The 144,179-nt window shown below is 34.8% G+C and overlaps 2 protein-coding genes across 2 annotated transcripts; one reads left to right on the forward strand and one right to left on the reverse strand.

Annotated features, from left to right (window-relative positions):
- Positions 1–23,243: 23,243 nt before the first annotated feature.
- On the forward strand, positions 23,244–97,275 carry LOC149553088 (uncharacterized). The gene is made up of 4 exons (XM_089788603.1): positions 23,244–23,536; positions 53,025–53,118; positions 69,442–69,556; positions 96,864–97,275. The coding sequence occupies exons 1-4, from the start codon at positions 23,353–23,355 to the stop codon at positions 96,921–96,923; spliced, it is 453 nt and encodes a 150-aa protein (XP_089644729.1). The 5' UTR covers positions 23,244–23,352; the 3' UTR covers positions 96,924–97,275.
- On the reverse strand, positions 28,213–31,034 carry LOC149553089 (uncharacterized). Its single transcript, XM_089788602.1, has 2 exons — positions 30,943–31,034; positions 28,213–30,847 (listed from the first exon to the last, which is right to left on the reverse strand). Exon 2 carries the CDS (start codon positions 29,052–29,054, stop codon positions 28,320–28,322), a length of 735 nt encoding a protein of 244 aa, XP_089644728.1. The 5' UTR covers positions 29,055–30,847; positions 30,943–31,034; the 3' UTR covers positions 28,213–28,319.
- Positions 97,276–144,179: the final 46,904 nt, after the last annotated feature.

The following is a 144,179-nucleotide window of genomic DNA, read 5'->3' on the forward strand; positions in this document are numbered from 1 at the left end:
TAGTAATTTGTGAAGTTGTGAAGTTTTTTTGGCACTAATTTGGACATACCTGATTTGGGTTTTATTGGGAAATTGGCAAATCTTTGTAATATTGGTTGTTTGATTTTAAAGATCTAATTTGAGGCTAGAAATACCATGTAAAATTAGTAAAGGGACATCTCAGTCGGCTCTAATAGCAACTCAAATTTCATGAGAAAGCACCAATCCATTGATTTATGTGCCTTGATGTCAAACCAAAATAATTCATTAGTTCAACTCATCAAATCTATATCTATGCTACACTCTAGATGACGTAACCTTAGATTTATGTATATATGCCTATGATGATATTTCCATATCAACCACACACTCTTAAACATCAAACTCCTTATTGCACTTCATTTTTACTTCAACTAGTTGTCCTAACATTGGTACATTGAATAGTTAACAATTCTAATCATATAATCCATTTTTCTACTAATACGGTTGATCCATCGACCCCAAAATACTTTGTTTCCAATAATAAAAATAGTGTTATGATAATTCATGCTCTCTAAAGCCAACAATCTCTTCCAAAATTTATCGTTATGCCAACAAACCTAACCAACTCTTAGCTTTTAGAGAACGTGCGAGTTGCTAGAGGATGGGGGGATTTTCAAATTTGATGATCCACTCTTCTAGAATTGTGTAGAGACTATGCTTGGAGATGAATTTATAAATATATATCTTCATCCAAAGAATAATTTGGACACATCTTCTATTTTTATTGCATGGACATTACAATCAGCTCCTGCAAGGAGGATTTAGGTGTAATGAAGTAGTGTGTAAAATTGTAATGGGTGAACCAAATGACTCTATTAATGGGATGGTTAAACTAGGAATTGGATTGTTGATAAGGGATTGTCCATAAAGGGAGGTATTAGGAAAATTAATAAACCCTTTTTGGTATGGTTCACCACAACAATCAAGGAGAAGAGAATAGTCAAGGTTTGTGGTGGGTGGGATAAATTGTTGGTCCTTTTGAATTTGACAAATGTGATGCAAGGACACTAGTGAGAGGATAAATTGGGGGAGAAAAAGAGAGATAAAATGATTAAATAAGAGGAAAACCAACATGTAGAGAAGAAGCCATCAAGGGTAGGAAGACCAAATAAGAGGCACCTAGATACAAAGGATGATATGTATATTTTGAACCAAAGTAAGGAGGACATAATGAAGGTGTGGAAGCAATAAATACATGCTTAGTGTCTACTATTTAAAGTAGTATAGTTAGCATGGCTATTTGATATATATAAATATTAATATGGTAGCCCAAATTTTGTATTGTATGGGCTTATTTTGATGTTCATCAATCTATATAAGTTTAGAGAGGAACAAAACCCATTTTTCTACTTTGGCAACATGGTTAATCATGTAATTGGGGCTTATTGTTCAACATTAATAGTGGTATTTTTCTAGCATTAGTGGTCTTTAAGGGATAATTTCATAGTGAAATGTCGTAATTTGGTATAGCATGTAATTTTTCTGTTCAAAATTAATAAAATATATCCATATTACTAATAATAATAAAAGAATGGGTAGGGGACTAATAAAAACATCACAACATGCTTAGTGTAACTTAATTCAATGCTTAGAGGAAGAAAAAGGTATCATAAGAGGAAATGGTGAAATTGTTGATGATAAGAATTTCATTTGGAGGTTCAAAAGATGTTATTATTGAGGTCCGATCTATATAACGAGTCTTCCATTGGTAGACATGGTAGGGATGCTAAATAATAGAATATTCATAATCTAGTGGAGACACTTCTTAATAATGTGGTGGCTAAGAAATGAGTATAAAATAAAGAAGAAAAATAAGAAAGAAATTAAATTCTTAAACAAGTAATGATAATAAAGATAAACAATAACACCAAATGAGTTAAGGTTCTTATAGATAGAAGCTCATACATTGAGTAAGCTTATAGAATTAGGTTTTGGATATACAAAGATTACTGTAACACAATAGATACATAGAGGTAGTTATATAGTAAATATAAATCAAAAGATTATGCATACAATCCATTTCCCTTAAAAGAAAGTAATTAGAATGATGAAAACATTGTTCACAAATTTAATAGGATCAATCACTTAAACTATAATTTACTAATAAAAGACAATTGTTGTTTTTAAAAAATATCCCTCCTTGGTCTTATTTTCTCACTTACCAAATATTTTTTTCTATACTTGCAACCATCATAAATCATTAACAATGTTCACAAAAAACACCACTATCCTAAAAGTGTAAATGACTAGACTAGTAATAAAATAATGGCATTATAATGTACACAAATATTTCAAGATAAATATAATATGTTTAATGTTATAAGTAGAATCCATAAACAAAAGTCACACCACACCATATGATCATGTAGAAATATAAATATTCTAAACTTCTAAATCATTAGATTTTTTGTGTATGTGATAATCATTGATCCCTAATAAGCCCTTGCGTGTGTATGTGTGTGTGTGTGTCTGTGTGCGCGCGTGTGTATGTGTATGTGTATATATGTATATGTATATATATACATATATATTATATCTATACATATATATGTATATATATGTATATATCTATACATATATATGTATAGATATACATATACATATATATGTATATATATAATATATATGTATGTATATATATGTATATATGTATATATGTATGTATGTATACATATGTATGTATATATACATAGATATGTATATATACATACATACATATGTATATACATATGTATGTATGTATATATACATAGATATGTATATATACATATCTATGTATATATACATACATATGTATACATACATACATATATACATATATATATATATATACATATATACATATATACATACATACATACATACATACATACATATATACATATATACATATATATACATATATATATATACATACATACATACATACATACATATATATATATATACACACACACAAGGGTCTATTAGGGATCAACACACACGAATGTGAGAGAGAGAGAGAGAGAGAGAGAGAGAGAGAGAGAGAGAGAGAGAGAGAGAGGTAATTTGATTAATTCAAAGTGAGTTGTTACCAAATTCAAAATCTCTAAAAGTTATCCATTAGAGGAGGTGAAAAATAAGAACCCTACCACCTTAGGCATGTAATATAATCAACTCTTCATTATTTGAGAAAGAAAAATAAATAAAAAGTCATACAAACATGGACATAGTGATGGATATTCTAATCTCTTCACAAGAAACACCCATTATGACCCACAATAGTTACTCCCATGTCCGTTGAAAATAGTTATTCTGAAATGTCCCTTTTCTGATTTTACATGAAATTTCCAACCTTTAATCAGATCTTTAAGATCAAACAACTAATATCACAAAGATCCTCCAAATTTCTCAAGAAACCCCAAATCGGGTATGCCAGAAATTGTGCCAAAAGCTTCACAGCTTCACCAATTATTAATAAATCTGAAAGTGGACATTTTTATAGAAATTTCAGCAGCATAAAAGCCTACAAAATGACATTTCTAGATCTGTATAACCTTTACACAACAATTCTCAAATGTAGGGCAAAAACTATGCTCATCGGGCTCCCGAAATTAACACAAAAATGCCCGGAAACACCACACAACACTAATAAACTATCTCAGAAGTTTAATCACGTCCCAATACATATATTCAGCTCTATTTTAACAGCTTAAAGTCTGAAATACAGCAGCAACCAAAACTGATATGAAATGCTCAACTGAAAACACCAAACTCATGCAAAAAACACACCCAAAAACCCACAAATCTACACTGTTCAGCACAAAGGCAAACTCTGTATGAGCATGCACATGGAATGGCTTCAAACTCCCATCCTTAGCCTTCCTGGAAACCTGCAAACTCCCGTTCTTGGGTCTCCCTGGAAACCTGCAAACTCCCGTTCTTGGGTCTCCTTCTCCACAGGTTTGGCAGCCTCTGAAGAATAACAAAGAATGAGCGAAAATCAAGTCTGGAATCCCCCCCAAAATGCCTCCAAACCTCTTTAAAAAGGGCATAACTATAACTCACATCCAAGAGAGGTTAATGAAACATATTTTAATAATAATTATCATTTATTAGTCCAACGGTTTCCAAAGATTAACTCCCTTTTTCTGAAACTTCACTTTCTTGGGCTTGCCTGTCTTAGCAAAGATTATTATTTTTTAATTATTTGAAAAGGGGACATGACAAGTCCTCCCCTCCCAAACATTGCTTGTCCTCAAGCAATGGCTGAACAATAAACCAATCAATCCTCCTGGATCCCAAATGTAGTCATGAACTATACTACTACCAATTAACACAGACTCCTGCAAGATCCTCTGCAATATGACCAAGAGGAATCCATAATCAAACTGGCAATTATAGCTCAACCAAACTCCAAAATCACCATTACCACAGTAAAAAACCCATGAGACACAAACTCTTAGAATATCAAAACCCAAGTAAAGTGGACTACCAACATAGTAAATACCATCAATGCATTCCACTGGCCTATATGGAATGTACAATCCAACTCTGCAACAATGGTGAATGCTCTCAAATGAAACTATACCAAATATGGAGAATCCACACACTGTACAACTCCTGCAGTCAACACAACTCTGTAGATCATTGGCCACTGTCTCATAACCATAACTCCCATGCACCCCTGATGGTGAAAAGCCATCACAAGATAAACAACAAGAAATGGAACCCAAACCAAATTTTCCTACCATCAACTCCTCGGCATAAGGATCAATTGTTAACTGATGTACATACCCTGCAATATAATTTTGATTAAAAAAACCAACCTTAGTCAACAGCTCACCATGAACAAGTGATACAACCCACTGTGACTGATCACTAGCTAAGTCAGGAGATGTCATAGCCAAAAGAGTAGAATCAATAACAACACTTGCTGAAGCATCACTCCAAAACTCCTGCTCTAAGTCATGTATTATCAAGCTATCAACTACAGAACCTGTCGCCATGTCGTGCCCATCACAACTCTCATCTCGAGGCATCAAACTATTCCATAACTGATGATAAGCACTAGGAACCAAAGTACATCTCTGTATCATAATCTCATCAACATGGTCATCAAAGGTAAATTGATGAGCGTACCTCACAGTGTAATGCCGATAGAATGCGCCAATCTCAGTCAGTGGCTCAGACTGTAATCCAGATGAAACTAACTGCAATTGATCATCAACCATGTTGGAACTGACTACTACCTCCAAAGATATCACCAAGGTAGTAGTATTACTAGCAGGAACCATGCCAACTGTCGACTCACCAACATCACACATGACCTTTGATACATCTCTAGTCTCTGTGCCTTCAGTACTAGAGGCCACCACCCTGTCAGGCATACAATAATCTGCTACAATACCCAACTCAACTAAACCTGACTCTAGTGGGAATGAACCCGATATGCCAATGTTAGTATCAAGGATGGATGCATCCCCATCTCCACTGTCTCTGGCAATCTCAGCCATGGACATCCTCGAATCACCAAACACCATAGCTTGTGACTGTATAGAATCAGATAAAGACTGTAGTCGCTCTAACTCCATGGTCACCTAGCCAAATGAAACTGTGACTCCTTGAAAGCCAACTGTGTACTCTCAAGAATCTCAGAAGTCACCTCAAGCTACTCAATAAGCTCACTCACCTCATCTTCCTTGGCCAACAATGCATCATATGTTGTACTACCCCACTCCATAAGATAATCTCTGTCAGCTACCAACTGCATATAATTCTGTCTCAAAATCCGAATAGCCTCCCATAAAGAGTGGATCTCTGTCAAGGAAAGATAACTTCCTTCCTGCTCATCACTAGTAGGAGAACCCCATCCATAAACTGCTAATAACTGACGAGCAGCATCAAAATGTTGGCAAGTGATAGCAATGTCTCGGTCACTAACTCTCAACTGATTAGACACATGATGGCATTGGCTTGACTGTCTCCTACAAACCTCCTTTGATGCACTGTCTAAAGGAGTATCCTCAAAGTTACTAGTCTCTAGAGTATTACCATCCATGTCCTGTGAATCAACTCTAAAGCTCATATCAACATACAGAGTATCAAAAATTGTAGCACTACTGTCCAACTCCTCTGTACCCAAAGAAACTAAGTCTTCAAAATTGCCCACTACATCCTCCTGGATGTCATCAATACCAATATGATCCTGGGACTCATCTGTACACACTGCCAAATATGAAAGATCATCAACACATTCCAGCAAGTATAGTCGACTGGATATATGAACAAAGCCCAACACCGATGTATAAAAACTAATACCAACATCAGACAAGATACTGGCACAAGAAAAGACAACACCGTGTAATCTGCTAATCAAATCCATGATAGCACCCAAACAAACACTGCTACCAAAAAGTGTTAAAGATCTCCAGTCCACTGAATCCCAAACACCAATATAACAATCTCGAGTCCATATCCGTAAACTAGAATCAACTGGTAACTCAAGCAAACTCCTCACCTGAGTAATATGACCAATACCAACTAACTCCACATACCTATCATGATGAGGTAATGAAGTCACAATACTATCTTCACTCACCTTCAGCTGGCGGGATAAATCATGTGAAGTACTACCTGCCTCAACCTCATGTGATGAAGCATCTAACTGCGCCTGGTACTCTTTCTCAGCAAAGTCATGAATGCTCAATGTCTGCTCATCTCTACCAGGTATCTCACCATCTGCACAACAACATCCTCATAATCATCATCTGAACCCACTACACTGTAGTCACTGCCTGTTGTAACTATACCATCCTAAATACCTGTGGCATCACCCTTTGACAACCTGTAAACAATTGTCTCAATTTGAGTATCAAGTTGACTGTTACTATCAATCTGTGTAATATCCTTTCCCACCACCTCCTGTGGAAAAGTAGAATCTGAGACCTCTACCTGGCTATCAGCTAGTTTCTCAAACTCCTCATGCAAGTTCTTCGAAATTGTATCATCTGTCCTGTGAGAAAATCTGCCAAATAGAAATCTAGTCAACTTATCCACCTTAGCTGGGTCAGATAACATGTCATTCATTATACGGTGGTGCTCAACCAACTGTTTAGACATGTCATGGCTTATTTTCATAAGTTTATCTCGAATGTCTAAATAACCATCCTTTCTACTATTTTGACTCTGGCTATCAATTGTCCAAGATCGTTCCCTCTGAGACTCTGTACTATACCTGTCCATTCTGGATAAAGTAGATTGTAACCCCAATAGGATATAACTTCTTCAAACACCAAGAACTAACATGCAAATGATTAGAAGTAGCATGCAACCATAGATGTGGACATGCAACTGATTAGAAGCAACATGCAAGCACCAAATTATGACATGCAAGATCTGGGTAGTTGTCAAAACTGACATGCAAAATCTGGGTAGTTGTCAAAACTGACATGCAAACTTCTACAACCACCAAATTTACCAAGAACTAACATGCAAATGATTAGAAGTAGCATGAAACCATAGATTTGGACATGCAACTAATTAGAAGCAACATGCAACCACCAAATTATGACATGCAAGATCTGGGTAGTTGTCAAAACTGACATGCAAGATCTGGGTACTTGTCAAAACTGAAATGCAAACTTCTGCAAACTTCTACAAACCCTCAGGCTGGCAAGATCATGGCTCTAATACCACTGAAATGTCCCTTTTCTAATTTTACATGATATTTCCAACCTTTAATCAGATCTTTAAGATCAAACAACTAATATCACAAAGATCCTCCAAATTTCTCAAGAAACCCCAAATCGGGTATGCCAGAAATTGTGCCAAAAGCTTCACAGCTTCACCAATTATTAATAAATCTGAAAGTGGACATTTTTACAAAAATTTCAGCAGCATAAAAGCCTACAAAATGACATTTCCAGATCTGTATAACCTTTACACAACAGTTCTCAAATGTAGGGCAAAAACTATGCTCATCGGGCTCCCGAAATTAACACAAAAATGCTCGAAAACACCACACAACACTAATAAACTATCTCAGAAGTTTAATCATGTCCCAATACATATATTTAGCTCTATTTTAACAGCTTAAGGTCTGAAATACAGCAGCAACCAAAACTGATATGAAATGCTCAACTGAAAACACCAAACTCATGCAAAAAACACACCCAAAAACCCACAAATCTACACTGTTCAACACAAAGGCAAACTCTGTATGAGCATGCACATGGAATGGCTTCAAAATCCCATCCTTAGCCTTCCTGGAAACCTGCAAACTCCCATTCTTGGGTCTCCCTGGAAACCTGCAAACTCCCGTTCTTGGGTCTCCTTCTCCACAGGTTTGGTAGCCTCTGAAGAATAACAAAGAATGAGCGAAAATCAAGTCTGGAATCCCCCCAAAAATGCCTCCAAACCTCTTTAAAAAGGGCATAACTGTAACTCACATCCAAGAGAGGTTAATGAAACATATTTTAATAATAATTATCATTTATTAGTCCAACGGTTTCCAAAGATTAACTCCCTTTTTCCGAAACTTCACTTTCTTGGGCCTGCCTGTCTTAGCAAAGATTATTATTTTTTAATTATTTGAAAAGGGGACATGACATATTCAAGAACATTTTTCCCATTAAAATGACATAGCATAACTTATATTATAAACATTGAAAGAGCACACAACATGCTTCAATGACTTGCGCACATATAGAATTATAAAAGTCTACAAATAACAAATTATAGTGACAAACCCCTAGCAAGACATGGAGCTTAATATTATTCACAAAACTATACCAAGACACAAATTTTAAAAACACATTGGCTATAATCCAATATGTCTTCTCTATTGATTGGTTAAACACAAAACTACAGTTAAAAATGATATAAAAACTATTTTTAAGCATTCTTCAAAAATAGTAAACATCTAACTCTAAAAAGCCAACTCCTTCTCAAGGAGGCTCTAATGAAACTCTTCACATCTTATTTTTAACAATGGGCTCCTAGGATTATATAGGAAAAATCCCCTTTGAAAACCTCATAGTTGTGACTGAAAAAGTCCTTAGTAAATTTGATGCTTATAAAAAAGTGGTGCTCTAACAAGGTCTTTGCCAAGGAAAATGTAGGCTAAAAAGGGGAAGCATACCATTTTAGAAAATGAAAAACCTCAAAGTCCTCAAATATATTAAAAATTACTACCTTTATGTGAAGGATTTTTGCCCCTCGAATGCAGTGACTCGTGCAACCAAAGGTGGGATGCATATCATATTGGTGGGAGCTCTTGAAAAGTCATTGTTTGAAGTTAGGTGAGAGATGTGCACTATTAACATGTGGAAAACTAGTGGGCACACACAAAACCTTTGGGACCGTCACAAGGTGAATGGTTTGTGAATTGTCAATATTTTATGTAATTTTGAGACTTAGTCATATCAACTCTAGGTGCATGATCCATCTCTCCTCTTTTATTTTACTAGAACTCATGTTTATTCATGAAGCCATGGTTGTAACACCCCACTCGAGAACCCAAAAGAAATAAACCTAATATGTTACAAATTTTACTAAACTATTTTAAAAAAAGTTTAAACAACATCAAAGTAACGATAATGTGGAAGCAATATATACATACACATCAAGAACACGTAATCAATTACAAATACAGTTTCAATTCCTCAAGGGTTCCTTCACGTTGAGTCACATTTAAGAAAGTTTTATTAATAAGTTTAAGTCTCAATTACAATGTCCATAATCATAAAAAAAAAAACACATACATAGTCATATAAGCAAATGCATAAGTATAACTAATAATATGAAAGTATATCTACTGAATAACATCTACTGCACATGTCACAGTGTATGTGAGAATAGATACAAGTATATCAATATACAATACAATATCCCATAGGATCTCAAAACACATGATACGTAGATACATCAAATGAATAGAATTTTTCAAGATATGAGGAAGAATGATAATGGTACCACTGAATCAAGGGACATTCAACATCTGTCAATTTAAGGGGGACCCAAATAGTAAGAATACACTACCTCCCAACTGTGTGGTCACCTAATCAGGCTCCCACTCCCACCGTGTAGGAGAGATAATGTACAATCCACACATAGATAATCAAATCATAAAATAATCCTAGGAAAGGAATCCTAATAGCCAAACCTACCTCAAGGGTAACATAAACTACTCAAGAAGAAGATATAATCAAAATTGAAAGGACACTCATTCCAATGCTAACATCTCATACCAAGTCAACAAACAAATACCAAGACCAAAAGTATACAACCACCTCAAAATCAATGTCAAGTGTCACAAGCACAATGACCAATAGATAACAACTGTCATCAATAAAAGTAAACTACCAATCACTAACTCCAACAATAAAAACACCACCAATGAATAATTGATCATTCATTAATAAAAGTTAACTATCAACAATAAATGACATCCAATCATTGAGTAACAACTCACAAAAAATGCACCATCAAAAGTAATAACCAACAAGTACACCACTAGAGGCAAACGTAAAAAAAAAACTATGAAGGAGACTCAAGCTACATACTATGGAGTGTCATCACATGAGCCAACTCTAAGGTTATCCTGGCAGTCTCTCAAGACCTCGACCTCCTAGAGACTCTATGCGAAACTAGAATACCTTCTCATAAAGATAAGGAAACTAGTCATACCTCTTAAGGTATCATCTCCATCTCATCCTTAGTATATACAAGCACTCAAGGCATGGACACGAAAAAATCTCTAACTTATCTTTTTAATGTATCTTCACTTACAATGAGATGAGTTGCTTTGGCAACCACTTTGGGCTCCGAACCTCATTGCAAGCCACTCCCATAGACATGCACCTGACTACCTTCCCAAAAATCACAAACCACAATAGTGTCCCATACCACAAGAGTAGTATTGATCGAATTTGGTTCCTTAACAGACAACTCAAAAAGTAACATTGGTTCTCAAAACCCAAGTTCTCATAAATGCTCAATAACATAAAGCTCATAAAACATAAATTTTAATTCAAATCATAAAGTCATCATGACATCCAGTTAAATAATCATAAAAGAAATCTTAAAAATGCCTCTAGTGCACATCCTAACTTGGCCAACTAAACAACCTACAAAGAAAAAAATTATCAAGAAAATAAACATCACAAGACTATTAACAGAATATTAAAAAATACATAGTTTTCAGCCACATAATTTAATTCCACCAATTTCTCTTGTTTAGTTTGGGTCATAAGGATGTGTTAAGAAATAAGGTAAGAATATACATGTTAATATAAATTATTATGCTAATATAATTATTTAAATAAATAAGTATTTGAATATCCAATCTCTTTGTATATAAAATATCATGCAATATTAATATGTTTTCAATTTAAATAATGTTAAATAATAAATGATTTAATTAATAACATACATGTATATTATTGGATTAAATATTAATATCAATTTCAATTTCTAAAATATTAATATGACTTCTATCTAAAGCTACTATTAATATTTATTTTTCCTTTAATTCATAATGCAACTAGATATAAAATTACAAATTTAATTTAATTATTTATTATTTGACTCATAAAGTCAAATATACTAATTAATAAACAATCATTAGTGATTGAGATTTGGGAGCGAAAATTCAGAATTGGATCAAAAGAATTATTGAAAATTTCAGAAGGTTTGGATTTGCATGCATTGACAAATTGTCTCGGATTTTAGTTGTGGTTTTGAGGTAGGGTTTGAAAATTCATTGTAGAATTTTATTGAAAGATCTGTCTATTTTGTGTCTTCCTACGTGTTTGCATATTGCTTATTAATTTATTGTAGTGATTGTTGAATAAGGAATTATGTTGTAGATTTTGAAAAAAGAAAATTTATTAATCAAGAAAACTTGACTGAGGAAAATTATAGAAAAATTATAGAAAATTATTGTGACTATATTCTTATAAACCCCTTTCTAATATAATAAAAATTTGATTATTGAAAATTGGAAGAAAATAATAAATTGAACAGTTGGGGTTTCAACTTTGAATTTGTCATTAGAACTATGTGATTATCATAAATTTTCTAAATATAGATGAATATTCTTCTTACATCTAAAATAATTTAATTGCAATATTTATTTGGAAAGCAAAAGATTAATTGAGAGGAAAGCACATTGTAAGTAAACGTACACATGTGATTGTTTATTAATTAGTGATTGTTTAAAGTCAAATTTCTCTAATATGCAAACACTTAAGAAGACACGAAGTAATTAGATCTTTTAATAAAATTCTATAATGGGTTTTCAAACCCTATCTCAAAATCACAACTAAAATATGAGACAATTTGTGAATACATGCAAATCCAAACCCTTAGAGACTTTCAACAATTCTTTTGATCCAATTATGAAATTTCACTCCCAAAATCTCAAAACTACAACTAAAATCTGAGACAATTTGTGAATGCATGCAAATCCAAACCCTCTGAAACTATCAACAATTCTTTTAATCCAATTCTGAATTTTGCTCTCCAAAACCTGTGTAATTGCAAAATGAGCTCTAGATCTCTAATAAAGAGTTCTCCCCTAAACTAGAGCTTTGATTTTGCAATCACGAGAGTGAACTCACTGATCAATTATTGTTTATTACTTTATTACCTTTTACCTTTTCATGGACAACTCTTTTAGATATTTAATTACAAAATATCTTAATTTAAATAATTAACTTTCTTTCTTTAATTAATTTTTGAAGCATTTTTAATAATATATTTATTAATTTAATTAATAACATTATTTAGAGTTTATTATTAAAATAAAACTCCTAAATATTTATCATTAAATTAAATAAATATAACTACGCCACAATTAGAACTATAATTTTATCTTTAAATTTCATTCTTTTATATTTTATTTTCCTTCAGTTTATTAGTTAGTGCAAGCACTAATTAAAGCATACTTTATTATTTAAATTAATAATAATAATCAAATCTCATTGTTTAAATGCAACTCTAATTTAATTATTATTAAATAAATAATTATAATAAAGTAATATTAAATCTTTAATATTTTAATTCTCTTTTTGTCCAACTTCTTAAATAAGACTTTTAAATTAAATCTTTTAAACTCAAGTACATATTTAATTAATCTATAATTAATTAAATATCATCATATTCTAATTTCTCTTTAACCAATTTTCTAAATTTAGACTTCTAAATTAAAGCACATATTTAATTAGTTCTTTAATCAATTAAATATTCTCATATTTTAATATTTCTTTTTAATCAAATAATATTTAATTATATGATTAACCCAAATATTATAATTAAATCATTTACCAAATAAATCACATAGTGAAATCAACATAAAAGAAACATTACCAAAATAGACCGAAACTCAAAATCAAACAACACAGACAAAGATAAACTCATGGGTTTTAAAAAGGGTGGAAAGTTAGTTATGAGTCATCCTTGCAAGAGAAGTATTTAGGCTATAGTTGGGATTGGACCTGAACATTATCTCCCCATTCTTACCATTGAGTTATTGTGATAGGGCACACTCATCCTAGCAATTCAGGGAAGTCGATGCCCAGTACCTACATTCTACATAAAAGACGAGCATGTACATGTATATAAATATATCTAAACTAAAAAAGTAATGACAAGGAGTGGAACATCGTGTATATCCCGACTAGTAGGTGACTACAACTCCCTCCCTTAACCACATCAAAGACAACAAACAGAAAGATAAAACAGACACATGCAAGTATGGGTAAGTACCATAATAATTATAAGTCAAACATCAAATTCTCAGATAAAATAATGCATCATTACAAATATGAAGTAATCATCATTAAAAAATCATATGAAATTGCTATGAAAGGAATCACATTTATTAACTACAAATCATTAAAGCATCATTAATGCACCAGTAACCATAATCATTAAACAACACATGAAATATAATCAACTAAATAATCATCATTGATATATCTCTAGTCCAAGTTATGAAATAATATCTTTGAAACTAACACATCCATGAAATAGGCATAAAAGAGTTTGGTAAATATAATGGAAAAACAAGCCATAGGTGGGCACTACAATGGTAGATGATTTAAATAGAATTAACAACTCACAAGGGATCCCAATTTGTTGTGAAACAATCTAGCTTCACATACTAGAACCCTATCAATTGGGCACCAAGTCATAAAGAGAGAACTAATACATAAAATACTTGGTTTGAGAGAAAAGAGACACAACAAAATGTGCAAGCATTCACTTGGGGTAAAACTAGAAACTACAACATGTATTCCCTTAAGGAGAATGCATCATGTGTAACAACACTTCTTGAAAAAAAAAGGTAGTCTAAAGTAGTATGCCTATATACTAACCAGTTAATAAAAATATTAAAAATAAAACCATTAACTATATTATTTAAAAAGATTCCCTTCCTAGCCATACTTTTACACTCTTTGTGCTTGTGTATTATTAGCCCAAGAGAGGAGGAATGACATGCATATTGTAGACTTTCATTATGCCCTCCAAATCTAGGGAACAATGCATCTCTCCCACCATTGGGTACAATATTATTGTACAAGGTTAATTTTCCTTCGTTGATGTTCACCTTCATGATTAGAAGCAAGCATGGCTAGGGCCCTTGTAACTTTGAGACAGGTTTATGATGGGATTCCCTCTTGATGGCTCAACTACCAAGAATTTTTGTTGGCAAGTGGGGTTAATATTGACAACTCTTCTATTGGTGTAGAGGTTATTTCCAAATGTTATTCCTCATAAATATTGGATTCAAGAGTTGTCAACTTGAAATCAATGGATGAGTATATTGCATCAAACTCATTTAAGAATTTGTCTTCATCATCAATTTTCTCCATGATTCTCTCTAGGATGCAACTCAATTCAAGTCAAGGATCCACCTAATGTGTGTTGATCTTCTCATCATCACATGAAAGGGCACCATTGAGATATTCCTCCCAACTTTTCAACATCAAAAAAAGATGAGAGATCTTTACATGAGAGGATTGGATAATCTTCTACATTTTTTGTCTACAAAGAGGTTTAATAAAATATAACTTTCTCAATATCATATTGTGTTTCCCCTTGATGCTTGATCTTTGATTCACCAAGAACTTCTTCTTCCTCTTTGGCTCTAATATCTCACATTACAAAAAACTATTCTTGTTGTCTCCTTTAGAACTCTACTTGTTGTTTCTATTGGATTATGTCCTCGTATAGAAGTTGCTCCTACTTTTGGCAATGTTCCCACTCTTCCTCAGTATTCTCACAACTATTGCTAGAAATTCAACATTATGTGTTTGACATTAGTATTTTCCAAGGCTCTTTCATTTTGATGTTGAGTAAAGGGTGGCATGTGAGGGAAACTAAAAAATCTCCTTACTACTAATGGTAAACATAAATAGCCTTTTAACAAGGTTTTGTAGGGGGGTAAGATTAAGGAGGTCAGTGATAAGAAATTGCTCAAAATCAATCATAGATGGTTGAGATAAAGAAAACTTGGGAGCATCTACAACTTGGTATTTCTAATAAGGAGGCAAAATATTTCCACTCCTGTTGAAAGGAGAGGGAAAGATGTGGTGGGTGAAGTACCCTTCTATACTAAAGCAACAAGAAAAATGAAGTATCTCTAGATTATGATTCAAATGGAGGCATAATGCCTCTCTAAGATCGAGGACCAAGTTCTTGTCAAGAGACATTAAAAATCCTTTCATTACAGAGTCATTAGGTGCCCAAAACATGTCTTCCTAAGGCTGAAATGTTGAGTATTGTACCAAATCATTAGCTTTGAAGTTTGGCGGTATTGGGTGTGCTAGAAAAACTATTGGTCCCTTATAGGCTTTCACCTAAATAACGGGTAGTGTGAGGCCTCGCCCCGACCCTTCGTAGCCTTGGTTATTACTTTATCTTTTTGATACTCACGATTCGAGATGTCAAGACATTATCTGATGCTTGGAACATATCATATTATTTCATGTTGTGTGATGTTATTTTCAGATATTTGATGTCCGTCATTTAATGTTTTATGTATATATATGTCGATGAATTAAGTAAAAGGTAGGATTAACATTTTGGTTTAAGATATTTTAAATGGTTAAGAATTGAATAGGATGAGATGAACCCTGATTTTTGTTATAGATGGATGTTTTAATTTATGTGATTTCCTGATACGTATATATATACATATGTACATGTGATTTTCGGGACTACTGATGTGTGCAATGAGTGTGCAGATATTTAGCCGAGAAACCCTACAGAGGAACATAACTGATCTCCTTGTGCTAATTTTGGAGACCTTATTGTTTGTAATTCATGTATTGTCTTGTGAGATATATGTATGTATCTTTTTTGTTCAGTGAATGTTAATGTTCGTAATTATGTTCTTTCAGTGTCGCTTAACACTCGTAAAATGTTTATGTGCTTCAGTGTGCTGTTTAGAGTTAGTTGTTTAACCTTTGGACCCAAGTTGGTTTAGTTGGTGTCAGTTTGCTAATTGGGTTCTTAATCGATGTTAGTCATCACTTAATCCAGATTAGTGTTTAATCTGCAAAGTTAGAGTAGTTAGATGGTCCTATTTTATTCCTAGATTTTATTTGGCTCTAAACCTCTTTCCTAAGGCTTAAAACTTGATATTATTATACCCAAAGGGTATGGGTATGGGTTAGGGGTCTTTTCCAACCCCTAAGCCCCTTTTATTGACTTTTGAGGCCACTCAAAAAGTCCCATTTTACCTTTGTGCGAAAATTGACCATGGTTCCATGAGATGCCTCACCCCACCTCCTTTTAGTGTCTAACCATAGTGAGGGTAGAGTTAGGAGTTTCTAGAATTGCAAGTGGGTGGGAGAAGTTATTGATCCCTTGGGTGGTTGAGTTTGAGGCTTATTTAGAGGCCCTTCTTGGACTTGTGGAGGTTGTTACCCAATCTCTACATTTAGAGAGGAGTTCTTGAAGATTGAAGCAAGGAAAGGGAAGCTCTACTCAAACTTATTCATTGCCATTACCTCTTTGTGAAGGTAGGGTTTGTCATCTCCCTTGTTCAGTTTTCATTCTTGTTTCATGCTTATGCTACCTTGTTGCTATTTGAATGTCGGTATGTTTGTGGGTATGTTGGGAAGATTTGAAAACCATGTTATTTTGGATGATTTCCTTTCATGTTTACGTTTGAAATTTTGAGATTTTCTTGCATGGGTGTTTTGGTATTACTCACCCTTGGAGAGGGCAGAAGTGACCAATTTTGGGAAAGGTTTATTTAGTCGGACTCCAACCAGTGTAGAGTCTCTTCTTAGGATGAGAAGAGGGAGAAAGGGTAGGGTGTTATGGGCCCCTACCTGTCAGCACAAACCTTGTATGATTATGGTATGTTGAAATGGAAGAACGGAAGTTCTTGGTATATAGCCTCGATTGGGCATCTGTTTGGTGTTGTGCTTGACTTCTCCTAGTTGGAAGAATCCACCTTTCCCTAGTTTTAATTCATTGTGAATCCTATTGTGTAAACCATGTATGATTATGCATGTTTGATTGTCTCTTGGTCATGCTTGGTTGTCACCCGATCAGATATTTGTTCCTCCATGGTACTAGATATATGATGCAGAAATTGTTATGAATCCCTTGATGAGGGTCATGAAGAAAATCCAATTAAAATTGTTGTAATTTAGGATTGAAATCCTATGTAAGTTGTATTTCAAACTTTGTTGGATTGGCAACGAAGTCAGGTTTTCTTCCTGATTCTTTCCCGCTGAGCCCTTGAATCAGGTTGTTAATAAAATAAGTGATTGAGTAATTTTTGCTTCTCTTGGAGTTTTTGTATTTTATTTCGTCATATGAATGTATATCAAAGATAAGATGAAATGAGGATGTTCAATTATGCAAGTTTTCAATTTGAAAATGTATGGTATCTCCTTTGAGTTTGATATGATTTAGTTCATGATTGATTGTGTTGGAAGTAAATTTGCAAGAACTTTGTGTGTTAGATACTCCCTTCAAATGAGTAGAACATCATCATTATGATCTCCTTATTTTCTCAATTGCCTTAAGATTAGTTTAGTCACTATGTTATTCAATTTGTGCTCCATCAGTTATAATAGATGGTTAAATGAATATGTAGATGATTGTTCCTTGTAATGTGGGTATCATTGAAATGCATAGCATTTGGGGTTCATGAAAATTATTAACCAGGAACTCATAAGAGGTTTAAGTAGATTTTGATGATCTTGCAATAGTTGTTTTGTTGAGTATGTTGTATAATAGATGATTAGTTAATATTATTAATCATTAGAACACCAACCCTTTAAGACTCCATAGTAAGACTCAAACCAATCAAGTAAGTTTCAAATTGCATGTAAAAAGGCCTGTAGTAGCACATTTTAATTCTGGAAATTGTATGGCAAACACAAAATTTAGTTGATACTATTACAGACTAATAAAATAATAGACCCTCAATGAAATAAAAACCAATACTTTATAAAAATCTTTATATCCAAGCTACTAATGTCTTTTCTTACCATATAACCCAAATAATCTTAAGGGTTGCAACACAAAGAAGACTCAGAAAAAAAAAACATAAGCCTGTAGATGCACACAACTCTCTGGAAAATATATGAACAAAAGCAAAAAAACCCCTTCTCCAATTACAGACAATTAAAATATTCACATCACAATAAAATAAAATAAAACCTATAACCAAATTCAATTCATAATGACAAAGATATCATAAACTTTCCTTAGGAGGGCGGCCAAGATATTAAGAGGTGTCAGAATTTGTCTTTAGAAAGAATAGAATAAATCTAAAACCATTAATTTAATGATGTGAAGTGGTCACATCTTACTCCATGCTCCCAGGTCGAATGGAGAGTATCTTACCAAAGTTTGCTCACATCAATATGGTGACATCACCTTGGGATCACATCAAACCTTCTCCTTACTTTGGCATTCACAACTTTCAAACTCACAAAAAGAAAGTAGTTGGGGATGTCTTATCATGCCTCATATATTCATTGTTCTCTAAGTCATGTTAAAAAAAAAAACGTGGCAGCAGATTTAGCATAAGGCGACCATTAATGAGGAGGGTGAAAGTTTTAAGTAGACTCAACGAAAGGAAATCTTTCCCAATGTCTTGTCCATGTCTTGGGCAGTGAACATAAATTAAACCCTCTTTCCCCACTCACGCCTCAAGGAGAAGTCTTGCACATGCAGCTAGAAGATTCGTGGGCTGAAAGTTATTGGTAAGTGGAAGCTCCCTAGCTAGGACCTAGGGAGTTGGAGTAGCATATAGCCTATGATGAAATAATATATTAGTAAAATAAGTTGATATGTTATAATAGGAAAATGATTAGTTAGATTTAGGATCTAATTTCAGTGTAAGGAAAATAAGACTAAAGTATTACAATAATGTTTTAATGGGGCTTAAAGGAAAATAAGGAGAAATATTTATACAAAGGGGGATAATATTGTTTAGAATATTAATACGTAGTGGACTTACATAATGTTATACCATTTAGTTTTATTTGGCTAGATGTAACTCATGCCTAGGATAAATACTAAACGAAACTAGAGAGAAAAACACATAGTGGTATTAAGGGTAGTATAATTATCTAAATATTGGAGTCAATATATTTATAATCTAATTATATGTTGTTATTTGCATAACATTAATTTAACTAAATGTTGTAACTATTTACTTAACATCAACATAGGATTTCTAGAGGAAGTAATTATTATATTAGTGGTAAAAATATAATATTGTAAGCAATAACGTAAAAGATGTGTAGGAGATCAAATAAAATATTTAAAGTAATGAACAACTTATCATAACAACTAGCAAATGAAATAATGCTAGAAATGGCAATGACAATAGATAATTTAGTCTTGAAAACCAAAGATTCCACGTTGATCATAGTCTCAAATTTTCCTTAGACCCCTACCATTATAATGCTTATATATATGTTATGTTTTAATTCTAGTTGATCATTTTTCTTAAGTGACTTTTCAATATCGATTAGATTGTCAATTGATAATTATCTAAGAGAATTGTAATTGAACTTGATCTAGTTGAACTTGATTAAAATTTCTTTTTATTATGTTAACCTTATTTGAGATGAAATGTAGAGAACCTTTACTTTGATTGTGATCGCAAACTTATCTACTTAATAAATTTTAATTAACTTAAAAAAAGTGTGTGTGTGTGTGTGTTTTGCCCCCGTAGTTTGGGCATGACAGGTAGTCAAAAAACTTTACATATGAAGGAATCACCGCATTGTGCAAACCTTTAGAGTTTTAGAAACTAATTCTATTTTTTTTGGTGGGGGGTGGGGGTGGCAGGAGTAGAGAGAGAGAGAGAGAGAGAGAGAGAGAGAGAGAGAGAGAGAGAGAGAGAGAGAGAGAGAGAGATGTAGTCAATTTAAGGAAATTCACCAAGACTTTCAAAATCTCTTTGAGCTCCATCAAAGGTGACAAAAAACTATGAACCCCACCACTTTAGGCACAAACCACCACAAACTCTTCATTTTTTTGAAGAGATAATAGAATGAAAAAGCTAGACAAACATGTATATAGTGCAAAATATTCTGATCTCTTTGTGAGAAGCACCTACTAAGGCCCAAAAGAAGTTGTTCCAACGTTTATTGAAAAAAGTTCTTCAAGAGAGTTTTGCCCCCTAGAATGACATAATATAACTCATATTACAAACATCAAAAGACTACACAACATGGTTCAACGACTTGCACATCTATGATAAAATTATAAAAGCCTATAAAATAATAAATAATAGCTACATCCCCCTAGAAAGACATAGAGCTTAAGATTATTCACAAAATTAGAATAAAACACAAAGTAAAAAAAAGCTAAGCATAATCCAATACATCTTCTCTATTGATCAATTGAATACAAAGCTAAGATTGAAGAATGATACAACAACTATTTTTAAGTGTTGTTTGAGAACAACAAACAATAGGCTCTAAAAAAATCCTCCTCAAGGAAGCTCTGATGGAAATCTCCAATTTTTTTTTTTAATGGGGCTTTTGAACTTTATGGGAAAATTCCCATGGCCAAGTCTCACAAATATGACTGAAAAGTCCTTTGTAAATTCAATGTTAGTAGAAAAGTGGTGCTCTACCAAGGTCTTGTAGACTAAAAAGGGAAAGGACATCTTTTAGAAAATGAAATATCTTGAAGTGCCCAAACAAATGAAAAAATACTACCATTTTGTAAAGGATATTGGTCCCATGGATGTAGTTACCAATGTGATTGAAGTCGACATGTGTGACATGTGGGTGAGAGCTCTTAGAAAGTTATTTCTTGAGGCTAGGCAAAATATAGGTCATGCTAATGTGTGGTGAAGCGATGGGCATGCATGAATCTTTGGGACTATCATGCGGTGAAGAGATGTGTGAATGTGTCAAGATTTTATGCTATTGTGGGACTTGGCCATATCAACTGTGGGAGCACCATCTCTCCTCTTACATTTGAGTTGGACTCCTCATCAAGACTGCTCATGGAACTATGGTAGATGATATCTACAATAACATCACAAGTGAAAATTGTTTCACTAAAAAGGAATATTACACCCTCTCACCTCTCCTACCCCTAAAAGATGAAGTTATTGTCGAGTAAAATATTTAGTTCAACACAAACACATTGAGGGCTAACAAGTAAGGGGATTGATACATTAACTATACTAGCCAATAAATTATTTTATTTTTATTTTTTATATTTTTATATTGGAAAAAATTTGAACTCAACATCTTTTAGAAGACTACAATATTGACTTCACCATTACATTAGATGTCCTTTGACACTAGCTAGGAAATCTTGCCAACTACCACTAATAATCTACTATATATCCCAACCATACCATCGCATAAAAATGAGAAATATCACACAAATATTTTTATAGAAAACATATGATAATTATCAAACCTTTTTAAAACAAAATTTTCTATAATATTGTTTAAAAAAGTAATTTGCATTTTGTATGAAGTGATTTTCTAATTATATATTTTTAATAGACACATTTAAAACAACTTAGTTCAATTGATTATACATTATTGGTGAAGGTGATGGCATTTCATTGGTTTACACCATCCATTAAGGTTAAAACTGCGACAAGTAATAAATACAAGATGCGCTCTTAAAAGATTTTAAAGAAATGAATTTCCCTCAATTTAAAATATTTTAAACCCATTTTAGGACCGTGTCTAAAATCCATATTTAAGGGAAACTATTAAAGGGAAAGTCAAGTTAAATTAGTGTCCAAATTGAGCATGAGATCTCACCATCTTGGATGTGAGATTGGCAGGTGGAAGATACTTTGAAATAGCTTGCATATTTTGTACTAGGGTGACATAAACATAAATCACTTCATCATGGAATGCACAACTTATGCAGCTATCCACACCCAATGCAAATAATTGGAAGGTCGACAACATGCACCAATTATTTGAGGATAACATTAAACAGATGCTCAACTTTCTAGTCAAAATTAATAATAAGAGGTTCCACATTGAAAGAGTGTAAATATAATTTAAGGGTTCTTCTTGATCTTTAGCCTCTTAGACGCCATTAAAAACCAATCAATCATAGCTCACATAGATTATAGATTTGACTTGAAGTTGTGGATAGTTCCCTATGCTTGGAAGTTTGAAGTCACAGCCCAAAACATCTTTTAGATAGCTGATCTTGTCCATTAGAAAGATCACACAAATACCTAAAATATGAGCTGGTAATCACCAACTCTAATGCACGATACCTCCCACATATTTAAAAAATAAAATTAGAAACTAAATATCTGCCCAGCTTACCCAGCTCACTCCCCTACTTACTTATTACATAAATTAATTTTTGTGAGCTGAAGTACACGGATTGACCGCGTTGTCGACTCAACGTAGAGTGCCAATAAAGAAAAACAATATAAAAGAAAGTAGGAGAAAAACAATATAAAAGGTAACTTTCTAAACTTCTACTTTATGAAAATTATCCTTTTAGCTCTTAATTTTTCCCTGCCCTTTTTCACTTTATGCTTTTTACAGAAAAACATGACTTCAGAAACGTAGTTGCGTCAGACTGCTTTGAATCTTATTCTTTTTACTGGTCAGATCGAGCGACAAATCTGCTGCATGTTACTCTGGCGAAGAGCGATATTAAAATAAGTAAAATACAGAATCATAAAAAATTAAAATAAAAGATCTTGGTTTGAAGGCCATTTAAGCCGGCAGATGTGAAGAAACCCCAAACCAAAACGATTGCAATCATTGCCAATTTGTAGAGCTTGAGCGGGAGGATAGCATTAGTCAGCATTGGTCGACTGTTGACGTTCCGGGTTCTAATCCGACTATAAACATGAAGGGATCTAGTTCTGACGAGACTGAGAGGATGGTGGGAGGTCAACCGCACTATGGAACATTTCAGGCAACTGCACCGCCGTACCCTCAACAGCCTGTTATGGGAATTCCGCAGCCGGTACCGCCACCAGGCGCTCCCGGATCTGAAGGCTATTATCCACCTGGATACCAGTCTGTTCCTGGTAAATCCCTATTTCTGTTAACTCTTCAATTACCGTAAGAACTTGTAAATTAAATACGCTTAAATCTTCAATCTGCTAAAGCTTTGATTCACCGTAATCTCAATTTGCGGAATTCATCAGAATCTTCAATTTTGCAGGAGCCTTCACTTGGCAAAAGTGTTTCTATTAAGGCTTTAATTCTCTTTAAGTTATTTTGTGTAAAGAAGGAGTAATCACTCATTGGTATCAATTTTCACAGTCCATTAAAATTGTTAAAAATCTTCTGGATAAAACCGTGTGAGTATTTCTCTTTCTACTCTCATAAAAATAAATAAATGCTTTTGACCTATCTCTATTTCTCAGATTATAAATGGAATCTCAACCTTATTTAAACATATAGCAATTATGTGTCAGTGGGGTTTAAACCTTGATGACAATAATAACAACTCCATATTGCACTACACTATTACCATTTCTCTTAAATTGTTTTAATTAAGACATAAAACAATCTTTAATTTGCTTGAGAGTTGTAGCTAAGCCAAATCTTAATTTAGTGTAGTTTTAACTTGTCAAAATCTTCAATTTTGTTGGTGTTCACTTCGCCAAAGTTTTTCTAGGAGGTCATCAATTCTCTAAGGTCATTCTTATTTAAGTAGCGCTACAGCAATCAATTTGATAGAATTTTTAGTGTCACTCCAAGTTTCCTGTTTGGGGAAGACAGGAAAGGGGGATGAGTTTTCGGGACAACAATTTTTTTTTTGCTAAGTCTGGAGTTGGCAAGGGGATGACTATATAAATATAGGAAAACTTAAAATATATAGGGAAGTTTGCATATATAGATTACATTCATATGAAAACATAGATAAAGGATGCAACTCAAACATCATAGAACCTTGACATACAACGTTTCAATAATCAAACTCAACGCTCAATATGCATTCATAATTTGGAATTATTGTCAATATACATGTAATATTTAAATAATAACATAAAAAATTGAAATACACCCAACAACATAATTTGGAATTCATTTTCAATAGCAACAAGCATGATACACCACCCTCCTAACTAAAAAGCACTCTTACCATTTAATTCTGAAACTCCACCCCCAACTCATTGTAAGTGTATTGATCTTAATATGAATAGGTATGGTATACAATTCCAATAGTGATATGGGTTTGTTATAGTAAGATAGTACCTTGGTGCAACCTCCAATATTCACCAAATCTTCCATAGAAGGTCCCAAATCAACCCAGCACTGATGTATTGCCACAAAATGACATAAAGATGCATGTTAGAGGTTTGTAATGCACTTTTCAGAGTTCCCCAATACCTCGCAAACAGTCTGCTATATGATTTTGAGCATGTAGCATGACTATATGACTATAACAACATTCTTAACTTCACGAATCTTAATGTAATGTTGCCAAATGCTAATCAAAGGACACTAAATAGTAGGAATTAACAAGTAAATAGTAATAAGCATGTTAAGGTGAACTTGGAAGGAGGGGCCCAATTTAAAATTTAAAAAAAAAAATTTTAGACAAGAAAAATGTGTTTTTCAAGTGCTGATGTCGCCTATCTCATTGGGGATGCGCATCCATCTCAGGAACTTCCAAGGTGTCATTGAGGCATCTGCAACTGTCCTCGGGACATACTGGTGTCCCAAAAAGGTTCCAAAATTCCCCGAGTTTCTGGGACGTTTCCAATCAATTTTTTTTAAAAAGGGACAGGGTGGGGATATCCCCAAGCCAGCCCCAAGTCCTAGAAACAGTTTTGGTTTAGGGACAGGGGATTTTGGGCCGGGGACACATCTCCGGGTAACACTAAGAATTTTAGTTCACCAAATCTTTCATTTACTAGATTTTTTAATTCATTAGAATCTTCAATTTGGCCAAAGATTTTCTCTGTCTTCAATTTTCTAACCATGCAACAATCTTCTATTTGCTAAGGTTTTTATTTACCAAAATCTTCGATTTTGATAGAGTTTTAACTTGCAGATATTTTTTGTTTTGAAAAAAGAGGGTAGAAATTTATTTTAATCAAAGAAAAGAGTACAAAGCTAAGAGAACAAAGACCAAAGCCCTGGACTCAACCAAGAACATCCTACAAACAACAAGAAGAGGTTCCAAAAAGAATCCTGTTGGGAAAGGAACTACACATCTCTATGTTTCATAATTAATTTTTCCACATCCACATCCCACTTATCCAAGTGTAATGTTCTCTCTTGAGTAACACTTCAATTGATTAATAAACTTTGCTAAGTCTTCTCCCAGACTTGGCAATTATTAAAATAAAAGGGGATGTTGGGTGTCTGAATTCACTTGAGTGAGGTCCTACGTTTCAGTCATTGATGGGGCCATTTGAAGTTGCCAATATAACTTGTGATAATTGTCCATAAAGAGATTTAATCTTTTTAAAGCAAATCTTATTTTCCAAATCAGTTCGCCTAAAATCTAGGCCTTTGGAGGTGTACACAACTTTTTGGGTTTGGATTCTTTTTAAGGAGCGATTAAGGGGTTGGCAAGTTTTTTATGATTGGGTTTTTGTTTTTATTATTGTTTTCTGCAAGAAGTGTGAATTCTTTCCTAGACGAAACCCTTGAATTGCCAAGCTTGGACGCCAACTCAAACTGTTCTCATCTATTAGTATGATTGGTGCATAAGGTTATAGAGAATGATGACAGCTACAGGTGGTGATTTCATGGAAGAGTTCTTAGGTCAGTACATTTCAATGCCACGATCTGTAGGGCTGATTCCCTGGTAAGGGTTAAGACAATTGCTATTTATTCAGAATCTTGATTCACACTTGCCAAGGTTGCAGATGGTTGGTGCTGCTGGTGGTTTCAGGAATAAAATGATGTTCAGAATTATGAGTGGCGATTGAAGCTTTTCCTAGCCTCTATTCTATCATTGTAACCTCCATCTTCAATCTGCAGTATATTGGTAAGTTAAAACATCTTCTTAAGTTTTATATCTCCAATAACCTAGCATCTATAAGATCTCAATTTGATGAAGCTGAAATGTTTTATTTATTGTTCAATGTTCATTTTGGCTTTAAGTATATATGCAAACACTTACCTTCTTGTGAGGATTACTAGCAAGAATATTTCAGTGGTATCAGAGCCATAAACCCTGCCATCCTTTGCAAGACTGCTTTGTGAATGCATGCCAGAAATTTTCCATTGCAAGTCAAAGTTAAGGTTGCTTTTTGGTGCCTAACCCAATGCATGCCACTGTAAAGTACTTCTATATATCTCAGAGGGTTTGAACTACACAGATATAACACAAGAAGTAGGTTAAGACAACAAGATGATGCTGAAATAAATCCAGTTAAAGTTGGGATTGGAGAAAGAAGAGATGGCAGCCAACAAAGGGAATTAATTAATCAACTTAAATGATTTCCTGACAGGTTTTGCTCGATAACAAGAAGAAATAATGCAACAATTCCAAGGTGCTATGATCATGACAATGGGACAATTGAGAGTTGGACATTCAAGCTCAGGAAGGTCAAGTTGCCGATATAGCAAAAGTGAACCAGGGCATTAGAACCAAGATAAAGCAGCCTATAACATTGTGAGAACAACAGAAACAAGGTCTAATTAAGCTTTGCATCCCACTTTCTTACCTCGTTTAGTTGAAAGAGAACCAGTTCCTAAAGTTGAGGTAGAAGTGATTCACATCACAAATGATATCATGGAGGCTCGAGATGAATACATGTAGCTTCCAGCTGATGTAAGGTAGCTGACAAATTAAATCATTTCATAAACCAACCTAAGGACAAACCTGGTAATTGTGTGGAAGGGCAAGATAGGAGGCCTAAATGGCAAGATAGGTAAGAATTCCAACCGGTGGTCTACAAGGATGCCTTGAACAAAATTACAATTCCAACTTGCAATGGAACCGAAGAATTATGAGCTAGATCATAGGTTCATAAGTTGGACAGCTCTTTGACACTCAAACCCATGGAAGAAGAAAAAGTGATTTTGTTTTCTACCATGCACCTAGAAGGAGGGAGTAGCATATGATTGGTGGCATCATGGACTTGTTTCCTAAGATTATGCCATGGTTCAATCATATTCAAAGAGTTTGTTAATAGGCTGATTACACGTTTTGACCTAAAGGACATAGAGGTCTATTACAGAGAATCAACTTAGTTGAAACAAGCAGGACAGAGGGAATCACACATCAATGAATTCAAAAAAACTTCAATGATGGTGTTGATATTTGGTAGCTTCAGTCAGATAAAACTATGGCTATATATAATTATCTATGTTCCCCCAAGTTTTTGGTACAGGGACGGCGGGACGGGTTTTCGAGACGGCAAATTTTTTTGGTGATTTTGGGGACGGCTATATATATAGGAAAATTTTAAAATATAGTATATACATTGAAATTTGTAAATATACATGTCATTCATATGAAACTAAGCACAAAGCATGTCATTTAAACATTATAGAACCATAACATACAACATTTGAATGCCATCTATGAAATAATATCCGATTTTAGTATTTTACTATTTAGTATTTTAGTATCCAATTCTCAAAATGCATATCAATACAATATCAGAGAACACTGAACAATGAACATTAAGTTATTAACCATTGTCAATATTATAAGACTCATAATGATAAGCATGATAAATCATAAATCTGAAAATCAAAATCAAAATATGCCCAAAGCTATAGACTGCCATAAAGTAATAAGTATCATATAATCAATGTATCATAATCATGTTCATGTTCAACATAAAAAGCAAAACATAGAAAATGAAGCAGACTGCTGCTCCTATTCTGCCTCTACTAATCCATGGCATCAAAATCAGAATCCTCCTCACTGTCATCCTCCACAGGAAGCGTAGTCTCATCTAATGGAACCCCAACCAGTTCTAGTGCTATGTCATCCTCATCTATCTGGGCCACATCCTCAGGCTCAACATCCCATCGCAAAGCTGGTGTCTGCCTATACTCTGGAGTCTGGCGATCGGCAAGTCGAAGAGCATGATGCATTGTCACTAGCTTCTCCGCTCTTTTAGAGGTAAGTCTATTCCTCTTGATAGAGTGGATATATGAATATGTGGACCAATTCCTCTCTGCAGTTGAAGAACTAGCAACCTGTGAAAGGAGGCGACCGGCAAGTATCTTTAACTCAGGTGTATCTCTCCTATGCCAAGTCCACCATCCAATAAGATCCCTCTGTGTCAAAACAACTCTATCCAACCTTGCTTGTGGCTTACCCAAGTTTGGGCCACGAAGGTTGGTGAAGTCAAGGAACTGTGCACGAAGAGTAGAGGCATCTTGAGCTGAATACATCTTATCAATTGCTTTTGTGAAGCCATCCAAAACCTCAGGATCATCACATGGGAGGCCCCTTCCACCCAACTGTGCATACCATTTGGGATTTAGAGCAAATGCTGCCATATGAAGCAGGGTATTCATTATGTTCCACTTCCGCGTCACAATAGGCCTAATATGCTCCTCATAAAAGCCCAATGTAGGATCCTTTGCCGCAACAATTCTCTTCATCTTACCCAACATGCTGTCAATAGTCTCATATCTCTCTTAAACTAGGAGCATCAGTATCAGCATATCTAATGACATCAACAATGGGTGCTATGACAGAGCAAATGTATTTGCAAGATCAAAATGCCAACAAAAAAAAAAATCAGAATTAGAATTTTAAGAATTTTAAGATTATTAGTAGGAAAATCAGCAAGCAAAAGACTAATAGTAAATTTAAAAACCAACAACTTACTTCATTGTGGACCACCAACTCTCATCAAGGATCCTTTGCCTCACCGCTTTTCCTTCAGTGGACTTAGAATGAGACCATCGTCCCCACTCTGGATTCACCACCATCAATTGAAGGGCCTCATACACCTCAATCATCCTCTCCATCAAGAGGAAATATGTGCAATACCTATAGCAACAATTAAAAATTAAAAATTTAAACTTAAACATTAATGATTAAAATTTAAAACAAAAAACATCACATGTAAGTAAACTTATAAATAATTTTTTAAAATAACTTAAAGTTAAAACAAACTAAAAATAAACTATAATTATAATTGACATACCTTGTCTCGGCTGGTTTGAGGAACTCCTTCTTAGAGAAGGACCTGAATAGAGCAAGTGAAGTGTGGTGGTTGCAAATAAACATTTGCACTTCTCTAGCTTCTAGCACCGCTTGCTTCACCCATTCAATCTTCCCTATGTCCTTCAATGCATTGTTCAAGGAATGAACACAACAAGGGGTCCAAAATATGTGCCTATAAGCACCCTCTATCGTCAAACCTGCTGATTTGCACACAGGTGCAGAATCTGTGATAACATGTACAACATTAGAGGGCCCAATCTCCTCTATGGCATCTCGCAAAATGGTGAACTGAAAATCTGCATCCTTCTTCTTTCTTGAGCAATCTATGGCTCTCAAAAAATAAGAGCCAGTAGGGGATGTGACAATGATATTGATGAGTGGCCGATGTCTAACATCGGTCCACCCATCCATCACAATAGAGCAGCTTGTCCTAACCCAAGTGCGTCTCATATCCTCAAATAATAAAGCAACCTTTGAGTACTCTTCATCTAGGATAGTGGTTTGTAGCTTATGCTCACCGGGAGGCACAAATGAGGAATTCATGCTCATAATATCTTTCACCATTTGTTTATAATAAGCGGAACGGACTGCATTATATGGGATACCATTAGCAACAAAGAATCTACCAATGGATGCCTCACACTTCTCCTTTGCCTGTGCATTAAACATACTTTCCACCGAGCCCTTCTCACTACTACTTATCTTTCTCTTCCCTCTAGACCCACTAGGGCTGCCACTAGTACCAATGGCGGATGAAATATGCCTAGATGATTGTGAGGGAATGGATGGTGATGTCACTGTCAAATTTTGCCCCTCCATTTCAGCCTCTAAGTGCAATCTTTGACATTCTAATTTTTGTTCATCGGTTAGGTTAGGACAAGCTTTGACTCCTTGGCATGTAACACCTAAAAAATGTGACTTCACTCTTGTATAGCTGCCCCTAAAATCATCAAGACAAACATGACAATCCCACACCCTAGTCCCTCGCGAATTCTTTTTATCTTTTGGCCTAGGTGTGACGTATTGGAGAAGAGGTCTTTTCCTATTGAAAGGACCTTTTGCAAAATTCTTCATAATGTCGGAAGGGCATTTAAACAAATCAGTTTTAGGATTGGGTTTTTGCCTAGTGTCACTACTAACGACATCAACCTCTACATTTTCTTCTTCACTACTACTACTTGTACTCCCACTGCTGCTCATTGTGTTTAAATATGCAATTGAATAGATATATGAGCTGAAACAATGAAAAAATAAAAAAAAATCAGACTTTGCAAGCTACAAATTTATTAAAAAAATGATAGATGAAAGCACAAAGAGTTTTATACTTACTTGGTGGACAAAATAGAAGATCAAACCCTTGGTCAAGCTCTTGGAAGCAAAACTATTACCTCCTCTACTTGCAAAATGAAAACTTTAGCCGGCTGCAACATAAAATGAAAACCAAAGAATGGTTAAAACAATTTAAACGTGTTGAGTTATATACATTTTAGGGTTTTTGGAGGAGTGGGGCCCACTAGCCGACCAAAAAAGACACAACAAATGTTTTTTTAATGTTTTGAGCTTGCAAAAAAGGGGAACAGCCGGCCGTACCCAGTACGGTTGGGGGACGGCTAGACGTCCCCTTTCCGTACCGGCCGTCCCCCTTTTGTCCCCCCCACGTCCCCAAGTTTCGAGGAAGTCCCCTGCAAAAAAAGAGAATTTGGGGACGGCTGGGGGACGTCCCATACCCGTCCCCCTGTCCTCGGGACGTCCCTGTCCCCGAAACGGGGGGTTTTAGGCCGGGTATGCGTCCTCGGGGAACATAGATAATTATATATGAGGTATAATTACACATGAGCTATAAGTTTATTATGTGAGAGAAATTAATATAATAATTATATATATAACTATGATTATATTTGTTATTATATTAATTATCAAATTAATGAATAAACATGTTCCGTGAAGGGACACGTCTCTTCTTATCCTCCTCTCATTATAAATAAGAGGTCACTGCCATTTGGAACAGACATACCAAATAAATAGCAGTGCTTAGTACATTTGCAGTAGATTGAAAATCAACATGGTATCAAAGTGGGTTCCTTACTAGGCCTGTCAGACCTTTAGAAATAATTTAAAATTATTAAAAAAAAAGAACAATACCACAGCAGTCTGTAGAAAAATCGTATGAAAGAGGATCTACACAAAATGGCTAAGTTGCTGGTTCGGATTTCGGTTCGTATGCGGGTTCGACATTCGCTTGATAATTATTTGGGCTGGGTTTGGGTTCATTTATACATTTAAAATAAATAAATTACATACATGTAAACATATGCTGCAACAAATAAGTTTATACACCACTATACTAATATTAAAGCAATTTAGCAACATACACCACCATATGTATTCACAATTTAGTTCGAATAGCATGAAAAAATGTCAAAGTACACCATTATATCAATGTTTCAGTTCAAAAACAGCAATGTCAACATTACTGATCAATAATCACTAGTAGTCGTGATAAAAAATCATCAAAGAATTCATCATCATTAGGAAGTTGCAGATTAAAAGCACAATTAGTGCCCCTAGCATCAGTAGTCTCTGCTGCAGCCTCAGAATCAGCTTCAACATCACTATGTATCTCATCATCATGTTCACCATTATCAATTGCAAGTGCATCAAAGTGGGCTTCCAACTCTGTAGACTCTAGTGCAACATCCCATTGTTTTGCCTCCCCTTTTTTGTAGGTATTCTCTTTATGAGTTGTGAGCCTCCAATTTGAATGCATAAAGACCAAGTTATCAGCCTTCTTGGAGTTTAGTCGGCTGCGTTTTATTGAGTGGATGAAGGATTATGTGTTCCAATTCCTCTCAGATGATAACGAACTAGCAATCTATAAAGATTTATCAATTTGAAATTATAGAGTGAAGATTTTGAATATTTATGAATAAGAAATTAGAAATTAGATTCTTAAGATTAAAGAACTTACCTGTGATAAAATTTTGATGGCAACGGGCTAGAAGTTTTGGTACATTTGTCCATGGAGATACCACCATTAATGAGCATCAACATTATTCTTGTCTTCAAGAGCATCAAGACCACAATCATTGGTGCTTGCGAAACTCATAAATTCATACCTCATTGTAGGTCGTAGGTGTTTAGGAAAGAGTCTTCGGAGAGCTTCCTTGTACCCTTGAGCAGCTTCAGGATCTCTGTATGGGGCAACTCTAGTGGTACTCTCATTGAGGACAACTTGGCTATAGAACCTGGGGGTCAATGCAAAGGCAAGTAGATGGAAAGGGGTAGTCATTTTGTTCCATCTCTCGACCATGATTATTTGTAGCTCCTTGATGAACTTTTCATTAGGATCTTGCTCTTTCTCATTTATGATGGCTCTAATATCTTCAATCATGGAGTCAATGCCATCATACCTCACCCAAGCAAGGCCTACCCATGTCAGTGTATCGTATCATGCTCAATATAGGCTCAGTGAACTTCAGAAGGTACTTAGCACGATCCCACCAAGAGTATCGTAGTATCCTTTCCTTAATGACAGCTGCCCTTTTACTATTAGATTGCCTCCATATGCTCCAATTAGCATTGGTTACCATTCTAGACAATGCCTCTTTAACTTTGACAAGGCGTCTCAAAACAATAGTGTTGGAGGCAAAGCGGGTCTTAGCAACTTATTTTAAGATCAAAACAATATTAGATTAAAAATTTAATATCAAATAATCTATTTAAATTTAAAAACATAAAAAATTTACGAAACTAATGTGACTAGATTTCTAAACATGTTTAAATTTTAAACAATTGTACTTACCTTTAAGAGCTCGAATTTCGAGAATTGTCAGTCTAAATATGGCTTTTGTATATGGTGGTTTGTGATAAACATTTGGATATCTTGTGCCTCTTCATACATTTTTTTTTATCCACTCAACCTTAGTGCCAATTTTTTGCAGCATTTGGTTGAGTGACTGAACAACACAGTGTCCAAAAAATGTGTTCGTACCACTCCTCAACCAATAAACTGGCAGCCCTACAATTCTTGGCATTTTCGGTTACTATTTGAACAACATTCTAAGGGCCAAGTTGCTCAATGGCTTAGATGAGAATGTTTGCAATGAAAGGACCATCCTTTACCTGACCTTCACAATCAACAGCTCTCAAGAACATTGCACCTCTTGTAACATTGCAATAACATTCACCAAAGGACAGTTCCTCACATCTTTCTATCCATTCAATACTATTGTGACACCTGTTTTGGTCCTTCAATCCTTGATGGGCAGCATAGCAGCCTCTACATGGGCCACCTCATTATTGAGTAAAGTGGTGCATACCTTCTCATAACCAAGGCCGTTGAACCCTTTTGGAGCCTCATTAACTGCTCTCACCATGTATTGCCAATATGGTAAGCGAACAATATTAAATGATAATCCATTTGCATATACACATTTCGCTATGGCTTGATCGACAATGTCTCTAGCTTCATTTTGAATGATGCTTCCAATGGTCTCATTGCTTTTTTACTTACAAGTTGTTGAGGAGACCGCAAGAATGGATGACCCTCAACCAGTGGTTCATTGGTAATGGAAGTTGAAGACATAGATGACATTTTCCCTTTCTTTGAAGGGCTACTACTTTGCAACGAATGGGCAACATTTGCCCTTCCAATAGCCTCATCTGCTTGCTTTTGTTCTTGAATGTATTTGTTCACAATGTGGTTTGGAAAGAGGGTTTTAGGTAGCTTTCCGTTTACTCTCAGCTTCCCTGTACAAAATTTAATGCCTTTTTGTGGAATAAAGCACAAATGTGCTTTCACTCTATTATAAGAACTACTCGATTCCTCTTTGCAATGGCTGCAAATCCATACACAACCTCCTCCACCTAGCATTGGTCGAAGTATTTCCATGTATTTCCATAATGAGGAGCATCTGTCGATTTTGACGTGGGGGTGTTCAGTGCCAAAACCACTTGCAACCATTTGTAGAATGACAGAATCTACAAATAATAGAGAACAAAAAAATAAATTTCTCTGATTTGGATGTGCGAAAATTCAAGATCCTTTCACAAGAATCTTTAAAATAAACTAATATAATAAATTTGCATATGTAGATAAACGGCTAAATAGTCTAAGTCTCATTTGCAACTTAGCTTCAAATAATACGATCACATTCACAAATTGAAATAGTAAATACTCTTCACTATTTGAGAATCTGAGATTGATTGCAGTCACATAGGCCTGGTGTGTTTGCAATGTCTTAGACAATTAGAGTGGTGCATCCCATCAACAAAAAAATTGAATAATAATTATAAATATTAGATTATAATATTTATTATTAACTTTAATGCCTCTGCTGTGAATGGTGACTGACTTGTAACTTGTGTGCCTTTGCCATGAATGGTGACTACTACCATTGTCGTGAATGGTGACTTGTGAATAACTTTACAAATGACTTAACTTGAGTGAACGACTGATGAAATATATTGTGTTCTACCAATCGACTTAGCCTGGGTCATTGAAATTTAGCATCTTATTGCAAAATCGTGGCGAAATTGAGTCATCGAAATATAATGTCTCATTGCAAAATGGACTTTACAAGCGGCGCCTTTTAGGTTTACTGTTTACAACTCTAGTCTTTACATTATAATATTGATAAAATAAATTTAAAATATTGCCATTGAAGTCAACCAAAAATGACATTCGCTCAAATTTGTTTTAAATTTGCTGAAACTACTTTCGGGTTGGCACACATGGTTTCACATTCACTCAGAAACTAGGGTCCGTATAAATGAATTTACAACGAATATTATAGTCAAATTGCGATTTGGAATTGATTTCGAATCGAATATGCATATACAACGGACTGACTTGTGATTTTCTAGTTGCCAGAGTGAATTTGGTAACCTAACAAAATAGATTTGTTTTAGTACTCCAGAAGAATTTTATCGATGTTATTTTTGGACTCTCTTTGATATGTATGCAGAAATATCAGTTAAAGAGGTGCTGCTCTCTACACATAAAAGATAGATTGTAATCAAATTATAGACAATGATCCCGTTCAAAATTATCAGAATTTGACTCACCACAAACCACAATCTTCGGCATGGTTACCAAGCACCTAAACAGGGCTTGACAAAGTCTTAACATCAACGGTCAAGACATGACAATATTTCCAACGGTGATCTCCTTATCATCTACAGTGGAGAATCTATATAATATAGACAAATAAAGAAATGTAAGTTGGATACTTTTGGTGTTGGTTAGTATGGTGCATTTGTATTGATCTGAAAATGCCACTTGTAGAGGTGACAACGAACTATGTATTGAAGACAAGCAATGTTTTTAATAGTATTTTTTATTAATATAGATAGTGGAAAATTAGTCACTATTAAACTCAGTGAACAAAATAAATAGTTGTGATTTTTTCGTATGCACCACGTATAAGATAAATTAAGTAAAAGGTCAGAGACTATCAAAGAAGATATGAGATACAAAAAATCATTAAAAGAAGCAATACACAAAATCGAAAGTGTGCGATAAAGTATTGGTGAAATAGATAATCTGAAATAGTGATTGCATTCAAGACATTGCCTATAACACAAACATATATCATGGTCAGCCCTTTCTCAGCGATAATTGGTTCAAATGATCATTGTTCCACAACAATGCCACACATAGAGACAATTTTATTATAAAATCATTGCACGAATAACGTGGACAAGATCGGGAAAAAATAAAAGAGCACATTGAAAATGGGATCTAAGTGCAGAAAACATAGAAAGGAACTACAATTTCCACAAAGAAAGATGGGAAAGTGAAGTTTAACGGGCTTTAATGCCATTAGGGAGGGTTCCACATGGAATAATGTGGCCTTATCCTTAAATGCTCGACTCCCATATGGAAGTTAGATGAGATCGAGTAATGTAAAAAGGCAAGTTTATAAGTGGATTGAAGTATTGATATGGCGTTGCAAACAAACTACCACCTACCCTTTTGGTTGGGCCTACTACAAAGGGACCCACAGGTAACCAGATGGGAAATGAACAATGTGGATTTAATATAAATTCCACCAAGTTACCTATCAAATTAAAAGGTAGGTATATTATTTAAGGTTCCCCTTTCACATTTGAAACATTTTATTTAAATTTCTTATATATATATATATATATATATATATATATATATATATATATATATACATGATAAGTATATATGGGATCATAAGGAATGCATTTCTTTTACATGTAAAAAAAAAAGAATTGTGGGGAGAATGTGTGTGCAAAATATTGGAGTGATTTTATTATTACTTATTATTCTCAAGTTATATATTTGCTTTGATCTTTTCCTCCGAGAATGTTATTGCAGGAAAAGGGAGACTGATATTTAGAGGGAGTCTAACACTTCTTCAAAGCTAAAGGGGCTCAGAAGATTGATGTTCAGAGGGAGTTTGATGCATTCGTCTGAAGGAGTAGATAGAGGATATGATTCAGTCTTTGGTGATCTTTGATCATATTGATTTAGAGGGAGTAAACCATGTTGAGATGGATTCTCCAATGATCAATTGTAGCAGTCAAGAGGATTGCGCTTCATGAATATACGTTGTGACTATGTGACTTTTATGGGCCTACTCCTTGTATACATCATGAGGAAGTGACAACTTCCAAATGATGTCACTTGTATTTGAAGAAGTTTTTGAAAGGTGACGATATTACAATAACTTAATTTTCTATTATGATAGTAATCTTACAATGTCTATGCAGATCATGATAGATTATACTTTGCATGGTGGATGTTTATATGGTACACATTATGAGAACGCATGTGCACATACTTTATAAACATTTTTTAAGTATATGGTGAATGTTATGCAAATTGATGTTCTAGAGGCCATTACAAAGAGTATGTGGTGAATATCATACGACTTGATGTTCTAGAGGCCATTATTCACAGTGCTTAGTGAATATCTTGCATCTCATTCTGGAGGCCATTACTTAAAGAGTATCTGGTGAATATCATATGTTGATATTTTGGAGACCAATACTCAAATGTGATATCAAAATGATGAATATCAAATGTTGATATTTTGGAGACCATTGCCTTATTGAGTAATAGTGAATATTAAGTGTTGAAATTCTGGAGACCATTACTCAAACTTTTGGTGATTATCATATGTTGATATTATGAAGGCCAATACTCATGATACCAAATGTGATATCTAAATAGTGGAAATCTTCTGATTAAAGATTTATTCCTAAAGATTGCCAGTGGTGTAATATTTGTCTTGTGTTTATCCTCCCTAGCTAAGAGGGAGTGTTGATGTTTGGTAGCTTCAGTCGGATAAAACTATGGCTATATGTAATTATATATGAGGTATAATTACACATGAGATATAAGTTTATTATGTGAGAGAAATTAATAAAATAATGATATATATATATATATTATATTTGTTATTATATTAATTATCAAATTAATGAATAGACATGTCCCATGAAGGGATATGTTTCTAATGGGACATGTCTCTTCTTATCCTTCTCTCATTATAAATAAGAGGTCATTGCCATTTGGAACACACATACCAAATAAATGGCAGTGCTTAGTACATTTGCAGCAGATCCGAAATCAATAGATTGTTCCTTATATGCCTTAGAAAAGAGTCACAATGTTATTTGTTGAAGATCCAAGTGACAGAGTAAAAGGATTGGTTAAAGCTCATAGGCCCAATTCTTTAGATGATGCTATTGGACTAGCAATGGATTTAGGAATTACAACATCTTGCCAGCCTCGGAATAAAGATTTCAGCCCTTGTAAGTCTGATAAAAAGGGCCAAATCAGCCAAGAAGTACACTTTCAAAGGTCGATCAAGAAACACGAAATGAACTTAGAAAAAAGAAATTGTGCTTTTTCGTAAAGAATCATGAGAATCAGGACATCGTTGCCTTGGTAAAGCAAGCTACACTTAATTGAAGTGCATTCAAAAGAGGAGGATCAAACCAAGTTAGAGGACGACTTTGAGGAAGAAGACCCTTAGGAAAATCAACCTCAACAAATAGAACTTGAGGACACTACCCTGAGAGAGAACCTGCACATTTCCTCATTCTCTTGAATTTCTCGAGGTAGACGTTTCTGATTGAAAGGAGTTCCAATGGGGCAGTGAATGGTATGCTTAGTGGACAATGGTGCTACACATAATTATATTGATGAGGGTCTAGTCAGTAGATGTGGGTTTCAGGCAAAAGAGTTCCCTGGATTTAATGTCATTGTTGTGAAGGGTTTTCTCCTGAGTTGTAACTCTGTTATACAACAGCCGAAAATTCAAATGGGGGATTACACATTGACAAGTGATTTCTTTGTTCTTGGACTCAAAAGTGTTGATGTCATTTTTGGGCTTCAGTAGCATGAATCATTAGAGAGATATATTGAAGACTTCAAACGAATGCAGTTGGAGTTAATGGTTGAGAGTAAGAAAACAATGCTAAAAGCTATGCCAAACAGTGGTCCAAGGTTAGTTTCAGCCAGAAGAATGGAAGCTTTCTTTAGGCATAATGCTGTGGAATGGGCAGCCCATTGTGTTATCTCCACTAATTCTACTGCAGATAATGAACCCTCTCACCACGTTGACATCCAATCTATGTTAGATAAACACGGTACAGTGCTTGGGGATATTCCTCTCGGGCTTCCACTTGATAGGGGTTTGAACATGTGATTGAGTTAGAAGAAGGTTCAAAACTGATTATCATGACACCTTACAAGCATCCTCATCATTTCAAAGAGGAAATTGAAAAGATAATCAAGGAGTTGTTGAAAATGGCACACATACAGCCAAGTTCCAGTCCTTTTGCTTCTTCTATGGTGCTGGTCAAGAAAAAAGATGGAGCATTGCACATGTGTATAGATTACAAAGTACTAAACAAACAGACATTAAGAATAGATAGCCCATTCCTAGGATCGACGAGCTTCTAGATGAGTTGCATGCTTTGGTGTTCTTTTCCGAGATTGATTTACGGTCAAGCTATCATTAGATAAGAGTGTGGGAAGAAGACATTCAAAACACAATAGTCCATTGTCATTGTGGCCACTTTGAATTCCTTGTCGTGCCCCTTGGAATCACAAATGCACCAACATCATTTCAAACTTGCATGAACCATACTTTCCTGAGTAGTTGAGAAAAGTTGTATTAGTATTCTTTGATGATATACTAATTTATAGTAGGACATGTATTGAACATCTGCAGCACTTGGATGTAGTACTAAGCATCATGGAAAGGCAATTGGTGTTTGCAAAAGCTTCAAAGTGTGAATTCAGAATGTCTGAAATTCTTTATTTGGGATTTTGATAGGAGTTGAAGGGGTAAAGGTACACTAGGAAAATACAAGCAATCATGGACTGGCCACCTCGTATGAATATATCTGATTTGAGAGGATTCTAGGGTTTATGTTACTATTACAGAAGGTTTGCATGATGTTTCTCCCGGTTAGCATCTACCTTAACCGATTCAACTAAGGAGGGGGAATTCTAGTAGTCAACAAAAGTAGAGACCACATTTGATAAACTTGAGGAGACATTACAGTATGGTTTTAAGGAAAATCTTATTTTCCAGATCAGGCTGCCTAAAATCTAAGCCTTTGGAGGTGCACATAGCGTTTTGGGTTTGGATTCTTTTTAAGGAGTAATTAAGAAGTTGACAAGTTTTTATTTATAACTGAGTTTCCTTGAGGAAAATCAACCTCAATAGATAGAACTAGTGGATTCTACTGTTAGAGAGAACCCATGGAATTCCACTTGATCTAGAATTCTTTGAGGTAGACGTTTCCGGCTGAAAGGAGTTCTAAAGAGGCATCAAATGGTATGTTTAGTGGACCGCAGGGCTGCACATAATTTCATTGATAAGGGTCTAGTTAGTAGATGTGGACTTCACATAGAAGAGTTTCCTAGATTTAATGTCATTGTTGCTGATGGTTTTCCGTTGAGTTGTAACCGTGTTATATCATAGTTGAATTCAAATGGGGGATTACCAATTGACAAGTAGTTTCTGTGTTACTTGGACTAAACAAATTTGATGCCATTTGGGACTTCAGTGGCTTGAATCATTAGAGAGATATGTTCAGGACTTCAAACAGATATAGTTGGAGTTTATGGTTGGTAGTTTTAGTTAGAGGAATGGAACCTTTCTTCAGATATAATGATGTGGAATGGGCAGCAAACTGCTCTGTCTCCAATAAGTCTACTACAGATAATGAACCCTCTCACCACATTGATATCCAGTCTGTCTTTAGGTAAACTTGGTGCAATGTTTGGGGATATTTCTCCTATGTGTCCACTTGATAGGTGGTTTGAACATGTGATTAAGTTTTGTTTTTATTATTGTCCTCTATGAAGTGCGATGAAACCCTTGGATTGCCAAGCTTGGACACCAACCCAAGCTGTTCTCATCTATTAGTTTGATACATGCATAGGGATCTCAAAGAACCATGATAACTACAGATAGTGATTTCATTAATGAGTTCGTAGACAACCTCCTCTTCGTCAACAACCTCCTCTTCATCTTCCTTTGCAATGAAGTCCTTTACCATCAAGTAGCTTTGAAGCCATCCTGGGCTGCCATCAGGAGATATGTCCACTAGGTTCTTAAGCAAGAAGGAATCTCTCCATAATCAATCTCCTCTGGACCACCCTTGCACTATCCCTATACTCAATTAAGGGTACACCTTTCATCTTTAATGTAGAACAATATAGTCCCTAGGAAGATGAATTCCTCTACAATTGTGCACACTGTCCAACACTTCATCTAATTCCCCCAAAAAAACACTTCCTCACTACTTTCCTACCTAGGGAAGCCGTCATTGCCTTCTCACTAGCATCCACTAGGCTGACCACAAGCATTGCTGAAATTACATTACATTCTAAGCCTTTTCCATTTTGGTCTATATTGGACTAGTATGCACTGTGCAAAAATCGACATGCCGCATTGGTTTTGTTTAAGATGCTTAGATCTGGACATGAATTCCTTGTCATATGCACTTACTATTTCTGTAATTAAAATATTTTTTCCTTTATCTATAATTAGATATCTTCATTGGTTTTAGCTAATTGGAGATCTCTAAATGTTTGTTGTGAAATTGACTCTCAAAGGAACTTAGTTTCCTTTTTATAGGGTCAATAAAATGGGTATCAACCAAGATATGAACAACCTTTTGTTTAGGGATGATATTTAAACCCCTCATGTTCCATAATAAAACAATCATTTTATGAGATCGGGAGAAGTGTGAGTTAATTGGTTTCATTGATTCAGATTCTACCAAGGTATCCCCAACAACTGTCACCTTCTCCCGGTTTGTCTTTTGTCCAATTCTCAAAGGTTTCGTCAAAGGTCCCTTATTAAGGGATTTTCACTATATGCCTAGGGTAGGAGAAGCGCTGTTGCTTTTCATAGATCCTAAAACCTCTTTTTCTGTAGGAGATTGGAATTTCCAGTATAACACTGTGATGCATATAAGTTTTGGCTGATAAGTGTTTTTGTCACTAATGCCAAAGGGGGAGATTGTTGACATTAAGTCAAGTTTGTTATTAGTGAAAACACTTATTCAGATTCTTTATGGTTATTGAGTTCATTGAACAGTCTACAGTGTTAGCCATGTAATTTAGTAGCCACCGAGCAGAATCAGGTGGTGTGAAGTCCAACAGTTCAACCCGAGCAGTTCAATGGTTACCAAGCTTCGCAGTTCAAACCGAGCTAGCAGTTCATGTGAAGTGAAGTTAGTGTTCACTGAGCTATGTGATGATTAGTGTTTATCGAGTGAAGTCATGGTAAACGAGTAATTCATTTTCTACCAAGTTACACAGTTTCTACCGAGTCACCAGTATAGATCGAGTTCGAGACTACTCTGAGATGATTAGTATGGACCGAGCTTCTACTTCGACCGAATGCATGACGATGCCGAGTAGTGACAGTGGACGCCATGTATCAGAATTTCACCAAGTCAGTCTTCAGAACCCGAGTGTCTTCATTTGAGCCGATTTTGTAATATTGGTGTTAACTTGTATATTGGCTGACTTTGTAATCTTGTAAATTGGATTGATAAATATATATATGTGTGTGTGTGTGTATATATATGTATATATGTAATGTATTGTATCATATCCATGAAATGAAAATGGAAATGAAAATGAAAAATATATGAGAAGTGTGTGAGAAAAAAGAAGAAGCATTCGAATGTGAATTAGCAACAAAAGTATATTGTAAGGCCATATCAGCAAATGAGTAGCAGAGTCATATCTATCACATAAAGGTGATCAGTACTTCAAAGAATCTCTATCAACAAATCAAGTTGTAAGTCAAAGATCTACTGTTTCATTCTAACTGATGAACCAGTCCAAATCCTCTAACAAGGTAGACTTAATAGTTTTTTGTAAAATCTCTTTACCGAGTGCATACTTCATTGTATGTTTGTAAAACTTCTAACAAGGTGGACCTAGCAGTTTTTATTGCTCCTAACAGGGCAGATCATCAGAAGTGATCATTGTAAGCCTTAACAGGCCAACTTTATGCTGTAGTATTGAAGTTTTGTGGGTATCATCCCCACCCCAGTTTTACTTTCTATTTGAAAGGTTTCTGGGTCACCAAATTATTGTGTTCAAGTGCCATGAATGTTTTATGTTTTCAGTTTCTCATGCATGCACTTAAGATCTGATTTAATGAATTAAATGGTTATTGGATTATTGCAATTAAGATCTAAATTTGGTAAAGTTTTTGAGGTTACTGATTCATCCCTCCCCTCTCAGTAACTTACCATAGTCTTAAATATTTTCAACAATTGGTATCAGAGCTTTGTGGTTCTCAAGGAAAAAGTTTGACAGCTTGAGCAAAGATCAAGGACAATGGAGATATTCAGACTTGATAAGGCAATTGACAATGAAAAGTTAGATCTAGAAATGACCATTGCACAACTCAAGAAAGCTAAGGAGCAACTTTCCCAATCCCTGAAAAGAAGGAAGGAACTTGCAAATCAAATGAATGATCATTAGTACATTGAAGAAAAGATTGAAGACCTTTTCCCTTCAAGCAATTCAAATGAAGCAAATGATGCAATCAAAGAACTCTTAGAGAAGAATGGTTACCTACAAGAAGAAATAAGAAAGCTCAAAAGAGAACAAGAAATTCAGTGAGTAAGGCTATGTGAAATTTTGGAACAAAGGAACACGATGAGAGAAGAAATGGATGGAAGAAACAATGAGATCCAGAGCCAATCCCTTTAGCATGCAGATCTTATAGATCAAATCTCCAATGCAAATGAAGAAATCATGAGCCAAAGATAGATCAATGAAAGATTAAGAAATGATCTAAATTTAGAAAGACAAATCAATGAAAGAATAAGAAGCAAGTTGAGATCTGAAAAGCAAATCAGTGAAAGATTGAAAAAGGACCTAAACACTAAAAAACAAATCAATGAGAGAATGATGAAATCCCAAGCAGACATGAATCAATTGAATCAATTGAATGAGCATAATCTCTATAGGCAAAAACGTAAAGCAGGAATTGGATACAAAGAAGAAGGTGAATCCTCCAAACAAGGTGCTCAAAAGAATCAAAGACCTACTTGCAATCACTATGGTAAGATAGGTCATACATCAAACAAATGTTGGAGTAATGGTAAAGCAAAATTCAATGGTAAATGTTACAATTGCAATCAACATGGTTACAAGGCTAATGAATGTAAAGAGAAACCAAAATTTGAAGGCAAGTGTCACAAATGCAAGAAACAATGTCACAAGGCATCAGAATGCAGAACCAAGTCATTCAATCCAATAGAGCAAATTGTGAAAGCAATATTTGGTTGGGACTATAACACCTAGTGTAGATGTCATTACTGTGGAGAGTATGGATACATTGGCATGAATTGTGTTAAACATCACACAAGGAAGAGAGATACTACCATAAGATGTTTCATTTGTACAAAACTTGGTCATCTAGCCAAGAATTGCATCAATACAGGAAGAATTGAAGATGAAAAGAAAGCAAAAGCATACAACATCAGAAAACAAATGAGGCAGTAATGGATTCTTAAATCTACTGAGGAAGCTAGTCCAACCAATGATGGTCATGTCACTCAAGAAGTGGGTGACTCCACCATTTCCAATTAAGTTCTTAAGAAAGAACTGGAACTGCGTTATCATGATCACATCCAAACTGTTCCAAAATTGAAAGGAAGCAAAGATCCAAATCAGTATTCAAGATACAAAGGGATCACAGAAGATCAGTATCAGTTACCACCGAGTTACTTTCTCTACCGCGTAAAGTTGGGCATGGACTCTACCAAACAAGGTCGGGAGTAACTAATCTCACATGTTTGGTTACGGAGTTATGAAGCATTCACCGAGCGATCTGAACAGATAGTGGATGACAGCCTTTCACTCATAATGATGTCATTTCAGCTACCTTCGTACTGATCATTAATGGCAAAGTGTTATCAAAAGGCAAGAAATCAAATTTATTTTTCACCAAAAATTTTAAGTGTATTGCGATTGAGCGAATTGCAGAGCGATCAAGCAATTTCGAGTGGAATTTGTAGTAAATTTTTTTTTTCAAAGTTTTCCTTAACCTACCAAGTAGCCATGGCAGCATTAAGCAGCAGTAACAAGGCAAAGAAAGGGTCAGAAATGTTGGTCCAAGGAGTCGAATGGAAACCACCAGATTTCAAACTTGTGCTAGCAATTGCTGAAACCCTCGATCCAAATGGAGCGCAATCACAGATCCCTCCTAAGGTACTACTCATTAACATATCCGAACTCATTTTAAGTGTGCAATTCAAGAAATTGGAACCCTAGAGATGGATGATGCCCTAGGTGAATTGTGTGTGAATGGTGTTCTTAAACCCGAACATAAGCACTTGGAAGATAAGGGTTTAACCCACATTCCACACCTGCCTCGAAGTTTCCAAATCAAATGGATGAGATACATCCTAAGCCGAGTTCACAACGGTCAGTTATGGCTTGAGCAACCAGTTTTGATCACTAAGAAGATGATTCATCGTATCACTGGCCTTCCCATGCTCTCCAAAGCCGAAACTACTAAAATGCTAGGTTGGGTGGAGTTAGAGAAGAAAACCCTAGCTGAGTGGGACGACAGAGGTATGAAGATCAATAGTGTAACTGATGTAGAACTGAAATTCGGCATACATGTGATAGCTCACAAGATCTATAGTTCTAGTTGTCTAAATAGTGTGTCATGTGAAGTAGTAGACTTGGCATTCAAGGTCGTGAAGAACAATCTGTCATATGATCTTGCAGACTTGTTGAAACAGTTTAACAAAAACATGGAAATTATAAGGACATCCACGAACAACCCTTGCAAATTCGGTTCATTGTTGACATGTCTATTTTTCTATGTTCAAAAGTTTTTCCCTTCTAAAGGTACAGTCGTATGGAGAAAAGATGTGCCAATTTTGTATTAGATTAACGAGTATATTGCAGAAATGGGTGAGAATTTTGTTAGCATAATGGATAATTACTTTGATGTCTTCAAGGAAAAGATGAATAACAGATTCAGGATTCCTAGGAAATTGGTTGAAGATTACAAAGACAATGTTTGTTTCATGGTAGACAGTGACTAAGTCTACATTTAGGCAGTGAAAACCATAATTGTATGGGTAAAACCTCTTCCTTATGAGGTAAACATTGATGAAGCAAAGGACATAATTGAAGCCTTGATAAACGAACTTGTTGATCCAAAGACACCACACTTTGGAACATATGATGAGGCCAAGGGGAGATTAGAGCTTGAAATCAAGCTTCCATAGGCGGTTAAAAAGGCAAGAGGAGAGTAACAAAACTCAAACCAGCACACCTCTTATGTTGACCGAGGGTAAGGGAGAAGATGACGATGAAGCAGAGGATGAAGAGTCAAAAAAGGAAGAAGAGCCAGTGAAGAAGAAAGGCAAGGTGATCATCACCAAGCCACCCAAGCCATCCATTGCAGTGTTTACCAGGAGATCCAAGAAGAAAGGTAGTGTAGTTCTGTTTAGCAAGCCTCCTCCCACCTTCCAGGAAAAACTGAAACGATTGGAAGAAGGTGCAGGGATAACCAACTTCAAATCATTAAATTATGAGACGAGGACAGAGGCTGAGAAGAAACAGGTTGAAGATTTGGTGCTAACTAAGATGGGCAAATGGAAGTATTCCCCTAATCAGATAGCCTCTCAGATCTCTAATGAACTATTGGAGAAGTTAAAGCCAAGATGGGACTCAGCTACGCAGACAACAAAAGATATCTATGAACAAACCCCGAGGGAGTTGTTACCGAGTATCACAAATGCTGAGGTAAAAGAGTCTATGAAGAAAAATGAAGACAAGATGACTCTTAGATTTAATACTTGTTTAATTTTGTTAAAGGATATAGAGCATGTAGTCAAGAATGCCACAGGTATGTGGAAGAATGTTTATCACTTGCATAAACAAAGTGACTTCCCAATAGAAGTCAAGGATGATGACAGTGATGATGAGGAAGAAGAAACATACTTTGAGCCAATACAGTTTGATAATGAAGAAGTTGAAGAAGATAAAGAGGAAGAAGCTATCGAGGAAGACAAAGAAGATAATGAGGAGACTGATCCTATAAAGATAGTAGATGCAGTCATTGCCTCACTTCCTCACTCTCCAAGCAAATCAATAGCTACATCAAGTTCGGAGACAACTTCAACAAGTTTGATTGCGACTACAGGAGATACATCAAATGTCCAATCAGTCTTCGCTCCCTCACAACTCAACACATCACTTGTAGAAGTGTCTACCACTTCATCTACCGAGTTGTAACCTCTCTTTTCTTCAACTCCCGAGTCAGCATCATCAATAATGAGTATAGTATGTTCTACAATTTTGTGTTCTTTAGCAGTAAGTACAATTTTGAGTTCTACAATTTTGGATTTTACAGTTTTGTCTTCTACAGCTTTGGATACCTCTGTAAGTACTTCAATTTTGGATTCAGTAGGCATACTAGTCAGTATTCCTTTTCTTGGTACTATATCAGTTTTTACAGCTAGTCCTACTATCTCTACTAAGGCAGTAAGTACAAAGGCAGTTGAACCTAAGGCTCAACCAAGTACAAGACTTTTGAGTGGAAAGGAGATAGAGGAAGACATTGACCTAGATGAGGAGATTGAGATTCCAAAATGGAATTTTGATAATGCCACTGCAGATCAAATGCAAATAGCTAATCAACTCCTCCAAAAGAAAGCAAAACAAAAGAAATTGAGAGAGGAAAGAGACAAAGAATATAAAATCATAGAAGATGCTAAGAATATTTTGACTGAGGTGATAGGTGTTGAAGTTGATACTTCTCAACACATTTTGTTTCAATTGGAAGAGGTAGTCTAGAAGTTTAATGAGGACTCAAGTGGTCAAGACAAATTGATTGAGAAAGCAGAGAAGAAATTTGATAACAAAGTACTTGAGCACATTGCTCAGCAAATTGCCATTCAGCAAGTAGGGCTTTCCTCAATTTTGACCAATCTTAAAAACTCTTGCACAAATGTAACATCACTTTTTGGAAAATTATGTAATGTTACCCAGAGTTCAAGCTTTGCACATCATATGAAAATCAGATTCTTGTCAGATATGCAGGCAGAGTTGTTGAGAGAAGAAGCAAGGATCCGGTCTTCATTGATAGATATTCAGAATATGATCCTTCCCATCATGGATACAATGCAGAAGCACATTGTTTACTCAAAACATTGATCCATGACAACAACTTCTCCATTGCAAATCACATGATAGAACTCTCTGCAAAAGTGCAAATTGCTCTACATACGTGCAAAGTTTTGCAAGAAAATTGGGATAAGACTTTAGCACTCATACTTAAGGTACATTCTGATTTTCTTTCTTATATTGGTGTCTCTATGTAAATAAGTTTTGAATAAATCTTTGGCATTATTGTCAAAAAGGGGGAGAAATCAGTATATATATATATATATATATATATATATATATATATATATATATATATATATATATATGTATGTATATATATGAGAGATAGTATGTATATATGGGGAGAGACAGGAAAGACACTTAGTATGTATATTGTATGGGGGAGAATCATGCAAAGGAAAGGAAAGTATAGAATTTGCAGATATATTATATTGTATATACTTACAAAGACAAATTTTGAAAAATCTCAAAAACAATATACCACACCAAGCCAATATCACACTGTGATGTATATAAGTTTTGGCTGATAAGTGTTTTTGTCACTAATGCCAAAGGGGGAGATTGTTGACATTAAGTCAAGTTTGTTATTAGTGAAAACACTTATTCAGATTCTTTATGGTTACCGAGCTCATTGAACAGTCTACAGTGTTTGCCATGTAATTTAGCAGCCACCGAGCAGAATCAGGTGGTGTGAAGTCCAGCAGTTCAACCCAAGCAGTTCAGTGGTTACCAAGCTTCGCAGTTCAAACCGAGCTAGCAGTTCATGTGAAGTGAAATTAGTGTTAATCGAGCTATGTGATGATTAGTGTTTGCCAAGTGAAGTCATGGTAAACGAGTAATTCAGTTTCTACCAAGTTACACAGTATCTACCGAGTCACCAGTGTAGACCGAGTTCGAGACTACTATGAGATGATTAGTAAGGACCGAGCTTCTACTTCTACCGAATGCATGACGATGCCGAGTAGTGACAGTGGACGCCGTGTATCAGAACTTCACCAAGTCAGTCTTCAGAACCTGAGTGTCTTCATTTGAGCCGACTTTGTAATATTGGTGTTAACTTGTATATTGGCAATGAAAATGAAAAATATATGAGAAGTGTATATGAGAAAAAGGAAGAAGCATGCGAATGTGAATCAGCAGCAAAAATTTAGTAAGGCCATATTAACAAAGGAGCAACAGAGTCATATCTATCACATAAAGGTGATCAGTACTTCAAAGAATCTCTATCAGCAAATCAAGTTGTAAGTGAGAGATCTACTATTTTATTCTAACAGGTGAACTAGTCCAAATCCTTTAACAAGGTAGACTTAATAGTCTTTGGTAAAATCTCTTTACTCAGTGCATACTTCATTGTATATTTGTAAAACCTCTAACAAGGTGGACCTAGCAGTCCTTATTGCTCCTAGCAGGGCAGATCATCAGAAGTGATCATTGTAAGCCTTCACAGGCCAACTTTATGCTGTAGTATTGAAGTTTTGTGGGTATCATCCACATCCTAGTTTTACTTTCTATTTGGAAGGTTTCTGGGTCACCAAATTATTGTGTTACAGTGCAATGAATGTTTTATGTTTTCAGTTTCTCATGCATGCGGTTAAGATCTGTTTTAATGAATTAAATGGTTATTGGATTATTGCAATTAAGATTTGAATTTGGTAAAGATTTTGAGGTTACTGATTCACCCCTCCCCTTTCAGTAACCTAGCATATTCTTGAATATTTCCAACAGATTCACCATAGACAAGTTTTGATTATCATTCCCTTTGTCTTCTGACAATGCCACTCCTATTGATTAACAATAGTGTACAACTCAATTGGAATTCCCTCTTCCTAAACCAAGTCATCCAAAACATCAAACTAGTTAACAATTCCATCACTTTGTTAGTTCATCAATGTTCTCTTTTGACCTACTCTTTATTGGAGGTTTAATAGGAATAAAGCCCTCGTTGTCAACATTACACTTAGATTAAGGGACACTCCCTTTGTCCACCTTAGGAGCAAGATTGGAAGGAACAATGACAGTTGTAGATGTTGACTTATATTGAGTGCAACTCCTTTGCAAATACCCATACTCATGACAAGTTCTATGTTTGAATAGAAAGGTGTCATAGTCAAGTTGTTGAATTCAACAAGAGGATCCTATACATATTTCCTAAGTTGTCGATTTGGGTTCAAGTTTGGGTTTGTAGGTTTGGGCAAAAATAAAATTTCCAATCTGGGTTTGTGGGTGGATTCGTGAGTATATATATACAAAAAAAAGAGGAAAAGTGCATAATTGCAAAACTAAGTTATTTCATAGTATGAATATATGTTGCTTGATCATTGACCAATGCCAAATGTCAACGATAAACATTAAATATTCACTCATTAATCTATCTTCATGATTGTAAAGAAAACCATACATTGAATTACTAAATTACAAAACATAGACTAGTTCATCAAATAGTAAAGTTTGAAATATAATGATAAATGACAAGTGTTTAATAGTTTATCAGTGATCATAGTATGAAATGCCCTTCAAGGGTCAAATGGGTCATCAAAAAATGAGGGACCAATGGCTTCATCCCCAGCTGCAACTATATCTAGATCCTCATCATTGGAACCCAAATTAGTTCCACTAGTTCTAGATGTTGCTATATCATCCTCCTCAACATGAGAGATTAGATGAGTGAAATGTTTTTATTACGTTCCTTTTAGGGGTTACATAAAAAAAAATATTAATTTTTTTTTTTTTAAAGTTGTTTTATTTCACATTTTGGACCCTACTGTCTCGGGTCCTTCCAAGTTCGCTATGGGTTTGCTCTTGCACGGACCCGGGTGAACCCATAGTCCGAAATAAGGACCTTGCTTGGACCCACAGCAAACCTGGATGCAAATCCGGACCTGCATGGATTTAGACCCGAATCCAGGTAGTAGGGGACAAATCTGGTAACACAACATATTTCCATGGAATCTAGTAATGGATTATATAAATTAACTTCAACACAGATTTGAGCATAAAAAATTACCTTTTTGTCTCGAGTTTGTGCACGAGAACCAATAGGTTTGCCAATTAAAAGAGTAGTCTAGTGAAGAATGTTGCTAATCAAAACTCAAGCGGAAGCGTTGGAAGATGAACCCAAACAAGGACCCTCAAAGGAAGCTCTGTGGAGAGTTGAGGCCCACATGCCAGGATTGATAAAGAGTCCTACCTGATTAAAGAAATATGGGTCACCTTCAAATGTCTTAATTCTTTCCTCCATGTAGGAGAAAACAACTAGAAATAGTTGTTAGCAGCCAACATATTTACAACAATCTTTCTAGAGCCTTCATTATCAACATTACCTTTAGATTAAGGGACACTACCTTTGTCCACCTTAGGAGCAGGATCGGAAGGGGTATTGACAGCTGTAGATGTTGACTTAGATTGAGTGCACCTCCTTTGCAAATGCCCATAATCATGACAATTCTACGTTTGAATGGAAAGGTCTCGTAGTCAAGCTGTTGAATTCAACAAGAGGATCCAAGACTTATGTCTACAGAATCTGGTAATGGATTATTTAAATCAACTTTAACACAGATTTGAGCATAAGAAATTACCTTTTTGTCCTGAGTGTGTAGGAGAACCAATAGGTTTGCCAATCAAAAGAGTAGTTGAGTGAAGAATGTCGTTTCTCAAAACTTAAGTGGAAGCCTTGAAAGATGAACCCAAACAAGGACCTGCAAAGGAAGCTTCTCTGGAGAGTTGAGGCCCACATGCCAGGATTGATGAAGAGTCCTACCTGGAGAGATATGAGTCACCTTCAAATGTCTTGTTTCTTTCCGCCATGTAAGAAAACAACTAGAAATAGTTGTTATCAGCCAGCATTATATTTACCACAATCTTTCTAGAGCCTTCACCTGGCCATTTTTTCTATAAGTCTTCAATTTTTGAAATTTTTTCAAATTTAAATGTGCGAACATCTTGATTTTGCTATGGTTTAAATTCACTTAAGTTTTCAATTTGCTGAGTTTTTAACTCACCAGAATCTTCAATTTTGTCGAAGCCTTCACTTCACCAAAGACGAATAAAATTTACAACTGGTTGATATTCTCAACCCTATAAATTGGTAGAGTTTTCATTTGCTGTAATTTTCAATCTGCCAAATGCTTCATTGGGCAAAAGGTACTGTAGTTTGAATTCACTATAACCTTTAATTGGCTAAAGTTGCTCTAGTTCTAAACTCTTTTATTTACTGAGATTTTCAATTGGTTAAACAGGTTATTGTTATAATTTGTTAGAAGAATGAATATGTTATAATTTCACTTAGGCAAAACTACCAGAGTTTTAATACTGCAAAACCTTAAGTTCACCGAAGTCATAAATTCCTAAGGATTCTTAAGAAAATGAGTTTTACAGGGAAGTCCCAGTTTGGGCTTTTGGTGAATTCAATTCACAACTATGTGATTCTGAGTTATGAGTTCTGAACTATTCAATTAGCTGATGTTTACAATTTGCTAAGATTGTTGTAAAATTGTAATGTTGATTAGCTATATCATTCAATGTGTTGACATTTTCAGTTTGCTTTGATCGTTGGCTTGCTGAGTTTTTGAGTCTAATGTAGCCTTCAATTCATTGAACTCTTCTGTTTGTTAGATTATCTGTGAAGTTAGAGTTTAAAACTTTTTTACTGATAATCATGAAACTGAATTATTTCATTTTATATTCACAAAAGGCACATTGTTGTATTTAATGTATGCATATGCTGTAGGATATCCAAGTTATCCACCACCTCCACCACCTCCATCTGAGAGGCCCCATGAAGTGCGCCTTCCTTGCTGTGGTCTTGGCATTGGGTGGCTTCTGTAAGTTCTTATTGCAAACGATAATTACTCTTGAGAATATTACACGTGCCATTGATTTATGTAGTTAGGCATTAAATGATACATTTTCATCTTCCACCTTATTTCAATGCATCCCTGCAGCAAAAACAAAATTATATTGAATATTGAGCTTAAATTAGCACCGAATTGTGGAGCAACAGTTTGTATTTTGGTTTTGAATTAAAGGGAGATTTCAAGTTGGGTATCGGTATCTTTCTCAACAGTTGTACTTAACTGAATGAAATTTAAACCTACCCTGTGAAATTCGTTTTTTCAGACAAAACAGGGGCTCCTGATTCCTACCACAAGGCCCTGTTCTGAAGGAGAGAAATTTCCATAGCCTCAAAAACAGCACTCTTATCTCAACCCAGCAGATTTATCAGCTGAAATAAGTTATAAATTTCAGGAAACAGCTGATAGTCAACCTTAGCTGCAATTGTTCATTCAATCCTATAAGCAAATATATCTCTGAACTCTGATAGATTAGTGTAAAAGCCAAAAGAATCTGGCCTGTCCGCAAGGTTCTTCTGTAACAAGGCTAAGAAGTAGATTAATGTACATATCAACAGCGTCCCTGACATTTAGAAAGCATTAATAAAATTTCAAAAGACATCCATAAGCAGAGATTTTGTAGTCTTAAGCTTGGTTGATGGTAGATGCTAATGTTCTTCTCTAGGACTCTAGGCACTATATTCACTAAAGTATCTCTGATGCATGTCATCAAACAAAGTGAGTGTGGCATTAAAATAAGAAACTGCTATATTCTTGTGCTTACCCAATACTAATTGCTATGTGAAGGTGGAAGGACTAAACACAATGTGGAAGAAATGACCATCCTGTGAGCCTTACCATTGGTTGTGCTTCACCCTGGATTTTAAAATAAGCTATTATCGTACAGTTTGTTGGTCAAATGATTATAATCATGAGTCAAGGGAGAAATCTCAATGATTTTTTTGTAATAGATTATAGAACTTGCAACTGAGGTGGCTTTCTATTGGAAAAAAATAACATGATCAAAAGTAAAAATAAAACCTTCAGATAGCTAGGGTTTTTACCAAAAACCATTTTTTTTGTCATACTTAAGTTTTGATTGGAGATACTTGGTGGGTTTTTGGAGAGCTTTTATGGGTTTCTCTCAAAGATTTCTCGGTCTGCTACAATTCCTGCATTGCGATCCATGCCCGAAACTCTATTAATTCATTCTTGAAATCTATACCTGTTTTCTGCATTAGTCTTGTTGATAATTTTATACCTCAATATTCATGCCACCATCTAGTCAACCACCTTTGACCTCAATTTTCTATAATGGCATCTCTGACGAGTATTCTACTTGAGGTGAGTCAAAGTTTCTACTATAGAAACTACAATACTTGGAAACAACATATGATGACAATCTTTGAATACAGGTGTCTTGACAAAATTGCTTTGGGCAAGACTGATCATCCTACAGATGAAGGGAAATAGTAGAACAAATTTAATGAGCAAAATTGAGAAGGTGTCATGCTCATCAAACTCTTAGTCATTGATCAATTAGTTGTAGGTTTCTTTCTGGTAAAACAATAGCCAAAATTTGGAGCCATTTGAAAGGTTTTCATGAAACCATTTATAAAAGCCATGCATTTTTCTTGAAGAACGTTCCCTTCACATTCATTATGGATGAACAGGTGTCTTTGCAGGATTATCTCAATAAAATCGAGGACATTTGAGATCAGTTGGAGCTTATTGGACGCAAAGATGGAAGAAGACATGGTGGTGATCACCTTGAAGAGTCTATTGTCTTCCTATGAGCACTTTGTTGAAACTCTCAACATTGCTGTCACTCATGTTGATGTATTGTTTTCAGATTTCTGCATAATCCTTTTAAAGCAAGTTCACTGGAAACAACACTTTGGTAGTGATACTATTTCATCTTCAAGCACACAAACTTTGTCAATTAAATCCTTTTATAAGAATAGATGCAACTATTTGTTTTTTCAGCTTTCTCAATAGAATCCTTTTGTTCAGTTATCTTAAGGCCCGAAGAAGAGCCTTTAAGGTATTACAAGTGGTCCATGTTGATATATGTGGACCTGTGGCTACTATTACTAGGTCCATTCATTTTTTACCTTTTTTTTTATAATTTTAGTTGCAAGATGTTATGGTATTTCCTTCATCAGATTTTAGAGGTGTTTGTTTTGTTTCAAAAGTTCAAAGCATTTGTAGAAAAGGAGTCTAGTCGACATATTGTTACTCTTTGAATTGATAATGGGGTAGAATATTGCCTTCTTCCATTTCTATGGACAACATGGCATAAAGCACCAACTACAAAATCCTACACCCCTCAACATGGCGTTGTTGAGTGTAGAAATTGCACAATCACTGAAATCAACCGATCTATGCTTGAACACGAGTGTGCCAATGAAATTTTGGGCTGAAATAGTGTATACTCTCGTCTATCTTCTCAACCACTCTCCTACAATGGCTGTCAAGAAACAAACTTTAAAAGAGGCCTAGTCAAGCCATAAGCCCATAACCAATCATCTCAAAGTCTTAGGTCCTACAACTTTTATTTTGATCTTTGATGCTAAATGCACCAAGCTGGATGCCAAAAGTTAGAAACTCATGCTAACTAGTTACAGTAATACTTGTAAAGGTTGTCAAATCTTCCTTTAGGGAAGAAACCCATCAAGTGCAAATGGGTCTACAAAGTCAAATACAACGTTGATGGTACTTTAGATAAGTACAAGGCTAATATTGTTGCTCAAGGCTTCTCTTAGTGTTAAGGACTTGTTTATGAAGAGACCTTTGCTTTGACAAAAAAGATGAGCTCCATTAGATTAGTCCTCGCCATGGTATCTTAGTGTGACTAGAAGTTCCATCAAATGGATGCAAAGAGTGTCTTCTTGATTGGTGACTTACAAGAAGAGTTGTACATTACGCAACCTCCTAGATTCAAGATTGTCGATGAAGAACCCTAGGTACTCTGACTGGTGAAAGCACTTGATGGCCTCAAATAGGCTCCGTAGGCATGGTACATGAAAATCGATAAGTACCTTATAGATTAGGGTTTCCAAAGGAGTCCTTTTGACTCAAATTTGTATGTCAAGACTATTGGCCATGATATCATCATTTTGGTTATATATGTGGATGATTTGATAATCACTAGTAGTTCAACATATTTGATTCAAGTATTCGAATAGAGTCTATGCTAGTTTTTTGACATGATCAACCTTGGGATTTTCCACTATAGTGGCAGGAGATTGAGATCACTTTTTACACGTATCTCGAGTTAGATTTTTTGGGACACTGCTTCAGTTTGAGACCGGCTATTCAGTCCAGAATTAGTAAGGGCATGGGTTCTTTGGCCATGCTCGAAAGACATTGTTTCAAACATCATTTTCAGGAAATTTCGTCCAAGATGTCCCTCTTGGATTCCTTAGTTAGACCGACCGTTCTTTATGGCTCGGTGGTTTGGTGGCCTTCTCTTCTTGCTTCTGATTGGGCCTTTATTGAGCGTGTTTAGACGTTGCTTTTACGGTGCATCATTATGTCTCATAAACTCAGCCCCCACAGCATTGTTTTAGCCGAGTTTGGAGCTCATCCTTTCAAACTTGCGGCCATTTTTGACTTGATCTGGTTTCTCCATGGACTTCATGGATTTATGGATTTTGATGTCGACCAACACAGATACTCTCATCTGGCATATGGTTCTTTTGTTCAAATTATGAGATCCGACACTAGCACTAGATCTCATTGTTAGTACGCCCAAGCCATCTCTCTGTTGGGTTTGATCGAGATTGACATTGATAGTCTTCCTCCATACCAATTCTCGCTGGATGCTCCTGCTCACCTTCTCCCCTCATGTTAGGAGTTGAATGAGTATGTTAGACAGGATATCTGTAGATAGTACATTATCACTACTTGGAGTAATCCTCCTGATGGATTACATCCTAAGATAGCCTTTTGTCCAGAGCATTTTCTTGAGATTCATAATGGTATTATTGTGCATCTTGCTTATCTTTATTGGCGTTGGTGTAACGCCCTGTGATTCTCTTTGGGCTCCTTCAGAGTTGGCTCTCATTGTCTTCGGGTCCAAATTGATACACCATATGGATAGAGAAGATTGGATTTGTAGATTGTGTACTTTGGCAGAGGTTGAGATTGAGACCCAATTCATATTCCGTTGCCCTATTGACTACGAGATCAGAGGGAGATTTTATTGTTTATTTAAAGATTGTTTTTCTCTTTCAGCTTTCTTCAGCTATGTTGACCTACAGTGTCTTGCACTTCATCTTCGGGAGGCCACCCAACTTCGTGAGCATACCCTGCAGTCAGTCACACCTTAGGGCCATACCTCAGACCAGCTCATCATCGCCTTTTTCTCCCCCCTTGTCTCCACCACGGGGTGTGAAAAGGCCATCTAGCATCACTCCCTCTAGATCGGTCAAGAATTGTACCAGTCTTTCTAGGCAACGACATTCCAGCGGTTCTCGGCAACGATCTATGAATTTGAATCTTCCATGGTTATAGCCTTTTGTGATTGATTTCTTTGTATGAAGCAAGGATCCTTAGTCCTTACCTTAGGTTTCATGGTCTTCTGTCTTGTTTTGTTTCTTGTCAGTCACCATTTGGTGCTCTTGCTTTGGCTAGCTCTTTTGTTTGTATGCTCAGTCCCATAAACCCTCGTGATTTTTTTGTTAGACATTAATAGTATTATCTTTTCTTATCTTACTACTACCTAGTTGTTGAAGTTTCGTAGCAATCTTACAAAATCTTCATCTCTCAATCTAGGTATGCAAGGGCTTTGTTAGACAAATTTAAAATGCAGGACTGCAAACTTGCATTTACACCTATGGAGTTTGGTCTGAAATTGTTAGCAAGATCTGGTTCTTCTATTTAGAATGAATCCACATGATGCAAGGGGGAATTGAAAAGCTAGGGCTAGAGCCACACCTAACTATCTAATCATGTTGTTGAGTAACACAATGGAAGCAAACAACACGGAGAATAACACCAAGGAGAGAAGGAACTTCGAAATGCTTTATTAATTCATCAAAATATTTGCATACATTCTCAGCTGTAAGGCCTTCTAGGTTACAACCAACAAAATACAACTTCAAAATCTACGATCCAGCTTCAAATTCGCTATTCTAGGAACATTTGCTCTCAACTCTTTAAGTAATTACCTAACCCAAACCTAAACACCCTTATTTATACTTGCCAAAACAACTTATAGAAGATTCTAGATCATTACATAATAGAAAGGCCAACCTTAAAACGGTCTGCACACATCCCAAGGCAAGATCTGAACATTAAATTCATGATCCAAATTAATTACATATGTCGGCTCAAATTAAGAACCAATCATAGACAAACTCGATCAAAGAAGGAACTGAGCATCAATAAATATCAGGCTCACTCGGCACATGAAGGAACACTTGGCCAATACTGGATATGTGATAACCCTGTTTGGTTATAGCTTAAACAAAACATCAATTTCTTTCGTTAATCAACAATCTAGTATTTTGTCAAACACTTGGCAAGCATTCTCCAATACTAGCATATGATTTAAATTGCTATGGGCTGAACTAATCCACAAACTACAAATTCCCAACTAGCAATCTTGTTAATTTAGTTCCAACTCATTTGCAAAAGTTCTATTGGCTGAATTATGATACTAATTTAGTAATAAACAAAGAAATTTTTTCTCATTCAGTGTCTTTGCATAGTAATAAACTGCAGATTCATTTATTTATATCAATTGAAAACATAGAACTTGTTATAGAACATCGAATTAAATTCTGAACCAAATTACGACCTGCAATGTCTGCAACATGAGCCTCACATAGGATAGTGGAGTTCCAAAATCAAATTGCAAACCTCTAGGTGTTGAACGCAGTCCCACTTCAGCACAACATGGGCTCCCAACTTGCAACACAAGTCACAAAAGTCAATGCAAGTTCTCCCAATACAATTGCAGCATGTCTGAAGATAAATGCAGGCCCTAATTGGTGCTTGTTGACCTGTCAAAAGTGATTGCAGGCATGCAAAATAACACCAATTGCTGCTATAGGAGAATATGGCAGCCTTCAAAAATGCACAGCAAGCTCTAACCAGCATACACAAGTCAGTAATATACAAACGTTGCTCCTAGATTTTTCATAATTGATCCCAAAATTTTTAGCTAACAAACGCTTCTCCCCGCCATAGATGAACACAATAAGGAGATGTCATAGTCTCAGATCCAATCCATTATACATCAACAATGGATGGAAACCCACAACTGAGAAACCCTCACAAGAGATAATCAAAAGATAAATTACAAAGCAAATTCTCCTTCGACATAGTTGAAGAGTAGGATAATGACAAATTGTATACTTCAACACAATTTGCAAGAGTAATTCTCAGAATAACCCTTATACTTTAGCAAGGGCACACAAAATCAAAATTCAGAAAAGCCACAAAGGCAACAAAATCAAATAAATATTCAAGCATACTTTCTTCAACAAATGCGCTTGAATTTATAACCTTTAGATGCTCTTTTTTGTTGCCAAAATGTAATTTCACTCCAGAAGCTTCACCATACAACATTAATTAGAAGCTTCCATTAGATTCTTTCACTTGACTTGGCTTAACTAATTAATAAATGGCTCTTTCCAATGATAACTCAACTTTCAACTTAAGTGAAATTATATACTTAAATTATAATTTTATAATAAGCCATTTAATTATTTAATAATAATCTGGGCAATACAAATATAATAACTCCCAAAATACTCATCATTTAAATATGTTATCTAAAATAGGAGTCATATCTATTATTTCTCCATGTGACCAAATGTAGTTTCCAAAAATAGAAGGGGCCTATCTCGATCAACACCAACTTACCACAAATAGTGGGTACTCAAAACTAAGCCCAAACGGAGTCCAATCTGAGCCAAACAAAGATCAACCTGTAGCTTACTGAATTGTGGAGAAGACAAGACCCTCCCAAGCCAAGCCAAGCCACTGCCTCAGAAGACCCTCTATCCACAATAATTAGCCGACGAGGATCACAATAATAGGCTAATCCCTGAAACTCCAATGCTAGCAAAAATGGGGACATTACAGGATAGCTACAGTAACTCAACCAACATTGAACAACTCAGTAGCAACAACTTGGAAACCACTAGCACTTGACTCCAACAGGCAGAACGAACAAAGATCAGCAGGATAGCAAGATCAGGATGCTCTTGCATCACCACCTTTAAGCAACTAGTGGGAAATTTGATCTATGTCATTGCTACTAGACTTGATCTTAGTTTTGCAGTGAGTTGCATATCCCACTTCACGATGACTCCTACTTCAGATCATTAGGTTGCAACGAAATGTGTATTGTGCTATGTCAAGGACACTTCAAACTTTGGTATCCTTCATGGACGAACAAAAGATCTCAAACTCATTGGTTACACTAATTTGGATTGGGGAGGGTTTGTTGATCACAAAAAGTCTACTTTCAAGTATGTCTTCACTTTGGGCAGAAGTGCCATCACTTGGACCAGTAAGAAGCAACAGGTTGTGTTTGTTTCATTGACAAAAGCTAAATATCGGGGAATAGTCAAAGCGGATTGTGAGGTAGTTTGGCTTCAAAGGATGCTTTTGGATACCCATATGTCTCAGGCATGTTGTTTACTCCTCTTTTGTGACTATCAATGGTTCTCAAACTTGCTAAAAATCAAGTCTGCCATGAGAAAAACAAGCATATTGCCATTTGTTATCACTTCATCCTAGAGTTGTTTGAAGATGGATCCATGGATTTGCAATATGTTCCTACAATGGACTAGGCTATAGATATTCTCACCAAGTCCCTCCTTCCAGTTAAGTTTGCTAACTTCCAGGGGCTCTTTGGTGTAGTTGACATATTGATTATTATGGGATGGTGTAGAATAATATCTTTGAATATCTTATTTATTATTATTTTAATAGTCAATATTGTGCATCTTGTAAATATTAGAATGTTTCTAATATTGTTTTATTGTTTTGTTATTAGAATGTTTCTAATAATGACGATTGTCTCATAATAGAAACTTCGCCTTTGTAAACTTTATATGAGTGTCTTTCTTATTCATTAACTTATCTAATATTTTTCCAATTACTTGTGTAACACTGGACCCTAAGCTTTAAGGGAATAATTTGGTAGCATAGCTATTAATTCATGCATGTGAGGGGGTGTATGGTGACATTTTGTTTATACATGGCTTATTAGTGCTTAGACCTCTTGTTGACTTACCTCGTATTCTACTTGTCATGTTTCTATCTCCTCTTGACATCGAGGGCCCATCACCACTCTTTTACAAATCTTGAAGTAAACTCACATTACCAAATTCTTTCTACTATACGCTGTTAAATTTCTATAACCTAGTTACAAATTAACTACTCAACAAAATTCATTGAACAAAAACAAGAATAATGTTTATCTACTTGATTTGTAATATCCAATACTCTAGGTTATTTAACAGAAATGAATAACAGTGAACAACAGAAGAAAATGAACGTGAAACTAATAACGAATAACACAAATATGCCCAGGAAGCCCTAGCATGGGGAAGATCTGCAAAAACACTAATCTATTCAGCTTTAGGAGCAAGAATTCATACAATAGATTACAAGATTGTCACAACAATTACACACAGAATGTTTTAGGCTCACTATACTCTTTCTCTACCCATACACTCTTGTACTGAATCACCAACTCATGCCAATCAAAAACTATGCCTAAAGAAGAATCTGAAAAATTACAGCAGAAAGTAAAACAATTATCTGCAAGAATAATTGCATGTGCTTTCCTCGTCAAAAGTTTTGTTCCCCTTCTTCCTCAGCTTCTCTTGGAAATTCTCTTTTCTTCAATGTGTCTAGTTCTTCCTCAATGCTTCAATTTATAATCATCCTAGTGACTCAAGATCTCAAAACTAAAGTTAGCTTTTAGAGATGAAATAAGCCTATGTCACCAAAAAATATAATTATTGTGCTTTTTCGCCAAAGATTACAATTCTTCACTTTTTAGTTGAACTAAGTGCATGGAAAATCGATAGATGACTATCGAATGCGTGGACACGACACCTATGTAGATGTACCTATCCAAGCCACAAAAACTCAACATAAATAGTTTGTCAAACTTTAGTCTGAGAGGAGGTTCCGTGCAAAACAATTCTGCATTTGTACTCTACCATGTTTGGTGAGAATCTTTTTGGCTCTTCCATTGTGCTTAGAATGCTGATAATTGATGTTCTTTCCTTCTTTCTTAGGTGTGTGGTCCTCTCTATTCACTTTTGTTTATACTTGTACTCCTTTCGATATTACCATTTCTGGTTTACCCCTACTTGCCTATTTCTTTGTTTTCTGTGTTTTTCTTTGCCTTTTGTATGTGCTTTGAGTCTACGAAAATATTGTAATGTTTCGTTAATGGTCATCTTAGTCAGCTTAGGAAGTTTCCTTTTTTGTATCGAGTTCATGATTATTTCATTTAGAAAAATCATCTTTGTAAATCTATTTAAGGAGCCTTCACCTCCTGTTTTTAATATAACTCGATTTACCATAACATGGTATTAAAGCGTGTTTGAGTCTAACTTCCTCACGAGAAGCTCATGGTTATTGGGTTGCATGTACTTTCATGCACTTTTAGGGAGTTGTATGTTGCTTTCATATGCTATTTTTTGTGCGAAGTGTTTTCTTGTTTTACCGCATGATGACGTTTGGCCATTTTAAGGGGTATTTTAACACATAAGTCTGTTGTTTTTGCTATGTGAAGGTTTCTATGATTGGTTGTATTATTTGCCACAACTATGACTTGCTTTCTGCAATAAGTGTTTTGCATGATTATCTTGGTGATGTGTTTTCTAATTTTTACCATATAAAATAATGGTGGTGGGTTTTCTATTTTCTCTACCAAAAATAATAGTGGTGGGTTTTCTGATTTTTCGTCACAAAAATCATAGTGATTGGTTTTCTAATTTTTTGTCCTAAACTAAAATTAATGACGAGGCTTGTAATTTTCCCCCCCTTAAATATATATAAGAACTGAAATAAAATAATAAATTAATTAGTATAATATAATGATATTAAATTAACTTAATCAAAATTTATAATGGAAAATAACAATGACATGAAGATAAATTTATAGTGGAAGATTCAACATGGAAAAGAAAGTGAGTTATCCAACATAATAATGTTGTGTATGTTAAGGTATGTCATATATGCCATTATAGTTAACAAAGGATGAATCATGTGCCATTAATATTGTTTATATTAACCACTTATAATTTGATTTTTAGTCCCTTCAATATTTATGATCATGAATGAAGTTCTTTCTTTTTGTCCATCTATGTGATGATGTGCATTGACTTTATTAAGGCTCCTAAACCGGTCATGTTTGTAAATATTGCTTTAAAAGTGATTTTCATATAATTATTTTGACTTGTTTGTTTCAAGCATTGTATCAATCTATAATTATTCCTTCAAGTACATAATACATTAAGTAGAAATAAAGTTTGATATATCTCGAACAATCTTATATATAGTATAAATAAAACATTAATTTACAAGTAAATACATAATATTTGAGTATATTTTCCAAAAAAATTAAAACAAAAGACTCGAGGATAAAATAGTAAAAATAGTAAGTGAAAAAGAAAACTTTTCTAATGAAAATGATATTCATAAAAATAAAATAATTCTAAAGTTAAAGTTAAAGTGAATAATTTGTTTGCATTTGAGTCTTTGAGTAATTGAAAACTTGTGGTTAATTTATATGATTCATGGCATTACTTTTGAAAAATAAAGTAGCTCTTCAACATAAGATAAAGTTAAAATCTAAGTTACCGATGCTAGTTCTGATGCTGATGCTGAGGCGGGTGCGCAGTGGTGATGTGCAATTTTTTTTCGGATTTTGGATGCATTTGGGTGCATTCATATATATGTGTGTACTATAATTTATGTATGCAAAGAAATGCAAGAAATATACAAAAATAAACCATTCTACGGAGACATATTACCATTCATATATATCCCAAGAGTTATCGGCAGTCTGAAATCAATCACAAGACAATTCTCAGACTTGCAATTACTCCAGCAATTCTCAGACTTGTGATTACTCCAACAATAAGGACATCGATCATTATTCAGTCATAGCAATTGTATCTGCAACCAAAGGCATTAATTACAGCAAGTCCGTCCACCCTCAGTGAATACACAGTCCCAAAGATCTGCACAATCAGAGCAAGCCTAGTTGCAGTATCAGATTGGTAAGTAAATCTGAGTCTAGTATATTCCATAAGTATTATATCACTTGTTCCTATCAGAGATCCTGATTTAACATGGTATCAAAGACATCCTCATAGGAATATATATATTTTCCAGAATTAAAATTAAAACTCAGATTTATCAATATTAAATTTTATCCTCAAATTCAAAAAAATGGTTAATCATGTAAGATTAGAGGATAGACTTGAGATGGCATCAAATTTTTCATCATGGAAAATTCGAGTCATAATAGTACTGAGAGAAATGAAGTTAGAAGAATGCATAGAATCAAACAAATCAATACCTAAAAATGATCTAGATAAAATGACATTGGAAAGACACAACAACAAGGCCATGAAAATTATTATAGACTCGGTGAAGGATCATATTCTTTCTTCTATATCGTGTCTTAAAACTGCTTTTGAGATGTTTTCCATTATAAAGAATACTTTCGAAATTAATAACAAAAGCAAATTGCTAACATTGAAGCAAAATCTATACATTAAGATGAATAATGGAGAAATTGTTATGTCCTATTTCCTAAGAATCTCATAATTGAAAGATCGACTTGCAACCATTGGAAATGAAGTAGATGACAAAGAACTTAGCATTATAGCCCTAAAAGGACTACCACTATCTTGGGAGACATTTATTTGTAGACTAAGTTCTCGATCAAAACTTCCCAAGTTTGAACTACTCAAAAACGAATGCACTCAAGAAGAGTCCAGATTAATTACAAGAGGAATCATTTCAAATCAAGAGGGAGAATTTCAAGCTCTTCAATCCAGTACCAATAATAAGGGAAAAAGAAAGGGAATTCATCAAGACAACAAGGAATTCAACAAATCATACAAGAAAAGAGATTGGTCGAAAGTACAATGCTTCAAATGTGACAAATTCGGTCACACTCATAACTTCTGTCTAGAACGGGAGAAAATTCAAGCAAACCTAGCGGAGGTTAAGAATGAAAAGGATGAAAATCTTGTATGTTAAGTTGTTGAAGAAAGAGATAAAGTGGATAAATTTTAAAAGAGAATCCCGAAGTGAGGAATCAAAGGGAGAGTGATACATTTCCAAAGTTCGAATACATAAGTGACATATGCAATGTTGTACTCAGATAAATCAGTTATCTATAAATTCAGTTTTTGAATCAGAGATATGGTATATCACGATTGATGAGCAAATAATAGATATTCTTATTGAACCTCTTGCCAATGTTAAATTGGAATATTTCAGTGGTAAAATTGATATGATCAAATTGTAATTTTTGAATATTGAACTTAAGTTCCAATTTATGTGTGTTTATGCTTCTAAGTTGAATAGTTGCATAAGATATGTAATGAAAGATGACGATGTTTCAAAGACATATATATTCAGAAGGTAATCTTTGTAAGGTGACAATCTTACAAATGATAGGCCTGTTATTATGACAATTTTGTTCTGAATATGTAGGAAGTCATTAATAACAAATGCATTATGCTTACTCTAGATATTGTTTTGGACAATTAGAGATCATAATATATGTTATGATAGTGTTCATAACATGGTGATTATAATTATTTGACAAGTCACTATTTTAGAGTTTTAAGTCTGTAATGTTCCCTTTTTGGGACATTGGAAATATTAAAGGCATATTGTATAATATTAAAATTGAATTGGAGAGCGTGAACTCAAAATCTAAAGGGTCAATTTAATATCATAAAGGGGGCAAAAAGGACAAGGAGAGATAAGATGAAAAGCCAAGAGGGAAGTCGAAGAGTCACAATTGTAAGGATAAAAGGAGAAGAAACTCTTTCATTTGGATATGCTTGATTTATTATTTCAGATTTCAGTTTCTCTCTTGCGAAAGTGTTTGGAAAGCTTCAGCTTTTAGCTAGTATGAGGACGTAGCCCCTCATGCCAGCAGACAGTGGATGCAAACCCATTGTCCTTGGAGACATCAATTTAGGTGTCTTGCATGTGCTTACAGGTTCTTCTCTTATGTTTTCCAATCTAACTTTAAAGTTGTATTTAGGATTGGATTTTGGAAGCCGGTTATTGTATTGATGTTGTATAATGCAATAACGTTGTTTTAAGGAGTTTTTATGAGAGTTTATTGGTTTTGTGCTGTTGGTTTGTAATGCATTCTATATGCTTGAATTCCTGAATATTATTTTGAAAAGAATGGGTTTATATCTATTGGAGGAGCTGTTGTTTTTTCTATTATTTTTCGTAATACATGTGCCTATGGTTTAAGTTCTCAATATCGGTTTTAAGGAAACAACTGGGTATACAACTATTGGGGATATTTTCTAGGATTTATATTACTAGTTTTTACCATGCAACTTCACATATATGTGTTCTGAATGTTATCTGGGAAAGAAATCTGTAAATATCCGGTTAGGGACATTTCAAAGTCAGATAATGTATTGTATATAGATATCCTTAATACTGATATCTCTTAAATTTTTGTCACTTCTTCCTTGCTAAGAGGGAGTGTTGATGTATAGCATCAGTCAAAATGATATTGAGCATTTGAATGAACATTGTTTTATATTACTGATAAGAATTATATATATATGTTTGATTATTCAGAAATGACTTTACTTGTCATATCAGGTTCTTGTTATAAGAAGAGACAAATGAAATTGGACATTGAATGGTTATCAGGTGAGATTGTTAACTACCGATTAAGATCATGTACGGCTTAGTATTATGTCCACATAGGGACATGACCCTACCTGGCCATTGGCCACTTAGAGTCATGTCTCTACAGAGACATGTTACCATTCATATATATCCCAAGAGTTATCGGTAGTCTGAAATCAATCACAAGGCAATTCTCAGACTTGTCGATTACTCCAGCAATAAGGACATCGATCATTATTCAATCATAGCAATTGTATCTGCAACCAAAGGCATTAATTACAGCAAGTTCGTCCACCCTCAGTGAATACACAGTCCCAAAGATCTGCACAATCAGAGCAAGCACAGTTGCAGTATCAGATTGGTAAGTAAATCTGAGTCTAGTATATTCCATAAGTTATTATATCACTTGTTCCTATCAGAGATCCTGATTTAACATATATAATGTTGAGATATATTAGATTTCCACAATCCATGCTAATGCTTTCAAATTTCTGGATTTGATTGTCTATAGTTTTTTAAAAAACTATACACAATCAAAACCAAAAATTTGAAAGCATATATAATGTTCACTGGTATTCATAAATCAGAAAATTACAATGTGACCATACCATTTAATTCAACTGCTACACAAACCAAATTCTCTATAGACTAGATTGGCACCTGGTAACTCTCGGTTTAGGGTTGATTTGCAGCTGGTGTAGTTTCCGATTTCTAAATGAATTGGATAGGCACCCAGGCAGATTCTCTGCCCCAAATTTTAGTCACTAATCTCTTTTCCCTGCCATCTCATGCAGAAGAGTTAGCTGCCCAGAATTGATGCCAGCAAATGACCCAAATACAGAAATCAGTCACATACATGTACTGCCCAGCAAGTTCCAGAAAATCGCAGCCTGCAATGGTGTCTGCAGATTCCGCAAATGATATCACAGGGCTATAGGAGTGCTGGGAGACCAAACGCTGCCTTAGCAGTTAATGTCAGCCTCCTATATGCACACAAATTCACCCAGGCCAAAACAGCGATCATCAAAAACATGAACAGAATAAATTCTCTCCAAAAATCAGTCATACTTCTTCCACATTTATCATCTCTCAGACACAGTAAACACATAAGAGATATGATGGTAATTTTGCTGTACTTCAGCAGCAAACTTGCACAATTACTACTCAGAAATCAGACCCTTTTATCTCAGCAAGGGCATAAAGGCAGAACCTTAGAAAAAGCCACAAAGGCATCAAAAGCAAATAAAATATCCTAGTATGCTTTTCTCAGCAAATGGGCTTGTATTTATAACCTCCAGATTCCCTTTTGTTGTTAAAATGTAACTTCACTCAAGAAGCTTCACCACACAACATTAATCAAAAGCTTCCATTAGATTCTTTCACTTGACTTGGCTTAACTAATTAATAAATGACTCTTTCTAATGATAACTCAACCTCAACTGAAGTGAAATCATAAAGTTAAACTATAACTTTATAATAAGCCATTTAATTATTTAATAATAATTTGGCTACTAAAAATATAATAACTCCCAAAATACTCATAATTTAAATATGTCGTCTGAAATAGTAGTCATACCTATTATTTCTCCATGTGATCAAATGCACTTTCCAAAAATAGAAAGGGTTCATCTCAATCAACACCAACTTACTACAAATAGTAAGTACACAAAACTAAGCTCAAACAAAGTCCAATTTGAGCCAAACGAAGATCAACCGGTAGCTTACTAAATTGTGGAGAAGATAAGACCCTCCCAAGCAAAGCCACCACTTTAGAAGACCCTCTATCCACAATATATAGCCTACGAGGATCACAATAATAGGCTAATCCCTGGAACTCTGATACTGACGAAAATGGGGACATTACATTATAGCTTGCTAGAGCATTCTATGTGGTTTAAGAATCAGAGGAATGATCATACAATTCTGTTATTTCCATAATTAATTAAGATGTTAAGTGGACACACTTCTGCAGGTTTAGTATAAACTGCTCACACGAGTGTAGAGGTAAGTGTGACAGAATGTAGCAACATTGTAAGTAGGAGCACATGCTGTGATCTTGTCTGCAAATCTGTTTTACATATCTTATTACTGGCATAATTATTTAGCATGGAATTTATATCTTTGTTATGCTCTCTAGGCTTTTGAAAGATGGAACCTTTTTGCCTGGGAAATTATTTTTTTATCATGCATATAAACTTGCTTAAAGTTTAGAAAGAGAAGGAAATTCTAAAATGCTAAAAAAATCAAAACTCTGAAACAATGGCAAATGCTTATGGATGTTGGATTCATATACCATGCTACCTTGCCATCTTTATCAACATTTATCACTCCCTCTTTAGCACAGCATGCGAAGTTGTCATTTTAATTTTCATAGTTTCTTCTGCAGGCAAATAACTAAAGGTGCAATCTTTTTTGTCCCAGGTTCATAATTGGTTTCATATTTGCTTCGATTCCCTGGTATGTGGGAGCTTTTCTTCTTTTTTGTTGCAGACAAGACCACAGAGAAAAACCTGGCCTTGTGGCATGCACCATTGCAGTAAGCATCAAGAAATCCCATTCCTTTTCTTTGAAATGCTTTTATTATTTTTAAATTACAATTTTTACAATATAAAGGAGAAGGTTATGGATTTGCATTTGAATGGACATACACAAAAATGCACAGCTTGTGTGAATTTTCTGTATGTGTATCCCTTGTTTTCAGAGAGGTTAGTCTCATAGACAAGTCATCTGATAAATACACATTTTAATAACTCTTGTAATATTTGATAAATTATATAATATAAAGGAGAAAAGGTTATGGATGTGCATTTGAATGGACATACACAAAAATGCATAGCTTGTGTGAATTTTTTGTATGTGTATCCCTTGTTTTCAGAGAGGTTAGTCTCATAGACAAGTCATCTGATAAATACACATTTTGATAACTCTTGTAATATTTGATAAATTATATTTCAAATTTTTATATCGATGACACAACAAGAATGTCGCATATTAGTTACTAAAACATAAAAGGTACATACTTATTCTGTATTATCTAACTATTCTTTCTATTTTTAAATTTTTGAAATGGTAGTTTATCATCTACCCTTTAAGTGTGTTGCTCTCAAAGCTTGACAGAAGCCGTCTCCTGGCTCAATGTCAAAGAGTGGAACCTATGTGAATCTTAGGCTTTTGAGTGTAATAAATCCTTGAGTTCTAGTTTAATAGACAATCACCCGTTCTTACATTCTTGAGCTTGTATTCGTGTGATTTTCTTTCTTTTGATGGCACATTTTACATGAGGTAAAAAACAAAAGCAAAAAACTTGCTTCTGAAATTGTTAAAAACATGATGATAATTTAATTAACAATGAACACTTAAATAGCATTTACAAACGCTAATAATAGTGTGGACAAAAAAACAGAGTTGTCTAAATAAAGACAACATCTAGATAAGGACTGAATATGCAAGCTAAATAAGAAAGCCTAGATGATCATTAACTATGGTTTTAGAAGAACGAGCTAAATATAACGAGATACAAAAAAATTTCTAACACCCTTCCCTAATGGTAAGTCTATCAATTACACCAAGTTGCCCCCTAAACTTGGTAAACTTTTCTGGACTAAGAGACTTGGTGAGGATGTTTGCAGTGTCGGCCTCAATGCATACATACTACAACATCACGGTTCCGTCTTCGACAAGCTGTTGGATGTAGTGACAATGAAGATCTGCATGCTTTTTCCGTGCGTGCAAGACTGGATCCTTGGCTAACTTCATAACTCTCTCATTATCATAGAATAGTAGAGTAGCACCTAGTTGAGACATAGGCAAGTTGCAAGCATTCAACGAAGCTCAACTGACTCACAAGCTGCCTTAACTGTTCCTCTGTACCACGGTTCCATCTTCGACAAGCTGTTGGATGTAGTGACAATGAAGATCTGCATGCTTTTTCTGTGCGTGCAAGACTGGATCCTTGGCTAAATTCATAACTCTCTCATTATCATAGAATAGGAGAGTAGCACCTAGTTGAGACATAGGCAAGTTGCAAGCATTCAACGAAGCTCAACTGACTCACAAGCTGCCTTAACTGTTCCTCTGTATTCAGCTTTAATAGGTGAGAGTGATACTACTTGTTGCTTCCTTCTGGCCCATGTGACTGCACTTGCGCCCAAATTGAAAACATGCCTAGAAGTTGACTTCCGTCATCAATAAAACCTCCCCAATCTAAGTCTGTATAACCAACGAGCTAAGGATCTTGACTTCTTCCATAGAGATTGCCAAAATCAGGAGTGCCCTTCACATATTGCAACACATGCTTGGCGGCAACCTAATGTTTAGCCTTGGGGGTTGTCATGAAGTGAGAAATGTAACTGACAACATAGCTGCTGTCAGGTCTAGTGGCAGTGAGATAGATAAGGCTACCCACTAGTTGCCTGAATGTTGACTCATTCTCCACTGGTGAATCTGATTTAGCTGAAAGTTTCAGCCCTTTCTCCATAGGTGTAGAGATGGGATTGCAATCCCACATTCAAAATTTGTCCAACAAACTTTTGGCATACGTCAACTGTAATATGAAAACGGAAGTATCAATCTGGCGAACTTCTACTTCAAGGCAATACTGGAGAAGTCCCAAATCAGGCAGGTCAAAATTTTGACACAAATTTTGTTTGGCTTGCTCAACAAAATGTGTTGCACAACTAACAATGTTCAGATCATCAACATAGATGACAAGGAGAAGAATCTCACCATTAGCATTCTTGACATACAAATTAAATTACAAGGACTCCGATGAAACCCTTGATCGGTCAAATACTTATCAATCTTGATGCACCATGCACGGGGTGCCTGCTTGAGACCAAAGAGAGCTTTTACCAATTTGCAGACCTGATATTCTTTACTTGAATCTGGAAAACCTGGAGACTGTGTCATGTAAACCTCTTCCAGAAAATCGCCATTGAGATAAGCACTCTTGACATCCATTTGATGGATTCACTAACCAAACTGAGCAGAAAGGGCTACGAGAAGACATATAATGCTCATTTTGGTAGTAGGAAGGTCAGAGGGCATTAGGAAGAAAGGTAGGGGATATCATATGGTTGTATAACCAGCAGTGGTGGTGAACAATGCAAAGGAATGGAAGGTTTTGATCTCTTCCGTAGAGCGATAGAGGCCGAGAAAATGAGGAGATGAAATCGGGTTAGAGATCCCCATGAATGAATTCAGAGATAGAATCAACAAGGGTCAGTAAGCTTATGACAATCCGATGCAATTAGATCCCTGCTTTTGTCTGCCATGGGTTTTCGAAAATGGTAAGTGGGTTGATAAGTCATGGGGAGAACCAAAAAGGAAGCCACCATCATTTCAGTCCAGAAATTTCCGCCATTGGAAATCTCTTGTTCTTAATCAGTATTTTTTCAAAAGTAAGAGGTAAGACCATCAGGTGAGCAAGGCTAGGTTTCCAAAGAACAAAATCAATTGGTATGGGCAGTATGAGAAAAACACAAACACTTAGGAGAATTAGTGGCAAAAGATCACTCTAACCCTAGTAATAGAACCAACAAAACATGGAAGGTGGAAACCCCGGCAAGGGAGAACCAAGCGGCTGTCATAGAAACATCGGTTAATTCAAAGGATAATCTTTGCATTTCTATTAAGCTTAGGCAAAAGAGAATTATTAAATCCTTTGAGAAATATAAAGAAACTAGCTTGATTTTGAAATGGTGTGGGGGATCAATTGTGTCTAATAGATTACTTGACTTGTTTTACTGCAAATGGGGGATCGATCTTGAATTGTATAACTTGCAAGACACTTTCTTTATGATCACTTTACCATTGACAGAGGACAGGAATAGGATCTAAATGCAGGGCAATCAAATGATTCACAATTATTCATTACTATTGGATAAATGGGAGCCAAATTTCAACCAAGGGAAGTTTGAATTTAACAAGAAATAAGTATGGATCAGGCTTTACAAATTGCCGATTGAATATTGGGACAAGGAAGTCCTAAAAGATGTAGCCAAGGGTTTGGGAGAATTTCAATAATTGGATGGTATCTTAACAAATGAGGCATATGGAAACTATGCCAAGTTTAGCATCAAAATTTCTCCGTTTGATCAGTTCCCTGGAGAGATAGATCTATAGACAGATTAGGGATCTTGGAATTAAAGAGTGTGCTTGGAAAGAGTCCCTCAATCTTCCACACTGAATCAACATGCTCATGAGAAGAAATGCATTATGATAAACAAGGTCACATGGATGTCACAACAGATAGACAACATGTCCCAGAGGTAGGTGTTGGTTCCCAAAATCGCATATTGGAATCCTACGAGTCTTGCTAACTCGATGCTAGAATATTCGACCAATTATGGCCAACTTGACGGGACTAATCGATGTGATCCAAATCCCCTTCAATTCTGGCTCTGCAAGGCCAAGGCAGGTGCCCCTGATATGAACAAAACACTTGGATCCAAGATACTTATAGAAAATCGATTAAAATGCTAATGCAACAAAAGTTTTCCAAACAGCAAGAATTATTGAAAACTTTAAACTTGCGGATTATGAATTAATAACAAAAATAAATGATTGTATAAATGTGAAAATGTTTTACATAAAAATAACTATTATGGATTATTGCAACAAATGAATATATTAATTCTTCAAAGGAAAGATATGAAATAATTGCTAGCTTATGGATTATGAATCAAGAGTACTATAAAGACTAGTGCTTAATTAAATAGGCAAATAGAGTCAAGATTATAAGTTGAAATGTACAACTTTATAAAGTTTAATATCATTAAACTATAAACAAAGTAATAATCCAAATGCAATGGATCAATTATACGAAAGCAATTTTAAAACTAGTTTAGAATACATTTCAACCTTCGTGATATGGAGACAAACTAGACATAAATATGGAAACAATTAAATATTTCACAATATCTATGTTATCAAGTTTAAAATGCAGCAAATTTATCCAGAGCTCACACAATTTACCAGTAATTTAAATCCACAAGCTTTGTTCAATCACTCTATCTTTGCTGATAGAAGAATATAATATATCAAGTGTGCATATATAACTCGGGTCACTCTATCTTTGCCGATAAAAAAATATAATATATCAAATGTGCATATATAACTTGGGTATGTAAAATTTATAAGAAAATTGTATATCAATATGAATTGTGTCTTATATTTATACATAACGAAAAGACATGAGTATGAACAATCGTGTGTTTTCACTACTCACGGTTATAACTAAACAAAAGAATTCTAATCGAAGCTCCTTAATCGTATGGTTACTTTATTATCATTCAGATTATAATATTGAGGATAACAAATCGACAGTCCTCACAACGTGACATGACGCTACAGGATGGATGCACCGCTTGGAAGATTCAACACATCATCTGACTTTTGCTCCACCCCGACCACCACGACTTTGCGAATTTTTTATAAACGTGGCTCTCTTAATTGATAATAAATTTTGTGTTCCGCTTAACATTGTTCGCATTCTGCATTCCATTTTGAACAGATATTCTCCCTCCTGCGTGCATTCCCCAAACCTGCAAAAGACATAAAGCATCATCAGATATATACTCTTACATAAACTGGATTCAATATTAGGTGTTATATGACTCGAATCTCCTGTAGTTTCTCCAGCGCATGAGGAAAGAAATGACAAAAGGTAATTCGATTGTCTGTCAATTATGTTGTCTTCATATTTGTCACTCCTCAGCGGCCCCTGTACACCTTATTTCATCGTATCTCATCACTGATATTGCCAACAATTATCAATCCTTTATTAAACTTAATCAGGCTCGCACGTATCCTCTTATTATTTCCTTAGAATTCACGGGGTGCCATCTCCATTGATTTGCGTGACTTTGTCTGTGTATAACCATTGCCGTTAGTATTTTATCAAACCTCGAGTATTATCACCATGTTCCAATAAATCCTGGTCATTCTCGTGTTTACATCGTATAAGTTGCTCATGTTTCGATCTACCCACTAAAGAATACGACAAAATGGTGGCTGATTCATAGCGTGGTTGAAGGTGTTCTATTGCAGATTCTATTAATATTGTTTTTCTTTTGAACATCATTCTGCACCACACATTATACCATCGTTGTTTTATCAGTGTACAAATCACCGATTAAAGTTTGATAATATTTTAATGATTGTGGCTGTAGGTGCATCCTTATCACATATCATTATTCTCTTATGGCTACTTAGTTGTTTAGTATCCTTGCCGCTACTCTCAGAGATGTTTGCTGATGGCTGAAGCATCCACATAATACATTTTTAATTTACTTATCATTCATGTCTACTTCAAGGAAGAACTTTAAAAAAATGCCAAGACACAGCCTTAGAATATATTACTGGATGTTTTTACTCTGTCACAATCACTTCAACAGTTGCTTGCTTCTGTTATCAATATGGAAATATCATTTTCAACACAATCTCTGCTTAATATCTGTCACTAATGCTGTATCAAAAATCTTTTCCAGTGCATATGAATCTAGATTATTTGTAACATAATATGGTGATGCGTCAAGTTTGACTGTTATACACTTTTATGTTTCTGATTGTAGGAATCATTCATCATTGATCTTAATTGGACTATTGTAGAACTGCTTTGAATATATTTCATCATATGTAGTATGAGTATATCCACAACCCACTGCATGAAGCCTTCGTAATTTGTATCTTTGATTTGGCATCAATGGTTATTTCTAAGACATTATTTCTCAAATGATGGTCCTTAATTTCGCAAAATTTTAGAGCTCCATCAGTAGGGAAGTGCAATAATAACTATTTGACTAACACTATTGGAGAGGATGTGCCTTTCTTAAACTTGGACCCGGTAGAGAAAAACCTTCAAATGATTGTCTTTCCTCGTAAAGATAATAATCCAAGCATGGACATTGTTACCACTAATAGCGTAGAGATGCATCAGCTTGAGAACTTTGGACATTTGAATGTGCTCAATGTTACCTAGGTTTTGAAACCCTAAGTATTCCCTTCTGAGAACCAAAAAAAGAAGCTTTCAAAGAAAATATTTACAAATTATTTTGTATTATATTTAATTCTATAACCTCATATAAATGCAAAATAATTAAATATCAAACTATTTTAAGGTAACATTGTTTTTTCACATAATTCTACAAAGAATTAATTATTACTATTGTAATGTGACCATGAAAGTAAAAATAGTAAATTAGGTAAGTTGATGGGGGTAGGATAAATTGGAAAAAGAATTTGAAATAATTAATTCTTTAAAAAAATTAATTTTATTGTAAAATGAGGCATTTGTAGGAAAATTTGTATGGGGACAAACTATTGGGAAATAAATTTTAATGAAAGGAAGTTATGGGTAGTTGGGAACTACTTGGAAAAGGGTAAAATCTATTGTAACGGGTTTCTTCACTTTTGTGGATGCCTATGCATTTCTCAAGGAAAGGGAAGACATTTTTAGGGTTCAACTTGTAACAAGAAGTGGAGGGAGGTTATTTTATTCTATTTTTGCAAACTTGTTTATGGTACGAAGACAAAATGATCAGTTAGTCATCTTGTATGTATATTTGAAATGAAGTGAAATGCATTTTCAGATCAGTTGGTATAAATTTATAGCTTTATGGTTGGGAGTGATCTATTGGTTATTCCAATGTTATTTCAAATATTGTCTTGGTTTAATTTATCAAGGGTTTTTGTGTGTTATAAAATCAGTCTGTTTTATGCATTCTTACATGCAAAGAATGAATATTAAAATCTTTCCTTTGTTTCTTTGTAAATGGGAAGATTGATTAGATGGCCTTGGCGCCATATACTTGATTTTCTTTTTTAAAGTTATTTAAATCAATGTTTACATCCATTTCATGTTGATGAATGGATGTTAGTGGTCCTTGTGTGCCTTCTGGTTAAAGGCATGATCAGAAATCATTCATTGTAAATCAAGAGAAGGGAGTTGTACCTTCATTTCAAAATTCAGAGAGCACTTGACAAAACAATTGCAAGTGACTCAACTGTTGATTTCAGAGCTTGTCTTTCAATTTGGGCATTTAAGAGTTATTTATGAAGGATTTTAGAAGAAGACAAATCTGTTTACAAACAGATTTGGGCAACTCTACTGGGGAATCTCAAAGTACCTTGTGAAGTTGATATCCAAAATTTAGAGGTACTTTCCCCAGGATGAAGGTTGGTGGCCCTATTGAAGATGAATACCATAAGGTATTTCATAAATATCTAGGTATTTTGAGGGATTGGACTCTTGCAAGAAATGAAGATGATGTGGATATCTTTATCTTTATACCTCCATTTGGTGACAATCGAATTGGACAGGTTGTAGACGATTTGGCAAAACAAGTGGGATATCTAAAATCTTTCTATGGTGCTATCCTCATCTAAAAAAATCTCTTGTACAAGAGCCAGAAAAAGTAAAGAAAGTGTGTGAAGAAAAAAGAAATTAGAGGAATGACAAATGAACAAGAAAAAGATATTGAAGAGGGAACTTGATGGCAATCAAGAGGAAGAAAAGAATTCGTGCATTTTTCAACCCCTTGGAGACCTCTTCTCTCCTCTTTTGGAAGAATTGGTGCAGCAATTTATAATGGAAAAATCACACAATCAATCCAAAAATCAAGGTATGGAAAAATTTAGTGACATTTCATCTATCGTTGTAAAAGATAATGCTGATTTGAAAAATACGGAAGAAGATTTGGATTCCCTTTCATAGTTGAGATGAACATTACTTCGGTCCTATTGCCTGCCCTTCAACAAAATATGCATCCATTTTTCCAAAAGTAAATCCGAAAATGGTAGTTTTTTCTTTTTTTTTAATAGAGAATCTGCTGGAAATGTACTAAGCATTGCGATTATGTTTGGTATGTGTTTTCCACTTTGCAACAATCTCTTATTTATATTGATAATAAATCAAGAGGAGACATGTCTCTTCATTGGACATGTCTATTCATTAAAATGGTAACAACATAATTAATTAAATTACAAACATATATATATATATATATATATATATAACTTGAGTTTAATCTCAAAGTTTATCCAATTGAAGCTACCAAACATTAACAGAAAAGGCTCATATTTTCATCACTCTGTAAATGGTCATATTTAGTTTTTAGGTTCTTCTCCCCCTTTCCATTGTAAATAACTGCCGTATTTTGCAATTTTGGCTTGTTTTGCTTGTCGTTTCCCTTCAAAAAGGTTACATAAGCTTTGAACCTTCTCCCCTTTCCTTGAATCAATCCATATTCTGAAAAATCTCAAGAAATAAAGGCCCTCTTCATTGATTGGCAACATCTTGTGCTCATCTAGTTTCACTTTCTAGAGTTGCCAGATTCAAATTTCCTATTCACAAATTAGTTTTTTGAGAGCCATGTGCAAAAATATAATAATGGTACAATGAAAGGTATCCAATGACAGGTGATTTGAAAGAAACTTTGAAATTATTTTACGTTGGATAAAGTAGCGTAGGCTCTGCACATTTTTGCACTTGCATTTCAAGAAGTTAGGGTTTTATGGGTAGTCTTTATAGTGGAAGTATATTCACCTTTCATGATTGGTAAAATATTTGAAACCTTCATTAATATTAACATTAATATATGTGTGGCTTGTCCAATGTCATGTGTAAAACCATTCAAATATATTTTTCTGGAGGTCAATTGTCCAAAAAACAAAAATGTGTTGGATATCAATGAAAATGGAGGATATGATGCCTTGTTTATTGGGTGTTCATAACTGTGAACATTGTATTGTTACAAATTATTCACAGATTCAAAATTTACTGAGCCTAAAAACACGAAGGTGTGGCACTCTAAAGTTGTATTGAAATCTGGATTACATACTTGACATTCGGCTCATGACTAGCTTAATGTTCTCATTTGTATATCTATAATCTTATGTCATGTTGCTAAATAATGTTCAAAGGGGATGCTTAATGATAGGGGTCTACTAAGATTTAGTGACATTATGTGCAAGTGTGTTTACTAAATTTTTGTAGAGAGCTATTTCAGTGAAAGACAATATATTACTAAGTACATCAAATAGAAAGTTGGAAGACAATTATTGTGGGATTTTACCTATATTACCAAATGATGTTTCTTTTCAACGCCTTATAAGAGTTCCTGAGATATATCATCATGTGATTCTTCACATATCCAAATCATGGTGTCAATCAATTGATAGTTGGGAGCTCATGGAGAAAAGATGGTTGCTTGGTTGCTCTGAAGGTTTTCTTTAACTTCATGTTGCGACTTCACCTCTTTTGGTGAAAGGAATGTAGGGAAAAGAAACATATGGTAACTTGTTGATGGTTAATGTCAATGGAACACACCAGATCCTAAGAGATATAAATGGTACACACTTCCATTGATTCCCTAGGATTAAGTTGTTAATGGGAGGCAAGCGTTCTTCGGCTACTGTTCGAGCCTAATAACAGGATCAAAATATATCCAAAGAATTTGAAGACCTGAATTATCTTCAAATTATCAAATCAAATGTGAAGTCCAAAGTTAGTGTAATTAGTTGACTTCAAAGTTTTTGATAGTGTCTGGCTCAACTTATTGACAATGGATGTTAATGGGCAATGTACATGGTTCTTGAATCATCAAATCTGCCAAGTATGGTTAACTGCTCACAAATTAGATGGGTACTAGACTATTGGCGTGCACTTGAGTTTAATGGCTTCGGTATCCCAATAATCATTGGCACCTAAGCATTTGGATAAGCTTCAAATCACCAACTATGATAGGTTTGGTAGTTGTCCATGCATCTTGTTGACATTAGCATGTGGAAGCATCAAGTATGGACGATCAATACTCCTATGGTGAAAGAGCTCATGCAACTCTCAAGATAATTCTATTTGCAATTTGAAATGCTTTGGCAGACAGCTACGCACTGTGGGACTTGCACTATATATACATATCATAAGGTGAAGGCCAACGATTGATATTGATCTGGATACTGAGTGGGCGTACAACAACATGTTAGGGTTGAAGACAATGTCTGAAATTAAAGATTGATGTTGGCTTATGAAAATCTAGAAGCTCCAAGTGGAAACGAGGAATGGCCTTAGAATCGCCTACAAGATCCTGGGACAGGCAGGAAGATTTACCTAGGGGCATGAGGGAGGAATATGGAAGATCAATTGATCTTGATCTGAATCAATTGTGAAAAAAGATGGAGATGATTATGATTACCAACCCTACACAGAGAAGCCTTTGGTAGAGGATACAATTGAAGGTGGCCTCTCTATGTAGATGGCAACTCACAATCACCGAGAATATTCTCCTATGCAAATGGAATTGAGCGAAAGGTCTTCAGTGTCTCTTGTTGCTAAATCTAGATTAGGATATCTGGTTCCAAAATAGATGTCAAGTCCGCAATCTTTCACTGATGGGAGGGTTGATTCTCTAGGTAAGAGCCCTTCAAGGCAATCATCTACACCATTGAGACAAAGGTCCCTATCTCCTATAAGAGCCAAATTGCCTTCACTTGCAAATAATGTGTCAGGAATCAGGATCACCATCTAGATTGGTGTCAACAGCACACTACACATTTGCTTCACCTACCAGGTCTCAAATACCTTCTCCTACAAATTCAATGCCTCATGTTTCATGCAGATCACATTCTCCCTAAAAGCATCCTTTCTCACCTAAAAGGAACATACTAGCTTCACCTAGGAGGTACATGTCACCTTTACTTGAAAGGCACAAATCAACCACAAGGATAAGTGTAAGCTGATCAAGAAGAATTCTGACAAAATGATGGAGCATACAATGGCACTTGACAACATTATTTTGAGAAAGTAAAAATTTAGACAGCCATGGAAGCCTCATACATTCCTCATAGGAATGGTTGAAACATAAGGATTTTTGTAGTGCAGCTAGAATGCCATATAGTTGATACATTAAATACAAAGAATTGTGCAGAAAAGATTTTATCAGAAATGTAAGAATTTGTTAAGTGGCGACTCTATGTCCAATGAGTAAAGTACTGAAGTGCCCCAGAGATTCTAGAGTTCTCTAGATCCTGATATAGAATGCAGCCCCCAGAAAGAGCCAATTGTTACCTAGGGTTTTGAAACCCTAAGTATTCCCTTCTTAGAACCAAAAAAAGAAGCTTTCAGAGAAAATCTTTACAAATTATTTTGCATTATATTTATTTCTTTAAAGAATTAAATATTATCACATTTAAATGCAAAATAATTAAATATCAAACTATTTTAAGGTAACATTGATTTTTCACATAATTAATTCTACAAAGAATTAATTAAAACTATTGTAATGTGACCTTGAAAGTAAAAATGGTAAATTAGGCAAGTTGATGGGGGTAGGATATATCGGGAAATTGAATTTGAAATAATATAATGAGGCATTTGTGGAAATATTTGTATGGGGAGAAAGTACTGGGAAATAAAATATAAATGAAAGGAAGTTATGGGTAGTTGGGAACTACTTGGGTGAAAATTCTTTAAAAAGGGGAAAATCTATTGTAACAGGGTTCTCTTTTGCAGATTCCTGTGCATTTTTCAAGGAAAGGGGAGGCATTTTTAGGGTTCAAGTAGTAACAGAGAAGTGGAGGGAGGTTATTTTATTTTATTTTTGCAAACTTTTTTATGGTACAGAGACAAAATGATCAGTTGGTCATTTTGTATGTATATTTGAAATGAAGGGAAATGCATTTTCAGATCAGTTGGTTTGAATTTATAGTTCTCTAGTTGGGAGTGATCTATTGGTTATTCCAATCTTAATTCAAAAATTTGTCTTGGTTTCATATATCAAGGGTTTTTGTGTATTATAAAATCAGTTGGTTTTATGCTTTCATACATGCAAAGAATGAATATTAAAATCTGCCCTTGTTCCTTTGTAAATGGGAAGATTGATTAGATGGTTTGTGCGCCATATACTTGATTTTCTTTTTAATTTATTTAAATCAATGTTTACATCCATTTCATGTTGATGAATAGATGAGTGTTCTTTATGTGCCTTATGGTTAAAGACATGTTCAGAAATCATTCACTTTAAATCAAGAGAAGGGAGTTGTACCTTCATTTCAAAATTCAGAGAGCACTTGACAAAATGATTGCAAGTGATTCAATAGTTGGTTTCAAAGTTTGTCTTTCAATTTGGGCATTTAAGAGTTATTTCTGAAGGATTTTGGAAGAAGACAAATCTGTTTACTAAAACTCAACATGCAAGAGCATGCTGAAAATGATCAAATGAAGGGATCTAAGGAAGGATGGTCGACAGGGGTGAACAAGGAATGTGAATTGGATGAAAAAGTTGAATCAGACAATGAACAGGTAATCATGGGGGTGGAGCTTGGTATTGAACAAACTCCTTTGACATATAAAAAACCTACAATAACAGCTCCAAAGAGGAGGGCCATAGGTCAAATGCTGATAAACTGATATTGGCTGAATGTGCTGAAGGTCAGAGGAAATTGCGAAACGGAAAGGAGTATGTCCTTCCAAAAGCGCAATGTGGATTTTAACTTGGAATGCTAGGGGAGTTAATGCCCCTAGAAAATTTTGCTGAATCAAGTGTCAGATTGACAGAGTAGGGCAAACATTATCCTACTGCAGGAAACAAAGTGGGGCAAGGAAGAAAGTGTGAAGCATATGAGAACTTGGAAATAGTGGAATGGGGTGTTTGTTGATGCAATGGGGTGCATCAGGTGGAATTGGGATACTTTGGAATCCGTTGTCAATATCCTGCTCCTTACACAAGAAGAATCAGTTATGGATGGTGGTAAAATGCAGAAATTTGAGCAAGAATACGGAATTTCTTGTGGTCAATATTTATGGACCTACTGCCACATTGGCCAGAACAGCTCTATGGAGGGAGATAAAGGATTGGCTGGGGCAGAATTCTGACCTCCCTATAATTGTGGGGGTGACTTAATGCCACCATGGATATTCTGAAAAGAAAGGAGGAAGGCAATTTTATACTCAGGCCCAACAGGACTCTCAAGAATGGGTGGATAACAACAACTTGAGGGAAATCTGTCCTGGACCAATAGAAGAAAGTGCTTCACTCGCATTGCTGAAAAATTGGATCGTTTTTTCATATCTGATGGGTGGAATGATAATCATGATATCTTTGAGTCACTGGTTCTCCCATACACTGGGTCTGATCACTATCTGGTTCTATTAACTTTTAACAAAGAGACGACCAAAGGTGGCTCTCCCTTTTGTTTCAAAAATATGTGGTTGAGGGACAAATCCTTGCATCATTTAATAAAGAAGTTGTTGGGTGAAGTTAAGTGTAGGGATAAGTCAAAATTGCTGCAATTCAGGATGAAACTATCTCATGTCAAGAAATGCCCCAAATAATGGAATCAAAACCATTTCGAAGACATCTTCAACGAGAAATATAGACTGGAGAAGAACTGTTTAGATTTAATGAAGTTGTTATTGAGAAGGGCATGGGTGGCAAAGAATTTTAGACAGAAAAGAGACTCAAATCTGATTTGTCTGAAATTTTGAAAGAGGAGATCTTCTAGAGGTAAAAGTCTAGGGAACAGGCTGATAAAAGGAGATAGAAGTACCAAATATGTTCACAAATCAACAATGGTGAACATAAGCAAAAAAATTATCAGAGAAATAGCAAAGGAGGATGGCTCCTGTGTTCACACGGCTAAGGAGGTCTTTCAAACAACTGTTGATTATTTTTGAGAAATATTCAATAGAGACTCAGTTGATGAGGTGCAGGACAGGGAAGCTTTTCTTAGCCACATACCGATCCTAATCAATGTGGCAGAAAATGGGGATCTATACAAAGCAGTCAACTTAGAAGAGACAAGGAAGAATGTCTTCTAACTGGAGCAGACAGGGCTTTGGGCCTGGACAGATTCCCAGCTAAGTTCTAAGGAAGAATGCCTTCCAACTGGAGCAGACAAGGCTTTGGGCCTGGACAGATTCTCAGCTAAGTTCTATCAAGATTTCTGGGATATAATTGGTTAAGATCTGCACAAAGTGGCGGAGAAATCCAGAAAAAAATAAGGTAATGCTGAGCTCCTTTAATCACACCTTTTTAGCCCTTATTCTGAAAAAGAAGTTGGCATAGTCTATGGCAGATTATAGACCCATTTCTCTATGCAATACCATATACAAGATAATAACTAAGATCCATCTCGAATTGGCTCAAAAAGGTTCTTAACAAATAACATAGGATGAACAGAGCAGTTTCTGTCTAGGATGATTGATTGTAGAAGTCATTATCATCACACAAGGCAATTCACTCTGCCAGGAAGTCTAGAGGTCTCATTATTCTTGCCTCTTTTCTTAGGTCTTCCATGAACAGTTAGGGACTCCTTTGTGTCGATGGATATCTCCTTCCTTATCTCTTCAGAAAGAAAGGATCCCACCACATCTTCAGTCTTCAAAGTAACGAAAGTTCTATTGATGGCCATAACACGAGAATCCTTTGAATCAGGCAAAAACCTCATCTTGATACCAACTAATTCAATTGAGCCACCAATGTATGTAGTGCTTCCAGGTGATCTTTGATTTGTCCAACCCCCTCCTTTCTCAACGAATATAATTGTTTCCTCAAGAAAATTGTATTCACTAAAACTCTGGCTTGATTCATTTTCACCATATTTCTTCCATAATTTACTTGTTGAGGTTTCTTCATGGGCATTAATCAAACTCTTGGCTTAACAATCCATAACATCATATTTGGCAACCTCAGTTGGATCCGTAGGTCTCTAGACATACTCATCAACAACATCCCACAAATCTCAATCTATTAACAAATCCAGCATCTTTACATTCTACATCTCAAAATAATTTCCAGAAAATTTCTCCACATATATTCCCCCTGATGAACTTCCATCTGAAAATTTTTGCAATATGATCACAAACTATCTTCTAGACAAGCTCCCTCTCAAATATTGATTAGTTCAAGAAATCCAACAACAGACAACTGAAATCAAAGTTAATCAACTAGTGATTCATCTTTTCTTTTCATCGCAAGATGAGGCACAATTCCCTTGGAACATGTTGCTAGTTTGGATGTGTCATCAGCATCTGAATGGGGGGGGGGGGGGGGGGGGCCGGGATTGTGCTGCAGACCAATGTGAAGGACCTCAATGTCACAGGTAGATGTTCCTGCCAGGTCAAAAGAAATCTTGAAGCTTTGTTTGAGAGTCACTCGGCTGAGTTTTCTCCTACAAAAGTTGGTGAGAATTTTTATCTTGGTTGTACTCTTCAAAGCCCTTTGGTGAGAGGTTTGGATTCAAAACACCTTCAATGTTGAGTCAGCATCCTTGCTTTGTTGCTTTTGTAGCTTCTTGTTGGTTTTTTGGGGATTTTTTAGGCATGTTTCTTTGTTTATCATTCCTTGCTCCTTGTTAACACCCTCTGTTTTACTAAGATTTTGTCTTCCTTTCAAAACTCATTTTCAGTTCATGGCTCTGATCAAGAGCATTATGTTAATCAAAACATTGGTACATACTCTAGATACTGGCACATTGCAAAAGCCAATATATACTTCATAAAATTATTAAAATACTGCTAGGATCATTACATCCTGTAGTGGATTTTTATTGAAGATCATTTCATAAATATGCCTATGTTCAGTAATATGCTCATGAAAATCTACCCCTTTCAAAATCGTTTCTTTTTTTGCCCATGAATCCACAGTTCTTGTCCTCCAAGGAGTAGAGTAAAGATTCTACAAGCCATATTTGTTATTCCAATAGCTTTATCCTAAATTAAATATTTGCTCCATGGTCACCAATATCTTGAGTTAAGCTTCTCTTTTTTGGTTTCTTTGCTCCTCTCATAGAAATGGCAGCCTTATAAGCACAGGATTCTAGCATTATTATAGCCAATGGGATGCTGAATGCCCGGGGACTAGTAAATCTACTCTAGATTATAGGAGCATTTCGTAGAATTTGTAGAAAAGGAAAAACTCAACAGGCACATTGTAAGGAAGCAAAGGTGCATAAATGGACAAATAAACATGCATAAATGAAACATCACAATAAGCACATAACACAATGATTACCGTGGGGAAACTCTTCCAAGAGAAACCACCCCCCCCAAAACCCGCATAATGTATTACCAAATCAAGATGATTACAATACACTTGCAATGCAAGTTCTTATAAGAGCGTATCACCACATCTTGAGCTTGGAGAAACACCTTTTAGCATCCAGTCTTGCAAACAGAATTCAATGATCAAACTCCTCCTCAAGCCCTCCTTATATAGTGATTTAACAACTTGGAAACCACTTGTGGTTTTATAAACCCATGAGCAAAACAACCATGTCACATGTTACCCATTCTTGACATTTGTAACTCCAAGATGGGAAAACAACCAAGTTAAAATAGTATTCCCGTTCATAATTTTGTCCCTACTTTAGACCCTCATAGAAGTCATGTAATGAGTTGTTTACACTCTAAAAATAGCCCACCTACATTCTACTAGGGACAAGGCACATTTTTAACAACTCATACACCTTTTGCCAACACATTAACATGTGGAAAACTACCACAAATAAATTTTAGAATTTCTTGGAAAAAGCTTGCAAGGTTGAGACACGTTTCTTAACATTCTTCCACTTGTCGAACACCTTGCAAGAGTTGGGAGATCTAAAGTGCCATGGACTTAATTGCTAGGGGTCGAGAGGCCCATAGACTTTGAACCCCATCTGAACTTCTTTGTGCTCACGGGCTTAGTTAATGCATCAACAACATTCGCCAAAGTTTCTACCTGCTCCAGCTTCATTTTGTTGTCCTTGACCATATCTCTCACAGAATGATATTGTACATCAATGTGCTTGGTCGTGGCATGAAATGTTGGGTTCTTCACTAGGCAGATTGCACTCTGACTGTCATTATAAATTATCATTGCACCCTGTTTGAACTCTATATTTGAACACAATCTCTTAAGCCAGATGGCTTCCTTGCAGGCATGAGTAGTTGCCATATACTCTACCTCCGTAGTGGACAAAGCAACCACAGCTTGTCACTTGTTTATCCAATTGATTGGACCACCGAATAATGTAAACACATGCATTGGTGGATCTTCTTCTATCAACATCGCCAACCCAGTCTGAATCCACATAGCCTTGAATATCCAAGGAATGCTCGTTACCAGTTCCATGAAAATATATAGAGTACTCTGAGGTACACTGCAAGTATCTAAAGACTCTTTATTGCATCCCAATGTGCTCTTCCTAGATTGGACATGTAACGGGAAAGTACTCCTACTGCTTTGCCAATGTCTAGTCTTGTACAAACCATAGCATACAACAAACTTCCAACATCACTTTTGTATGGTACTTGATTCATCTCTTCCATCTCCAATGGGGATGTAGGACGCTATGAGATAGAAAGTTTTTTTCCCATAGTAATAGGAACACTCAATGGTCTGGAATCCTGTATATTGCATCTTTCTTAGAATAGTACCAACATAGTTACTCCAACTTAGCCAAAGCTATTTGTTTTTCCTATCTCTTATAATGAATCTTCTCAGAATAGTACTAACATACTTACTCTGGCCTAGCCAAAGCTGTCTGTTTTTCCTATCTCTTATAATCTCCATTCCAAGAATGTGCCTTGCTACACTAAGATCTTTCATTTCAAACTTTCCTGAGAGCTAACATGTTAATTTTGCAATCAAACATTTTCTTTTGCTAACATGTCATCAATATAGAAGGCAATAACTAGGAAATGATCACCATCAGACTTGAAATATATACAATGATCTGACTTTGATCACACAAATCTCAAACTCAATACATATGTATCAAACTTTTGGTACCACATCCTAGGACTTTTTTTTACACCATACAAGGATTTCTTCAACTCACAGACCAAATGACTTTTACCTTTCACCACATAGTGCTATGGTTGTATCATATAAATTTGCTCCTCCAAATCGCCATGAAGGAAAGTTGTCTTCAAATCCATCTACTCAACTTCTAGATCATAAGTTGCTGCAATAGAAAGTAAAAATTGAATGGATGTCATTTTTGCTACAGGAGAAAAAAAATTCTCCATAATCAATTCCTCCAACCTAAGAGTAACCTTTTATAACCAAACGTGCTTTGTACTTTTCAATGCTTCCATCTAAACCCATCTTTCTTTTGAACACCCATTTACAACCAACAGGCTTTCGTCCTTCAAGCAATGGTACAAGGTCCCATGTGTCATTCTTCTTAAAAGCTGTCATCTCTTCACCCATGGCTATTTTTCAAGACTCTGAATCATTCATACCAAGAGCCTCTTCTACAAATCTCGATTCATCAATATTAACATTCAAATATACACCTTCAATATTAGGAGAATATCCATACCTTTCTGGTGGTTTCCTCTGTCTATTAAATCGTCGAACAAGATTTGGTTTTGGTTCAGGTTCGTGTTCAAGTTCTCCCTCTTCCTCTGATGATTTTGAACTCGTAGAGCTCTCCTCAACATCTTGTCTTTCAAAGGGCCTTGATTCAACTTTCTCAAGTGTAGTAAAAAGTTGAGTGACATCTTTGTTTTCTTCTATCTGTTCTAGCTGCATTGTAACAGAAGAAGGTTTGGTTTCTCTAAAGATAACACTTCTGGAATAAAATACCTTATGTTCAACAAGATCCCAAAGCTTGTATCCTTTCATACCATAACTATATCCGATGAAGATATATTTGACAGCTTTGTTGTTCAATTTTGTCCGCTTCTCCTTCGGCACATGAGCATATGGCTCACAACCAAACACTCACATATGTCTAAGTGAAGGCTTGTGGCCTGACCATGCTTCCATTGGTGTCTTATTAACAAGAGTTGATGTAGAAGACCTATTTATCAAGTAACAAGCAATGGCTACAGTTTCAACCCATAACTTTTGTTCCAGTCCAGCTCCACTCAGCATACTCCTAGCCTTCTCCATCAAAGTCTTGTTCATTCTTTCTACAACTCCATTCTGTTGTGGAGATTATAGAGTTGTCTTCTCTTTTTTGATACCACAATCTTTACAAAATGTGTCAAAATCATTAGAGCAATATTCACCACCCTTATCAATTCTCAAACACTTTATCTTCTTTCTAATCTGCAACTCAACCATTGATTTAAATTCTTTGAAACGATTGGAAACCTTAGCTTTACTCCTAAGGGAATAAACCCATGTTTTGCTACTGAAATCATTAATGAAAGAAACATAATAAATTAATCTACCAATAAAAGGAACATCAACTGGACCAAATACATCCGAATGGATTATATCCAAAATACATGAGGACTTATGAGAACTTGAGTAAAACTGAATGTGGTTTTGTTTACCATAGATACAATGCTCACAAAAATCAAACTCAAGATTGTAGTCATTTAACCCATCAACAAGGTTTTTATTTTTTTAAGGTTTGTAGACCCTTCACACTTATGTGGCCAAGTCTCTAGTGCCATAACATAGTCTTCTTTGTAGACAACTTTGATTGAGTAGATAGAGCACCCTTGGGTACCCAGAAACCACGAACATTTGTTGAAAACGAAACCCTCTCTTTTTCTAGCAAAGTAGTCTTTTCACAATCTTATCAGAAGTAGTATTGCACTCAACCGTGCATGTATCAAGCTAGTACAATGTACCCTGTTGTCCTGCATTTTGTCACTCCTGCATTTTGTCACCACAAAATGCAAGTAACAATACAAAACTTTTTCAAGCTTAGTTTTGCATTTCTCTGAGTTTAGTTTGTTATTTAATTGGTTAGTATTGATCAACCAATCAATACCCATTGATATAATGAATCCTATTACTGAAGGCTTTCGTCAAGTCTTTTTCGTTTTGCTTTCTGGCGAGCCTTTGCATGATTTTTGAAGCCTTCATCATCCGTTTTTTGTTTTTGAGTTTGAGTTTGCTCTTTCTAGTCCTTTGGTTTTGCTTATGTCATGCCTTTCGTTTTTCCTTTCAATTCGGTCTAACCTAGAGGTCAATCGAGAGTTATCCCCATTTTAGTGCTTCAAAAGTGGACCTTTTGGCTGCAACAACACAAATTAAAAATATGATGTTATATTTTCAATTTGACTTTTACTATTTGATAAATATAACTTATATTCACTTTTTGTTATGTTTTTAAGTTACTTTAACTTTAAATTTATAACTTAAAGTGACTATAGTGCACTTTATGTTATAATTTTAAATTGAGTTACTTTTTAATTTTTCACTTAAAGTAACTATATAACTATATAGTTTTAATTTAATTTTTTGTTATAAAAATCAAATGTTTATCTAAATGTTACTTTTAAATGATGTTTATATGTTATATTTCAAAATATGATAAATAAATATTGTTTATGACCCATTTTGTAACATTTTTATAATTTTAAGTGAATCAAATGACTTAAAGTCTTCATAAGTGGACATTTTATACACGATAACATATAAATTCCATCAAAAGTGGACCTTTTTAATGCTATTACATCAAAAGTGAAGTTTTCGTGCTTATACATCTAAAAGGTGAGTTGCATTTTAAAATATGCATCCTCCCTCAAAAGATCTGTTTTTGCCTATAAACACATTTTAAAACATGTAATGGCACCCAAAAAGTGCAATTTTGGAGAGATGCATGTTTTAAAATGTGTAAGTGACTCCAAAAGGTCCATTTTGATCACAAGACATGTTTTAATATATGCATTGACTTTCCAAAGTCCGTTTTTGAAGAAGAACGTGCTCTTGCCCTCCAAAAACCCGATTTTGATCATAACTTGAGATTTTCTCAATGGATTTGCATGAGAATTTCTCCAATAGGGTCGTTTTTGCTTAGCCATGGATTTTCCAACATTGAAAATGAATTTATCTTGCTAAAAAATAATTTTTCAAACTCCTTTCAAGGGCACATTTTTGGAAAAATCTTCAAATAAATTTATTTTGAGTGATTTAAATCATGTTTTTGCAAGAAAAAAAGGAGTTTTGGTATCTTCAATCATTTGCAATACATCTTGGCTCACATTTTTGCACTTAGAAGCCAAAAACAAATTCATTTCATGTCTTTTATGAATCACGTTTTTGCTAAAAACGACCGGAAAATTGGGGTTTTAATCCACTTTTATGCATTTTGAAGCCAATTTTTTGCATTTTGATCCATGTATATGCATTTGGGGAAGTTGTTTTTGCATTCCCAAGTCAAAAATGACTCAAAAATATAGATTTTTTGGGCCACGTTTTCGCAAAAACGGCTCAGATTTTTTAATAAAAAAAGTTATTTTTTTGTTCAAAAACTCAAAAAAAATGCATTTCTAACGCATACCTTTGATCAAGAGGGGTTTTTTTTTTAGTTTTAGATGCATGATATTGTCTTTGGAGGCCATGTATTTTGCACTTTCATGTCAAATTCGACCCTACATTGCTCATTAATTGTGGTTAAATGCAAGTACGAAAAAAGTAAAGAAGTTGTTTGAAAATCCAAATTTGAGGAAGAATTGGTCTTCAAGTCTATAAAACTTGCTATTTTGGCTCTTTAACCTCCAAGTAAGTGGACATTTTCAAACTTGCTCATCAATTCATACTTATCTTGCTATTAATATGTATATTTTAGCTTGAAATTGCACATTTGTCCATATGTATGCCATAAAAAGTGCATTTTACCTTTAAAAACGATGAAAACTCTCATTTTCACACTTTTGGAATTTCTCGAACTCCAAATTCAAATTTAAGTGTTGAAGTGCATTGCATCTTGACATGTTTGAGTCTTTTGCCAAAGGCATGTGTTTGTTTTGTGCTTGTTTTTGTGTTTTGTGCTTGCTTGTCGATTTTCTCCACTTTGGAGAAGTTACAAGTTCTTTCCCAAGAACTTGTTTTTGCTTCACTTCATGCGAAAGCATCATCATGTTTCACTTCCATTTTTCATGTCACAACACATCTCATCTCATCTGACAAATGCGATTACATGTTTTCCATCTCATTCACCATCCACACATGCATGCAATCCCATTTTTCACTTCCATTTTCACTCAACTCACTTTTCGCAACCATTTGCATGACACGATTACACAAAATGTCTTACGTGTAATAGCATCTCAAAGGTCTGATTTTCATTAAAAGTCACTTTTTGAAAAGTCAAAAATATGTCATGTGCATGTTTTTCCATGTACTTTGATCTTACTTTTCTTCAAAGGCATCTATAAAGTTCATTTTCCCTCAAAGTTCATTCTATTTTCGCCTCTCCATATGCATTCGCGCCTCCATGAGCAAATACATGTTTTTCCACTTCCCACGTCATTACATGCTTTGCATCTCTTTCATCTACACTTACATGTAAAAGCTCATCCACCGTTCGCCTTTGCTTTCCATCTCACCCTTCATCCCTTGTTGCATGTTGCATTTACATGTAATCCACTTTTTGTGCAATGACGTCTTGAAAGCCTAAATCATGTTTGAAAATCAGCAGTCTTCATTCACACGCATTCCCATGCATTCCACTTTCATGTTTCAAAGCATTTTCATCCTTCCAAGCACTTTACTTTAAAAAAAAAGAGAGGCAAAGGTGTTGATGGAAAGTTGTTTTGAGTTTACATCCGGACACCATCGAAAAGGTTTTCGAAGTGTCAAAGACTCCAGTTTGTACTGATTTACAAAGAAGAATTCACGACAACCTAAACGAGAAAAAATTTGATCACATCAAGATTTGACAATGGACAATTCATCAAAGACAATCAAAGGTTATCAAAAGACGCAACACCATGGTTATCAAGATGAATGCAGCGGTACAAAATAAAGGAACTCCCGATCTTGTTATCATCTGGGATAGCATCGCCAAGTACAAGACCTTTCAGAGCAATCCCTAGGATTTTTTCAGTTCTCTTTCATCTTCTTTCTTCTTCTTATTTCATGTTTGTAATTGAAGAGGATGTATTACATGAAGATGTATAATTGCATGTAATGCGAGTTATATATGTATGTAAAACATGTAATGCGAGTTGCATGTAACCCTATATTTTCTCTTTTAGTTAGACTAGGTCAAAGTTGGTTGAGTTGCTCCCACTTTTTACTCCATTTTTTTCTCAACTCCTATGCCTATATAAAGGAGTGCCCCCTCATTGTAAAAATCATCTGTTGTTGTATGCAAAAAAAGCTCTGCCACATTTGTGCAAGCATAACTTTGATTGTGTAGTACAAATTTGGGAGAAAAGTGAATAAAAGAAGCAATTGGATTCGAAGCTTTGACTGGAAGCAATTGTGAGAGCAAATTAGAAGCTTTGACTATAATTTGTGCCTATTGTCTTGATTCATGTTATTATTGTGTTCAATAAAAGAGCATAGGGATTTAAGAAGTAATCAGAGCCGAAGTTTTGATTGAGAGTAGTTGTGGAAATATATAACTAGAAATTTTGTCTATAGCTTATACTTATTTCTTAATTCGCAAAATAGTGAAGTGTTCTTACTTTTAGGAGTCTTTGTGCCCTAATTGTAAAGCTTTTCATATAGAAGTACGACTGGACTTAGAGTCAAACTGCAACATTTTCAGGTAGCCTTTGAGTTAGTGAAGATTTATCGATATCACTGTTTCTAGCTCTTGATAGAAGTGTAGTTAGAGATTCATCATGCCCATTACTCGCTCCACGAGTAAATGGATTCTTTTTTGAAAGCTAAGAAGAAAGGATATTGGTAACACCTTTTTTACAAAATCTCTTGACTTCTTGCTTACCTTAAGTTGATCCAAGGAACGGTGAGAAGGGGGAGCCTTCCCTTTAAGGTAGGAGAGACTATGTCTCACACGCTGTGGCTGGTCATCCTATTTTGCGACTGAATTTTTACCCAAAACTGTTGGTTGCAAAATATCCACCCAACATACCCAATTCGCTTCCTCTTGCTATTACCATAGCACCTCTCACCATTTTCACACCCACTTCAATAAACTGTATTAGTTTGCTAATAGATAATTAATTTCTTGCCAGTCTCGAGATATGCAAGACACCATCAAATCTTCTAATTCTACCATCAAAAAATTTCACATGAATACTTCCACGACCAACAATATCAAGAACTGAATTATCACCCAAATGCACCTTACCACCATCAAATTTTCCATACTTCTAAACCAATTTCTATTAGAATTCATGTGGAAGGATACACCTGAGTCTATCAACCATGCATTGTCACCTGCATGAGTGGCCAAGGCTACGATGAAAGCATCTCCATCTTCATTCTTAGACTCAGAATCAGAATCTTGTTTCTTCTTCTTCTTTTCCTCTTTGCAATCCTTTCGGAAGTGTCTAGGTTTGTCACAATTCCAACAGATTGCCTTGGACTTACTAGGAGATTTTGATCTCCCCTTATTCTTGGACTTAGAATGGCCATGCTGCTTTTTGTTCTTGCATCTTTCTTTTAGTCTTCCTCGACCACTCAAAGCCTTTTCGGTATTTAGAGAGACCTTCCTTCTCATCTCTTCAAAAAGTAGAGAACCAACAACATCCTCCATCTTCAAGACAACTGAAGTGCTCCTTATGGCCATGACAAGCCTGTCCCATGAGTCTGGCAACGAACATAGCAAGATTTGGCACCTTTATTCTTCATCCATCGACACCCCAATGGAGGTCAACTGAGTCACCAACATATTAAAACTTTCTAGATGCTCAAAAATTTGTCCACCTTCTTCCATTCTCAAGGAATACAACTTCTTCCTCAAGAAAATCTTGTTCACAAGTGATTTTGCTTGATAGATCTCACTTAGCTTCTTTTAAAGCTTCTTCACAGTAGGTTCTTCATGGACATTTATCAAAATTGAGTTTGCAAGACACAATCTGATGAGACCTTTAGCTTTTCTGTCTGTCACATCACATTGTGCGGCTGATGTCGGATTCGTGGGCCTCTACTTATTCTCATCAATCGCATCCCACAAATCTCGATCAATCAATAGATCTTTCATCTTCAACTTCCACATCTCAAAGGTTGTGCCAGAAAACTTCTCTACATCAATCCTCTCTGATATGCTTGCCATCTTTTGCAATCCTGTAACTCAGAAATGAAAACCTCTACAAAAGCTCCCACTCAAGCCTTGATTAGCTCAAAAAACCCTATACCCAACAAGTAGAACCAAAACTGGTTAGGCTTTGATACCACTTGTAAGGAAGCAAAGGTGCGCGGAATCGCTTCCTATGCTAATCTTGAGAGGACAATTATGCAAATTCAACTAACTATTATAGAGATTTCAATGGACAAATAAACATGCATAAATGAAACATCACAATAAGCACATAACACAATGATTACTGTGGAGAAACCCCACCCTCCAAAACTCGCATAATGTATTACCAAATCAAGATGATTACAATACACTTGCAATGCAAGTTCTTACAGGAGTGCATCACCACAACTCAAGCTCAGAAAGACACCTTCTAGCATCCAGTCTTGCAAACAAAACTCAATGATCGAACGCCTCCCCAAACCCCTCCTTGTATAGTGATTTAACAACCTGAAAACCACTTGTGGTTTTACAAAACCATGGGCAAAACAATCATGCCACATGTTACCCATTCTTGACATTTGTAACTCCAAGATGGGAAAACAACCAAGTTAAAACAATATTCCCGTCCATAATTTTGTCCCCTACTTTAGACCCTCATAGAAGTCATGTAATGCGTTGTTTATACTTTAAAAATAGCCCACCTATATTCTACTAGGGACAAGGCACATTTTTACAAGGTTGCATGGGTACTCGTACCCACACCCCTGGTACTCGTACCCACGTACCCAAGTACCGGGTACACGTATCCCACGTACCGGGTACTCAGTGGAGAGCATCATAGCTAAGGACCTTGATTAAGATTCTGATTTTTTTTTTTGGTTTTTTGTTTTTGTATTAGCTTGTTGCTTATCAAACTTAATTCAATACCAAATCAGTTTGAAACTTTGATACTCATTAACAATAAACTTTATCACTGTTCAAGTTAAAAGTTTATCATTTGCAATATGTCATTGTCATATGGTTTAGGATCTTCTTGTTCATGTTTGAAGTCTGCCTTCTTTGTTATGCATCTAAGCATTTATCATGTATTATTATTTCAAACATATAGCAAATCTGAAACTGAAAACAGTACATTACATTTGCAAACTTTATCACTGTTCTTGTTTTGAAAAACCATTGTCATGACTCATAAAATCAGATTTTTTATAAATATAAAAGTGTAATTTTTAAGTAAGTTTGACATACCCAAGTACCTCCGTCCCCAATAATGACAAATACTTTAAACATTCAGCAATAGCATATATATATATATATATTTGACTTATGGCTTATATTTTCAAATTTCTTGTTTTGAATGCTCAATGTCATGACTCATGACAAATATTTTGATTTTTATATTTTCTATAAAATATTAATTATATAGAAAAAATTAGGCTTACACACGTACCCCAGTCCCCTATTTTGAAAAATATGCGTACCCGTACCCGCTCCCGTACCCGTTCCCGTTCCCGTACCCACGTACCCATGCAACCTTGCATTTTTAACAACTCATACACCTTTTTTTAACACAAACATGTGGAAAACTACCACAAACAAATTCTAGAATTTTCCGGAAAGAGTTTGCAAGGTTGAGACACATGTTTCTCAACACACATTTGATTTCATTAGTGTACAAGGGCTTGTGGAACTGCATGTTTTGTAGAGTAAAAATACTGCTTGCAGCCATTTTTATGTTTTACACCAACTGTTAGATGAAATTCATTCTGCAAATATTTATGTTATACCTTGCTCTCTTCTTGATGAATACACCCATTCTAAGACAAGTTTTTTAAGAAGTGGATTGAATCTTCTCTTACATTGATTAACATTTCATGCCAGTTTTCAAATTTTGGTTTTTGTCGGATAATTTTCCCGACTGCAATAGGTAACATGTTGATTGAAATATTTTTTCGCAGGCTGTTCTTTCTGCTATTGCAGTAATTGTTGGTGCAACTAAAGGTGCAGATGACTGGTAAATTCCTTTGATTAGTGGAGGATCTTCGTGTGGCATAATAGCTTAATTTTTTAGTAACCATGATTTGTAGCTGTATATATATAGTACTGTTGATGGATAGTACAAACATATATGATGAAATCGTAACTTGCATTTATCAGAACTTAAAATTTGTGATAAAAATGGCCTTGGATGTTCTCCTATTTTGCCAAATTTGCATTCCATGAATGCTGAATATCTAGTTTATATGGTTGATCTAATGGTAGAAAAGGCTATTTGATTACTTAATCTGTAAAATAATCAGCAGCAATTCAGCTTTGCTATAAATTTTTCAGTTTTCAATATAATATGAATGGTTTATTTTTTATGCACCATTTGTTGCTCAAAATACCTTTCCTGTAGGGAAAGCAATTAATAATATCATGTCTACAGTGTTTGACAAGTAAATGGGTTTTATTTGTTGGCCCCGTGTTAGCTATGCTAGTGCATTTTCTATATCATTTCATGTTCTGTGTTGACGGTGTTTAAAATTCAACCATTTTCAAGAAATCTATGACTTAATGTTTGGTTACATTGAAAATAGGGGGAGGATTTGAGCGTGCTCTAGTTGTTGTTCCAATGTTAATGAGATTCTTTGTAAAACATGCTAGATTTAATTTATTTTAATTACATTTGATAGACATTTTTCAAATTTACTAATGAAATATAGAAATAAATAATATCTATAATAATACTATAATTTTATAGATTATTAATTTTAACGTAGTACATTAATTATATTATTTAATTATATTAATGATAATATTATATTTTCACACTAAGTTTGAAATAGCTTTTTCACTCCTCTGTAATTAATGCTAATTAATTAAAATTCTACATACAAATATATAACAAAATTCATAAGTTATATACTATTAAACTTTATCACTATAATAAACAAGAGCTCTTTGAGTCATTGCCTTTTGTCAAACATGATGTATTGATTAAATCCCATTTTTGTTATATACTATTAAACTTTATCACTATAATAAACAAGAGCTCTTTGAGTCATTGCCTTTTGTCAAACATGATGTATTGATTAGATCCCATCTATAAACATTGAATAAGAGCTCTTTGAGTCATTGCCTTTTGTCAAACATGATGTATTGATTAGATCCCATCTATAAACATTGAATAAGAAAATGAGTAAGATACAATAATACAAATCTAAGCAGGAAATGTCAATTTTTGTTGTTAATGCTATCAAAGTGGATGTTTATGTTTTAGTACCTCACAATATGTATGAGGCAAGGTTAAATTAAATCATTTAGAAACTTAGATTTTAATAATTGAGATTAAATAATGAATGTTTGATTGAATTTATAGAATTGAAATAAATTTAATATATATAATGTTTAGTTTAAGTTTTATGTGATGGAGTATAACAATTTATTTATATTTTATACATTCGATGAAATAATAATCTGGGTATTCTTAAGATAACTTCTCTTAAGAAAAATGGTATGTAAAGAAAGTAGTGAATTAGACTAGTCCCTCATCTCCATGGACGATTTGATTTGGAATCATTTTTATCCATCTTAGATTTGATTTTGATTTCTCTGCTATATTAGATAGAGTAACAACTTTTAATTTCCAACTTCTATAAGCATAATCTGAACTTAAAATAATTTATTTAATTAAAAATATATATTTTGAATTTAATTTAACATAAATCTATTTTAAATTTTAACAAAACTTAAGAAAGAACTAATTTCAAATATTTTTTAAAATAAAACATAACACTAATACTTCATTGTAAAATTTATAATTTTGTTAGATGTATGTACAATATTATTTTTAACTTAAATCTAATAAAATTTATGCAATTTCATAAATTAATTATTTTTTATTAATAATTATCTGTCATATTGTCAAAATGCAATTTTTAAAAATTTAAGTAAATTGCAATATTGACTTCTACAATCTTTGTTAAGGCCTTTTGGAATTCTAAAAGCTATAACCTTTTTCAAATTTTTTTATAAGTTAAAATTTTATATTATACATAGAAAAAAATAATAATTATATACATTTGACTATTTTATTTATTTTCCAAAATATAGTATACAATCTTATTTTATTTTTGCATTATGTTGGTGAGGACAATTTGTTTTATCATGAAACCAATTTTAAGAAAAATCAAAACTTTAAGAACATAATCAAATTATTATAATGCTTACAAAAAAGGCAAAAAAAAGTTTTGCCTGCACAAAAAACAGTTTGACCTACAAAAAAATCAGTTACAAAGATGAAAAAACCATTCTGTTCAGAGCCAGGAATTTTTAAAATGTTTATTTACAGAAAGTTAGGGCTGCATACAACGGAAATTTGAAATCAACAAATGACAGCAGAGTGGCATGCAAGAACAGTTTTGAAGCCCTAATCAAACTTCGTAAAGAAAACGATTCAAAAATTGAAAAAATAACAACAGATTTTGAAGATCTCCATTCAAAGGATTGCAGAACCACTATACAAAGATAAGATCAAAATAGATCCAAATGGAGTCACTATGGACAATGGATGGCAAACGGCTTGAAACCCTAGAAAAAACTAAAGCTTTTAGAAGACGGACAAACGAAAGTAGGCGGCCTTAGGGCAAGAGATTCATTAGCAAACAGAGTCATAGGTGCAAAAATAGGGATGGATAGAAAAAATGTTTTTAATGCAAAAACAAGATACGCAGTCTAGGCACCAAAGGAGATCATGACAACCTCAACAGGATCCCAGAGCCTAGCTAGGGTGAAGCAAAACATCTCTCAGGTGATCACAATTTTGAAACCTTCCAATATATCAGCAGCCAATAAAGTACCTTTAGGAACCAAACCACCACCTTCTCATTTACCTCTCTTGAATCCTCCCACAAACATAGGTCTACAGGAAAACCACATCTCATGAACCAGCTCAGTTTTAATTTGGATACTTTAGAGCAAAAATTTTAGAAGATAAAACAATTGTTGTTGAACCTTACCATAAACCTTTTAATAATATGGTCAATAAATTAGTAGAAACCAAAAAGATTGAAACAACTTCCACACATTTAGGCTACTCTCAAATCCAAATTCTTAGCAACCAACATTTAGAACAGAGATGGAATGAATGTCAGAGAGTTGGGATATATGGATATTGGAGTGGTCTAAGAAAGAAAATCTCCAAATTAACAAGTTGGATATAGGGAGTGTGCAATGACCAGGTAAGTATCTCTATCATATCAAGTAAATTGATTTACTTTCATTGTAGAAATATTTACATTACAAACAAGATTTATAATTCTCAGTGGTTCTGTAGAGGTCATTCATTAAAAAAAAATCCATGGGAACCAAACCTAAGTGAACAAAAAGTAAAACAATATATAGTTCCAACATGGCTCAGTTGCAAATCCATGCCTCCAAAATTAAATCAACCTCAAATAATATAACAAATAAGAAGAGACCTGGGAAATCTCATAGGATTAGAAGTAGGAGATCACCTATCAAGTGACATCAAAGGTTTTACTGGATCTAGAAGTAGGATCTATGGAAATTAACAAAAAGATCATAACAAATAGATCTATATATAATTTGAAATTTGCAAAATATTAAGGTAAAATTAAGAAAATAAAAAAATATGAATTCAGCAAAGCAACAAAAGAATCTAAAATGAACTTTAAATCTAGAAAAATTGTTGGAAAATTAAAAAAGAGAAAGGAATCCAAAGAAGAACTAATCACTAAAAAAGGAGAGACCAAAATAAGAGGAAGAGAAGAGGGAGAATTTACAGATAGGGTAGTAAAAGGAAACATAGAAAACAATGCAGATAACGAAATAGAAGGGATCTTAGCCACAAATATTTCTAAATGTTATCAAAAAATGTGATGAAGGAGCATCTTGGGCTTGCTTGCAATCTTGCATGGTTGGAGGTATTTTGGTAAGTGTTGTGGAGCTCGATAGATATTGGTGTTCGGCATACACTGTGGAGCTCGACATACTCTATGGAGCTCAGCATACTCTATGGGGCTCAGCATGCTTTGGAAGCTCGACATACACTAGGAGCTCAGCAGGCACTATGGTGCTTGACATGCTCTGGGAGCTCAACAATGCTTGGGAATTTGTTGACGCTTGGCTTAGTCTTGGTTCATGTTCGTGGTGAGTTGTTTGTGAGATGACTTTTGGCATTAATTTATGTTGGGGTATTTAATTTGTGTTGTAGCCAACTTGTGGCTCAACATATATTTAATATGAGGGGTTTAATTTAGTTTGTAATGAACTCAGCTGACTTGTGGCTTAGTTGGGTATAAGTAGGGGGTCTTGTAGAGTCTTTAGGGGGATTGTGATCCTCTAGCTTGGAGAAGAGGATGAAGGCTAGATGCAAACTTTGAAGAGGTAGTAGTTGTGGCTTGAGAACTAGAGGATTGATTGGTGGACCTAAGGGTACAAGTGTGGTTCTTCATGGTGTTCTTATCTAGTTGTGGATTTGGACTAGCTGGGAGTTGATGTTTGGGATGGATCTTACGGGATCTTGTAGAATTGATATTGTAATTGTTATTTGTATTTGGCCCTAACTAGGGAGGCCTTATAGCCTGACACATTGCATGTAATCAATTATTTTATGAATAAAGAGTTTTGAATTGGTATCAAATCTTGCATTGTTATATTATTTCCATTGTGTGGTTATTTGTTGGGAGCTTGGACATCTTCTTTAGGGATTCTCCTGCCTTGCACTGCGTCAAGTGGTATAAGAGCTTGCATTGTTGTATTACTTCTGCTATGTGGTTATTTGTGGGGGGCTTGGACGTCTCCTTTGGGGATTCTCTTACCTTGCACTGCATCATAATGTGAAGTTTACAGGATTGCGAATTCTATCAAACACAATTAGAAGAAACAGAGACAAGTCTAAGAGAATACAAAAAGATGATCCACAACCTATTACTAACAGAAACATATATAAAGGATCAACTAGAAGTATGGGAGTGGCACATTTAGAACATAAGGACATTAATTAGGTAGTAACAAAAAGATCAGAGGAAAATCAAAATATTCGTTCAAGGAAAAAAGGAAAATGATATCTATTCTCAACTAGAGACAGAGAAACTAGCCTTAGTAGAAAAGTACAAGGCAGAATAGAGTAAGTGATGCAGGAGCATCTTGCATGGAAAAATTATTGAAAAAAAATAAAATAAAATAAAAGGAAAAAAAAAAAAAAAATCTAGAGAAGAGAGAAAGTGACGAAAATTAGAGGAGAAATAATTTTAAAAATAAAAAAAGGGAAAAAAGGAGAAAAGAAAGAAAAAGAGGATTTCTATTTTCGAGGTGCATAGGTGGCATACTAGAAAAAAAAAAATGGTTGTCATTCCATTTATCGAGGTGTGTGGGTAGAATTCTAGAAAGTTATGAATATTGTAGAAAGTTGTGGATATTGTAGAAGGTTGTGGAAGTTGTAGAAGGTTGTGGAGGAATTCTAGAAGCTTGTGGATAAGTCATGCATGGGGTGGTAAGTTCCTATTTAAGCAAGGCATATGAGCATTTCTAATCAAGCTCAAGGAGAAGCTTGAGAAGTGGAAGCTCAAGGAGTAGAAACTTGAGAAGGAGAAGCTCAAGGAGAAGCTTGAGGAGTAGAAGCTTAAGGAGTAGCTTGAGAAGTGGAAGCTCAAGGGGAAGCTTGAGGAGTAGAAGCTCAAGGAGAAGCTTGAGAAGTGGAAGCTTGGAGAAGCTCGAAGAAGGTGAAAGCTTGAGAAGGAGAAGCTCGGGAGTAGAAGCTTTGGAAGGAAATCTTGGAAAGGTGAAAGTTGTGGAAGGTGAAGCTTGGAAAGCTTGGAAGGCTTCAAGGTGTGAAAGAGAAAGAGGAAGTGAAGAGTGAGTTTTCCTGAGTTTGTGGACAGAGCGCTGAATGTGAGGCAGTTTACAGCAGGATTGTGATGGATTTGTGAGTGTGTAGACAGAGCGCCGAATGTGAGGCAGTTTACACTTGGATCTTGGATTAGGTTTGTGAGAAGAGCTAGTGACTGTGGTTTAGAAACAAGGAGGTTTCTTGGTGGCTTGCGAGCACAAGTTGAGATCTCAGAGGTTTCTACCAGAGTGTGGATCTGGACTAGCTTGGGTTTGGATTGGATCTTGAGAGATCTTGCAAAAATGTTATTGTAATTGGATTTTCAAGTATAATAAAATTGTCTTCATATTGTTGCATTCTTGGTTGTGATTTGGTAAGGGTGGTGTGGCCCTTCGTCAGTGGTATCAGAGCGTACCTCCATTAGTGGTATCAGAGCAGGAGATCCTGAGTGTACAAGCAGATCGCTGAGGAGTGAGGCAGTTTGTACCAGGACCTTGGTTGGGTGAAGTTTATTAGAGTGGGAGTTCCTAAGCGTGTAGACAGATCGCCGAAGCTGAGGTAGTTTGCACCAGGACCTTGGGAGGACATGCAGATTGATTGATGGATGTAGAGATGGAAGACTGAACTTGTTGAGGCATGATCATAGAGAGCTTGTGGATTGCAGATCCGTTGTCCTAGACTTGTGATGTGGTTCCTGATTGTTCGCGCGAGGTGGCAGGTTGCGATCTGACTTGCAAACAATTCAAGGTTGTCACAAGGAGCGTAGGAAGGATTTGTTGCAGAGGGTTTACGAAGATCTTGGGAGATGGCTCCGAGAGGATTGGACCCTAAGATGATTGCGAAAATTCATGATATAGTGGAGAGAAATTTTTCTAAGATGATTTCTCGGTTGGATGCTAGATTGGCTAATCAAGCAAAGAAGGTCAAGGTGGAAGAGGATGGTTTTTCTGATCAGTTTGTGGAGTCTGATGCAGAACTTGCAGAGCAACTAGAGGTTGTTGCTAAAGATATTCCTAATGTTGTTGATGTTGGGACAAAGGTTGGTTTTCATGATCAATTGGTTGAGTCTGACATGGAGACTGTAGAGCATTTGGTCATGGATTATCTAGTTGATGTTGGTGGTGACTTGAATGTTGCAGAGCACTTGGTCATGGATGATCCGGTTGTTGGAGGTGAGTTATGTATTGCAAAGCATCTTGTTGTGAGCAATGAGGTTGCTGGTGTTGAGAGTTTGGCATGTATTGATGGTGATCTACATGTTGGTGCTGATATGGAGTTTGTTGTTGTTGATGCGGGGTTTGTTGCTATGGGTGTGAATTCACTAGTTGCTGATGTGAACAAGGGTTTGTTGGTGAAGAATTATGTTCAGTTTGTTTCTGGGAGTGAGCACGCTGATTGGATGGTTGAGATTCTGGTGTTTGATAGAGTGATGCAGATGTGGAAGATTTGTATGGTGGTTTTGTTGTCCTTGTTGAGGTGGAAACCTTTGGTGAAGATGAAGATGGTGGTAGATATTTCTTTTGGCATCAAAGTGTGGGACACACTTTTCTATCTACCGGGGGAGTCTGATGCAGGAGCATCTTGCATGGAAAAATTATTGAAAAAAATAAAAAATAAAATAAAAGGAAAAAAAATTGAAAAAAAAAAAACTGGAGGAGAGAGAAAGTGACGAAAATTAGAGGAGAAATAATTTTAAAAATAAAAAAAGGGAAAAAAGGAGAAAAGAAAGAAAAAGAGGATTTCTATTTTCGAGGTGCATAGGTGGCATAATAGAAAAAAATAAATGGTTGTCATTCCATTTATTGAGGTGTGTGGGTAGAATTCTAGAAAGTTATGAATATTGTAGAAAGTTGTGGATATTGTAGAAGGTTGTGGAAGTTGTAGAAGGTTGTGGAGGAATTCGAGAAGCTTGTGGATAAGTCATGCATGGGGTGGTAAGTGCCTATTTAAGCAAGGCATATGAGCATTTCTAATCAAGCTCAAGGAGTAGAAGCTTGAGAAGTGGAAGCTTGAGAAGGAGAAGCTTGAGGAGTAGAAGCTCAAGGAGTAGCTTGAGAAGTGGAAGCTCAAGGAGAAGCTCAAGGGGAAGCTTGAGGAGTAGAAGCTCAAGGAGAAGCTTGAGGAGTAGAAGCTCAAGGAGAAGCTTGAGAAGTGGAAGCTTGGAGAAGCTCGAAGAAGGTGAAAGCTTGAGAAGGAGAAGCTCAGGAGTAGAAGCTTTGGAAGGAAAGCTTGGAAAGGTGAAAGTTGTGGAAGGTGAAGCTTGGAAGGCTTCAAGGTGTGAAAGAGAAAGAGGAAGTGAAGAGTGAGTTTTCCTGAGTCTGTGGATAGAGCGCCGAACGAGGCAGTTTACAGCAGGATTGTGATGGACTTGTGAGTGTGTAGACAGAGCGCTGAATGTGAGGCAGTTTACACTTCTTGGTTGTGAATTGGTAAGGGTGGTGTGGCCCTTCGTCAGTGGTATCAGAGCGTACCTTCATCAGTAAGACAGGTAAGACATATTATATAGAAGTTAACAACATACAAAGGACATGAAAAGAACAATCAACACAAATAGATACCACAGAAAAAAGTAGCAAAGAAGATGTTTTAGAGAAAACACATAACAAAGAACAGTGCTTTAAGAATGTTATTATTCCACTAGCTTCTTCAAATCATTGGACTAATGTGACTATTACAAAGAAGAAAAAGAATAGATCATACAAATTCTGGCAAATGCTAGAAGATGGAGAAGACCCTTGGACAAGCAACAATAAAAGAAAAAAACAAGAGAAAAGAATAATTAATCAAAAAGAGGACATTCAAATGCCTACTGAAGTAGCGACCCTCCTTGAAAAAATAGAGGATACCAGTATAGAAGACTAGAATGCATGGGAGAAATAGGGGATGGACACGAGTGAACAAACAATTGACAACCAAGTTTGGGAAGAATTTGGTGTCTTAATAGAAGAGCAATGTCTGGAAAAGTGAGAAATAAACTCAAATCAAGGGCAAGAAAGAGATTGGGACCAAGTCTTGGTTGAAATTAAGATAGAAGAAAGGATTTGGAAGGAGATAGATGAAGAAAAAGATTTAGAAAAGTTAATACTACTCAAAACTTAATTGAGGACCAAAACTACTTGGAAAATCTAGGAATAGTAATGAATCAAGAAGGTGTGAAAAAAATAGGATGTGGCAAAGGAAAAAAGAGAGGGGGAGAAAGTCACTTCAGGAGTAAGATCTACAAAAGGTCAAGCTAAGGATTAGAAAAAGATAAGTGAAATCATCAAAGTAGGGAAGGAGAAGGACCTTCCCATAGACCAATGAGGATAACAACATGGAATGCTAGAGGACTAAATGTCTTTAGCAAGAAATGCTTGCTAAAGCAGAATTTAACTTTATTCGAATCAAATATAATTCTAATTTAGAAACTAAACTGAACAAAGAAGAATGAAATAAATTGCAAAAGAAACTAGGCAGGTTGAATATGGATCTGATAGAATCTAATGGAGCCTTAGGAGGCATAGGAGTAATCTGGAACCATCGAAAAGTAGCATATACCAAGATAACCACTAAAAACAATTGAATGGGGAGCAGAATTAAAAGTTTCAAACATAACATACAATTTACTCTCATTAATGTTTATGGGCCAATCCAAACAATAGAGAAAAAAGAGATTTGGAATGATATTAGTCATTTTATGGAAGATAACAATAATAAGTGTGTCATAATTGGTGGAGATATCAATGTAATCCTAAAACTAGAAGAGAAATTTGGTGGGATATAAACAATAAATCGGGTAGTGACAAATTTCATAGAATCGGTCCAGAACAACTTTTTATTGGACATACCCACCAATAATGGGGTGTACATGTGGAACAATAGAAGAAAAGGGTTATATTATACAACAAAAAGATTAGGCATATTTTTTGTCATAGGAGATCTTAGTGACATGGAACTGACATTACAAACCTCCATTCTACCCTATATAGGCTCAAATCAATTTCCAATCAATATTGAACTTTTAGAGCTTGTTAAACCAATTAGGAACCCATTCAAATGTGAAAAAATGTGGTTTATGGATGGCAGCTTCATGGATAACATTAGAAGATGGTAGCAAGAAGGAAACTTTAAAGGATCAAGAATGTTTTGCTTTGTTTCTAAACGTAAATTATTAAAAGATCAAATTCTAAAATGGAACAAAATCCATTTTAACATGTTCAAAGAAAAATTAGAAAATGAAGAGGAGATCAAAAAACTAAACAAGGAGATCATAAAAAAAGGTACAGATAATGAGAAATATTATAAAGAAAAATAATTATTAACAAAACAGGAATCTATGCTAGCAAAAGAGGAAATCTACAAGAAACAAAAATCAAGGGAAAATTGGCTACAGGGAGGGAGCTCAAATACAAAAAAAATCATAATAGTACCATTAATAATAGATCAATAAACAAAATCTTAAAAATAAAAAACAACAAAGGGAATGAAGAAGAGGACCCCACTAAGATTGCTAAGATATTTGTAGAATGCTATAAGACTATTCTTAACAACTTTGATTGCTCTAATTTGAAAGAAAAAGAAGCTATGCTAGAAAATATTCCCCAATTGTTCAATGCTTCGCACAACCAATTTTTAAACAAAACCTTTACATTAGAGGAAACCAAACAAGCTTTTTTAGTATGACTCCAAATAAATCACTAGGACCTGATGAATTTCAAGCATTTTTCTTTCAAAAATGTTGGGATATCATAGGACTAAATCTCTAGAAAGCAGTTGAAGCAACAAGGAATGTTGGGTCAATATGGTCAGAGATTAATCATACCTTCTTAACGCTTATTCCTAAGAAAACATAATATGAAGGACCCAGAGATTTTAGAATGATAACATTATGTATTATGGTATATAAAATCTTATCCAAAACCCTAGCTCTTAGATTTAAGAGTAACCTACCTAAGCTCATTTCAGAAGAACAAATGAGATTTGTACTAGGTAGATCAATCTTAGATGGAATAACAATCATTTAGTAAACTATACACTCAACAAAACTTAACAAAGAAGCATGTATGCTTATGAAACTAGACATACAAAAAGTTTATGATATGATAAATTGGCAATTCTTATGTAAAACATTAGAAGCTTTTGGGTTTTCTCAGTAATGGATAAACATAATTTTTAAATGTATATCAACTCCAAAGATCTTATTGTTGATTAATGGCTCTCCAAAAGGTTTTTTCAACATTTCAAGAGGTATTAAGAAAGGTGGCCCTATATCACCATTTTCGTTTATCATTATGGCAAAAGCATTTGGTCGAGCAATAACTAAAGCACAAACATAAGGGAAAATTAAAAGAGTGATGGTAGTAGAAAATATCCCAAATGTCTCCCATCAAAAATTCGTAGACGATTTATCCTACTAGAGAAAAGCACATTAATAGAAGCTCAACTTCAAACAAATTATACTAAAATACATGAAAGCATCTAGGTAAAAGATAAATGTAGAAAAATCAAAGATATTCTTCATCAATACAAAACAGGAAATGGAGGATGCCATATGTAGAGAAATGGGATACAAAAAAGGTTTATTCCCACATAAGTATCTAGGGATATATTTATAAAAACATATGAAAAGTGCTTTGATTTTCACAGTTCTTTTAGCCATACCAACTATCTTGTCTACCCTTACCCAAGAGTGTGAATAAAAAACTTGAAGAAAAATTTAGGAATTTATTATGGAAAGGATTGGAAGAGAAAAGAAATTAGCATTCATAAAGTGGGAAAATATATGCAAACCAAAAGATTTGGGAGGATTAGGAATCAAGAATCTAAATTGGTAAAATGGAGCATTAGGTGCAAAATTAGTTTGGTGAATGTACCAAAAAAGATATAGTAAATGGGCTAAGATTTTGTATCATAAATACTTAAACTATACTAATCCAACATATTTATTCAAAGTTTGAAATCCACCCAAAGGATCTGAGTTATGGAACTTTATGATGAGATGTCGAAAGCTTATCAACAAATTCTTAACCTCAGATCCAGAAAATGGTAACAAAGCTTTATTCTGGGAGGATTCCTTGGATGGGCACCCTCTAGGGTAAACTTTAAGAAAGCCACCTCCAAAAAAAGATACAAAATATTGGCTTATCTTTCATTATTTTGAAAAAACAAAATTATTTTTATTGACGAATCTCTCAATTTTTTATTCTAAATATGATTAATATTGGCGATTATTTTTGAATCATAATTTTTTTGTATAAAATATTGATGAATCTCAATAATAATAGGAAGTTAATTAATCACCATGGAATATTACAAATAAAAATTGAATATTTTTTGACCTCATGGAATATTATGAGAATCATTACATATACTTTAAATCAATAGTGAAAAATAAATATTGGTGATATATCCCTAAAGTAACTAATAATTATGATAATTATTGGTCAGTTCAATTTAATTTCTCCAATAATATATTATATTTAGGTAACTCAAACCTATTCATGTAACAAATATTGTGGCGAATATTTGAGTTTAAAAATTTTAATAAAATAAATTATTGAGCGATTTTAAATATTCTAGAACTAAATTTTATAAAACTATGGCAATTTAGGTTGTATCAAATCTTAAATTATTAGCCAAATCATTGGCCAAAAAATTCTAAAATTAGCCAAATTACGAATATTAGCCACTAAATTATACCCTAGCACCCTCCCCTAGATTCTCTCAACTTTCCTATTAATATCAAAAAACCTCTTGTAAACCTATAGGGTAAGCAATTAGTCAACTATAAGAAATTAGAAAGGGTAAATGGGGAAGATCTGTGGAAATGGAGATCTTTGGAAGGAATAGATGTAACAAATGAAGAAAAAGTAATCTTTGAATAGTCCCTCAATCATTGCTAGATCAATCACAATAATAAGAGGATAGGCTAATATGGGATGTGTCTAAAGATGGGAAGTATAGCTTAAAGAGAGGATATGAAATTATAACCTCATCACAAAGATGGGAGAAAGCATGCATTCCCCTCAAGCTATGTTGGGATTCTTCATGCTTACCAAAACCAGGATTATTCCTTTGGATAGCATCTCAAAAGAGGATACTAACAATGGATAGGTTTAGGAAGATGAGCTTCAAGGGACCATCTAGATGTTTGCTTTATAAAGAAAACTCAAAAACAACAAATCATATACTATATCAATGTCCATTTACGCAAGTTTGTTGGATATGTTAAATTGGTCTTCTATACTATCAAAGAACCTAGAGAAGCATCTAATTAGCTGGCCTACTAAAAGAAAAAGTAAGGTTTATGGTAAATTATGGAATAGCTTTCCTTCTATCCTCCTTTGGGAAATTTGGAAAGAAAGAAATAAGCGTATTTTTGTAAATTTGTAATTCAACATCCACTCCCTTCTCAATAAAATAGAAACTTTCATAACGGAGGTTATGAATAGCTTTAGACTAAGAAAAAGGATGACACTGAATTGGATTATTAACTCTAAACTAGAGATAGTTTTAAATATTATAGATAAGTTTGAAGAAACAAGATTTTTTCATATTTATAGAGAGGGAAACAAAAAACTAGATCACTTGGCGAACAAGGGTGCAGATGGCGAGGAAATAACTATTTTGGCTTCAAAAAACACTTAGTTTCTTTAGATCTCATTCTACTCTATTTGTGTTTTCCTTCACTCTACGTATCCCTTTAGGAGTATTATCCTCTTCATTTATATCTTATTTGTCCCTATTTATTATAATATATAGACTTAAGGTTATTACATGAAAAAATGAACCAGTATTTAATTTTCTAACCCATTTATTCCTCTACTAGAGTGCGATCATTATATAGTATGGTCATTAGTATCGCAATGTATTCATGATCACTTTTCTAGAACCATCTAGGCCCTTATAGAAGGATGAGTTTATTCACAAGTCTATTTTAGGTCTCATGTTCACTCATCTATCATTTTTTGTTTATCTGTTTCTTAGTTGATAATATGGAGTCTTCCATTTCTCTATATCACACGACAGAGGCTAGGACTATGGCATTCATGGGCTATGTAAAACCTGAGTGTTGGAACAAACCACTAAATCATGTCAATGATATGACTAGGTTTGTTATTAGTAGGGATTTAGGGGAAAGGTCCTTTGATTATAGCTTTACCCGATGTACCAATAGTGACATTATAGGGTCCTTTATAGCTTGCCTATTTAGAGCTAATATTAGTCAATGGGAGATCATTTGACTCTGTTATAATATTTTCAATCCCATTTTGTTAGTAGGGCTTTAAGAAGCAGTCATGGGGATTGATAGGTGCTTGGAAATTCCCTTTGCAAAAATTTATATGGCTAACCCTCTTGGAAGTTTGGAACATTCAGATGTAATTAGGCGTATGATTTTGTATCTCAGGGATGTTAACCACTTCAACCTAATCAGGCCAAAGATCAAGGCTAGTCTACACTTTCTTTTGCATTGGAGGGGTATAGTAGAGGCTCATGAAAAAGGATTGTTACTACATTATCTTCACATTTTTTTCTCATTTATCGAGCTTGGAGTAGTTTTCGATGACTTGAGCAAGCTCAACTTCTATCTGCCAAATTTGTTCAAATCCTGCAGGTTTGGAGGAAGCTGATGACATGATCATGGTCTATTGGAAGATCCAGGAAATTCTATAATGTTCTCTGCCTTCTTTTTGGGTTTTTCTCTTACCTTCAAGAATCCCTAGTTTGGGTTCTTTAGTCTTGTCAGTATGAATCTTTGTATTGGTTGGATTAGGGCTTTTGGTCTTTTGTCCCTTCCATGGTTAGCTTTGCTCATGGTTATTCAGGGTTTGCCCTAGATAACTAGTATGTTCTAGGGGTAGTATTTCTTGCTTCATTAGATCTCATGTTTTGTGGTTGTTGTTCTAGGTGCTTGGTGGTTCCCTCGGTTTCCTGTAGAGGGTTTCTTGATTATCAATAGTTTCATTGTTAAATGTATCAAACTTATCTTATTAGCTATTTGTAGTATTCTATTTTCTTGATTATATATAGCTCTCTCAGTTTTTGTATCACATCATCATATAGTAATAGAATCTTGTTCTAATTCTATCACTCTTGGTTCATTTGACTCTAAATTGGAATTGTCCAAGGTAGTTATACACATTATAAAGGATCATTTGTGATAAGAATACAATAGAAAGAGGATGTCAATTTTAGATTTATAGCCAATTAAAGGTTCAATATACAATAATGGTTTTGTTAACACCTCTATATCTCAATTCAAAAGTGATTGATTTATAATATAAAATGTAAAAGATAATAGAAGTTGTAATAGGGGTTAAGATTCTAAAGAATAGAGTAGTGTCGTGATAGATTAAAATTCAAAGTAGACAAAATAAATATATAAGTATAATAACCTATGAAGAGCATACGATACATAAATCTAATCAAGAATTTGGTGAATTAATTTAAATTCAATCAATTTACAAACTTTTAAACTAAGAAGAAAAGCTAATTAAGAGTGATCAAGATTTGGAATAAATCTTCTAATTATAATCAACATAATTATAGTAGTCTTATTGGATATCTTGGAATGTTGCCTCTTGTCCCTTGTCCCTTTTCTTCCCTTTTTTTTTACAGTGATTACATTTATTTATTGTGATGTATTTTGGCCCTTATTTCAGTGCTAGGAGATCAGTTTGGCATTGAAGAAGTTACTTTATCTTCTAGTTCCTTGCTATTTTTTAGATCTCTTTATTGTTTCTTCTCCATATTTGATGATTTTAGCCATTTTTGTTGATTCTTAAGTTGAATTCTCCCCAGTTGCAAGGTATAGTAAGGTTTAATCACTTCAATAATTTTTTTGATTAAGACTAATAGTTGAAATGAGTGTGAATTTTGTAGCAAAATTTAGAGGCTATGAAGATAGATACTATGTCATAGCTTAAGGAATTTAGATGTAAGGGGCTCCTAGTAAAGCACAATTTAATCAAGAGTTCAAATCTCCTTAAGAAGCAAAGATGGAATCACAAACAAAGGAAAACCTTTCAAGTTGAAAATGTAATCTAAGCATGTGTACGGAAATGAATACAAGTAGACTATTGTAAAGTAATGATAATTTTGAAAAATTTGTAAATTGGGGTATGCCCCTTTTATATTGTAAAAGTGGATAGGACAAATGTCTCGGGCAAGACTAGAGGTTTTCTTCTCCATTCTTTCCTACCAATGCCCGTTTGAACGAAGACAATGTAAATTTTTATTTAAATTTATATAAATAATATGGCTACGACCTTTTACTAGTCAATAATTATTATTATAATACTTACATATGAAAAATAATTTAATTGTTATAATACTTACACGTGACAAATAATTTTAGAGTCCTTGGTATTGCAAATGTGTATCTTTATTTATTTTAAAATGTGAAGTTCTATTATGAAAAGTAATATCAACTTATCAATGTCAGGTATGTCTTTCATGTTGCATACTATTATCTTATATATATTCACCTAAAAGCTAAAAGATTAGATATTCATGAAGTGTTGACATACTACGTGGATACCATATAAAAATTTGGACATTTTGACTTCATAAATAAGTGATATGGGACCTTTTAATTAGGACACTTGGAAGAAAGACATAACATCATCCATTTTTGACGTGATGAATATGGTAAATATTTTGAACAAAAATGAATGAAAACCAAGGATTGGAGGTCTTTCTAGGAAAAAAATAGCTTATCAGTAATTTCTATTATTTTCAGCCTAAAAATTATATAGACCCCCAGGAAAATAACCATTGACAAATTAGAAATTTAAAACTAATAATTAGAAATAAAAGTTTTTGAACTTTAGAAAGAAAGATTGTTTTTGGTAAGAACTAATAGATAGAAGGCAATTGAAAGCATTAGTTCCATGTCTATATATAGGCATGAACTAATAAATAAAGCATTGCTTTGAAATATGCATTTGTGAAGTTGTACAATCATTTATAAGTCTGTAAAAATAGGTAGTTGTACATGGTGATGCAAAACATGTCACCGTATATCATTAATAAATATCATTCCTTGGGGAGTGTATTTTATGTTTTAAAAAGGAATTTTTATTTTTTTTATTGCTATATTCAATCTTAACCAATCAAAAGAGAAATAAATAACAATTTTAATAATCATTTAACAAAAACATCAATAAACTATATAAACATTATTATGTTGATAGGCTTTGTACCGAGAAAATTTTGAGATTGACAAAAAATTTGTAAGACCATCTCAGATTTTTTAATTTTTCGATGAGCTATTTAAAAAAATCTTATTTATAGGTTTTTAATAAAAACTAGACTCTATTCATGAAACTTTCTCTTTTTCAATGATTTTAGCATTTAACAAGTTTCTTTATTTGTTTCCTTAAAATTCTTGATTGGAAACTTTCCTAATTTATATTTGAATTGAAAGATACCAAATGTTTATATGTCATTTAGTATTAGAACCTTTCTCTCTAGACTATTCAGAATTAGTTGAAGACTAAAATCAAAGGATATATTGAAGAATGGGCTATTAATATTTTACTGTGTGTTTCTCATAAATGGTGGTTTGTTTATGGTGTGCATGTTGTATGATGAAGAGTCTATTGCAAAATATAGATATATTTATTTTATTATTTTGTTCAACTAACTATGAATTTATGGTGAATTGGGGTTTGTTTGGAGTGAAAAGTATGATTCTGAGAAGTTCTTCGTAGAAAACACATAAAAGGTGAAGGTGGATTCCATGTGTTTTTGTAAGAAATGTCACAGAGTTACCTACAAGGAACAATCTTCACATTCACCCAAGAAAGTAGTACAAACTCCTTTATATTTCTTTCCATTTTTCATTTAACTTGTTACATGTTTATTATTGCATGGATTTTCCATTGATGAATTATTTCTATGGTGAGAATATTCTGAGTTTAGTATAGTTGGGTATGAAGAGAGAGCAATTTTCATTACAATTCAATTTTTAAGAAATTGATGTGGTGGTGTTGAAATAAAGTGTGGAAGAGAGATTGATTTAGAGAAATTGACAAATGGAAATGTGGAATTATTTGTCCACCTCAGTATTTTGATTCATTTTTAATTGTAAATGACTATGTTTATTTGTCTTATCAATGGATGGTCTTTATTTGAATCCAATAGGTTTGTTTGCCTGTCTTATAGGCATTACAGTTCTTGTGCTTTGTAGTTATTGTACTATATACAAATAAATCTTTAGAAATAAAGAAATTGTTTAGTCATTCAAGCCTCAAAAGAATTTAATAAACAAGTGTTACATTTATTTGGTTCAATCATAAAATCTTTTTATTTTATGATTTTTTTAACTTTTTAAAATTTTTAGATTTAATTTAGAATAAGATAGACATATGAAATTACTAATATAAGTTTTTTTTTTTTTGAAAAATCAATCATTTTAGAAATTTGTAAGATTATAATTATTTACATATAGGTTTGTTATTGTATAATTCATTTATACTTTTTATATTATATTTTTTATTATTTAAAAAATATTAATTATTTATTAGCTTGATAAAGACTGCAATTCTTCTATTATTTTTTCAATGAAATTTGCCAAATAATTTTTAAATTAGTATTATGGAGAAGAACTCAAAAAATTCTAATTATATACATTTTTATTTTTTGATCATTATTATTTTTAATTTTCTTATATACATTCTCTTTTTTTAATAGTATAATTTTTATTAGTCAATTTACATTATTTTTAAAATTTTCAATTTTTCAATTATTTAATATTGATTTTATTTATGTGCAAATTACTATTGGCTCATTGTTGCATGCACAAAATCATGTGACTATTAGTTTAAAAGTTTTAATACTCTATTGTGATTGGTTGAACTAATTTTAAAATAGAACTCAATTATTCCATTGTTATCCATGCCTTTGGCAAGAACTAATAGCAATGCATCAACATTGAATGTACTCCTTCAAGGAGGAAAATAAAAATTGTGATATGGTATGCCCATGTGACACATGGATACCCCACCTAGGTAGATACCACCAAACAAAGTGGCATGTTGATCGGAAAGAAACTTCTCCACATTAAAAATAAATAAAGAAGAACACAAATATAAGTAAGAACACAAATAGAATATTAATCTCAAACAATTGAGAATCTGTAATAGTAGAAAGGATCTACAATTTGGAAACTTTGGGAGGCCTTTTCCTAAAAAGATCTCAACTCAATATCTTTAATAATTTATTAATTTTTGTGGGTCACACAAGATGAGAATCAATAATTATTTTTGTTGTAGTAGCCTACAAAGTGGCACATTCCACTTCTAATGGTTGAACAAATCCCTACATAAAATAACATCCTAAATGATTTTGAGTAAATTTTAGAATAAAATATTTGTTAGTTTCCTCAAGGTGGACTCCATGTTGAGGTTTGATTTGACCAAGGGTCATAAGACATTCTCAAATTTTGATGTAGCTCATGGAGGCAAGCTCAAACCTTGGAAAATAAACTAATCGCATTGTTGTCTAAGAGTTTTTGAACATAGACCTCTTCAATCACCATTTTTCCTATGAGAAAAAGGTGGGATTCCATTTTCTATAAATTACTCAAAAAAACTCCTTATACCTACCATATGGACTCCAATACTGTGAAGGCTCTATATCCCTTATAGAGAAACCTCATGTCAAACTATGCATTTGTTAGCTTTCTCCATAGCAACTCTTTGATCTAAGATACCTATCACAAAAAAGGTTTCAAATGATACCACCAACAACTTCACAATGAGGATCCTTGACCCTTTCACTCTTGAAGCAATCTCTTACAATGTATGGTTGATTGAAATGACAATGTCAATGCTCAATTTTCAATGTCATTGAGGAATCTTAGAGTTACCATCAGCAAATCCATCAAACCCTTTAATTTTTTTTCCAAAAACAAGTACATAGTTTTATAATACAAGGAGACTGTGTCCTTGTTTCTACTAAACAAGTTTTCTTGCAAGTTGAGGTTGAAGTTATTGCTCCTCACTAGAAACCCCATCTTATTATTTGTTGATCTTCATCGAATCATATGATAATTCCTTGCATAGTTAATTGATATCTAGATTATTAAGTTTTAGGATAGTCTTGTTGTTTGTTTCTCATTTTCCTTTTTATTTAAGGATTTATGGATCTCTCGATGATTGTGGTGAAATATGACTTCTTTTTATTGTAAATTTTATTGTCTTAAATCCAATGCCTTTCTTGTTGCCTAAAATTGGGCAGTAACCAAATTTTCTTTCCTTTTTAGGGTGATCTCACACATCATGACATCATATAAACCCTTTTGAACTATTTTTCTCTCAAGAGAGCTTGTCCAACTCACTTATTTCTCCTAAATGACAACAACATATTGTTGGAGCTCTTCTAATTCCTCCTCTCTCAAGTTTAGAGGAGTGTTAAGACCCCCAATCTCCTCTTGGTGATATTAGGAAGCTTTTATGGGGATTCAATATTACTCCATGTGTACATCCCTCTGGGAATTTTCATTTTCCAACTATCTTCAAAATTTTGTTTTCATGCATCTCAAACTTAGGAGCTCTTTCTCTATTTTTTATTTTATTTTCTTCATGCTTTGCAAGGGGAGTGGTATTTTTTCTTAGTTCTCTTTCTTGAGTTTGAAGTTCTTACCTTTGAGACACTTGATTTGGACCTCGAGTCATTTCATATTTTACACTTCTCCACTTGCAACCTTGCTTTAGGAAATTAGAGGCAACCACCCTCTTTGGTTTATTTAGGAATTCCACCTTATCTTGTGGGTGGTAACTATATGCGATAGAAACTAGTATGCAAAGCATTCACAAACTAATAAAAAATAAAACAAATAAATGAACCAAAAGGAAACCCAAAACTAGTGAATACAAACCTTGGTACCTCTAATGCCTCCTTGATGTGTAGATGTGGTTGCGATCGTGGATGTCTTCTCAATGGTGTACTAAATGCTTCAACAATGGATGATCATGGATGGATGTATGGAAAATCTCATTATAGTACTAATGTTTTGGTAGTTATTAGCTCTCAAAATGGTATATAATTCTACTGAAAAGGTGAATGATTTTTTAGGAACAAATATAGTTAAATTTATAGGCAATTGGGTGAGGAGATAAGAATTCCTTATGGATAATTAATTTGGTGAGGTTTGAGATAGGCTTCAGTTCACTGGGATAAGTGAAGGAGATGGACTTCTATGTTTAGAGGTGGAAGAGGGAGATGTGGCAGGAGAGTGGACTTGGGCATGGGTTAGGATGAGTAAATCATGCCTTAGTTTGTTCAAGTGGTCTCGACAGGGATTTTAGACATGGATGAGGGGGTGAAGTATCTCAATTAAGGTATGTGAGGTGTCTTAGTTGACTACATGATGTGGCTAGTGGTGGATTTGTTAGGAGAAAGGTTGGTAGAGGAGTTTAATTAATTAATTAAATTAGAGATTATTGGTGCATGAGTTGGGTTTGGCTAAGTGTTGGGTTAGAGGATAAGTTTGTGGTTGGAGGGATCTAAATAATTAAATTAATTAAATAGAGGGGATATTTGGATTAAATAAATGGGAGGTGCATTTATTTTATTTAATAGAGGAAGGGGAATTTAATTAATAAATTAGATTATTGGTTGTCGTTTAATTTGTTTATTGGACTAAAATTTATTAATTACGGGATAACATCAAAATTATTTAATATTTAATATTTAATTTAAAATTTCTTTAGAAGATGACTAATTATGATTACGTATTTATGTGATCATATTTTGGTGTCCAGATTTTGCCCCTTTTTGACATAGTGTTGAGGCAACACTATTTCAACAACTTTTTAAAATAATAGACAACAAGAAGAAAATGGTTTTAAAGAAGCTAGGCTGATCTAGTATTGTAAAGGAATATATTGTGTGATACCCCCTCAAGAAGTCAACAAGGGGAAAAAATGAGGCTAGATGATATCTCAAAATGCATGAAATGTGTGGTGAGAAGGACACAGAAGGGCTATGAAAGGGTTGATCTTGTGTCCACGATGAAAAATTATATGGATTAGGGTGTAATTCAACATATAGATGACCAATTGTTTGTCCTAGGTAGGGATAGATCACTTTCACAATTTAGACAAATTTGTTAGATAGGAGGAAGAACATGAGGGATTTATGGGGGATATGGCTTTTAAATTGAAGTCGTAGTGTAGCAGTGGACAGATGGGTGACAATTTGGAAACTTGTAGGATTTTCTAGGATTCTTGGATAGGATTCAAATATGATTAGGATGTAGGATTGGTTTTGATAGGGATACAATGATCTCTTTTTGTTTGTTTCCATTTTTGTGAATGGGGGATGAGATGAAATCCATTTAAAGCTTGAGTGTAAGATTCTCCATAAGGAGAACCACCATATAGTTGAGCACTTAATTTGATATAGAAATATTAGGGACCTTCCAATGTTACCAAGAACATCGAGGCCTTGTCATCATTTTTTTGTAGTAATGACCCAAAATAGCCACACAAGGATTGCCCCAGCTCACACATGAATTCCAATGGGAATCAAAGTGGAAATGATGTTGGGTAATCCGTAAGCAAGTAATATTTCCCAAGTGCACCATGTAGCCATAAATGATCACATGTTGGATATGCAAGGGTTATACTTGACTGACTTACAAAAAGAAAATTAAATAAATGAAAGACTGATCAAGACGTTGCTCTCAGATTTCTCCATTCATAGCACACCATGATATGAATGATCATGGCGACCTTGAGGAGGGGATAACAAAATTGCTAGGAAAAGATAATTAAGAACCAAAATTTGAAATCCAACATCAAAAGAAAGAGTGAAATCCATGAAACAATAACCCTTTGATAGAGAGATCAGTAGGAATGGATACTAACAAGCCAAAATTAGATGAGAGGAAAGATATATCCTTTAAGCACTTTTCAATGGCACCTAGAACCTAGATTGAATAGAAAACTGAAATCCTTAGGACAACACTTTGGTGATAGAGGATCTTGCATGAAGACTTTCTAAAGTGTGGAGTGGTTAGAACTTAGAGGACTTGATCTTATGTGAATCGACACAAGTCTGGGCTATGTACAATGAGATTGTACTGATGACTAACGACTGATATGGGAAATGGTATATACAATGGAATTGGCTAAGATATTTACAAGGATGACACTAGATAGAAGTTATTTACAGGGATGTAAGATTATGTGGGATGTATTGTATAGTAGATGCTTAAGAGTGTATGATAGTAGAATAGTGAGTCGCTAATATATAACATAGGATATAATATACTTGGATCTGATTATAGTACATGTGAAGATCTAGGATGATATTGTACACATTGGAGCTATAGTACACTTGGATTATGATTGAATACAATGTTATTGGATTTTTTTGCAAGGATGGTAATAGATACTACTGCTTCGGTCGTGCGATGTTGGAACACCTTAGGTGAATGAGGAAATGGATGGAGGAATGTTGCGGGGATTGGGGATGAGTGTTGATAGATAATAGAAAGGTTCAAGTGCACATGGTGCCTATTGTTAGGTTTTCACCAAATGACCTATCCAAGGTGTTTGAATTACCAAGTTTTCACTATTGAAAGCTTATTTTTGTGGTTTTTCTCTTTTCTTTTTTGAATATTTTGATTTTTTTGTACTTATTTTAGGACTAACTGGGTACACTGAGTGACTTGGGCATAGAACTTATTGAGGTGAATGATGTTGGTGGGATCATTCAGAAGTTCAACTTCCAGAGTAGATAACTGATATGCTTCTGAGCCAAAAAATGTTGTGACAATATATGGACCTAGTAAGGTAGGCTCAAATTTAGCTTTCTTCTCTTGATCTATTTGGACATTCATGTTCTCTTTTAGGACCATGTCACCTACTTGAAATTGACAAGGGTGAACCTTTTTATTGAAGTTCCTCTTGAGTCTATTTTGATAAATCACAAAGTGGTTGTAGGTCTTCTACCTTTTCTCATCAAGTATATTAAGTTGACTAAGTCTAGCAACTTTGTAGTCATCATCAGATATTTTTCCTTGCAAAGATATGCAAAAGGATGGGAGTTTGACCCCTATGGGTAAGATTGTTTCAACACCATTAAGCAAGGAGTATGGGGTTCTTCCAGTGGATGTATAGAATGAAGTGAGGTATGGCCAAAGGGAAGGGTTAATTTGAAGATGCCAATCACAACTTAAATGATTGACAACCTTCTTTAGGATTTCAAGTAGGGTTTGTTTTTTGCCTCTGCCTGACTGTTACCTTATGGGAAGTATGGGTTGGGAAAGCAACGATGGATGTGTGATTAGGAGCACATTTCCTCCATATTAAGGTTTTCAAATTTTCCCCCATGGTCTGTAAAGATAGTGGATGGGATACTGAAGCAACAAATAAAGTGGTAGAGGATGAATTCAGAAACTTGGACTCCTCTGGTGTTGACAAGAGGTACCACTTCAACCCACTTGGTAAAATAATCAAAAGTTGTGATGATCCATTTATGTCTGTTAAAAGATGAGAGTGTGATCACCCCAAAAAGGTCAATCCCCTAGTATACAAATGGCCATGGTGAGTGATGGGTTACAGATCTTGTGTTGGTGCATGTATCAGATTGGCATGTTGTTGACATGGTAGACACTTTTTGACAAACTAACAAGCATTGTATTCTAATGTGGCCCAATAGTACCCAGCTCTTAACATCTATCTAGCTAGGACTATTCCACTCATGTAGGCACTACAAAGACTGGTGTGTGCTTCTTTTAGAGCCATAGAAGCCTCGTTTGACTCTAAACACTGAGAAATGGTATTTTGATAACCCCGATGATATAAGGTGTTTGCCATAATAGTGTAGTCAGAAGATTTATGAATTAAGTTTAGGCATTGGTGTTTTGTAAGATGGGGGAGATGATACTATATTTGAGGTAAGCATGAATTTCATGGAACCATGGGGATTGGGGACCAAACAAAATGCAAGCCATCGTTGGTTCATCATTTTTTTTGTGGGATTGCATAATTTGCCAACTAAGAACTGCAATTGCAAAGTTTCATGTTGAATGTCTAGGAATGAGCCAATCATAACCATAGCATCAACAACCTTATTATGAATTTGTGGGATCTGTGTGAACTGGATCTTGGTAAACTATTATTTCATCTTGTCTACCATCTCTTTATACGACAACAACTTATCATCCTTTTGTTGATACTCATCTAGTATTTGTTTGATGATGAGTTGGGAATCAACAAAAAACTTAAAATTCTATTATGTCCCATTCAATGGTTGTTTAGAGTCCTACGATGAGAGCCTCATAGTCTAATATATGGTTGGTGCATGGGAACCTTAGTTTGAAGAATTGAGGGTGTAGTCACTTTCAGGGCTAACCAATAGTATCCCTTCTCCTGATCCATTAGATTTGTAAGATCCATGAAAGTAAAGTTTCCATGGAGGTTTTTCTTCTATCATACAAATATATTCAGTAGGAAATTATGTAATCAAAGGATGGTCATCTTCTAAAGGTGCATCTACCAACTGATCTGCAATGACTTTTCCTTTCATTACTTTCTAATCTACATACTAGATGTTGAATTCATTGAGAAGCACAACCTACTTTGCAAGACATCTTGTGAGAGTTGTTTGTGAGAGCATATATTTTAGAGAGTCAATTTTTGAAATGAGCCTTATTGTGTGGCTTAGCTTGTAATGGAAAATTTGTGAGTAGCAAAGAACACTATCAAGCATGCTTTTTCCATGGGTGAATAATTTAGTTCATAGCAAAAAAGGGTATGAGTTATGTAGTAGATTACTCTCTCTTTTCCATCATCATCCACTTGGGCTAATAGCTCTACCATTGTTATTAGTGTAGTTGTTATGTAGAAGATCAATGATTTTTATATATCTAGTGGCACTAAGATTAGTGTATTTTGCAGATATTGCTTGAGTGTTTCTAAGCTAAGTTGATAGATAGGATCCCACTTGAAGCTTTGATCTTTTTCAACAAATGTGTGAATGGATGAAATTTTCCTACGAGTTGAGAGATGAATTTACAAACTAATTACAACTTTCCTTGTAGGCTATAGATTTTTCTTAATGTTTTGGAAGGAGGCATGTCCATTATAGCTTTGACAATCTAGGGTCAGTCCCTATACATCTCCTTGAAATGATGAACCCTAGAAGCTTCCCTAATGTGACACCAAAGACACATTTTTTGGATTCAACATTAGATGATATTTTTCAAGATGGTTGAAAGCCTCTTCTAAGTGATATAGATGATCCATGTTGTCCAATGATTTGAGCAAGATATCATCTACATAAGCCTCAAGAGTTTTGTGGATTAGGTCATGGAAGATAATTGTCATTGCTCTTTGATATGTGGCCCTTGCATTCTTTAATAAAAATGACATCATATTGTAACAAAAGGTCCCCCATGGGATTGTAAATGTTGACTTGTGTTGATCTTCTTCTATAATGCAGATCTAATCATAACCTAAAAATTTGTCCATGAGTGACAACATCCCATATATGTCTATGAGGTCTACAATTATTTCGATCTTTGGTAAAGGAAAGTCATCTTTAGGACAATATTTGTTGATGTCTTTGAAGTCAATGTAGCTTATGATATCACCTAATAGTTTTGTAACAAATACCATGTTGGAGATCCATTCTAAATAATCAATACTTTTGATGACTTTTGTAATGAGAATTTTCTCCAACATTGCTTTTACTAATAAATCTACCTTGGGATGCATCTTTCACAACTTTTTTTTGATTGGCTTTGCTTTTGGATCTATTGCCAATGTTAGAATTATTTAGAATAACTGAGAAGGGGGGGGGGGGGGGGGGTGAATCAGTTATTCAAGGTCTGAATGCCCTAATAATACTTTTTCTAAAATTATAGTGAGCCTATAAACTTAAATCAATCATCTTAGCAAATTATAGTAAATCAATCTGCAAAGATAAAACATGCAAGATCAACACATGACAGTGATTTACGTGGAAACCCAATTTGGGAAAAACCACCAGTAACATGCTATTTAATTCTCACTCTTCTAAAGTGATGCCCTGTTAAAGGCTTAAAACACACTGTTAAATGTGACCTTGTTAGAGGATTTCACCATTCCGTTAGGAATGGGCCTGGTCAAAGGACTTTAGAACATTCACTTGGAATGTCATCCTGTTAAAGGATTTATAACATGGCTATTACACCAACCTAAGTCTATAGGATTTAAACTATCTATTACAATTGCTAGAGAGTAACAATAATTGCTTTATGATCTGATACAACTTACAACATATTTTGCAGATTTCATATCACACTTCAGTTCAGTCCTTTTGCTTGGCTTTTAATCACTTCAGCTTTGACAACTTGTCATCTCAAGCTTTGTCTCCTTGAGTCTTCTTACTCATCATACCAATGCAACCATATCTGTGGTCATCTGTTGAAGCAGAGTAACTGTGCTTTCTTAATCCTTATCACCTCCTTTAGCACTTTATGCTTTCATGCTTGACCTCCTCTCTCACTTTGCTTCGTGACCTTATGACTCCTTAAATAAAAATCTAGAGTCCCTTTCCCGCTCGATTCTTCCTCTCCAATTTTTAGGGTTTCAGGTGGATTAGGTAGGGTACAATGTATCTACCCCATATCTTGCTCTTATCTAGAAACTTTGTCTAAAGTCTAGTTGTATTCTCCAAAAAAAATTTACATGATGTTCTGTGCCACCAGCTCATCACTCTTATCTTCTATTTAATTCACAGAATTCTAGATAACAACCTTGTCGGCTCAGATCTGGTGAATCTTCGATCTTTAAAATAATGCAGCAACTCGACATTATTGGTTTACTGATGCTCAACACCTCTGTGTTACTCGGTACTTGTATCTTGCTTGGTACTGACTAGCTTGCTCGACTCCCTCTCTAATAAACTTAGTTAGGCTTCACAAATGACTTAGCTAAAATCTTATATCTTTGATATGTTTCGGTGTGCCCATTCTCTATGTCTTAGAGTATGTCATCAATACACTTTTTCATCAATGGCTTAGTTGATCCTTGTACTTCATTACAACATCATAACTTCAACCTTTCTCTAGGAGTTCTAGTTACATCTTATTGATTGCCTCCTCCTTGTCAATCAACCAATTCATAGTATTTGGATCACTAAAGCAATTGTCATTCCTGCAAGTAGCAAGTTTGACATCAGTGACAAAACAATGATTGAGAACATTCTTTACTATTTCCATTACTATTTATGTATGATCTTTTCAATCATTTCCAACAATCTCCCTCTTTGGCATTGATGGCAAACCAAACTGATCAATTGATCAACTTTGTTACCACCAAAATTATATACATTTTCTACTTATTTCTATGTCTTCTTCTTGACTGCTGCATCCTTACTACTGATCTCATATATCTCCCTCTTTCATATATATCTCCCTCTTGCTTTCTATTGATCAGTTTTCTACATATTTCTCCCTCTTTGACATAAATGCCAAAGATGTAGCATCTTTAACATGCACAATATAAGCTTTGGCTCTTGATGTCTTCTCCCTCTGTCACCATGCTTGTGACTGATTTGGAGTTTCTACTCCTACTGTCATCCTCTGCATCATTCTTCAGATATTTCAATGATTTATTTCTATTGATGCAGGGCAGCTTCCTTGTTGCTTTACACTGCTTGAGTTAGGGGCATTACCCCCAACTTGCCTCTCTAAATTTTCATAAGCATCCTTGGGCAATTGTTTGGTGAAGATATCTGCAATTTGTTCCTTTGTGTGAATGGACTCCAACTTCACTTGTTTGTCTTCTACCAATTCTCTGACATAGTGATACTTGATTGCAATATGCTTGGTTTTTGCATGCATTACTGGATTTTTGGATATGTTTATAACACGTGTATGATCACAATACAATATCACAGGTTTGGTTACCTCTTATTTCATCCCTTTCAATAGATGTGTGAGCCACACAATATTTGTGCAATTGACTATTGTTGCCACATATTCTGATTCTGCAGTGGACTGGGATGTGCATGTTTGTTTCTTGCTAGTCTAGGTAACTAGCCTTTTACCTAAAAATAATGCACCTCCACTTGTGCTTTTTCTGTCATCAATGTTGCCTCCCCAATCTGCATCTATATATGCGTTGAGCTCAAACTTCTCATTCTTTTTGTAATATAGATCAAAGTTGTCAGTTCCTTTGAGATACCTCATTATTCTTTTTACTGCTATGAGATGATTTTCTTTGGGATTAGCAAAGAATCTAGCCACTATTCCAACTGCTAATGCTATGTATGGTCTGCTATGTACAACATATTGTAGTTTTCCAATCATGGATCTGTACATTGTTTAATTGACTTCAGCTGATACATCATTTTTGGATAACTTATTTCCTGTTGCCATTGGTGTGCTGACTAGTTTGGATTCTTCCAATCCAAATGTTTTAAGTATCTCTTTGATATACTTTGATTGTGTCACAAATATACCATGTTTTAGTTGATGTACTTGCAATCCAACAAAAAATTTGATTTCTCTAAACATAGACATCTCAAAATCATGTTTCATTTTATCAACAAAGCCTTTGCAAAGCACTTCCTTTCCTCCAAAAACTATGTCATCCACAAAGATTTCAGATACAATAATATCCTTACGTTCTTCTGATTTGATGTACATGTTGTTGTTATCATCAGTTCTTTCAAATCTTATTTGCACTAGATACTTGTGAAGTCTCTCATACCATGCTCTGGGTGCTTGTTTCAGACCATAGAGTGCTTTATGTAATTTGCAAACCATATCCCTGTTGTTCTCATCAACAAATCCCTTTGGTTGTTCAATATAGACTTCCTCTTCCAATATACTATTTAAAAAAGCAGACTTTACATCCATCTGATAGACTTTAAAACCTTTATATGCAGCATATGCAAGTAAAGTTCTTACTCCTTCCATTCTAGCAACAAGGGCGAATGTTTCCCCATAGTCTAATCCTTCTTCTTGAGCATAACCCTTGCATACTAGTCTAGCTTTGTTTCTAGTAATCTCGCCATTCTCATCTAACTTGTTTCTGAATACCCACTTGGTGCCAATCACATTCTTGTCAACTGGTCTGGGAACGAAACTCCAGGTTTTGTTCTTCTTCATTTGATCAATCTCTTCTTCCATAGCTTTATACCAGTTATCATCTTGTAATGCACCATATACTATCTTAGGTTCAAGTTTTCTGATCAGACATGATTCATGTCTTAGTCTATTCCTTGTCATTGGTCTTGCATCTTTGTCACCAATTATATGTTCAGCAGGGTGATGTCTTTTTACATGTTTGGATAATCTTGGTTGTGTCCTTGTTTCCATGTTTGATCTTTCAGATTCAGGGTCACTATGCACTGAGTTTTCAGGTTGTTCTTCATCTCTTTCATGGGTACTGTTTTCAGGATCAAATTGTGCATTTCTTTCATTCTGCAACTTGACTTCTGAATGTAACTTGGCATTCACTGGTTGTGACTCAGCTAAAACTAAAATTTCTTGTTGAATCCCAATTTGATTGACAACATCCTCATCAACAAGCATTCCTTCATAAGAATAAACAAAGGTTCTGTATTCGTCCATTCTCTTTGGTTCTTCAGCTTGGACTTCTATATGCTCATCAAAGTTTACATTTGCACTTTCCACAATTTTATTAGCGTTAGTCTTCAAACACTTATATGCCTTACTTCTAGTGGAGTAACCAAGGAATATGCCTTCATCACTTTTTGCATCAAATTTTTTATTTCTAGCATCTTTAAGGATAAAGCATTTGTAGCCAAATACTTTGAAATGTTTTACATTGGGTGAGTGACCATACCATAATTCAAAAGGTGTTGTATTTGTACCTTTCTTGACTTGTACACGATTCAGTGTATGAACAACTACACTTATAGCTTCTCTTCAGTATTTTAGAGCAATAGTCTTTTCCATCATTAGTGTTCTGGCACAGTCAATCACAGATCTATTTCTTCTTTCAGCAATTCCATTTTGTGGGGGAGTTCTAGGAGCTAATGTTTGTCTTTTGATTCCTTTGTCATTACAAAATATCTCAAATTTATTTGATGTGAATTCACCACCTCTGTCTGATCTCAAGCATTTCAAACTCTTTCCTATTTCCTTTTTAACTCTAGCCACATACCACTTAAACATTTGAAAAGCATCAGATTTTTGCTTTAAGAACATAACAGTCATAATCATGGAATAGTCATCAACAAACAACATTATATATTATCTCCTTTGTAGCTTTTTACTTCCATTGGACCACATAAGTCAGTATGGACTAACTCAAGTACTTCTTTAGATGTATAGTTTTTACTTTTGAAACTTGACTTTGTCATCTTTCCTAGCTGACATTGTTTGCACATGATATTATCAAGTTTCTTCAATTTAGGTAAACCTCTGACTTTCTTCATTTTACTGATATTGACCAAATTATCAAAGTTGACATGACATAGCCTTCTATGCCATAACCATTCATCATCAATTTTTGCAAAAAAATAAGAAACATCATCCATATCAAGGTAAAACAGATTACTTCTTGTTTGATCTCCTTTTCCTATCAATTTACCATCAGTACCATAGATTTTTGCAGTTTTGTTTTCAAATTCTACTTTGCATCCTACATTGTCTAACTGTGAGACACTCAGCAAATTGTAGTTTAATCCTTCAACATAGTATGCATTATCACATGAAATTTTTTCTGTAAGCTTAATGGAGCCTTTTCCTTTTATTTGACATGGAGCATCATTACCAAATCTAACACTATTTCCATCATACTGAGTAAGGTTAACAAACTTACTTTTGTCTCCTGTCATGTGATGTGAGCATCCACTATCTATGATCCATCTGTCATTTTTGTTCATACTTGTTACCAGTGTTGTATGTTCTTCTTCATCAGATTGGTCCTTCATGGCTACATAAACAACTTCATCATCATGACCATCAGAATTCTCTTCAACAATATAACACTTCTTGCCTTTGTCTTTGTAATCTCTCTTATCATCTTCTATTCTATATTTGTTGCCTTCCTTATAATCTTTTTTCTGTGTACACCTTGCAGCAATATGTCCTACTTCATTGCAATTGAAACAAATGATAGGCATCTTACCTTTAAATTTTTCTTTGCCTCTGTGAAATCTTCTAGCTAGCAATGCTTCCAATTGTTCCACATCTTCCTCATCCGTGCTACTGTCACTGGATACATATTTTGTTTTTCTTCCTTTCTTTGGTTTCAACTATTCAGCATCTTTCAGTGATAGCTTGGCTTTGAAAGCAGACTCAACATTCTCAAGTCTGTAGTTGTCAAAGTTAGATAACTCAAATGCAATGAGTCTACCCACTATTCCTTCAAAACTTAGATTTTTTCCTAGTATACATCTTAGTTCTTGTATTGATGATACTCTAATAGCATAGATAGGGAGCAAGGTTCTTAAGAGCTTACTATTAATAGTATCTTCATCCAATTGACCACTCAAACATCTTATTGCACTTACCACTTCCTTTATTCTAGTGTCATACTGAGCAGCATTCTCACTTTCCTCCATTTTCATATCATCAAACTTTCCTCTGAGGCTTTCTCTTTTTGCTCTTTGGACATTTTGATCTCCTCCATAGATGTCTTATAGGGCTTTCCACATTTTGAATGCAGTGTCACATCCTTTGATATCATCGAATTCAGCATAGTTGAGTGCTGAAGCAATCTCCAGCATTGTCTGATTGTGTTCCTGTTTGTTTTTCAAATCTTCTGCAGTAAGAGTACTAGTTGGATCAACATGTTTAGTAACAATTGAATTTTGGGCATAATCTCCTATGGATCCAAGATGGATTTTCCTCAAACTCTGCCATGCAACAAAGTTGTCTTTGTTGAGCTTGGGGACTTCTCCCTTAGGCATTTTGATCTTTTCTGCTTCTAGTCCCTTTAAACTGAATCAGCAGTTTGGCTCTGATACCAATTGTTAGAATTCTTTAGAATAATTGAGAGGGGGGGTGGGGGGCGGGGGGGGGTGAATCAGTTATTCAAGGTCTAAATGCCCTAATAATACTTTTTCTCAAATTATAGTGAGCCCATAAACTTAAATCAATCATTTTAGCAAATTATAGTAAATCAATCTACAGGGATACAACATGCAAGATCAACACATGACACAGTGATTTACGTGGAAACCCAATTTGGGAAAAACCACCAGTAACATGCTACTTAATTCTCACTCTTCTAAAGTGATGCCCTGTTAAAAGTCTGCCCTGTTAAAGGCTTAAAACACACTGTTAAATGTGACCTTATTAGAGGATTTCACCATACTATTAGGAATGGGCCTGGTCAAAGGACTTTAGAACATTCACTTGGAATGTCACCTTGTTAAAGGATTTATAACATGGCTATTAAACCAACCTAAGTCCGTAGGATTTAAACTATCTGTTACAATTGCTAGAGAGTAACAATAATGGCTTTTTGATATGATACAACTTACAACATATTTTGCAGATTTTAGGTCACACTTCAGTTCAATCCTTTTTCTTGGCTTTTAATCACTTCAGCTTTGACAGCTTGTCATCTCAAGCTTCGTCTCCTTGAGTCTTCTTACTCATCATACCAATGCAACCATATCTGTGGTCATCTGTTGAAGCAGAGTAACTGTGCTTTCTTACTCCTTATCACCTCCTTCAGCACTTTATACTTTCATGCTTGACCTCCTCTCTTACTTTTCTTTGTGACCCTATGACTCCTTAAATAGAAATTTGGAGTCCCTTTCCCGTTCGACTCTTCCTCTCCAATTTTTAGGGTTTCAGGTGGATTAGGTAGGGTACAATGTATCTACCCCATATCTTGCTCTTATCTAGAAAATTCATCTAAAGTCTAGTTGTATTCTCCAAAAATGTTTTACATGATGTTTTGTGCCACCATCTCATCACTCTTATCTTCTATTTAATTCACAGAATTCTAGATAACAACCTTGTCGGCTCAGATCTGGCGAATCTTCAATCTTTGAAATAATGCAACAACTTGGCATTATTGGTTTACTAATGCTCAACACCTCTGTGTTACTCGGTACTTGTATCCTGCTCAGTAATGACTAGCTTGCTCGGCTCCCTCTCTAATAGACTTAGTTAGGCTTCACAAATGACTTAGCTAAAATCTTATATCTTTGATATGTTTCGGTGTGCCCATTCTCTATGTCTTAGAGTATGTTATCAATATACTTTCTCATCAATGGCTTAGTTGATCCTTGTACTTCATTACAACATCATAACTTCAACCTTTCTCTAGGTGTTCTAGTTACATCTTATTGATTGCCTCCTCCTTGTCAATCAACCAATTCATAGTAGTTGGATCACTAAAGCAATTGTCATTCCTGCAAGTAGCAAGTTTGACATCAATGAAAAAACAATGATTGAGAACATTCTTTACTATTTCCATTACTGTTTATGTATGATCTTTTCAATCATTTCCAACAGCCAAATGATGTACAACTAGCTTAAGATCTAATCCTAGCATGTCTTAATACAACCATGCAAATCAACCTATGTTTTCTCTAAGTACTTTAGCAAGTGATTCCTCTTGGGGTACTGGTAATGATGTTTAGACAAGCCTTGGGATCTCTGTTGTACTAATGTTGATCGACTTTGTTTCTTCAATTATGATAGATGATACTTTTGGTATGTTATCATGTAAGGCAAGGATGAAATCTCAATCTTCGTGTGCCTGTAGGAGGTTTTCACCATCAGATACATCCAAATATTTCTATTTCTTTTTTAATTGAGTCTAGTGGTGCTCTAGGGGAGTTTTTACCAAGAGACCATTTGGTTTTCTTGTTTTTCTGATTTTTTATTTTATTATTATTTTTATGACTAGATATTTTATCCTCCCCAATGTAGCCCTTTGGATCCAACTTGTAGACATATGCTAGTGGAAGTTTGACCTTCTTATGTAGTATTTTAGCTCCCAGGAATCTTAGGACCGCAGTATCATTTGGAAAATTTTCAGTATGGAGCACACTTGGTTAACCTCAATTAATGAGTTTGGGATGTGTAAGTAGGAGGTCAATGATGTTAATGGATAGTTTACAAAGTACGAATTCTCTTAGGAAGATTCCATCAGGGGTATCGTTGTAGGCTCTCTTTATTGTTGAGATAATGGGTGTTGCACACATTGCATAGTATTTTTATATTGTATTATTTTATTTTAACATGTAATGTTGCACCTAGATGGATATGTAACATGTAAAGATTCTCATAGGATGTACTTGATGAGTTGTATTGTAACATTGTGATAATATTTCATGTAATTATTTAATATTGGGGAAAAGAATTAAATTTTCAATATTAAATGTGGGGTCAATGGGTTAGGTAGCACATGGTTTATGTAATACCAATTGGTGGTTTTGTGGGACTTGCTATTATATAAGCAAGCACAAGGGTAGTTGTTGGTTGACAAGATAGAAGCAAAAAGGCAAGAGTCGAGCGAGACAAGGCTTGACAAGTTAGTCAAGGGAGCATTTGTGAAGGTTGGAAGCAAGGCATGGGATGTGTGGATTCATGCTTGTTCACATGGATTGCTTGGTTGTGGATATGGCTTTGAAAGCTTCCATGCTTGTATTACAATGGTATTTTTGCTAAATAATACATGGTGATGGATTCTTTTGGAGACTGAGTTTTTTCTCAATGCAGATTTTCGAGGGTATATTTTGTGTCACTTTTTGTGGGTATGTTATCTATTCTCTTGCATGTGGATTTCAATTACATATTTATTTCAAATCTATTATGGGTTATGTGGAAACAATTATATTACTTGTTGCAAGTTTCTATACAACTGGTATCAGAGTTATGGTTTTATTATTGGAACCCTAGATTGGATCCATGGGAATGCATGAGAGGATAAAAGAAAGGGCAAGATATATGAGTTGTTTATTGTAGATCTGAGGGCTTTTGGGTTTGTTGTTATGATGAGATATTGGTAGACTTTGGGCATGTGAAATTGTTGGAAAAATGGATTTTTTTTGGATGTTTCATTTAAATGAGGGTTTTAGGGGGAAGCTTGCATAAATGACCTCCTAGGTAAAAACAGAACTCACCATTGGATCCAGGTCAATGTTTTCATAAATTTTGATATATAATATGCCCTAGTTTGGCCATGTTTAGAGGAAATGAAAGAATTTTTTAGTTTCAACCCGTGATGGCCTTCAAATTTAATCCCATCAGAATTTTTGGAATAAAAAGACTATCTTAGTAAAACAGTCATAACTTTCTCTCAGAATATCAGATTTCAGACTTCTTATAGGCTTTGGAAAGTTAATCCAGAGCACTACAACTTGGTGTAGGTTTGGTTTTATGATTTTGACATTTTGTCAAGTTTTAAGAGCCTAAAATTTATATATTATTAGGATTAAACCTCAAACAAAAATAACAATTACATGCAAATATAAACAATATCAAAAAATAATATATCACATTGAAGAGAACATAGGACACCAGGATTTAACATGGTTCACCCAATCCCTGGACTACATCCACCAAACAACAAGTCCAATATTATTACGATCTAGTGATTACAACCTAATTACAATCTGTAATCCCTTATAGCTCAATACCTCTGTAAGAAGCAATTTTTGCATCACCCACAATGAAACAATTCCCAACCCTAAGCCCTTTTATACAAGTATTTTTGTTTCTTTAGGCCTAAAATTAGTTACAACATGTCTGCCATAAAATGTTGAGGAATTATGGAGTATGTATAGTACTTGGACCTGATCAGTCACTGCAATCTAAGAATCTCACACTTGGGGACTAATCAGGCTCCACACTAAACAACAATCTCCTACTTGGAGACTGATCTTGTAGCTATACCACTACTCCATGAGGCTCCCATTGGATCAAACCACCATGGATTCTGTTGTTCTTTTATTCCTATTTAGTCTAGAAGACCAACCAAAGTTGAAGAGGAGTTCAGCTTCTCCCTTATTACTACCTTTGTAAAAATATCTATTAGATTGTCATCTATATGTATTTTGTCTAACTTTAATTGTCTATCATCCAAAATAGACAGAATGAAATGGTATCACAACTGAATGTGTTTTGTCTTTGAATATAGAGTAGAATTCTTTGCAAAATGAATGGCACTCTGACTATCTGTAAACAAATAATTATCCCTCTGAGGGTGTCCCAATTCTTTCAAGAAGAATTGAAGCCATAACATCTCCTTGGCTGCCTTTGTAGTAGCAACATACTCTACCTCTATAGTGGATAAAACATTAACCTTTTGTAACCTAGAAACCTAACTTATGGCTATCCCACCTGTAGTAATCTGCTTGGTATCAATATCCCTTGCCAAATTTGAGTCAACATATCCTTCTAAATTAGTCGTAGAGCCCCAAAAGTGTAAACACTTATTGGATGTTCCTCTCAAATATCTAAGAATCCATTTGACTGCATTCCAATGCTCAATTCCAAGATAACTCATATACTCGCTAATGATTCCCATTGCATGTGCAATATCTGGACTCGTACATACCATAGCATACATCAAGCTTCCTATAGCTAAACCATAAGGTACCTTAGACATCTTATCCACCTCTTCTTATGTCTTTGGACACATCTCCTTAGTCAACTTCAAATGACCAAGTAAAGGCGTGCTAACAGCTTTAGCATTCTCCATAGAGAAACATTGCAACACCTTAAAAATATAATCAGCCTAAGATAGTGTCAATTTCTTATTCTTCTTATCTCTTCAAATCTTCATACCAAGGATCTTTTTTGCTGCCCCTAAATCCTTCATAGTAAATCCATGTAGTAACTAGCATTTTAGCCCCTTAATATGATCCATGTTAGACCCAACTACAAGAAAATCATCAACATATAAACATAAAATAATGTAGTTGTCGTCATCTAACCTCTTAAAGTAAACACAATGATCTAAATGACACCTACTATATCCAATATCATGAATAAAACCATCAAATTTTAGATACCATTGCTGAGGTGCTTGCTTCAAGCCATATAAACTTTTCTTTAATTTGCACAATAAGTTCTCCTTACCTTTGACCTCAAATCCATATGGTTGTTCCATATATATCTCTTCATCCAAATCACCTTGAAGGAATGTTGTTTTAACATCAAGCTACTCCAAATGTAAATCTTCAATAGCCACAATACTTAAAACAATGCAAATAGAAGTCATTTTACCAATAAGAGAGAATATCTCACCAAAATCAATGCCTTTTTTCTATGCAAATCCTTTTATCACTAACCCGGCTTTAAATCTTTTCTTACCTCCATCCTCTTCTTTCAACCTATAAACCCACTTATTCTGTAAATCCCTTTTACCTATAGGCAACTTGCATAAATCCCAAGTCTTATTTTTTTAGCAAAGAGTCCATTTCATCTTTCATTGTAGACTCCCACTAAATCTTAGTATCCACTTGCATAGTGTCATCATAATATTTAGATTCACCAACATCAATAAGTAAAATAGAGTACAAAGAAGGAGAAAATATTTTTGGAGGTTTGTGTAGCCTTGGTGACCGTCTAACATTCACTGGAGTGTATGGTATTTTTATTGCAGTTGTTGCAAATCATGAGGAACAATTGAAACATCATCTTTTAGAGTATCATCCAACACTACATAATCATTTTCTTTCTCCTCATGTTGCTGCAATAGATCTTTGTAGAACACTTTCTCATTAAATATGACATCCCTGCTTCATACAATTTTACAATTTTCAAAATCCCAAAGCCTATAACCAAATTTTTCAATGCCATATCTAACAAATACACATTTCTTTGACTTAGCTTCTAGCTTGGTTCTATTTTCAGAATCTATATGAGAGAATGCTTCACAACCGAAGGTTTTGAGAAAAGAATAACTCACCTTCTTACTAGTCCATGCTTCCTCTAGAATACCATAGCTCAAAGGAGTAGAGGGACTTTTATTAATCTAATATATAATAGTATTGATAGCCTTTGCCCACATGTTTAAAGGTAACCCAACATGCAACCTCATGCTCCTTGCACGCTCTATTATAGTCCTGTTCATGTGTTTAGCCATGCCATTTTCCTATGGTGTCCTTGAAATAGTTTTCTATCTACGAATACCATTAGTGGAGCAATAATCTTCAAATTCATGATTGCAATACTTACCACCATTATTAGATCTAAGACATTTTAATTTCTTACTAGTCTCATTTTCAACCAAGCATTTCCATTTCTTATAAGTTTGAAATACATTAGATTTTTATCTCAGGAAATAAATCCATACCTCTCTAGTTACATCATCAACAAATGTAACATAACAATGAGAGTCATCAAGGGAAGATACTTGAGCCAATTCCCATACATCTATATGGACAAGCTCTAGTTTCTCACTTTTATTTTCCTTCCTAGTCTTCACAAAACTCACTCTCTTTTGTTTTCCATAAACACAAATTTCACAAAAATCCATATTAACACATTTCAAACCTAGTAAAACTTACTTTGAATGAAGCACTTTCACACCTTTCTCACTCATGTACCCAAGTCTGTTGTGCTACAATGTTGTATCAAAATCTATATCAGCTATTTGTCCTCCCTACTCAACTGCAACAACTATTCTTGAACATTCATTTTTCTCTAAACCAATCAAAGTAGAAAGAACAATATGACCTATACAAGGATATACGGTGCCTACTTTTACACCTTTTTCTACTAAGGGAACCTTTTGAAACCTTCCAATTTTTATCATTAAAAGTAACTACATAACCATCATCATCGAGTTGCCTTGCTGAAATTAAATTCCTACTCAGCCTTGGAACATGTCTTACCTCATGTAGTAGCCAATGTGATGTAGAAGCATCCTAGGTTACCTTGTTATCCTGCTCATTTTTGTTCATTCTGCATGTGGATGCCAAGTTACTGTAGCTCTAATGGATGTCGAGTTATTATAACTCTAGTGGATGTTGAGTTGTTAAGTTAGTATAGCTCTAGTGGATGCTGAGTTACTATAGCTCTAATGGATGTTGATTTATTGTAGCTCTAGTAGATGTCGAGTTACTGTAGCTCTAATGGATGTCAAGTTACTATAGCTCTATTGGATGCTAAGTTATTGTAGCAATCTAGTGTTGACCAAGTGTTCCTTCATATGCTGAGTTACCCAGTGTATGTCGAGTGACTGTTTATGTGCCGAGTTACCTAGTGTATGCTAGGTGACCCTTCATGTACTGAGTTTTCTTGTTTATGCTAAGTGTCATCATTTGGACATGATTTCTACGAGTTGACTTGCGAGATTTATTTTGATTGTGACATTTATGTTAAGATCTTTTCTTGGGATGTGTCCAGACCATTTTTGGGTCAGCCTTCCTCTTATGTAATGTTCTAGAATGATCTATAAGCCATTTTGGCAAGTATATATAGTGTTTAGGCTTAGAGTTAGGTTAGTTTTTGAGGCATTCAAAAGCCAAAAGTGAAAGTTTGGAAAGTTTGTTGCATATGTATTTGGAGGTACAAATTTGATGTTGGATCTTTGATCTTGAATATATTTTGTATCTTGAATATATTTTGTATCTAGTTGTAACCTAGAAGGCCTTACAGTTGGGCATGTATGTTGATTATTTGATGAATCAATAAGTGTTCTCTCTTCTTCCTCCTTTTGATTTATTTTCAGTTTGTTGTGTTTCTATTGTGTTAACTCTTGCAAGGCGGTTTGGATAGATAGGTGTACCTTTGGCCCTAGTTATTCATTCCCTCCATGTGTCACAATGATTCTCATTCTGTAAATTAATCTTAATTTTTCCTTTTCCAACAATCTGACAAAGTTCATTATCCCCCAAATAAACAAGCCCAAAATCCCCTTGGACATAATCAATGAAATAACCTGTATGAGGTGTAGCATGAAATGAAGCACCAAAATCTAAAACCCATGAATCATCAATACTTTCTAAAGATAGAAGCAAAGCATCCTCTTCAGATTTGGTAGTTACCACATTTGCCTCCTTGTTCCCTTCTGATTTATCTCCTTCATTTTTCTTTTGAGTCCAGTAATCTTTCTTCTTATGCCCTAGTTTCCCAGAGTACTAGTAGTCATTTGGTCCTCTCAATTAAGACCTCTTCCCCTTTTATTTTCCTCTTGATTTCCCATGATTTTCATAATTATTTCCTCTCTCAATTATTCTACCTCTACTTTGTATGTTCAAAGCATTTCCTAATGTAGATCCACCTAAGGTTTTCCTACAAGTTTTCTCACTCAAAATAACACTGATTACATCATCATATTTTAGGGTATTAGATCCAAAAACAAAATCACTCACAGTCATTCCAACTTTTAGGCAAAGAACACAAAATCAAGAGAGCCCTAATTTCTTCATCAAAATTTATACCCATAGAAGATAACTAACTAGTAATAGTATTAAACTCATTTAAATGGTCTACAAAAAATCCACCTTCTGCCATTTTCATATTAAGTAATACTTCATGAGAAATACCTTATTTGAAGCAGAAAGCTTTTTATACAATTTTGCTAGGGTTTCCATCAAGTCTTTTGTCATCTTCACTTTTGTAATGTTAAATGTCATTGATGGTGTCAAACATAATTGAATGCTTCCAAGTGCCTTTCTATCTAAAATCTCTTAGTCCTCCGTTGTCATAGTTTCCTGGTTCTTAGTTTTTCCTTGCAATGGCTTCCATAAATCCTTCTGATAAAGATAGTCCTCCATTTGCATCTTTTATAACTAAAAGATCTACCCATTAAAATTTTCAACCCTCAACTTACCCTTGTCTGCCATCACTCCAACTCAACAGTGAGACTTTCCTGTAGAGGATAACTAAAAAACATCCTCGCTCTAATACCACTTGTTAGGATTAAATCTTAGATAGAAATAATAATTACATTCAAATATAATCAATATTAGAAAATAATAGATCACATAGAAGAGAACATAAGACACCAAGATCTAACTTGGTCCACCCAATCCCTGGACTACATCCACCAAATAGCAAGTCCAATATTATTACGATCTGATGATTACAACCTTAATACAATCCATTATCCCTTACAGCTCAATACCACTATAAGAAGCAATTTTGCATCACCCACAATGAAACAATCCCTAACCCTAAGCCCTTGTATACAAGTATTTTTTTTGCTTTTGGTTAAAATTAGCTACAACATGTCAGCCATAAAATGTTAATATAGTAGCTCCAAAAAAATTTCTTCAGGGCTCCACCCCTGGACCCCTAATAGTCATGGCCTAACGGCCCTGACTTTTTGGGGGCTATCATCCCCAAACCCCCGTTGGAGGCTAGGCCTGGCCCCAAACCCCACTGAGGAATTATGGAGTATTTACAATACTTCTCTAATCAATCACCACAATCTAATAGATGTTTAGTGCATAACTTGGGCATACGAAGTCATATTTTGGACTTCGAGTAGTTAACAAAAAGCTCTTGGAGAGCTCTACACATTGGTTCAAATTTGGTACAAGTTTGGCATGGTTTATTTGGTGATATATTAATCTGAATAGTTTATGGTATATAATGACTATGGTAACAATGTGATTTTATGACATTGTATATTTTGGAGATTTAAGATTTGGTGTCATTGTATACTCAATTCATATTTCAAATAAATCTCATTATGATATGATTATCATTGTTTGGTTTGGATATGTATGATGACTTGTTGGGTCTACAAGTTGTGTAGTGTTGTAAGTAGTCTATCCTTATAGGTTGCATTTATAGCTTGGTTATGGGTTGTCTTTACCCATTGATCTTTCATTATTGATGTATACTCAGATTGGTGGCTTAGATTTGGGTTGTCTATGCCTTAAGTCACATGATTTGCTAATTTTTCTTCATGTAGAAGTGATGAGATGTTGTTACTAGGTATAGTCATGGTGAAGGATTATGGTTGACTATTTTATGCTAACAGGTTGGATGTGATTATGGTGTCATAATTTTTGGGATGACATGATTGGATATACTGGTACATCCTTGATGTTAATTGGTTTGGGTTTTTTATTTGGTTATGGTGGTATATCTTCTTGGTTGAGGATCATGGTTATTTGGTTTCTTTTAAGGAGCTCATGATGTTCACTTTGAGTTCTTTGATGGTTTGATTCCTTGGTTGATTCTCATGGTTAGAGGATGATTTTTCATCATGATGTCATGGATATCTTGGATACAAGGTTTAGTAGGAGCTTGTGATAGTGATGAGGTGGCAGTGTAGGATTAGTTCCTAGTTTGGTTTGTATCTTCTTGGTTTGGAGATTTTGGTTTCACTTGGCATTAACACTTTGGTTGTGTGTATAGACCTAGAGGATCTTCACGCAAAATATGGGTTATATGATGCCTTGGTACCATGGTTGACTGGGAGTCTTTTGGCATTGATATATTTATTGAGTATTTGCAAATGTTGGAGATTTTTCTTAGATTATGTTGTTGTATAAGCATCTTTGACATTTGCATGGTGCAATTGTTATCTTCATGGTGTGTGGATATGGTTAGATCTTGAGGACTCGTGGGGTTCTTGGTTATCTTGATGATATGTGGAGGTGGTTTTCTTCATGGTGTGTGGAGATGGTTGCATCTTAAGGACTAATGGGGTTTTTGGTAAAAGTATGGTTTATGCTTTCATTTGATGTGTTATCCTTGGTGTGAGGATGGTTTTATTATTATCTCATGGTATACTCTTGATACACATTTAGATTTTTGAAATGTTATGGTATGTTCATATAGAATATGTTGTCTCCGTTGAGATGATTTAGATCATGTTGTCATGTTTTTGTTCTCAAAGGCCATGGTTGGAACTTTGACATTGATCTTGGTTTAGTTTCTTGATATTGAGTACATTGATCATAAGCTAGATACTTCATGATATTGCAATGTTACATTTAGAGTTGACATGGATTGATTGGTTACAGGTGCTCATGAATACTTAGAGATGGTGGTGATTCTTATTTCTCTTGGATTAGAGAATTATTTTTTGGGATAATTATTTGGTTTTAGCAAGAATTCCAAGGGGCATTCACCTGGTATAGACTTGAGAGGAGATTGTTCTTAGATGATTCTTGGGTGGAGACTTGGATACCTTGATGAGCATTCTCATTTCTCACTCTTGGTCTACTTGAGAGGTATAGCCCATTGTTTCTCTCAAGTGTATTATATTTATGCTTGTCTTTCATGGATATGTATCTTGAGCTATGGTACATGAGTTAGTTCTAGATGGTTCATTTGAGAGATGGTTTAGTATTGGTTATCTCAATTTTCATATGTTGTTATGTTGGTTGAGTTTGGGAGATGGTTTTATATTGGGAACATTCCTTGGATTAGGAATGGTTTATGAGTTTGATCTTCTTGTGAGAGGCTTACATCCATGATTAGTTATATGATATGGCTTAGGTGTTGTTGAGGCTTCTTGGTTGGGATTTTATGGAGGAGATCATACTTGCACAGTTTACATCTAGAGTTGTGTGTAGAAGGACATGATACAGGTTATGATTTGCATATTTTCTCTTTGGTCTTGGTTATCTTTCTAGACATTTGGTTTTTCTTACATTGGATTTGAGATTTGTTAGAGATTGTGATCACTAGTTTGTGCTCATGTATGTCATGTGAGAGATGACTTGCTTATTTATTTATCTCTTTCCTCTATTGGTTGTGGAGATCTTGGGAGACTACTGGAGATTTTTAATGAGAGTTGTTCTTGTAGGTTATTGGTTTATGTATTGTGGATGTCCTTGATACTACATGGATTCACTTCTTTGGGATGTTGTGAGTGGATGGTTATAGATTTGATATTATCTTTTGCAATGGGAGCTTCTTGGTATATATGTGACAGGTATTGCTCTTGAGGCTTGTGATTGTAGGTTACAAATTGGATATGTTGATGATGTGAGATTCACTTGATATACCTTTTGAGGTTTGAATAGTTGGATGGGTTTGGCACATGTTGCGGGTGCTATTTTAGCTATGGATATTTTGACAACTGCGAATACATGTGATTACCTTTGGGTCAAGTTTTTTTGTGCTTGGCATTTGAGTTGATACATGATTTTATGATCTTCTAATGTGACATGTTGGGTGGCTTTCTCTTTGGATGGCTTCTATGTATGTTTGGTGGCAATGACATAATAGGAAGTGTGATCATTCATGTTTGAGATGCTAGATACTTTGATTCTTGTTGCAGGTATTAGGATGGAGCACTTCGTGTACTTTGATCCATGATGGTGGATGTGCTAGGAGGGATTGTTCCCTTGTTCATTTATGTGGCTACAGATTGACCCTATGCAATGTATACAACAAGTGGGAGATTGTTGAGATAATGGGTGTTGCACACATTGCATACTATTTTATATTGTATTATTTTATTTTAACATGTAATGTTGCACCTAGATGGACATGCAACATGCAAAGATTTCCATGGGATATACTTGATAAGTTGTATTATAACATTGTGATAATATTTCATGTAATTATTCAATATTGGGGAAAAGAATTAAATTTATAATATTAGATGTGGGGTCAATGGGTTAGGTAGCACATGGCTTTATCACATGGTTTATGTAATACCACTTGGTGGTTTTATGGTGATACCATATAAGCAAGCACAAGGGTAGTTGTTGGTATGACAAGATAGAAGGAAAAAAGGCAAGAGTCAAGTGGGACAAGGCTTGACAATTTAGCCAAAGGAGCATTTGTGAAGGTTGAAAAAATGGCATGGGATGTGTGGATTCATGATTGTTCACATGGATTGCTTGGTTGTGGCTATGGATTTGAAGGCTTCCATGGTTGTATTGCAATGGTATTTTTGCTAAATAATACATGGTGATGGATGCTTTTGGAGGCTAGGTTTTTCCCTCAATGAGGGTTTCCCAGGGTATATCTTGTGTCACAATTTTTGTGGGTATGTTGTCTATTCTCTTGCATGTGGATTTAAATTATATATTAATTTTAGATCTATTATGGGTTATGTGGAAACGGTTATATTATCTATTGCAAGTTTCCTTAAATTTATGACCTCTTCTAGGTTATCTTTGATTTCCACAAGTTCATTCTAGATGTTAAGGAATGTGTGATCGTCTTTATATGTGCCCCTGGTTGTGGGTAGTCTAAAGCTAAGGAATTTATTATTTACATGTTTATATGCTTCTACAATTTTTTTGATTCATGTTTCCTTTTGGTCTAATCCACCTCCTTTATAGTCTCATTTAACTATTACAAATTTATGTGAATGGGGATATTTGTCTTTCAAATAGTTTAGAAAGCCTCTTTTCCTTTGGAGGCGGTTCTTTTTATAACCAAGTGCTTATGTCTGGTGTCATTTCTTTCGTGTTTAAAATTTCATTGGAGATAAATTTACAAGGGCCAACATGTTAGAGTTGAGGGGTGGTGTCCTTTTTTCCTTGATGTGATGAGTGCCCTTGTGTATGTGGGTCAAGTAAGGCACCAATTGTAAATGTATTTGTGAGGCTAAATTCACCACATCCCTAGCAATTGATCTTAATGGTATATAATGTGGAGGTGAGGATGATGTGTGGATCATGGCAAGTGTTGGAAAAGCTAGTGATTGAAATGTCAATTTAAATTCCATGACAATAATTATTGTAGGATGCTTCTATTGCATTACAGTGTGCAAAGGGTTATGGATCATCATTGATGGTTATCTTAGTGCCTTGATGCAAAAAATTTATGCACTAATGATGTGTAGATGGAACAACCTTCATTAGATGAATCTAAGGTTGGTTGAGGAGGATATTAAATGGTAGGTTTAGACCATCCATGTGGCACATTATGGATCAACATGGATGGTTATCTCGGTGCCTTGATGTAGAAATTTTATGCACTAATGATATGTAGATGGAGCAACCTTCATTAGATGAATCCAAGGTTGGTCAAGGAGGATGTTAAATGGTAGGTTTAGATCAACCATGTGACACATTTTTTCTTGAATAAATGGACCAACTTTGATAGGCAATAGAATAGTTCCCTCTTATTTTATTTCAAGGTTATGATATGCCTCAATTATGATTACCTCATCCATTATGTCATCTTGAGCGTACCCTATCTGTTTGATTAAGTTTAGGGTGCATAAATTTAGGGCCAAACTATTATCTATCATGACTCTTTTAATGACAAAGTTAGAAACCATGATAGTTATATGAAGTCAAAGGATATGATCTAGCTCAACTTTAGGAATGTCAGATCGTTTAAAAGATAGTGCAAATGGTGTAGATAGGTGTCCCACAAGTTTTCTTAATTTAGTGGCATTTATATATGTGGGGACACGAGATTCATGGAGTGTGCTATTTATGATTTCCTAATGGAGTGGTCTTGTGTGAAGAAAATTTGAGATAGAGATCTGGGATGGTGTGTTTCCAAGGTGTTCCAAGATATTTACTAGGATCTTGAGGTAGCAGTCATAGACACACCTTGGGATCTCAAGCTAGCATCCATCATTAGGCATGCAATATTTATTCAATTGCATTGAATTGTAATAGCACA

This window comes from Cupressus sempervirens, chromosome 6 (assembly GCF_028749045.1).
Source record: "Cupressus sempervirens isolate cs-2001-9-10 chromosome 6, ASM2874904v1, whole genome shotgun sequence".
NCBI lineage: Eukaryota > Viridiplantae > Streptophyta > Pinopsida > Cupressales > Cupressaceae > Cupressus > Cupressus sempervirens.

What these genes read in the sequence shown, in the direction of transcription:
- LOC149553088 (XM_089788603.1), top strand. Translation starts at nt 23,353, where the DNA reads ATGAAGGGATCTAGTTCTGACGAGACTGAGAGGATGGTGGGAGGTCAA. An exon ending in TGGATACCAGTCTGTTCCTG is followed by an intron (nt 23,537 to 53,024) that starts GTAAATCCCTAT and finishes CATATGCTGTAG; the next exon opens with GATATCCAAGTTATCCACCA. An exon ending in TTGTGGCATGCACCATTGCA is followed by an intron (nt 69,557 to 96,863) that starts GTAAGCATCAAG and finishes ATTTTTTCGCAG; the next exon opens with GCTGTTCTTTCTGCTATTGC.
- LOC149553089 (XM_089788602.1), bottom strand. Translation starts at nt 29,054, where the DNA reads ATGTTGGGTAAGATGAAGAGAATTGTTGCGGCAAAGGATCCTACATTG.